At 40.7% G+C, this 144,179-nt stretch overlaps 2 protein-coding genes across 13 annotated transcripts; one reads left to right on the top strand and one right to left on the bottom strand.

Moving 5' to 3' along the window:
- Positions 1 to 25,406: 25,406 nt before the first annotated feature.
- Positions 25,407 to 58,369, top strand: CCDC90B (coiled-coil domain containing 90B). 5 transcript variants are annotated; one of them, XM_047752582.1, is made up of 11 exons: positions 25,407 to 25,915; positions 42,682 to 42,801; positions 45,343 to 45,446; positions 48,631 to 48,732; positions 49,823 to 49,864; positions 49,964 to 50,035; positions 50,135 to 50,188; positions 52,763 to 52,877; positions 56,274 to 56,491; positions 57,843 to 57,950; positions 58,067 to 58,369. In XM_047752582.1, the coding sequence occupies exons 1-9, from the start codon at positions 25,816 to 25,818 to the stop codon at positions 56,327 to 56,329; spliced, it is 765 nt and encodes a 254-aa protein (XP_047608538.1). In that variant the 5' UTR covers positions 25,407 to 25,815; the 3' UTR covers positions 56,330 to 56,491; positions 57,843 to 57,950; positions 58,067 to 58,369. The 5 variants fall into 5 exon arrangements, with proteins under 5 accessions (XP_047608538.1, XP_047608540.1, XP_047608539.1 ...); XM_047752584.1 differs by adding an exon at positions 32,226 to 32,401 and having other exon boundaries at positions 57,843 to 58,369; XM_047752581.1 differs by having other exon boundaries at positions 25,408 to 25,525; positions 25,704 to 25,915; positions 57,843 to 58,369.
- Positions 58,370 to 66,647: 8,278 nt separating this feature from the next.
- Positions 66,648 to 143,646, bottom strand: ANKRD42 (ankyrin repeat domain 42). 8 transcript variants are annotated; one of them, XM_047752202.1, is made up of 13 exons: positions 142,646 to 143,646; positions 140,964 to 141,130; positions 127,966 to 128,073; positions 124,096 to 124,215; positions 122,944 to 123,079; positions 118,039 to 118,239; positions 100,455 to 100,580; positions 94,584 to 94,689; positions 88,117 to 88,289; positions 79,101 to 79,227; positions 75,592 to 75,736; positions 67,401 to 67,483; positions 66,657 to 66,782 (listed from the first exon to the last, which is right to left on the bottom strand). In XM_047752202.1, the coding sequence occupies exons 1-13, from the start codon at positions 142,701 to 142,703 to the stop codon at positions 66,764 to 66,766; spliced, it is 1,569 nt and encodes a 522-aa protein (XP_047608158.1). In that variant the 5' UTR covers positions 142,704 to 143,646; the 3' UTR covers positions 66,657 to 66,763. The 8 variants fall into 8 exon arrangements, with proteins under 8 accessions (XP_047608164.1, XP_047608162.1, XP_047608158.1 ...); XM_047752205.1 differs by lacking the exon at positions 66,657 to 66,782 and adding an exon at positions 68,048 to 68,149 and having other exon boundaries at positions 67,350 to 67,483; XM_047752208.1 differs by lacking the exon at positions 118,039 to 118,239 and having other exon boundaries at positions 66,648 to 66,782.
- Positions 143,647 to 144,179: the final 533 nt, after the last annotated feature.

Raw genomic sequence — 144,179 nt, 5'->3', positions numbered from 1 at the left:
CTGGCCTGCACCACAGCCACAGCAACTCTGGATCCGAGCCACATCTGCAACCTATACCACAGCTCATGGCAACACCAGATATTTGACCCACTGAGCAAGGCCAGGGATGAACCCATGTCCTCATGGATACTATTTGAATTTGTTACTGCTGGGCCACAACAGGAACTCCCTCTTTGCAGACTCTTTGTTGATAACCATTCTGACTGGTGTGAGGTGTTACCTCAGGTAGTTTTGGTTTGCATTTCTCTAATTAATGAGGTTGTGGTCTTGTTAAAGAATTAGTTTTGGTCTTTATTCATCTTCGTAGCCTCAGTTCAAAAGACAAAATCCAGTATGGTGCCCATCACTGAGCAAACATCCAATAAATGTTTGCAATGGCCTTTTTATTTATTTATAAATATCTCCTTCTAGACTTATGCTCTTTAAAGAAAATAATTTATGTCTCTTTGGTTTACCAGTGCTCAGCATAGTGCCTGGCATATAGGAGAGTTCTAATAAAGATTTTTCTAATGAATGAGCACCTTAGCTATTAAGTTTGATCATCTCAACTTCACATATTCTCTCTATTCCTTGTCCTGACGTCTTCAGCTAGGTGTAAAGGTTCTCATTGGTATGGACTAGACTTCTCCTTTTTTGTTATTCTTTCTCTTCCCCCACCCATCCTAGGGCCTGGCACAGGCCCAAGTTCCTGTTGGGGGCTCAATTAATACTTGCTCATTAAATGATAAACAGGTTTTACACCTGCATATTTTTTTCTCTGAATCAGAGCTTCCCCATAGAAAAATTACCCCTGAACCTAGTGTAATAAACTGGAGAAAATCAGGCTGAGTGAGTCTATACGAGGTCACCTTTGTGCAGGAGAGATAGAGCACATGTCTCATAATTAATCTGTACACATTTCCAGAAGGCACATACCCATACTTTCCAAGAGGATTATATTTCATCCTGATGCTTAGATGAAGGATGAGGGAAGGAAGAGTCAGAGGGAAGAAAGGTGCTGAAAGAAGAGAGCCCCATATAGGTACCTTGGGACTAAAATGAAGCCAGAGCCAACAAGAATTAGTTAAGTCAAGGGAAGCAGTGTCTTCATCTGGAATCAAAAACCAACAAGCTCACCCTGAGCCAAGCAACTAACTCATCTGTGTCTCTTGGGTAAACAGCATCTGGCTGGTGATAAGCCCTTTACACAACAGTATTTTTTAAATTTTTTATTGTAGTTGATTTACAGTGTTCTGTCAATTTCTGTGTACAGCAAGGTGACCCAGTTACACGTATATATACATTCTTTTTCTCACATTATCCTCCATCATGTTCCATCACAAGTGATTAGATATAGTTCTCTGTGCTACACAGCAGGATCTCATTGCTTATCAACTCCAAATGCTATAGTTTGCATCTACTAACCCCAGACTCTCAGTCCATCCCATTCCCTCCCACTCGGTAACCACAAGTCTATTCTCCGTATTCATGAGTTTCTTTTCTGTAGCTAGGTTCATTTGTGCCATATTAGATTCTAGATATAAGTGATATCATATGGTATTTGTCTTTCTATTTCTGACTGACTTCACTCAGTATGAGAGTCTCTAGTTCCATCCATGTTACCGCAAATGGCATTATTTTGGTTTTTTTTTATGGCTGAGTAGTATTCCGTTGTATATATGTACCACATCTTCTTAATCCATTTATCTGTTGATGGACATTTAGATTGTTTTGGTGTCTTGGCTATTGTGAATAGTGATGCAATTAACATATGGGTGCAATGAGTACCTTTTCAATGAAAGTTTTGTCCAGATATATGCCCAGAGTGGTTGTACCAACTTACATTCCCACCAACAGTATAATAGGGTTCCCTTTTCTCCACACCCTCTCCTGCATTTGTTATTTGTACATTTATTAATGATGGCCATTCTGAACAGTGTGAGGTGGTACCTCATTGTTGTAGTTTTAACTTGCATTCCTCTACTAATTAGTGCAGTTGAGCATTTTTTCGTATGCCTGTTGTCCATCTGTATGCCTTCTTTGGAGAAATGTCTATTCAGGTGTGCTGCCCATTTTTCGATTGGGTTGTTTGCTTTTTGTTGTTGAGTTGTATAAGTTGTTTGTATATTTTGGAGATTAAGCCCTTGTCAGTTGCATCACTTGTGACTATTTTCTGCCATTCTGGGCTTGTCTTTTTTTATGGTTTCTTTTGCTGTGCAAAAGCTTTTAAGATTGATTAGGGCCCATTGATTTCTTTTCATTTTTATTTCTATTGCTTTGGGAGACTGACCTAAGAAAACTGTTATAGGGTTGATGTCAGAGAATGTTCTGCCTATGTTCTCTTCTAGGACTTTGATGGTGTCTTGTCTTATGTTTAAGTCTTTAAGCAATTTTGAGTTTATTTTTGTACATGGTGTGAGGTTGTGTTCTAGTTTCACTGATTTGCATGCAACTGTCAAGTTTTTCCAGCACCATTTCCTGAAGAGACTATCTTTTCCCCATTTTATATTATTGCCTCCTTTGTCAAAAATTAATTGAGTATAGGTGTCTGGTTTTATTTCTGGGTTCTCTATTCTGTTCCACTGGTCTGTATGTCTGTTTTTGTAGCAGTACCACACTGTCTTGATTACTGTAGCTTTGTAGTATTGTCTGAAGTCTGGGGGAGTTATGCCTCCTGCTTGGTTTTTGTTCCTCAGGATTGTTTTGGCAATTCTGGGTCTTCTATGGTCCCATGTAAATTTTTGGATTGTTTGCTGTAGTTATGTGAAAAATGTCATGGGTAATTTGATAAGGATTACATTGACTCTGTAGATTGCTTTGGGTAGTATGGCCATTTTAATGATATTAATTCTTCCAGCCCAGGACCATGGAATATCTTTGCATTTCTTTGAATCCTCTTTAATTTCCTTGATTAATGTTTTATAGTTCTCAGCATGTAAGTCTTTTACCTCTTTGGTCAGGTTTATTGCTAGGTATTTAATTTTGGGGGGTGTGATTTAAAAGATATTTTTATATTCCTTTTCTAATATTTCATTGTTAGTACACAGAAATACAACCGATTTCTGAATGTTAGTCTTGTATCCTGCTACTTTGCTGAATTCATTGATCAGTTCGAGTAGTTTTTGTGTGGACACAACAATCTTTGATCAGAGTTCTGGGCATCCTCCCAGTCACGTTAACAGCTAAAGTCCTGGACTCCTACATCCCATTCTCACCTTGGTTCCTCATTTCTATTCCTTTTGACAGTGTCTTCTCTTTCTAGGTCCAAGATCAAACCTCTAGGACCTAAAAACTATGACTTCTCCAGTGTGACTCTCTTGAACATGGTTTTTAGGATACGCAGAGTGTTTGAATAGAAAGAGCAGGGGCTTTGGAGTTATCAGACTTGGATGTGAATCCCACCCACTAGCTGGGATGGCTTAACCTCCTGAGCCTTTGTTTCTTAATAGGTTAAAGTAGATTTAGTAATACCTACCCTATAGAGAGTCTCTTAGTCCATTTGTTCTGCTATAACAAAATGCCATAAACTGAGTGTCTTATAAACAATAAACATTTATTTCTCATGGTCCTGGAGGCTGGAAAGCCCAGGATCAAAGCACTGGCAGGTTCAAGGTTTGGTGAGGGCCCACTTCCTGGTTCACAGATAGTGCCTCCTTCTCGTGTCCTCACATGGTGGAAGGGTTTAGGAGCTCTCTGAGGCCTCTTTTACAAGTCAGAATGGCTCCACCCTCATGTCTTAAGCATCTCCCAAAGGCCCCACTTCCAAATACCATCACATTGGGCATTAGATTTCAACATATGAATTTTGGCCAACACAAACATTCAGACCGCAGCAGGGTAGTTTTTGTGTATTAAATGAAATAAATCAGAGTAGCAAGTATCACTCTCATTCATCTTCTTTCTCTATCTGCATCTGTTGGTCCTCCAACCTAGGGGTAGATGGGCACATACCCAGACCCAGCCAATTGTTCCATCTTTTCTTTCTAGCCATGGTAATTAGACAAATGGGCACATGGCCTAAGCAAGACAAATAAGTTCAATGTCTATGATGTTTGAAAGTGGAAGATGGGAGATGAGATTTCACTTTCTTTTCTTCAGAATCATAAGCTCTAAGAATGACCTAAGACTCTAAAAACAAACTGTACAGCCATCTTTATCACTACATAGAAAGACCCCACCTGAACATATATCCAGAGAAAACTCTAATTCAAAAAGATACACACACCTCAATTTTCATAGCAGCACTATTCATAATAACTGAGACATGGAAACAACCTACATGTCCATCCACAGATGAATGGATAGGGAAGATGTGGGGCATATTATGTATATAATACACACACACACACACACACACAAACACACAATGGAATATTACTCCACCATAAAAAAGAATGAAATAATGCCATTTGCGGTAACATGGTTGAATCTAGAGATTATCATACTAAGTGAAGTAAATCAGGCAGAGAAAGACAATTACCATATGACATCACTTATATTTAGAATCTAAAATATACAAATGAACTTATTTACAAAAGAGAAGCAGACTCACAGACAGAGAAAACAAACTTATGGTTATCATGGGGGAAAGGAGGCAGGGGGGATAAATTAGGAGTTTTAGATTAGCATATTCAAACTACTATATATGAAATAGACAACAAAGTCCTATTGTATAGCACAGAGAACTATATTCAATATCTTGCAATAAACCATAATGGAAAAGAATATGAAAAAGAATATATGTACATGTATTGAATCACTTTGCAGAAACCAGAAACTAGCACAACATTGTAAATCAACTATACTTCATTAAAAAAAGAAACCCTGCCTGGAAATTAAGCCAATAGAGGAAAGCTAACCCAGACATGCAAAGACTGTGTCTTAATATGTCTGAACTCCAGAATCCAGCAGTACCTGAAGTTAGCTCTGCTTTCACGTTTTTCCAGCACATGAGCAATACATTGTCTCTTTTTGTTTACTCTCATTTGAATTGGGTTTTAATTACATGCAACAGAGTGTAGAACTGTATAGAAGGAGTGCATTCCCTCAGATTCCAGTGGCCAGATTCCAGAGGTGAGCAGTAAGGGAAAGGGGTCAAAAATTCCCCCTTATTACTGTTTTTTATCCGATCAGGTATCATGTGGCCTTTCTGAAAAACCACATATTCCAAAATTTACTAAATCATGTTTTACGTATCAGAAGTGAGAGAAGGATAAGAAGTTCTATCCAGAAGGATCACACAGCACTTCTCAGCTATCTGATAAGAAAACCAGATTGAGTCCACAGGTCTGTTTTTATATCAGTCTTTGTATCTGTCAGGAAAAGAGAAACAACTCTTAATTAGTCAGACGGATGTTGGAGGACTGAAAGAGCAAAAAGGAAACATTTAAGGTATCCAAAGGTTGCAACTGCAGTTGGAAGCTAAGACTGAGGAAACAAAAAGACTAAACAAGGTGCTTCATGGAGCTAGGCTCAGACCCCTGGGAGAGGCAAACCTACCTACTGCTGATAGCACTGATGGGACAGGATGAGACCAGATCTGGGAGTTCCAAAAGAAGCTGGAGGCTACAATCACCTGCTCCCCCTGGGGCAAAAAGCCCTGGCTGGAATGACAGTGACCAGAACCACAACCAAACAGGAAGTCACTTCTCCCTCCAGCCTTTTAACCACCTTCTAGTGCCCCCTAGTGGCATAAACTTCAAAAGGTGCCAATTTACAATGGAGAAAAATGTTAAGCAGAGGTCCAGCATCACAGAATATAGAAAGTTGGATTTGAAGCTGAGAGACAATAATTTAATAAACAAGATAGCCCATACTACTAAATCATAATTCTACTTGATTTGTCTCCATCTCAACAGGTTACCAGACAATTCTCTTGTAAAGGGAATCTTCTTAGCTTCATTTGTCCTGATTGTCAAAGACAGCTCAAATAATCCCTAAAAGTTCTTGTTTGCAGAATGAACTACATATTTATTATTTATGAAGTAGAATTCCAAATAGAAAGCCTGGATTTGTTTAGCGTGACAGTTTTTTGTTTTGTCTTTTTAGGGCCACACCCATGGCATATGGAAGTTCCCAGGCTAGGAGTCGCATCCAAACTGTAGCTGCCGGCCACAGCCACAGCAACACCAGATCTGAGCCGTGTCTGCAACCTACACCACAGCTCATGGCAATGCCAAATACTTAACCCACTGAGCAAGGCCAGGGATGGAACCTTCATCCTCATGGATACTACTTGTTTGCATTACTGCTGAGCTGCAGTGGGAACTCCTAGCCTAACAGAATCTTATGATAAGAATAGTTATGAGTGTCCCAGGATCTTCTCGTCAGAGAGTATCTGAGTAACCACTGTAGGACAGAGAGCAAGAGAATAAAAATCAGTCTAAGGAACACTGCTATAGCCACTTTGCTCTGTGTAGGACAAGGAAGTAGGGTGTATTACTACTCACTCCTGAAAGCTTTACACAAATCACTATAAACCCTTTAAAGTCTACCTTTCCATGATGTATGCAGGTGTCATGGTACTTGTTACAGCCCATGTATCCGTTCCAGCCAATGGACTATTATGAATATGCATATTTTCATGTCATTCTTTTCCATTTATCCTACAGTGCACATAAATGTGACCTGAAGGCAAGGTCTTGACTACTCTGCTTAACTTGGCTATTTGCCAGAGGACAGTGCCTCCAGAATACAGTGGAATAAAAAAAAAAAAAAATGGGCCCCAACAATTGGCCTCTTACAATTGGAGTTCTGAAATTTCACAATAAAATGCCTGGCGTAGGGCTATATTAATTCATTTTTCTGAGCTCTCAATGAATTATTTATATCTGAAAACTCATCCTTCAGTTTTAGAATTTTTGTTTTATCTCTTGAATAATTTTCTTCCCTCTCCTCATTTACTACTGAGACATCAGTTAGTCAGCTATTGGATCTCTTGATTGATCCTCTAATTTCATTTCTTTTTCTCCTCTATAATCCATCTTTGTCTGACAGTCTGCTTTCTAGTAGCCTAGTGGGAATAAGAGGGTTTTTTCCCTCATTGTCCAACATGTAGACTTTCATTTAATCCCACTGCTTTCAGTAAGATGCCTGTCCTCTACTGTCCTTGGTGCCTTGAATGCAGAGCCTGTCTGATTCAATTTCTCCAAAGAATAAACTGCTTCCCCTTGCCTGCTGGGATGTCAGAGGTGGTTGCCTGGTTAAGGTGCAGTAAAGAATCTGGTAGTTTTCCTTCTCCAAATATAATCCCATTTTTTAACCTCATCCCTCACCTTGAGGCATCTGGTACTTCCATTTCCTGAGCCTTTCTGGAGTTACTGAACTAGCTTTGCCTCTTGTCATCTCCCTCTGCTGGTTTCCTAAAGTTGTCTAAATAATAAAGCATTTCAGAGGAATGCTAAATGTTTCCAGATTGCCAAGGTTTGAATTCTAGCCCTTCCACCTCTAGCCATTTGATCCTGGGCAAGTTAAAATCTATGCGTTAGTATTTCATTTATAAATATTGATCATAACAGACCTACCTCTTAAGGTCATTTTAAAGGTTAAATAATGCCTTTTAAATATTTAGAGAGGTGAAAGAGTTGTACATTCAAAACAGCAAAACATTGCTTAAACAAAGTAAAGAAGGCACAAATGCGTGGATCCCATGTTCACAGATTGGCAGGCTTAATGTTGCTAAGATGTGACTACTACCCAAAGCAATCTACAGATTTAATGCAATCCCAGTCAAAATCCCAATGTGTTCCTGTCATGGTTCAGCAGGAGTGAATCTGACTAGTAGTATCCATATTCGATCCCTGGCCTCATTCAGTGGGTTAAGGATCCAGCATTGCTGTGAACTGTAGTGTAGGTTGCAGACATGGCTCAGATCTGGCATGGCAGTAGCTGTGTCATAGGCCAGCAGCTGCAGCACTGATTCAACCCCTAGCCTGGGAACCTCCACTTCTAAAAGGCAAAAAAAAAAAAAAAAAAAAAGGAGAGAAAGAAAAAAAAAACTAGGCTTTAACAATTCCCCAGGTTACCCACCTTACTCCTCAAAATCCAGTCCCCTGACCAGCAACCTCAGCAATACCTGGGAGCTTGTTGGAAATGCAGAATCTCAAGCTGTAAGCCAGACCTACTGAATCACAATCTGATTTTAACAAAATTCCCAGATGATGTATATATGCATTAATGTTTGAGGAACACTGAGTTAAATTGCCTGAGCCTCAATTTCTTTAACTATTAAATGGGTTAATAGTACCTCCCTTGTGAGACTGTTCCAAATTTAAGAGTAAGCTATCTTGCAAGCAATAAAAATGCTTTGATTTGAAAGCTCAGAGATTCTTTTCAAGGAGGTTTAAAACTCAGCCATCTGGCAGCATTAGAAGAAAGGAAATCTCCATACACTGCTTCAGTTTAAACCGTGTATCTAATAACTTATAGAAATGATTAGAGCAGGAGCTAGAAAATAATTCAAATTAAGAAACTATATTAAGTTGCTGGCTCTTGGGTAGATCTGCCTGGGTTTGCTCATTGCCTAGAAAGGCAACTCTGAGCAACGTACTTACCTTCACTAACTTCAGTTTCTGCGTCTGTCAGGTGAGGATAAGAATGCATTACAGGGGGAGTTCCCGTCGTGGCGCAGTGGTTAACGAATCCGACTAGGAACCATGAGGTTGCCGGTTCAGTCCCTACCCTTGCTCAGTGGGTTAGGGATCTGGCGTTGCCGTGAGCTGTGGTGTAGGTAGCAGACGCGGCTCGGATCCCACGTTGCTGTGGCCCTGGCGTAGACTGGTGGCTATGGCTCCGATTCAACCCCTAGCCTGGGAACCTCCATACGCCATGGGAGCAGCCCACGAAATGGCAAAAAGACCAAAAAAAAAAAAAGAATGCATTTCAGGGGAGTTCTCTGGTGGCACAGTGGTTTAAGGAGTTGACACTGTCACTGCTGTGGTTTGAGTTGCTGCTACTGTGACACGAGTTCGATCCCTGGCTTGGGAACTTCGGCGTGCTGCAAATGTAGCCAAAAAAAAAAAAGAACGAATGATACGATGATGAGAATTCAGTGAGGTAATCCATAATGAAGCCCTTAGCACAGGGCCTGGCACATGGTACGTTTCCAGAGAAGGTCAGCTCCCAGCACCATCATCTTCATCTTTGTCATCAGCATTCACAACCATCACATCCTCTGTGATGTCCCTCAGTGACTGTGACTTAGGAAGGTCTCAGCACCAGCGCTCCTGAAGAGAGACAGGACAGGCGCCTTTCTCTGTTTGATGTGAATAATCAGTCGAAACATTCATTTCTCTTCCATGAAGACATGCTTATCAATAGCACATTAACTTGGCTCTCACACCTAAGCCTACTTCTCTATCTCCTTTACTAGTTCCCTTTGTCCTAAACAATTAAGTAAAATTTTCTTTTTGCCAAAAGTTCCGTGGGGAAAAGCTCAAGATGGTTACCTGCAGCCTGCTAAAAGCCTTTTTTCTCTCCTCCAACTGAGCACAGATGAGAGCATTTCAGCAGTCCAGAATCACTAAGTAGATTTTACCAAATTTTTGTACCATCTGCAATGTGAATTCCCCATAGGGGCTTTGCAGAAGCCTAGCAAAGTTCCCTAACTTATCTCCTGCCCTACAAATTAAACACACAAGCTGCCTCTATCTTTCCTATCAGAACAGTTTCCCAAAAAAGGAGATTCTACTCAGCCCACATTTTGGCACACACGCTATATTACCTTGATACAGCCAAGCCCTGGGAAGTAACTGAGGTCCGGAGGCCCTTGGTAATTTAGTAAATGGCAACTTGCCCAGAGTCACACGGGAGGTCAGAAGGGGGAACACCCAGGTCTCAGAAAGTTCCAAGGTTGCACAGGCCAGTGTCTCCAACCCTTAAAAGCAGGTTCATTCTTCCCAATGTTTGACCTAATCTCTCCTGCTAGAGCCCAAGCATAATTGCTCTTATCCTGCCATCTACATAGAAATCTTCAGAGAGAAATTGGCTCAAGCCTGCTAGCCTCAGAGCCCACCATCTTTGAATGGGAGGAGGTAAGCCCAAGTGTGGTATGTCCACTCCCTTCAGAGTTGAGGTAAAGAAAGGGGCAGCCTGTGAATTGTGAGCCCCCGGCAGTAACAATCCCAGTCTCTGTCTCTGAGCAGCAGAGAGCACAGGGAGTTGTTACAAGCTCTTGCTTTTGTATTGCACTCCACAGTTTTCAAAGCACATCCACATCTGCTGAGCCTTCCAATCATCCCAGGAGGAGAGCAGAACAAGAATTATGAAGCCTCATACTTTCAGGTGAATAAAATGAGCCTCAGAAAAGCTAAAAGTGATTTTTCCAAAGTCACAAAGCTAGTGAGCAATCAGGCCAGGACCAGCCGGAACCAAGACCAGATATTTTTCCCAAGCTTTCTCTCACATACATTGGAAAATAAATCAGGATGGTTCCTGCCTTCAGCTATTATTAGAAATTCTCTGATCATCAGGAGCTCCCATCGTGGTGCAGTGGTTAATGCATCCGACTAGGAACCATGAGGTTGCGGGTTTAATCCCTGGCCTTGCTCAGTGAGTTAAGGATCTGGCATTGCCATGAGCTGTGGTGTAGGTTGCAGATGTGGCTCAGATCCCCAGTTGCTGTGGCTCTGGTGTAGGCTTGTGTCTACAGCTCCAATTAGACCCCTAGCCTGGGAACCTCCATATGCTGCAGGAGCAGCCCTAGAAAAGACAAAAAAAAAAAAAAAGAAAGAAAGAAAGAAAGAAAGAAAGAAAGAAAGAAAGAAATTCTCTGATCATCAGTCAGTGCTTTAATGAGGTCAAGCTGGTAGTCAGCTGAGAAGAATGGGACAAACCCTCTACTACAGGGAAGCCCAGGGTGGGATCAGATAGAGAAAAGGAAGAGGGTTCCCAGGACAAGCATCTCAAACTCCATTGTTTTGTTGAAGACGGGATCTGGCCACGCCAAGCCAACCATTTCTTTGGGCTCTGATCCTGCACTGGGTCCCTGGGGAACAGAGATTTTTTTGTCTCTAATGGCTAGCAGTCTGCTGATCACAGAGTAAATTCTCATACAGCTTTGCCGAATGAATGAGTGAATGCATATGCCCACACTAACTCCTGGTTTTGTCTTAGATAAGGTCATTGCCCTACCTGTGGTTTTCTGCCCTGCATTCTCTCCGATCTCTCTAGCCTGCATCAGTGTCAAGGCTTCTAATCAAGAAGGGAATTATAGCCCAATAAAGGCCTCACCTTGGCCCATCACAGAGTGCAAGCAGCTCTGAGCCTGAGACAGCAGTTTTCAGTTGAACCAAGCTAGAAGTTTTATTGTTCATTCCACTTGGACACATCAGATTTGACATTGCTCCCAGCAGAGGGATTGCTGGTTACAAAACAAAATGAAATCAATACAGTTTTATTAGCCATCCAGTGTAATAAATTTGCCCAAGGTGACAGCTTCTAGGTCCGATTCCTACAGGTCCAGGCAGAGTCTGCAATTTCAGAAGGATGTATCCAAACATTCTCCATCCTCCTGCCTTCTCCTCCCCGTCCTGTACTTAACCACTCTCCATCTCTTAATCACTCTTTGAGACTCTAGGCTCTCTGCCCTCTAGCCTTTCTGCACCTGATCTGCACATTCTCCCCTGCCTGTGCTTTCGAGGTCCTTCACAGCACGGCCCAGCTCTCTCGATGGATTTCTCACCACTGCCCCGATCGAGGCAACCACCCCGCAGTCAGCCCATGAACACCCCCAGCTTTGCTCATATGTGTCCCTCTGCCTGGAATGCCCTTCCCTACTTCTTACCCAGGAAAACTACTAATCTTTCAGGAGCCACTTCTGATGAGACCTGCTCGTCAACCCAGCTCCTGAAGTCAGCAGTGCCACAGAAATAAGAAGAAAGAGACAAAGAAATAGAGAGGGGATCAGGGGGCTACCACCTTCAAGAGGCAATAGTAACCCTCTGAGTCAACTCATGATTTTTATTTACTATTTTCTTCTTCCTTGTACATGCAGGGGATACATCGTATTTTACTTCAAATAGATTGGAAGCAAGATATGCTAGCACAGGCATTCCTAAGCACATAAAGTAATCCTGAATGTTTTAGCCCTCCCGGGCTGTAATTTGTTGTTTGCTTCAAGCCATCTATGGCTTCTCCCCAAAATCCCCTGAGGCTCCAGTCCTGAGAATGTCAGAGCTGATGGTTTTCCATCAGCAACATCAATGCTTCAGCAATCTTGTTTTCAAGATGCCAATCTTTGATGTTGTTCTCATTCGTTTTGCCTCAAGGGTCAATGAGAGAGTCACAAGACTTTGTAAAGTATAGACTGACCTCTACAGCCACTCTGTGGCGCCAGTCTTTTCTTTCCATTCTTTGTCACGTCGCATATTCATGCCTCCAACACACTTCCTCTGGAAAGCCTTCCCCAAAGGTCCCCAGAGACTGCTCCACACCTGCTCAGAATGTATTCCTATCCTGATACCTGGCACATTATCTTTAAACTTTCATTTACTTGTCTTTTCTCCCACTTGTAAATTCCTCTAAGATGGGTATAGAGTGTTATTTAAACTTTAGACACCCTTGAATACCCAGGCTTATAGCATGCATGCCAGGCATAGAAAATGGTGTATTGACGTGCATTGAAAGAGTTATTGAGAATTGTTCCAATCTCTGGAGAACTCAGGAGCTATTGATTTAGGCAGTTCACATGTTGCGTACTGGTAAGAGCTACTGAGAGTTAAGGAACACTCTCATAAGAGTATGCAAATTAATAAAACGTTTTAGAGTGCAAAATAACAATAGATTTCAATATTTTAAATGTATAAACTCTTTTACTCAGCCGTTGACTCAGCCGTTCACTTCTAGGAATTCTTCCCATAGACATTCTCACATATGTGCACTAAGAAATATCTACAGGAATGTTTGGTGCAGTTCTGTTTTTAATAGCAAAAAAAAAAAAAAATTGGATGTAACTGAAGAATCCGTTAATAGAAATACCAGTTAGAAGGAGAATGTTTTACCCAAACCTGCGATACTCTTCAGTTAGTAAGAGGAATAAAATAGGCCTGTGTTACTGATTTGGAAAGATGTTTGAGATAGTTGGTTACATGGTTATAAATGATGCAAGAAAATTGCAGCACCATGGAAGAGAATACCACTAACGGTGGTTATCTTTATGACATAGTATTAGAGAATAATTTCAATCTGAACTCTATAGATTTCCATACTTTTTTACTTCCAAACAAGCCATACATTTATAATAAAATGCATGCTTTAAAAAAAAAAAAAAAAAAGCATAAGCCTCCCCCTCTTGCTTTTGCTTCCCAACTGAATGCTCTCACAGGCTAGGAAAGCTAGAAGCTGCTCTAGCAGGTACTCCATGAGGGAGGCACAGCTCTGGGTGTTGCTCCCTCCCAGCTGCCAATCATGCCCCTTCTTCTGCTTATTTTGGGGGAATGGGGAGGGCCCAGCAGAACAGCTGGGGCAGGAGGCAGGTAGCTGGGGAGAACTCTGACATCAGAAGCTGCTTCTGCCTCTCTCTTAGCCCTTGAGACCGAGAGAGTGGAAATGAACTGCAGGTACATCAATGAACTACAGAAACAGCCCTCTGCCTTTACTTCCAGGGGCATCCCAGGTCCTGGGCAGGGTCTCCCATGGCAAGGGATTCTGCAGACAGGGAGGCTGGCCTGCCCAGCCACTGCCCACAGAAGGCAGATGGGAACATGGCTCTGTAGAAAAGAAAAGGACAGAACAGTTGAGTGGATTCTGTGAACTGGTAAATTGCCTAATCTAATTTTTCTCTTTGGGTGAGTGTCCTTTGTCTCCGCTTTAAATGATGGAAAAAGTCACAGGGGTGAGACTGCTGCCAGCTTCCTTCCTGTTAAATGACAGGACCCAGGTCTGGCATCACCAATATACCAGAGACCTAGGAATGGACATTAAGCCACATGAGCCTCTCCCCAACTCCCACTGTGTAAGCACTAGGATCTGACCCGGGTGGGGAGGGTCTTCTGTAAGATACAGATCTAGTAAATAAAAACAATTCTAAGGTTTCATATGACCTGAAGACTGGACCTCTCGCTTAGACCATTTCACGTACTAGACAGGGCTTTCCTTTTATGGCATAAGTCTCGGTGTTTAGGGGAGGCCGAATGGGAGCACGTGAAAAGAAAGAAAAGCAGCATTCCTTAGTAGAAAGAGTGTTTAGCAGGGGGCTTGTTCTAGCTCTGACCTTTTTGGTCTACCAGGATTGGGGAGAGCCTGTGAGGAGCAGCAGCTCTAGCCCCCAACATTTCCTCCTTCAACCACTCAAGTTGGAAAGGACCCTGCTCCAACCCTCATGTTATGAGGAAACTGAGGCCCTGCTGGAGGAAGTGACCAGCCTCCATCCCACAGTCCATGGAAAGAGCTTGGGTTCTAGGGTCCAGCTCAGGCCTGTGCTCAAGCCCAGCTCTGCTGCTGGTTGTCCGTAGGACCTTGAGCAGGTCCCGTAAGTTCACTGGAAAGAGCTGTACTTGTTCTTCCTTTAAAGTGGTGAGGATTAATGGATCCTGACACATAATCAAGGTCACCTATTATTTACTACCTACAACTTCCTGTCGTTTACTCTGGTTATGCCTTCTCCAACCGTGCAGAGTAAGTTTGATTCCTTCCCCAGTCCTGTCCCCAGGTCTTATCCAGGTTGCACTGCACCCTCCCTTCAATGCAATCTTCTGTGGCATGGTTATTTTAATAGCTGGTGGATTTGTAGCTGTTTCTTTTTAAATGATACATACTACTAAAGAGTTGACATAGAAAGAAGAAATGACAGATTATGAAAAAATATTCAGAGCATTATATTGGAGGAAGGATTACTATCTCTAGCATATAAATTTAAAAATCCTATACCATATACTGTATACACAATTTTTTTAAATGTAAGAACCCAATAGATAATTGGTCAAAGGATATGAGCCCAAAATTCACGCAGAAGATTTAGAACTAGAAATAACCTCATTAATAATCAAAGAAATAAAGACTAAAATGATGGTGAGGTACTATTTTAGATGTAAAATTAGTAAAGGAAAAAGAACTTTTTGTTGTGATAAGGTCTGGTGCTAGTGAGGGTACAGGGAAACTGGTACTTCCAAAGTATAAATGTTGGGGAGTTCCTATCATGGCTCAGCGGAAATGAATCCAACTAGGAACCATGAGGTTGCAGGTTCCACTCCTGGCCTCGCTCAGTGGTTAAGGATCCAGTGTTGCCAGCTCACCGCAGTGAGCTGTGGTGTTTACAGATGCAGCTCAGATCCCACGTTGCTGTGGTTCTGGCATTGGCCGCTGGTTGCAGCTCCAATTAGACCTCTAGCCTGGGAACCTCTATATGCCACGGGTGCAGTCCTAGAAAAAGCAAAAAGACCCCCCCAAAAAAATTTATACTGGGGGGCTCTTCTCCCCGCTCCCAGCAACCCTGGGAGCTATCTCCTTTCCTTTAATAAAAACTTTGGTTGCTTGCTGCCCGTGTGTTTGCGGAGTTCCTTCTTCAACCTCCGTGAACAAGAACCAGATTCCGGTACCATCTTTCTGGCATCATCTTTCTGGGGGCTCATCCTGGATCCAATCCAATCCATCTGTGCTCACAAGGTTTAATAGAAGTCAAAAGAGACACTGAGACATCAGTTAGTAAACAGAGAAACTAAAGATCTCCAGCAGCAGATTCATAAGATGTCAGATTCAGCTCCAGCTTTTGGAATTGCCCTCTGGAACTGGCTGACCTCCTCCTCCTGGTGGAAATATTTTATCACCATAGCCATCATCATGATCCTGATCCTTTAATTTAGACCCTGTATAATTAATTGTATTTCTCATTTCATTACATCCCGATTAAAAGCTATCAACCTTCAGATGGTCATAGAAGGGGTATCCAAAATAATGTTTCGAAGCCCACTCAGCCGTCCCATGAATGGGGACCTGACTGCTTCCCCCTTTTCAGCAGAAAGCAATCAGAGCGGTCGCCCCTTTCACTCCCCCCCCCTCCCCGGCAGTTAGAGTCTCCAACTCTAGAGGGGAGATTGGGGCAGAATATTAACTCAGGTCATCAGTGTAGAAGCATAGGCTTTGATGCATTCTTTTTTTTTTAATTTTTATTTATCTATTTATTTTTATTTTCCCACTGTACAGCAAGGGGATCAAGTTATCCTTACATGTATACATTACAATTACATTTTTTTTCCCCACCCTTTGTTCTGTTGCAACATGAGTATCTAGACAAAGTTCTCAATGCTATTCAGCAGGATCTCCTTGTAAATCTATTCTAAGTTGTGTCTGATAAGCCCAAGCTCCCGATCCCTCCCACTCCCTCCCCCTCCCATCAGGCAGCCACAAGTCTTTTCTCCAAGTCCATGATTTTCTTTTCTGAGGAGATGTTCATTTGTGCTGGATATTAGATTCCAGTTATAAGTGATATCATATGATATTCGTCTTTGTCTTTCTGGCTCATTTCACTCAGTAGGAGATTCTCTAGTTCCATCCATGTTGCTGCAAATGGCATTATGTCATTCTTTTTTATGGCTGAGTAGTATTCCATTGTGTATATATACTACATCTTCCGAATCCAATCCTCTGTCGGTGGACATTTGGATTGTTTCCATGTCTTGGCTATTGTGAATAGTGCTGCAATGAACATGCGGGTGCATGTGTCTCTTTTAAGTAGAGTTTTGTCTGGATATATGCCCAAGAGTGGGATTGATGCATTCTTTGATGTGGCCATTGATTAATATTTATGGCTTAAGGGCTCCAGGGAGTATCATCTCCACAAGCCTTGTTTTATTATAAGAAATGCTATTCCCCACAGGCCTTGTTTACTCTAGGGAGTGTGCCTACACCCAGGTGGACATTAATCCCTAATACCCTGTGACTCAGTTTATGGGAGGAAAAGGTCAAAGGAACTATGAGGCTTATAGGACATTTCCACCTCTAGGACCATGTTGGACAAGGACTGATATAGGTAACTGAGCAAGGCCAATGGGAGAAGACCACATCTCCCTGGACCCCACGTTGGTACCCTGCCCCCACCAACTTTAAGGAATAAAAAACCCTATAGTACAATAGAGAAGGGGGGCTCTTCTCCCTCCCTCCCAGCAACCCTGGGAGCTATCTGCTTTCCTTTAATAATAACTTTGCTTGCTTGTAAAAAAAAAAAAGAAAAGAAAAGAAAAAGAAAAAAAAGAAAAGAAAACGCTTTATATCAGGTGGGTTTTTTGTTTTGTTTTGTTGCCTTTTTAGGGCTGCGCCCACGGCACATGGAAATTCCCAGGCTAGGGATCGAAACAGAGCTACAGCTGCCGGCCTGCTCCACAGCCACCGCAATGCCAGATCCTTAACCCACTGAGCAAGGCCAGGGATTGAACCTGCATCCTCATGGGTGCCAGTCAGATTCGTTTCCACTGAGCCACAGCGGGAACTCCGAACACGTTATATTGTTTGTGAAAGTAGGCTCAAAGGGCCAACAATAAGAAATTGGTTTAAACAATTCAATTTATATCATCTAACATAATGATTTAAAAGTCTCTGTACCAGGGGACCTGCTGTATAGTACAGAGAACTCTACCCAATATTCTGTGATATTCCATGTGGGAAAAGAATCTGAAAGAGAATGGATGTGTGTACATGTAAAACTGAATCATTTTGTTGTACAGCAGAAATTATCACTACCTTGTAAATCAATTATACTTCAATAAAACTTAAACAGAAACAAACAAATGAAAAGTCTCTGTACCGACATGAGAAAATGATGATAATATACAATTTATTTTAAACAGTTAATAAGCAGCTAATATTACATTTTTGAAAAGTTAACTATAAAATTATACATACACTGCTTTCTATTGCAACTATGCTTTAAAGAAAAGAACCCAGGAGTTCCTGTCATGGCTCAGTGGTTAACCAATCTGACTAGGAACCATGAGGTTGCAGGTTCGATCCCTAGCCTTGCTCAGCGGGTTAAGGATCTGGCATTGCCATGAGCTGTGGTGTAGGTCGCAGACATGGCCCAGATCCTGTGTTGCTGTGGCTAGAGCTCTGATTAGACCCCTAGCCTGGGAACCTCCATATGTGGTAGATGCAGCCCTGGAAAAAGACAAAAAAATTAAACAAATTTTTAAAAAAAAAAAAATTAGAAAAAAAAGAACCCATAAGAAAAAAGATTATAAGTAAATATCCCAAGATGTAAATAATTGTTTTCTTGAGATAGTGGAATTATTTTGACTTTTTTTTTTTCACCTCAGCTGAAAGAACACATGGTGATTATACTCCGGGAGGCTGCAGCTGCAGACATATCTAACACTTCCGCCGGAAAATTCAGCTAAGTAAATCTTTGCTTTGACTAAGGAATTTTATCAAATGGATTTTAAATATAACAATAATGCGTTTATTTCAAAAGCGAGTGCTGCCAAAAACAATTTTCCTAAAACCACTTCACTCCAGTATCTGGAGCCTGGTAAAAACATATCAGTTCGTGAGAAATGCATATATATTTGTATAAAAAGATGTCATGGCTATTTTCATTTGGGAACAGATCTTGCAGTTGAAATTATAAATCTGTGCTGTTTTTACCAGAAGAAGATAAAAATATTAAAAGGACATCCAGGGTAATATCTTGTTAGGAATAATTTGCCAAACAGCTTCTTGAGAACATTTTCCTTTACTTATGTCATTTGCTGGCTATGGTGAAGAGGGGCCCAAGAGACCCACTGGGACTCTGATTCCAGTTGTGACCATGATTAGATAAGACCTTGACCAAGTTAACTCCTTTAGGCCTCGGTTCTCTCATCTGTAAAATGGGAATAAGAATACTTAGCTATAGAAATATTGCAAAGAATAAATGAGGAATTCTCATTGTGGTTCAGCAGGTTACGGACCCGACATAGTCTCTGTGAGGATGCGGGTTTGATCCCCGGACTCACTCAGTGGGTTAGGGATCCAGCATTGCTGCAAGCTGCAGTGTAGGTCACAGATGCCACCTGGATCCATTGTTGCCATGGCTGTGGCATAGGCCTCAGCTCCATTTCCAGTTTGACCCCTAGCCCAGGAACTTCCATATGCCACAGGTGCAACTGTAAAAAGAATAAATGAGAAAGGGTGTGTATTTTCAACAATTTATCAAACCAGACAGTTGGACACAGTATCCCATCCTCCCATCAATCCAGAGGATTCCTGAGGGAAGTAAAAGCCTGGGGCAGGGTCTGGCTAAAGAACACCCTTTACTGCTAGGAGGTCATAAACACTAATGCAGCCTGGGCCACGCAGACCACTCCTTCGTCTACACGCCCTGGATCATGGGTTCAGAGTAAAACTCAGCTGGACCCTAGGGAGCTTTCCCAGGAACAGCACCCCCATGACCCCTGCCTCTTATTTGTAGAAAAGCTTTAGCCTCCTAGGCCTTCCCTGAGTTTCAAAGAGCAAATTTAATCAGAAAAATGAGGGAGGGAGTTCCCGTCGTGGCGCAGTGGTTAACGAATCTGACTAGGAACCATGAGGTTGCGGGTTCGGTCCCTGCCCTTGTTCAGTGGGTTGACGATCCGGCGTTGCCGTGAGCTGTGGTGGAGGTTGCAGACGCGGCTCGGATCCCGCGTTGCTGTGGCTCTGGCGTAGGCCGGTGGCTACAGCTCCGATTCAACCCCTAGCCTGGGAACCTCCATATGCCGCGGGAGCGGCCCAAGAAATAGCAATAGCAACAACAACAATAACAACAACAAAAAGACAAAAAGACAAAAAAAAAAAGAAAAATGAGGGAAAGGCAGAAGCAAAGGATAATCACCAAGCAAGAGAAAATACTGAGAGTTTAGCCATAAAGGGAAGTCAAGGACTTTTGTTGCTCCTCAAGGACTGTAAATGATATCCTAAGCCATATCCTTGAGTTGTTTTGCAGACACCAAAATCCCCATAAGGAGGAAGAAGTTAATTGCATGCCAACCACCAGTCCAGACCTATTGGACTCAGCAGGTTGTTGATGTTGACTCTGGAAATACCACCCTTTTACCTCACCACCAACCAATCAGAAGAATATCCGCAAGCTGGTCAGGCACCCTGCAACCCTCTCCCTCACTTTGTCTCTAAAAACCCTTCCCTGAAAGCCATCAGGGAGTTCAGGTCTTTTGAGCCTGAGCTGCCTGTTCGTGCTTGGACCCGTGTGGAGTGTCTTGCAATAAACACTGCACTTTCCTTTACCCCAGCCCGGTGTCAGTAGATTGGTCCTACTTCACCTCAAGTAGTGGACCCAAGTTTGGTTCTGTAACAAAAGCTGCCTGAGTGGCCGCCCCTGCCCCTTCCTTGTCAGTCCACCTGAGAACCCCAGATCTTACACCTCAAGTGAGAGGGACAGACCAGTGTAGAAAGAGCCCAGGCAAACAAAAGAGCCCACTTGCTAGGGGCAGAGCAAGATGGCCTCTGCCGACCTGCCCACGTTAGAGCTGCTCTGGGCTGCTTCACTTCTCACCATTTCCCTGCCCCGTTCCCACAGCGATCTGTGACTGGGCAGAGAAACAGGAATTCCTGGGCCCCCACGTACAGTCTCAACCCCATCATCCCACCATCATTTTTTCTAGGCTCACCCCCATTGCTCACAAGTAGTTCTCAGGGTTGGTGTCTTCTTTGGGTCCTGCCCCCCCCAACCACCCCCAACTGGTTTTTGCTATTTCATTGCTCCAGAGACAGAAAGCCAAAAGCAGAACTCAAGACCATAGTACTCCCAGATGAGTACTGCTCACCTGGACAGCTCCCAAACACTCTATCCCATTCATTTCTGTCCGCTATGCTCCAACTACCTGGGATTCTACTGCCTAACTTAAATGGCATCTAAGCAAGTACCCTGTGTGATGCCTAGAACACAGGAGTTGCTCAGCCTCTGATAGGTTCTCATATGAGGAATAGAGGCAGGAAGGAAACTATTATTAAAATGCTACGGTCCTCATCCAGCCCCCATGAAAGCATCTCAGGATAGACATCCCCCGCCCACCTCTTCATCTGCCCTGTGGGGTATCTGAGAACTGTCAGGCCTCCTGTCCAAGTCCTAGGATCCTATAAGAATGGTTCAAGTCCTAAAGCCTTAGGTCAATATGGGTGCCACTTCGGGGGCTGGGTTTGTGGCTGCAGGTGGGTATTAAATGGCTTAGCTGTGAAGGGGAAAGAGCCTCAGAAGCTGATCCCTGATAGACCCAACAAGGCCTGCCCACACAGCACCTTTCCCTGACCCTGGATTCACTATAAAAAGAACAAGCTCAAAGCAAGCTGTTCTGGAAGCACTATTCCATCTTCACAGACGTTCTATTTGTGTCAGCAGAACAATGAGGGCTGGAGCCTCCCCTTCTGGTACAATTGGAACAATTACCCCTTAAATGTGATAATTACAGTTTGATCATTTGTAGGCAAAAGCAAGATTGGTTCCAAGATTTTCTTCTCCTTGGTGGGACTTTCTGGGAAGAAAGCACTTATTTTCCCAGAGCCGTGGGCTTCATATTTCAGATCCAGATGTGAATGCCTTCCGGTGCCTACCTTTCCAAAAGGAAATGAATTCAGACATTTCTATTGTGCTATGCTGTAAATTTAGGAGTGACCTACAGGAATTGCCTGGATAATTTAAACCAGAAGGACTAGATCTTTTGCATGTGTCCATCAACTTAAGAGCTGGATTTCTTGTCAGATGCCATACTGACATCTTGGCATCCACTTGACCTCATTGGCAACATAAATAGTGTTTAGGTCAAGGTCTTGAATACAGAAAAAAGCTGTATATATTCACTCTGCATTTTGCACCTGTAGACTGCATAACTGAGCTGCCCGTTCTGGACATCAGAATCTTATCTTCATGACTCAAAGTTTGGAATCTTACCAAGGCTGCAAAAAAAGTTGAGAATAAACAAACCAAACCTATGGAATAAACTATATACAGATTACTATGCAAATTATTTAAGCATCGGTATACATAAAATCAATTATAGCCACCACTGTGGGATGGGAAGGTAACTTCAGGAATGGTGAAACCCTTTGATGCTCCATCAAGTATGTCTTAAAGAAACATTCTGGGAGTTCCCATCGTGGCTCAGTGGTTAATGAACCTCACTAGTATCCATGAGGACGTGGGTTTGATCCCTGGCCTTGCTCAGTGGGTTAAGGATCTGGTGTTGCCATGAGCTGTGGTGTAGGTCCCAGATGAGGCTTGGATCCTGAGTTGCTGCGGCTGTGGCATAGGTCAGCAGCTACAGCTCCGATTAGACTCCTAGCCTGGGAACCTCCATATGCCATGGGTGTGGCTCTAAATAGACAAAAGACAAAAAGAAAAGAAAGAAAAGGACATTCTGCCCTCTTCCTGTCCAGGTCTTCGTGTGTCATCCTGATTCTGCATCATAATCCTTTTCTAGGCCCCACAGGGCCCACGTCCTACTCTTGAAGTTTTGAGAATGCTCAGTCTCTGTTTCTATAGTGGTACCACATTCAGGACTTCAGTGCTCAGAGAATCATGAAATCAATATTTCTCTGGTTCTAGTGGCCATTATTCCTAATTATCCAATGCAAATATCCGTAAAATGCTCCAACTTAGAGAGGTTCACAATCCTGCTTGCATTTCTGCAGCTGCTTAGAGTTGAGCAGTGTTTCATGTGTCCCTCGTGCTTTCAGGAAAAGCCAACCTCCAGATGAAGTGCCATCTTCAGGAACCCCCACCGCCTGGAGTCCCCCATCATAGGCTACTTTTCCTGCCTTCCAAACATCCCCTCCTGTCCATAGGAGTTTTCAGTGTTGTTGTTTCTCCATTTCCAATTTTCTCCTATCCAGTCTAAACAAATTCCATTAATCCGTAGAGGATACTCTTTGTCACCTCTGAGTCTTCCACAAGAAATGTTCTCTTTCATATATATCACCACTTGTTTATCCATTCATCCTTTAATAGATGCATTTGGGCTCTTTCTGTATTTTGCCTAATACTAATAGTTCTGCTCTCAAGGTACTTGCTTGAGAGTCTGTTTTCATTCTTTGGATAAACATCTAGGAATGGGATTGCAGGGTCGTTTGGTAAATGTGTTTAACCTTTTGAGGGAAGACTTTTTTTTTTTTTTTAAGGGTACACCTGCAACATATGGAAGTTCTCAGGCTAGGGGTCGAATCAGAGCTACAGCTGCCAGCATACGCCACAGCCACAGCAACTTGGGATCTGAGCCACATCTGTGACTTATACCACAGCTTACAGCAATGCTGGATGCTTAACCAACTGAGCAAGGCCAGGGACCAAACCCGCATCCTTATGGATCCTAGTCAGGTTCTTTAACTGCTGAGCCACAAGGGAACTCCCTGTTCCTTTTTGAAATGGCTGGGGAATTCTTTGTGAAAGGTGGTGGATGTTTTCCTGTGGCAGACCCTGAGACATGATTGGGTATTCTCTTCATAGGGGAGGCAGGATTCTGTCTGGATTCTCATGTCTTAACACTGTGCCTGGCATTATTAAGTAAACACTGCTCAATCAGGATTAGTTGAAGGAATAAAGGGAAAAAAATCAATGAGAGACACCACCAAAGATGATGTAACATTGCAAGATATAAAAAGTTTCACAGTTCTCCCACCCCCCCCCCTTTCTTTTCATCATTCTTTCCTTTGATTCAGTGTAATTAGCAAACTTACGATGGGTTTTCATTGTCAGCCCCCTAGTTCCATCAGGAAAAAAATTTCTCCCCAGATTTGTGGAGGACAGGGGGTGGCGATCATTTTCAAGCCATGAAGAATGTGATATTAACATAAAACACGAAGCTTTGGTGAGAATGGGCTCCTCTCACTGAAGGTTACACAAACTTGGAAAATTCATTGCAGGAAAAAGGGCAACATCTTCTGTTAGGTCCAGGTACGCCCTCTAGTGTCAGGAACTCCCAAGGAAGCTCTGGAAGGAAACGGAGTCCCACCTGTCACTCTCTCAATGCCTCATTCAACAATCTTAGAAAGGGGGTGGGGAGTGGCTCAGTGGGTGAAGGATCTGGCGTTGTTACTGCTGTGGTTTGAGTTTGATGCTTGGCCCACGAACTTCCACAAGACGTGGATGCAGCCCCCCCCCCAAAAAAAAAACCTAGTAATTCTTCATATTAGCTATTCTGAGAGAAAAGAAATGACTGATGTAAGTGGCCCAGGCTGTATCCATTCTCGTTGGAGTCACCAGAGTTACATTCACAGAGCTGGAGGAAATCTGGCCATCTCATGCAACTATGTCCACCCTGGGACCTCTGACCTCCTGGCATGAGAGGAAAGAGTATTTGGGATCCTCAGGAGGGCCCTGGCATTGCAGAATGCCTAAGGAAATTGTGCTGCCATTGGAGATGAAACTGGAAACGACAATTTGCCAACTGACAAGCATCTTTGCGTTCAGCTGGAATTCATCCCCTTGATGTTGGATAGTCACTGCTTATCTGCCACTTCCTGAATAGTAGTTATGTCCTGAATTAATTGAAAATAGGGATATATGTAATGGTTTCATACATGTGATTGGTGAGGAATGTAAGATATGTTTAGATTGGGGGCTCATAAGGGTAAAAATGCAATAAAAGCAGTCCTCCACAGTGAATAAATCAGGACCCACTTCCTGCTACCTTATTAGCCTCTGAGGTATGGATTAACCAGGCTGCTTTTAGAGAGGGAGTCTTTCTTTTTCCCTGTCTTTTATGGCCCCACCCACTACATATCAAGATTCTCAAGCTAGGGATCGAATTGGTGCTGCAGCTTCCAGCCTATGCCACAGCCACAGCAACACCAGATCTGGGCTGCCTCTGCAACCTATACCACTAGCAGCACACTGCAACAAAGGCTCCTTAACCCACTGAGCGAGGCCAGGGATGGAACCCTCATCCTCATGTATACCAGTCAGGTTCTTAACCTGCTGAGCCAGGAAGGGAACTCTTTTCTTCAATTTTTAAAGAGCCATTTATATTTCCTCTTCTTGTTAAAGCCCTGGCAGGAATCAAATGTTCTTTTAATGTGCCTACTGCTTTGGATGGTGCTTGTCATACAGCTGAGGCTCACAAAGCTATGACAACCAATTTGTAGACTGAGTAATCCAGTGGTAACTGTTTACATCCTTGCAAGAATAATTAAGCCACTAAAACCTAATGATTGTTTACCACTTTAGAATTCACAAAGAATATACTGGTACATTTGAACTTCACAACTCCTGTGTGTTATTTTCAGCATTTTACCATGTGGGGCAAAGTCTGGAGTAACTGAGGTCTGACAGTGATAAATGGTGAAAATCAGGTCCACCCTAGAAACAGAGGAATTCAATTTTCCTGAAGAGAGCAACTAAAACAAAGAAATTTCGTCTTCCTGTCCACGAGAGGGCGAAAGGGCAGGAATTACGCGTTGGCTGGACTACACTTCCCAGAAGACCTCTGCGATACCGCCCCCTCTCCTTTGCTCAGCGGCCGAGGACTGCAGGTCCCAGAGTGCCGTTCTCCTTAGACTTCCGTCTCCGGTCGCGCCAAGCTCGGAATGGCCGTAGGCTCTCCGGTGGGAGTTGGCTGTTGAGTTGTACACTTCATTGCCAGGATATGGGCGCCGGCAGGTCCTCAAACAAGATTCCGCTTTCTTAGGGTGGTAACGGCGTTCTCGGGTTGGGGAGGGACGGTGGGAAAAGCGGAGCCGCTCTGAGCCATGCTAATGAATCGTGGGTCAGCCTGTGAAGAGGCCCGGCTTTGCGGGGGTGCGCTAGGAACCTTCGCCAGAGTACGTGTGTGTTACAGGCCGGGAACTACATTTCCCAGCATCCTCGCGGCTCCAGAACTACCTTGCCCGAAAACCCGAGCGCGCTTCTGACAGCCTTTACCCCTTCCCGCCTACCGGAAGACTGAGGACATGTGGAGTCGCAGGGTTTGGCTGCTCCTGCGTTCTGAAGGCAGCGGGCGCCGCTGGGATTCAGCTCCCCGCAGGCGTTTCCCGTCAGCCCTACGGAGAGGTGAGGAAAGACACCGTATCTCGGATGCCTACGTGCTCCGTAGGGAGACGATACCCGGGGTTTCTGTCTGCTCCCGGGGAACGGGAGGCGAGGGTGCCACGCCCTCCTCCCAGGCCCCTGCGGGTCCGGGCGACCCTACTGCAGGGCCTCGCCTCCAGGGGTTTGGGCAGGAGGGAAGAGGACTCTGCTGAGGACCTCCCTCCTCTTAAAGCGCGCCTCTGAAAGCCAGGCTCCACCATTAGAGCCCCGCCAGGCGTCTTTCCGAACCTTTTAATTATCAGATGTGGCTGACGATGCCGCCCTCTGGAGTAACCATAAGGTAATCTGGGTTCGCAGATAGCCTTTGCGGCCAGTTAAAACTTAGACTGTGGTACTTAGGTGCTATCTTGGGGCCCAGACTTTTGGTAAACTACGGCGTACATTTCAGGTCCGCTATAGTTTTCAGTACTCTGCAATCACCTGGTAGCCTTTTCCAAAAAAAAAAAAAAAAGGAAAAGAAAATGGAACTGCCCAAATCTACAGGTGTGTTGACTGGCCCGCACACCTGTTAGCAGTGTGTTCCTGGAAAGCTGCCTTACTGAGAGACGTTTACGGAATATTTTTCCCCTAATTTTTGTTTGTGGTTTTGATTTTTTTAGACCCGCACCCTTGACATATGGAAGATCCCAGGCTAGGGGTCAAATTGGGCTGCAGCTGCCGGCCTACACCACAATCACAGCAACACACCAAATCCGAGCAGTGTCTGCAACACAGGCAGGTCACGGCAACTGCCAGATCTTTAACCCACTGAGGGAGGCCAGAGATGGAAGATCCTAGTCTGGTTACCGGGGTGGTTACCACTGAGACGCAAGGGGAATTCCTCCCCTAATTTTTAGACTCTGAGGTGGTGTGCCGAGTAGGCATTTACTAACCTCAGCATCGTCTATTCCACTTAAAATTTTCCTGCTGGGTGAGCTGAGCCGCCGGTATCACTGCTTGTGCTCTTGCTCTGTTTTAATTTAGTCACACAGCAAGTCTGCTTTTGTTGATCCCTCATCTGTAAGATGCTGTTTACCTCCCAGGGTCCTCCACGAGATATTTGGTTACATAGTTACTTAGTGTAAGGACAGAGCGTTTTTTGAACCCTGTGAAATCAGTCCAGTTTCAATCCTTTGAAAACATTTGGAGCTATGCTTTGTTTATATAATCACATGAAAACACAATATTAAATTTTATGGAGAATGAACTTTGAAGTACTTACCATACTGGAAAATGCATCACCATAAGTAAACAATGTCTTAACGTTATTTGTTCCCTTAACCCAATTGAGTGTTTTTGGAGAAATTCTAAGTGGCTCCTTACAACTAATATAATTTGTGTCCTTCATTACTAACAAATGTTTACTGATTGTTTACTGTGTACAGGTAGTTTAAGCTTCCCTAGTAATATCAGTAATCAAGGAGTCAGGAAACCTTGACCTCATACCCAAGGAAGGATCTTATTTATCATCTAGTGCAGTTCTGTTTTTAAAGATAAAAGAAGGTACAGGAAGGTGATTTTGTTTGTCTAAGTTTGTGACCAGTAGGATGGATTCCTAGTACACTACTACTTCCCAAACTTGGCAGAATATCAAACACTAGAGGGTATCTTAAAAAAACAAATTTTTATTCTCTCCTCCAGAATCACTGAGTCAGTCTCTAGAGGTGGAGCCCAGGAATCTCTGTGTTAGTTTATTATTTAATAAATTAATCCTGGTAATTCTCTCTTTTTTTTAAGTTTTCAAATTTAAATTTTATGAAAGTACAGAGTTTACAAGTTTTAAGTTTTCTTAAACTGGTCAACCTCAGACATTTTGTAGGAAAATTAGCATTCCAAAAAAAAAAAAAACCGTAAAAATCCATGGTTGACTTTGTGACTAAAAGGAAAAAAAATAACTATTTTAAAAGTTACCAAAACTCCAAGCATATCTGAGAACATTATGAATTTCAAACAGGAGATTTACCACACACACATTTTCAAATTATGATATAGCAAAACATAACCACATAACATGGCTATACCTAATTATTGCAGAAGTTTTTAAAAAATGAACAAAGTTGTGACTAAAGCTTTTGTAGCTCTTTTTGCAAAATGAAAAAAAAACCCTTAAATTTTTAATAAAGGAAAACAGAACAGTCCTTAAATTTTTTATAAATAGCTCTCAAGACTTGTGTTACCCATCCCTTGCAAGCTCTCTTTACCTGAGAGTTTCCGAGGATCCTTCACTACAGAGGATTTCCTTAATTATCCCAATATTTTCACTCACATAAATCAGATTAAACACCTATAGAAGTGCCTGTGGACAAATGCATTCTTTTTTTTTCTTTTTTTTTTTTTTGCCACATCCACGGCATGTGCAAATTCCCAGGCCAGTGACTGAACCCTCACTACAGCAGTGGCAACACTGGATCCTTAACCACTAGGCCATCAGGGAATGCATTCTTAATCTGCCCTTCTCCAATTAAGTTTTTGCTTTTAAAAAAAGAATCCTAGTAATTCTGATGCAACTAGCAAAGCACATATCAATGGACCAGCATGTAGAAATATATGTATTAATAATGAGCCATGTCACTGAGGTTGCAGGTCTAAAGTTAGCAGTAAATATTTGTGCTTTTTTCGAATTGAGGTATAGTTGATTTACAATATCGTGATTCTGGTATACAGCAGAGTTATTCAGATATATATGTATATCTGTATTTTTCAGATTCTTTTCCATTATACCTTATTACAAGATATTAAATATAGTTGCTTTAATTATACAGTAGGACCTGGTTGTTTATCTATTTTATATATAGTAGTTTGTATCTGCTAATCCCAAACTGCTAATATATTCCTCCCCCCAACCTTTCCCCTTTGGTAACCATATATTTTCAAAGTCTGTGAGTCTGTTTCTGTTTTGTAAATAAGTTCATTTGTATAATTTATTAGATTCCATATGTAAGTAATACCATATGAGATTTTGTCTGGCTTGCTTCACTTGGTATGATAATCTCTAGGTCCATCCATATTGCTGCAAATGGCATTATTTCATTTTTTTTAAATGGCTGAGTAATAGTCCATTGTGTATATACCACATTTTATCCATTCCTCTGTTGATGGATGTTTAAGTTGCTTCCATCTTGCCTATTATAAATTGTGCTGCAGTGGACATTAGGGTGCATGTATTTTTTTCAAATTACAGTTTTCTCCAGATATGTGCCCAGGAGTGGGATTGCTGGATTTTATGGTAACTCTGTTTTTAGTTTCTTAAGGAACCTCCATAGTGTTTTCCACAGTGACAGCACCAATTTACATTCCCACCAACAGTGAAGGAGGTTCCCTTTTTTCCACACCCTCTCCAGCATTTATTATTTGTAGACTTTTTGAAGATGGCCCTTCTGACCAGGGTAAAGTGTTACCTCGTTGTAGTTTTGATTTGCATTCTCTAGTAATGTTGAGTATCTTTTCACGTGCCCACTCGCCATCTGTATCATTGGAGAAACGTCTGTTTAGATCTTCTGCCCATTTTTTGATTGGGTTGTTTGGGGGTTTTTTTGTTATTGAGTTATATGAGCTATTTATATATTTTGCAAATTAAGCCCTTATTGGTCGCATAGTTTGCAAATGTTTTCTCTTATTCTGTAGGTTTTCTTTTCACTTTGTTTATGGTTTCCTTTGCTGTGCAAAAGCTTATAAGTTCAGTTAGGTTCCATGTGTTTATTTTTGCTTTTATTTCTATTGTCTTGGGAGACTAAAAAACTTGGTATGATTTATGTCAGAAAATGTTTTGCCTATGTTCTCTTCTAAGTGTTTTATGGTGTCATATCTTATGTTTAAGTGTTTAAGCCATTTTGAGTTTATTTTTGTGCATTGGTGTGAAAAAGTGTTCTAACTTCATTGATTTATGTGAAGCTGTCTAGCTTTCCCAAAACCATTTGCTGAAGAGACTGTCTTTTCCCCATTGTATATTCTTGCCTCCACTGTGGAAGATTAATTGATTGTAGGTGTGTGGGTTTATCTCTGGCTCTCTGATCCCTTGGTCTGTTTTTGTGCCACTACCTTGGTGTTTTGATTACTGTAGCTTTGAAGTATTGTCTAAAGTGTGAGGTAGCTGTGCTTCCTGCTTTGTTCTTTTTTATCGGGATGACTTGGCAATTCTAGGTCTTTTGTGGTTCTATATAAATATAGAACCTATGTAAAGGCCACGGATCAAACCCTCCACCTTATGGTTCCTAGTCAGATTCGTTTCTGCTGCACCACGAAGGGAACTCCTGATTTCTAGTTTCTTATTGGGTGATTTCCATTATTCTGTCATCTAGATGATGTATTCATTCTTCTGCATTATTTAGTTTGCTATTTATTGCCTTTAGTTTGGTTTTCACCTCAGCAAATGAGTTGACTAATTTTGATTTGCTCCTTTTATAGACTCTTAATTCCTTTTTACAGTGATTTGCATGTGTATCAATAGCCTTTCTTAATTCTTTCAGTGTTGGGTCTAGTAGACTGGAAAGGTCTGTTTCATTGTTTACTCTTTCAAGGTATTTCTCTTGTTCTCTTAATTGAGAGTGGTTCCTCTGCTTCTTCATTTTACTTCCATTTCTCTCTCTCTATGAATTTAGGAGAAAGAGTTATCTATTGTCCTGAAGGGCTGTTTTTATATGGGAGTGTCCCTGTGTAGCCTGAATGAGTCTAGTATTTTTGATGCCAGGGCTCTTTTAGTTTGGAGCCTGCCTTGTATATGCTGGCCATTATCCCCTTGATAGGGGATGTGATTAGTGGTGTAGTGACCAGAAACTGCACTGAATTTGAGCAGGCCTTTTTCGCTCTGTGGTTGTCACAGACCTGTCAGGGGCAAGGTCTGCTCCCCAGTTATTTTAGTAGAAGTCCTCAGACCCATTTCTGAGCTGTGGTGTGAGGTAGGCAGGACTGGAGCCCTTGTCCTGGGAGAGGACCATTGATTATTCCTCCACTGGAGCTCTCCAAGGAAATGTGCTCCATGGTGTCTCCTGTGACCTATTTTAAGGGCTCACAAAGTACACTGTTGTTGGCACTGCCCTTGGCCCCACTTCAGCCCTGGGAATGCAGGCAGTGAGCCTAGATTTCTCTCAGGTACTATGATCATAAAGCTATCAGCACAGACCTGCTGAAAGAGAGGCACTGGTTCTGCCATGGGAGCTAAGTAAGCAGTCAGCCCATACCCCTGCTCTGCCTCTTCATATGTGCATCTGCAAAGCTGTCAGCTGCTAATGCTGGACCTACCCTAGCCACAGGAGGACCAGTAATCCACTTGGATTCCCCACAGGCTCTGAGCTTACAGGCATCAGTGGCATAAATCTGCCAGAGTCGCACAGACTCAGACTCAGATACTCCTCCGGGTATGGGCAACCCATTGGCACATGCATGCTCCCAGAGTTGGAGCTGCACCACTGTGAGCATGCTGAAAACGAGGCTGCTGGGGGCCCCACTCCTCCTTCCTCAGAGGAGTTAACAGTGAGTCACCTGTGGCAGACCCGGGCTTAATCTAGCACACACTCCCATTTAAGGCCCAGACCACACTCCATCATCTCCACTCAGACAACAGTCCTCTCCCCAGGTCTGTCCACTGAAGCTTAAGTTTCAGCACCTGGTCCCTGTGTGCCGCAGCAAATGCATGTCTCAGGCAACATGGTGGCCGGGACCATCTGTACGGGTCTCTCTTGGTTCTACCTGCCGCAAGCTTGTTGCACACTCCTGTGAGGCTCTGAAGATGCCTCCCTATCTGCCCTTGCTGATCTCCCAGCCAGTAAAAGGGATTCCCAGAGTGAGGGATGCTTTGTTCTTTCACAGCTCTTTCCCAGGGGTGCAGGTCCCATCTTGATTCCTTTTTTTTTTTCTTTTTCTTTAATCTTGCCCAGCCTCATGGTTGATCTTTCTTGCAGTTCTGATTGTATGAGATCTGCCAACATTCAGTAGGTATTCTATGAAATTGTTTCCCACGTAGATGTGTTTTTACTGTATGAGTAGGAAGTAAGATCCACATTTTTCTATCCACCATCTTGATCTCACCTGAGACAAATATTTTTGACTTGAGCCATATGAGAAGTGATTTCCTAGCTTCTGTACATGATTTACATATAACATGCCTACACAGAATATCACAAGCCAGCTGCCTCTGCAGGTTTCCTAATCAGAGGAAAGAAAGCAAACTATTTTGACAGTAAGGGAGGTAAATGAAGAGCGGCAGCTATGTATGAACTGTACAGTTTACTTCAGTTTTATGTTTTCTTTCTTTCCTTCTTTTTTTTTTTTTTTGTTGTTGTTGTTATTTTTTTAGGGCTGCCCCTGCAGCATATGGAAGTTTGCGGACTACGGGTCAAATTGGAGCTGCAGCTGCCCACCTTCACTGCAGCCAGTAGTATCTGAACCTGACTAGTATCCATGAGGATGCGGGTTGATCCCTGACCTTGCTCAGGTTAAGGATCCAGCGTTGCCATGAGCTGGATTCCAGATGTAAATGATATCATACGGTATTTGTCTAGCTGACTTACTGCACTTAGTATGAGAGTCGATTTGATTAGGCCCTATTGGTTCATTTTTGCTTTTATTTTTGTTGCCTTGGGAGACTGACCTAAGAAAAGATTTGCACAGTTGATGTCAGAGAAGGTTTTGCCTGTGTTGTCTCCTGGGAGTTTGATGGTGTCTTATCTTATGTTTAAGCCTTTAAGCCATTTTGAGTTTATTTTTGTGCGTGGTGTGAGAGTGTGTTCCAATGAATATATTTATTATTATTACTGTTTTCATAGTAATTTTGACCTATACCGGATGCTTTGACATAAAAATCTGTGCATCGGGGCTACCTTTTAAGATTTTAAAGCATTAGAGGCTTGGACTGTACCTCAGAACTACTACACAAATAACTCTAAAAGCTGTATTTTGATATAGATGTTTTTCAAAATCTTCATGGTGGAGTCTGGTATGTAGATAGGGTTGACAGCCACTAGCCTGCCGGATAAACTTTAAACACCATTGCGTTGCAGGCCATGATCTTCACAGACTGAGTCAAACTGTCCTTCTCGTCCATTATCCCTATACCTGCATCTACTCTCTTGCAGCAGGTTTACATTTCCCTCATTTTCTCCATTTCCAGTTTTTTCCCTTTAGAATGGATCTTATTTGAGACCCCATGATTTTACAAAAATCCCCAACCTACCAGATCCATCCATTTCACAACTCAAGAAGTGGGGTTTTTTTCAATTGCTTAATTTTAAAGGTATGAACCATAAGTATCCTTGTTAAGAGTTGGCTGCTGTGGAGAGTGCTGAAGAAATATCTGTGTATAAGGAAGGTTATATAATCTAGTCTTTGTCTTCTGGCTAAGATGGAATATCAGGCACCAGATTTACCTTCTAGGGAGACTTTCATTACCCTAGCTTATTATCTTGAGCTTCTGGCTGTGGTACAGAGAAGGGGAGCTCAGCCAGAGCCTAGTGATAGGGTGACAAATATAGTTTGATTTGCCCTGGACTATGCTTCCATTCTAAGCCAAATAAAATGGTTACCATCCCTGCACATTCTTAGAGTTGAAGAGATGGAGCTGACAGTCTGTGGAGACCAAAACGACTAGATTCACAGAACAGACTCACTAGAGGAGAATGCTGCATAGAGAGAGAACTTGAGAGATGAGCACAGGATCCACTTAGAGTACTTAACTGAATACCTGTCAGTGCATACATATAAGACAACTTGCCTGAGGCTAGAGAAAGAAGTATCTCCCCCCACCAACACACACATACAAAATACATACATGTGAATGTGGACTGGTATCCAGCACTCCTACAGGGCCAGGAATAATGTCTGTTTCTATCAGCAGATGGGAAAAACTCATGATTCATGGGACACTGGGTAGAATATTTTTAAGAGTTTTACCTCACTGGTGGGGGATAAATAACCCTTCGCTGAGCAGTACCCTGCCTGTGAATAATGTATATTAAAACCCAGACCTAAAAAGATCGAACTCTCTCTAAGTAATACCCATACATTGAGAATGAAGCTCTAGAATATTTATTATAAGAAGTACCCATTGTGGCTCAGCAGTAACAAGCCCAACTAATATCCATGAGGATGCGTAGCCTCACTCAGTAAGTTAAAGGATCTGGTGTTGCTGAGTTGTGTAGGTTGCAGATGTGGCTCGGATCCCATGTTGCTGTGGCATAGGTTGGCAGCTGTAGCTTTGAGCCTAGCCTGTGAACTTTCATAAGCCGCAATTGCAGCACTAAAAAGCAAAAAAAAAAAAAAAGCGGGGGGAGGGAGTTCCCATCGTGGCTCAGTGGGGTTAACAAATCCGTCTAGGAACCATAGGGTTGCGGGTTCGATCCCTGGCCTCACTCAGTGGGTTAAGGACCCGGCATTGCCGTGAGCTGTGGTAGGTCGCAGATGCGGCTCGGATCCCGCATTGCTGTGGCTCTGGTGTAGGCCGGTGGCTACAGCTCTGATTCAACCCCTAGCCTGGGAACCTCCATATACCGCAGGAAGCGGCCCTAGAAAAGACAAAAAAAAAAGGAATGTTTATTATAAATATATCCACCATCAAACAAGGTAATAGTCATATTATTTAGCATCCAATCAAAAATCACCCAGGCATGAGCAAATCAGGAATACACAACTCATAATGAAAAAAAAAATCAGTCATTTAAAACCAAAGCAAAACTGACAGATGTAAGAATTAGCAGACATGTACATCTTTAAAATTTTAGAAGATATGGATAAGGTAAGAAAATGATCGATTTGAGTTTCTAGATATCAAGAGTAAAATGTTTTAGATGAAAACTGCATTAGATAGAATTCCTAACAAATTAGTCTTGCAGAAGAAAAGATTAGAAAATTTGAAAATACAACAATAAAAACTATCCAAAGTGTAAAAATGTGGGGGAGGAGGAGGTAGGAAAAAGGTTCCAGTGAGTTCTGAGACATTTTAATTTACACAGGCCTAATACCTGTGTAAAAGTCAAACGTGGCAAGAAATATTTGAAGAAATGATGATTGAAATATTTTCAGATTTGAGAGAAAATGTAAAATGACACATGAGAGGCTCAACACTCAAGTACGAGGAACATGAAGAAAACTAAGCCACGGCACTCTTTATAAACTTTACTTAAAGTTTATCAGGAGTTCCCATCGTGGCTCAGATGAAATGAATCCAACTAGGAGCCATGAAGTTGCAGTTCGATCCCTGGCCTCGCTCAGTGGGTTAAGGATCTGGCGTTGCGGTGAGCTGTGGTGTAGGTCAAAGACATGGCTTGGGTCCTGCGTTGCTATGGCTGTGGTGTAGGCCAGTGGCTACAGCTCCAATTGGACCCCTAGTCTGGGAACTTCCATATGCTGCGGGTTCAGCCTTAAAAAGCAAAAAAATAAAAAAATAAAGTAGTGATCAAAATAATTCTAATAAAAACATCCAGAAAAAAAAATTTAAATAGCCATGCTAAGTATAGAGCAAAAAGATGAGCCTGACATCAAATTTCTTCCTATAAAAAAAATGCAAGCGAGGCACCATCTGTAAATTAACTGAAAGAGAGCAAGCTTTCAGTCTAAAATTTATTTAGATCATCTGCCCAATTTTTGATTTGATTATGTGGGGTTTTTTTGATATTTAGCTATATAGCTCTTTGGAAATCATGGAAATTAATCCCTTGTCCTTTGCATAGTTTGCAAAAATTTACTTGTATTCCATAGGTTGTCTTTTGGTTTTGTTCATGGTTTCCTTTGCAATGCAAAAGTTCTTAAGTTTAATTAGGTCCCATTTTTAAATTTTTTCCTTTTATTTCCATTACTCTAGAAGCCAGATCCAAAAAAATACGCTATGATTTGTGTCAAAGAATGTTCTGCCAGTGTTTTCCTCTAGGAGTTTTATAGTATCTAGTCTTACATTTACTTTTTTTTTTTCGTCTTTTTGCCTTTTCTTGGGCCGCTCCCACAGCATATGGAGGTTCCCAGGCTAGGGGTTGAATCGGAGCTGTAGCCACCGGCCTACACTAGAGCCACAGCAACTCGGGATCCGAGCCGTGTCTGCAACCTACACCACAGCTCACGGCAACGCCAGATCCTTAACCCCACTGAGCAAGGGCAGGGATCGAACCCGCAACCTCATGGTTCCTAGTCGGATTCGTTAACCACTGAGCCACGACGGGAACTCCCATTTACTTTTTTAAATCTCCTTTTGCATTTATTTTTCTATGGTGTCAGAGAATGTTCCAATTTCATTCTTTTACATGTATCTGTCCAGTTTTGGTTATTCAGGGTCTTTTGTGTTTCCATACAAATTTGAAAATTATCTGTTGTAGTTCTGTGAAAAATGGTATTGGTAATTTGATGGGGATTGAGCGATTGAATCTATAAATTGCCTTGGGTAAAATGATCATTTTAACAGTATTGATTCTTCCAGTCCAGGAACATGGTATATCTTTCCATCTGTTTGTAGCATCTTTAGTTTCTTTTATCCGTGTCTTACAGTTTTCAAGGATAGGTTTTTTGCCTCCATAGGTAGGTAGGTTTATTCTTAGACATTTTATTTTTTGATGTTATTGTAAATGGGATTTTTTCCTTAATTTTCTCTTTCTGATATTTCATTGTTAGTGTAGTAATGCATTTCTATATATTAATTTTGTATTCAGCAACTTTACCAAATTCATCAATGAACTCTAATAAGTTTTCTGATAGCATTTTCAGGATTTTCCACATACAGCATTATGTCATTTGTAAACAGTGAGTTTTACTTATTCTTTTCTAATTCAAATTATTATTTTTTCTTTTTTTCTTGCCTTTTTGCCATTTTCTTGGGCCAATCCTGCGGCATATGGAGGTTCCCAGGCTAGGGGTCAAATTGGAGCTGTAGCCACCAGCCTACACCAGAGCCACAGCAATGCAGGATCCGAGCTGCCTGTACAACCTACACCACAGCTCACAGCAACGCCAGATCCTTAACTCAGTGAGCGAGGCCAGGGATTGAACCCACCACCTCATGGTTCCGAGTCGGATTCGTTAACCACCGAGCCATGACAGGAACTCCAGATTCCTTTTATTTTTCTTCTCTGATTACTGTGGCTAGGACATCTAAAAGTATGTTGAATAAAAGTGGCAAGAGTGGACATCCTTCACCCTGATCTTAGAAGAAATGCTTTCAGCTTTTCTCTGTTAAGTATGATGTTAGTTGTGGGCATAACTATGTTTTTAAAGTGAAGCTATGAAATCTCTAGTTTGTCTGTTTATATATATGTGTACACATTATACATATGAAATATATTTACCTCTGAGAAATGTTATCAAATTTAAATTTATAAAAGAGCTCAGTTAACTGACTTTAAATGCTTGCAAATTAAATATTTCTAAATATGAAAGAAAGTGGCCACAATGAATTTCAGGTCATGTGATACAGGAACTATTCAATATTAAATTAACATCTAGTATTAAAGCCAGCTAAAGTTTGCTGCTTTAATCAGTATAGATGTATCTTTTACTATAAAAGTAAGTTTACTGAAGGTCAATAGTCCATGTTACTTCTATTACAGAGTTTGTCAGGGAAAAAAAAAAAACAACCTTGGTGTGGTGATATTTTTATAAGTTATAAAGGTAAATGAGAGAATAGTTTTCAGGTCAACTCTTTAGGGATAATTATGTTTTCCAGGTTTTGGTTAACTTGAGTTTTGTTAAGTTACATGATGGAAATTTATTGAATATCTGGGTCATTTCAAATAAGATGAAACATTGGAAAATTAGTTGCAAAACTGATGTAAATTTTCCTGCTTTTATCTCTCTGTGAGAGGAAACTAAAGATATTTGGGTTTATTAGACACATCTTGTACCACATTGGGGAAAGAAATTACATGTTTCTGAAGGTTATGGGATATTCCAAGGAGGAAATGCTGGTATGACTGACAGTTTATAATTACTTGCTGCTTGTCAGTTTTTGCTAGAGATTAAGGTTTTTAAGGGTTAAAATTGTGATATATAATTAAAGCTAACAAAAATAATAAGGGAAACATTTCAGTATTCAAGACAAGTAGGATGGGTATTTACAACAGAGGAAGGTATGAGGAATTGAAATACATTTTGTTTAAGGGAAAGTACGATTTTGTCCTAGAGCTGGTTATTTTTGGATGGAAAATAAGAGACAAATTAATATGCATATGAAAAGTTGTGGAAGGTTTGTAAAAAGGGAGCTCTGAAAAAGGAGTTTTGTACATTGTCAGGCTGAGATTAGATTAAATTTAATTAGGTAAACGAATTTTGTTGTTAAAAGTAGGCTGGTGCAAGACTGGATTTGTTTCCTCTCTCTGTTAAGGAACATAGTTTCTTGGAGTACAGCCTGTGTTTCTTTGCCTTTAATTGACCTGTACTTTTTTTTGAAATCTTTTGTCATTTTGGTTAAGTGAATGAGTATTGTTTCACAGTGACCTATGATCCTATTTGACCAAATGTTTTGAAACGTTTTTTGATTTTTTTGTTTTGTTTTGTTTTTTGCCTTTTTGCCTTTTCTAGGGCCGCTCCCACAGCATATGGAGGTTCCCAGGCTAGGGGTCTAATCAGAGCTATAGCCACCGGCCTACGCCACAACCACAGCAACACCGGATCCTTAACCCACTGAGCGAGGCCAGGGATCGAACCTGCAACCTCATGGTTCCCAGTGGGATTCGTTAACCACTGAGCCATGACAGGAACTCCCTTTTTTGATATTTTTAACAAACTGCCCAAATATCAAATTCTCACTAAAGTTCTTTTGATCTCCGGCTAACTCTGGGATGCTTTGAAAGAACCCTGAGACATCTCAGAGAGGAGTTTTAAACTAAATAGGCTTATTTGGTATGTTAAATTACTTGACAGGCATTGTCATATGATTGGAGATGAACCTTAGGTTATATTGTATAGACAGCCCTGTCATTAATATAGATATTCCAGATTTTATCTGGAATTCCTAAAAGTCTGGTATTCCCTGGTGTAGTGTTATCATTTATAAATTCTAGTTATTATCTTGAAATGTTATATGTCACAGATGTCATACGTTATATGTCAGAGTTTCTTGTCATGTAATCAGATCTTTAACCACGCCCGATCTTAAGTCTTGTTATTTGTGGACAATCATTGTTTTACTCTCATGCTTTTTGTACATTGAAGATCTTAAAGAAAACTCATAAAAAGGATTCTTTGACAGATACAAGTTTCTGATAATTTTTAGATCATACCACTGAACTGAATAAGAAATTAGAAAACCCTTGTGGGAAAACTGATGACTTCATTCAGATTTTCAGGAATTATATGAGGCTCCATTAACTGATAAACGTGATTTATAATTTTATGCCTCTTTCTGAAATATATTGGCTTTTAGTCTTTGTTTTCCAGAAAAACCTTTCCTCTTATGCTATAACCTGCGAGTTGATAAAGTATATACCTTTGTAAACAAAGATGAAACATCTGTCACTTCTCTCTCCTGAACTTCCAGAATTTGGCTTCTCCAGCTGGTTCCCCTGTGGATATGATGGTTTATTGCAACCAGATTACAACTAATTATACTAATCGTTGTTTTAATTAGTTCTTTTTTATTTATGCTTTGTGTCGCTCTCTGCTATACTATGACTTCATTAATGTTACTAGCTGACTGATCATCTGTACATATCCTACATGGAGTAATTATAATAGTACCACTCTAAATATGGGAAGAAGCAGTAAGGGAAAACATTTCTTGGATCATAATAAACTAGTAACCAGATAGGCAATCCAGAGAATTTTAGGTTATCAACAGGGTCTAATCCAGAAGGTAACACATTAAATGGCATATCAACAGAATTTTTGCCTCATCTAGGAATGAGTCTTCCTAGCACCATGGGACAAAATTGGTCATGAAATGCACCCTGAATTTTGGTTGAATTTATGACCAAGGGGGAGGCATTGTGGATGAAAAATGTTGCCTGCCATATCAGTAAAGAAAGGATGTTGCAGCCTTCAGCCACTGCAGCTGCCCCATCTTTGTGCCCTGAGGGGATTCAGGATGGAGGTTATGGCCCTAGATAGTTCAAGTACACATCAAAGGAATGATTTTGATGAGCCCAGGACCTTTTATGTTCCCATACATAGAAAATCACTTAAAAAAAAAAAAAGGAGGGAGAAATAAAAGTACTAAATTCATTAACTTGAGCTTGTTTTCTTTAATAGTAATCTTTTGATGTTTTACCTGGTTTTTGTTGCAAAACTCATATATATCTTCAGTCTTCGCTTACTCTTCAGAGCAGTCTCAGAGATCTGAGAGGCTGTCTTCTGAGTGTAAATTTTTAGAAAATATGCCAAATAAAACATAATTCTCAATTTTTAGGTTCAGCTTTTTTTTTTTTTCTCCAGTCAACAAGTCGCAAGCTTCTCTTCACACAAGATATTCATAGTTTGTTGACTTTAAGTCAGAGGAACTGTATACTAATCTGCCTTACTCTGAGACCATAAGATGTCAGACAAATTACTTAGCTCCTCTGAGCCTCGGTTTTCCTCATCCATAACATGAGAATTTTAAGATGAATAATTGGTGTGAAAATAGTAACATATAATATTACTACTGATTTTTTCCCACTAAACCCCAAATAAAAGACGAAACTTCTAGTCAGGGAATTAAGAGTACCAGTCATTATTCCTAATGCAATTGTTATTGAACCTACCATTGAAGTCTTCCCCCTTTTCCTCTAATTTTTCCTTTCTCTCCTTCCTTAGGTCTAATAGTAACACATGGAAGCACACTGCTTAACTCTTCTAGATGGCACTCAAAGCCAAAACAATTGCTAATCACTGTGCTAATGAGTGTGTGTTCAAAATTGATCCACCTTTACATCTCCTTCCTCTTAAATCTTGTTAACCAGAATTCATCTAAAGGACTGGACATTACTTTTTCATCGTCTGAATTTAGAGTTTATGTTTAGATTTAAAACATCTATTTACTGCCTACTAGTCTGTAATGTCAGTGAAGACATCTGGGAGTTCCAGTTGTGGCTCAGCGGGTTACAAACCCAACTAGTATCCATGAGGATACGGGTTTGATCCCAGGCTCAGTGGGTTAAGGATCCAGTGTTGCCATATGCTATGGTATAGGTCACAGATGTGGCTCAGATCCCACATTGCTGTGGCTATGGTGTAGGCCAGTAGCTGCAGCTCTGATTTGAACCCTAGCCTGGAAACTTCCCTATGCTGCAGGTACTGCCCCCCCCCCAAAAAAAAAAGACATCTGTTATGTCTCCTTTTGCTCATCATCCCTAACAGTACGTGGCACTCAGATGTTGGCTGGAAAAATAGTTAGGAAGGGATCACATTTGTGTTATACTATACTAGCCAGAAAAGCAATACCCGAGGTTGCAGCAGTAGCACCTGAAGTTGGTCTTTTAAGTACTTAGATGTCTTAGGTTGCTTAGGATAAAAAAGAGACAGTCTGGGGTGACAGCATGGGCTTTGGAATCAGAAGACCTGTATCTGAATCCTGATTCCACCAGAGATTTTGTGACCTTAGGCAAAACCTCAGGCTTTACCTTTCCTAGGCTTGGTATCTAAAAAAGGTGGCTAATACCACCTTGCCTTGGTGGTATAGCATCTTATGTTTGTAGTTATTAGCAGTTATTTTACTTAATGTGTGATAATAGTGATAAAGTTATTATGTGGGCAAAGTTTTCCCCCCAAAAAATACTTCTTAAATACAATTCTTCACCAATAGAAAAGGACCATCCTGTGTCTAGTTTAAAAATTGGGGATTTTTTTTTTTTTTTAGCATCTCTTTGAGTCTTTTTTTTTCTTTTTTCCATAAAGTATAGCTGATTTACAATGTTGTGCCAATATCTGCCATATAGCAAAGTGACCCCATCATGAGAATTTATTGAAATAAGACATTTATGTCAAAAATGAGAAAAACTTCCTAGCTCTTTTGTGTTCACACTACTAAGTAATCCAGGATTTAAAATCCAATTCATTGATTGATTCAACAATAAAATACTGTGACCCAACTATTTGCCAAGCACTGTTTTAGGTACTGAAAATTACAGTAAGGGAAACTACAGTCCAGGCCTCATGGAACTTAGATTCTGGTTCAGAGAGCCAAACAGTAAACATGATAATTTCCAATTAGAACCAAGAACTATGTAGGAAATAAACTGTAGATTTATATAAGAGTGGGTGAACAGAAAGCTACTTTAGATGGGAATATATGTACAAAAATTATCATAACTCAATAAAAGACCTCTGAGCACTCAGGAGAGTTGGGCAGTTTCTACTCTCTAGTAATTAAAGATTGTGGCACTGATATCCAAAACTTCTGATCTATGTTACAGTGTTAACACTGACTCTTAAAATTTTGAAATGCTAGAAGGAAACATTGAATGTTTGCTATTACAGAATATTAGAGATCTTTCAAATAAAAGAATCAGAGGGAGTTGCCATCATGGCTTAGAAGAAACAAATCTCCCTAGTGTCCATGAGGATGCAGGTTCGATTCCTGGCCTCGAATGGGTTAAGGATCTGGCGTTGCTGTAGTGTAGACCAGCGGCTGCAACTCCAATTCGACCCCTCGCCTGGGAACCTCCATATGCTTTGGGTGTGGCCCTAAACATCCAGGAAAAAAAAGAATCAGGGGGCTCAAAGGAGTGATTTATCTTGTTTGAAATTATAGAATTCCTAGAGAGAAGAGCTGGAAGTGTATTGTAAATAGGGGGAAATGCTTTAGAAACTAAAGTGTGATGCTTCTCATAGTTAATAACAACAACAAAAAATTATCTTTTCAGACTTCTTAACCACTGCAACCAAGGAAGGATATGATATGAGGCGAGTGGACATAACTCCTTTAGAACAAAGGAAATTAACTTTTGATACCCATGCATTGGTTCAGAACTTGGAAACTCATGGTGAGTCATATGGGTCCTTCTTGAAAATTTTAATAGCACTCATAACAACTTACCTATTATGAACAGTTAAGAGTCATTAGTTAAATATAAGCCATCCAGGAATTCCCTTCATGGCTCAGCAGTTAACAAGCCCGACTAGGATCCAAGAGGATGCGGGTTCATTCCCTGGCCTAGTACAGTGGGTTAAGGACCTGGCGTTGTCATGAGCCGTGGTGTAGGTTGCAGACACGGCTTGGATCCAGTGTTGCTATGGCTCTGGCATAGGCCGGTAGCTACAGCTGTGATTTGACCCCTAGCCTGGGAACCTCCATATGCCGTGGGTGCGGCCCTAAAATATAAATAAATAAATGCCATCCATACAATGGAATAATTCAGTCATTAATATGGTATAGCTTGAAGAATATTTACTGATAACAGAAATGCTTAAGAAATGTAAGTTGAAAAAGCTTTATAGGAGTTCCCGACATGGCTCAGTGGTTAACGAATCCGACTAGGAACCATGAGGTTGCGGGTCTGATCCCTGGCCTTGCTCAGTGGGTTAAGGATCCGGCGTTGCCGTGAGCTGTGGTATAGGTCACAGACGCGGCTCGGATCTGGCATTGCTGTGGCTCTGGCGTAGGCTGGCAGCTACAGCTCCAATGAGACCCCTAGCCTGGGAACCTCCATATGCTGCGGGAGCCGCCCAAGAAATGGCAAAAAGACCAAAAAAAAGCTTTATATAAATATACATGTGCAGAATGATTCCAATTATGTAAAAAAAACTAGGCTGATACTAAAAAGCACAATGTTTTAGAAAAGAAAACCCAAGAGCAAGCACAAAAAAGTTACCAGATACTGAAGTCCCCGCTGTAGCACAGCAAATTAAGTATCCGGCATTGTCTTTGAGGCACCAGAGGTTCAATTCCCATGGGTTAAGGATCTGGTGTTGCTGCAGCTGTGGTATGTTTCACAGCAGCAGCTCGGATCCAGTCCCTGGCCTGGCAACTTCCATATACCTGGGGTGTAGCTGAAAAAAAAAACAAAAACTACCAGATAGTATAACATTTATTTAAATTATGTGATACTGTGGGAATAGAAGTGTCGATTTAATGGAATAGAATGCCTTATGTACCTTAGAAAGTAATATATGTCTTAGAAAGTAATAAAGGCAAAGTAGGGAAAGGAAGGACTATTTATAAGTGAGCTGTGATAAATTACTGGCCATTTGAAAAAAAAGAGACATAGATCCTCTTACTGAAAAATAAATTCCAGGTTGATTAAAAACAGCTAAATGTAAAAAAAAGGAAAGGAAAAACTATAAAAAATACAATGTATAAATAGTTTGAAACTTTTAGAGTAAGAATGCAAGACATAAAACTCAAAAGCAGTGAAAATAAAGACTAACAGGTGTGACCTACAGAAATATTTAAATCTCGGTATCAGAAGGATATAATCCATTCTGTAAGGTTAAAAATGTTAGCAACATATATGACAATGAGCCTGTTGCTTTAATACACAAAGAATTCGTATGAAGTAAGAAAAGTTGTGCAATTTTATAGAAAAAATGGACAAAGGGCACAAACAGCTCACAGAAGAATAAATATAAATAACCAATAAATATATGTAAAGATGCTTGAGGAGTTGTCCTGAGGTGCAGTGAATTAAGGATCCTGTGTTGTCACTGCAGCGGTTTGGGTCACTGCTATGTCATGGGTTTGATCCCTGGCCAGGGAACTTGCACATGCCAGGGACACAGCCAAAAAAAAAAAGATGCTTGACCAAGGAAATGTAGATGTTAAGTATAAATTAAAATAACAATGCAATAATGCAATACCATTTTTATGCCAATTATACACTCAAAGACTAAGAATGCCCATCTTGATACAGAAGTGAGGTAATGGGGAGTTCCTGTCGTGGCGCAGTGGTTAATGAATCTGACTAGGAACCATGAGGTTGCGGGTTCGGTCCCTGCCCTTGCTCAGTGGGTTAACGATCCGGCGTTGCCGTGAGCTGTGGTGTAGGTTGCAGATGCAGCTCGGATTCCGCGTTGCTGTGGCTCTGGCGTAGGCCAGTGGCTATAGCTCCGATTGGACCCCTCGCCTGGGAACCTCCATATGCCGCGGGAACGGCCCAAAGAAATAGCAAAAAGACAAAAAAGAAAAAAAAAGAAGTGAGGTAATGGATCAGTGGAATTAAAACTGGAAAGTGCTTTTAGAGAGTAATTTAGCATAATCTGTTGATTTTTAATTGTAACCTTTTTTTTTTAAAGACTGCAGTTGACCCTTGAACAACAGGAGAGATGGGGCACCGACCCCCAGCACACTTAAAAATCTGTGTAGTGGCCCTCTGTGTCCACAATTCCACATCCACGGTTCAACCATCCACAGATCATGTGGTATGATACTGTTTACTACTGAGAAAAATCTGCATCTCAGTGGACCCACTCATTTCAAACCCATGTTTTTCAAGAGTCAACTATGTGGCAGTTTAAATGATGAAAGTTATATCTGAGAGGATGTTCACTTTTTAAAAAAAATATAAACACCTATTTGCTGTTGATAGGATTTGACAAAGCACAAGCAGAAACAATTGTATCAGTATTAACCACGTTATCAAATGTCAGCCTGGATACTCTCTATAAGGAGATGGTCACTCAAGCTCAACAGGTAATATTTTTATTTTTATCATTTCTGACAGTTTTATTAATCTTTCTTCATAGCTGCATCTCTGTCTACCCCCCCCCCCCCCCGCAAACACACCTGTGTCTTCTTACTCTCTCGAAAGGGACCAAAAACAGAAACAACCTTTATTGAAGTCAGTATCCAGAGAGATTGAGGAGTTGAATTGTGTGAAGAGTTATCACAAAACTATGGTAGCACAGAGAATGCAGTTTTGTCAGATCTTTCATTGTATAATTACATTATTTGACTGACAGCTGATGGTGATAGGTTGTTAGTGAGACAACTTTTTCCCCATAGAAAGCCCACCATAGTAGAAGGGCTGACTGCCTTACTGCAATCACGTGTGTTTGGTTAATTTTCATAAACTGGAAAGCTGGAAAGGATTTACGTGACTGGGAGAGACTTCATAAATCACCTGGCTAAGATGCTCTAATTTGACCAGTAACTCAAATCTTTAAACATCAGATAATACCATTCACTAAAACTTAAGCAGTGAAAGACACAGTAGTGAGCTCTTATCATGTATTTTCTTATTTAATTCCAATTAATTATTCTATTTTGCCGTGAAAGAGAGGACCGGAGTGGTTGAGTAATTTGCAGGAGTTATCATTATGCTATGGACAAAAAGCAATTTTATATAAAGGCCAGAATAAAATAAGCCTGTGGAATAATAATTCATAATCTGTTAGTCATGAATTCAGTGTGTTTAAGAATATGTTTTCTATGGTTATATATTTTTAATTTTAATTTTTCAAATTCAGGGTTTCTTCCCCAAATATTTCATAGCAGAGAAAAATTAGGGTTTCTTTCTTACATAAAATTATGTTACATCGTTTCTTGCATAAAATTTTATTACTTTAAAGGTCGTGAAAGAGCAAAAGCTTTATAAAGATTTTTACTATAACCTCCAATTAGTTATATATATGGAATTAAAAGCATTGAGCCATTAGATTTAACTCAAATTTGTGCATTATTTTAGATAAATTTATTCAGAATCATAACAGACTACTACATCTACTAAAGAAAAGGCCACTCGTTTAATTCCCCAAACCTCTGTGATACCCTGAAAGAGCTAGTGGAGTTACTTTTTTTTGCCCCAATCCCATGTCACACCAGCAGCCTAAGCTGCTACAGTGACAATACAGGATCCTTAACCCTCTGTGCTGCAAGAGAACTCCTCGAACTACTTTTAATAGTTATTTACTCTGAAATCAGATTTTTAAGTATAATAGCAATGAATTAAAACAAATTTTTAATGCTGCCAAGACCATTTAATCTTACATTTATTTATTTATTTATTTTTTGCTATTTCTTTGGGCCGCTTCCACGGCATGTGGAGGTTCCCAGGCTAGGGGTCTGATCGAGCTGTAGCCACCAGCCTACGCCAGAGCCACAGCAACGCAGGATCTGAGCCGCGTCTGCAACCTACACCACAGCTCATGGCAACGCCGGATCGTTAACCCACTGAGCAAGGGCGGGGACCGAACCCGCAACCTCATGGTTCCTAGTCGGATTCGTTAACCACTGCGCCACGACGGGAACTCCTAATCTTACATTTAAAATGTAGGACTGGATGTAGGAATACTACTACTAAACTGTAAGGATTTTGCTTGTTTGCTTTTTAGGGCCCAGCCTGCGGCTTATAGAAGGTCGCAGGCTAGGGGTCAAGTTGGAGCTATAGCTGCTGGCCTACACCACTGCCACAGCAACACTGTATCTCCCACCTACAGATTGAGGCCAGAGATCGAACCCACATTCTCATGGATACTAATCGGATTCGTTTCCGCTGGGCTACATTGGGGAACTCCATTTTGGGGTTTTTTATTCCACTAGTGATACTGTTCTTGTTTGTGGGGTTTTTTTGTTTGTTTGTGAACCCTTTTTCAAGGTTATACCTTCATCCGCTTTTTCTTTTGATAATGAGGGATAAAAGATGAGTCAGTAAGCTACATGATTTTGAATTTAGTGATAAAAGTTTTATTTTCATTGTAAGGCTGCTCGTTGTTTTTTTTTTTTTTTTTTTTTAGGGCCACATCTGCAGCACATTTAAGTTCCCAGGCTAGGGGTTGATTGGAGCTATAGCTGCCAGCCTATGCCACAGCCACAGCAATGCCAGATCCGAGCTGCCTCTGAGACCTAAACCACGGCTTATGGCAACACCGGGTCCTTAACCTACTGAGCAAAGCCAGGAAATCAAACCTGCATCCTCATGGATGCTAGTCAGATTCGTTTCTGATGAGCCATGACGGGAACTCCTGTGAGGCTGTTTTAAGTCATTTCTACCAAAATGTCCCTCCCTAAAGAAGCCAAAGTTTATAATCAGATGGGGCTACTTTTTCTTTCATAAACTCTTTGTAGTGCCAAATATAGGAAGGATATTCAGAAATTTAAACAAAACTAATTGTTATACTGACAAGTGGTAATTATTTAAGCCATACTTCAACCTATTTTGTCTTATACTGCCTGACTTCTAAGTCTCATTCAATATCCTATTAATTTCTGATGGTAGAAGATCCTTCAAAGCAATGAACAATTAAAAGCTTTCTCATGTAGATAGTTTTAAAATAAATAAATAAAATTATTTGTTGAAGAACTATTAGAGACAAGTGTAAAGTGCATTTTATTGGGACTCTTTCATTGAAAAGACCTGGATATTTGTTTTTCCTTAGTGGGAGATAAGGTTTTCTTCCTTGAATCTCCTGCTGCATTTACTTTTCATTTTGATATTTCAGAAATATAGGTTTCATATATTTTTTTGTGGGTTTTTTTTTTTTTTAGCCAAGAAACATTCATTATACCTTGTAGCAAGATAAAAAATTCTTTTAGGAGTTCCCGTCGTGGCGCAGTGGTTAACGAATCCGACTAGGAACCATGAGGTTGCGGGTTCGGTCCCTGCCCTTGCTCAGTGGGTTAAGGATCTGGCGTTGCCGTGAGCTGTGGCGTAGGTTGCAGACACGGCTCGGATCCTGCGTTGCTGTGGCTCTGGCGTAGGCCGGTGGCTACAGCTCCAGTTGGACCCCTATTCTGGGAATCTCCATATGCCTCGGAAGCGGCCCAAGAAATAGCAAAAAGACAAAAAAAAAAAAATTCTTTTAAAGTTGCATGAACAAGTCCATGTAAGGGCATGGCCTTACCTAGATCACTAGGTAATTTTAATTTTGCATTCTAGGAAATAACAGTACAACAACTAATGGCTCATTTGGACTCCATCAGGAAAGACATGGTCATCCTAGAAAAAAGTGAATTTGCAAATCTACGAGCAGAGAACCAGGTAATCAAGTCTCAAATTATTATTAATAAAATAACTGATTTCACAAGTGTTATACTTAGTGAATAATAGGACTCAATTACTTAATGTGGTTAATAAGTAATGATTAGCAGGCTTTTAGATAAAAATATACATGTTTAGCCATACCTAATCTTTCTTATGTATATATCATAGTTTCTTGAATACTGAAGAATAAGAGTTGTATTTTATACAGATCACATAAAAAAGGAAATCTTTGAGCCACATATATTTTATAAAATTTCTAGTTGTTGGGAGTTTCCTTTGTGGCACAGAGGAAATGAATCTGACTAGAATCCATGAGGATGCAGGTTCGTTCCCTGGCCTCTGCTCAGTGGGTCGGGGATTGAGCTGTGGTTAGGTCACAGACACAGCTCAGATCCCACTCCTAGCCTGGGAACTTCCATAAGCTGTGGGTGTGGCCCTTGTTTGGATGATGTAATAATTATTTCTGTTACTTAAGAGAAAAATATTCCTGTAATTCAGTCAGAACTTTGTTATAAGCTAGCTTAAATATTTTAAAATTTAGAATATCAATTATTTTTTTTCAAGTAGAATACAGTAGGTTCCCCCCTTACTGCTTTTTTACTTGCTACGGTTTTAGTACCTGTGATCAACTGAAGTCTGAAAATCTTAAATTGCACACTGTTCTGAATAGCATGATGAAATCTTTTACCATCCCCCCAGGATATGAATCATCTCTTTTTCCAGTGTATCTATACTGTGCATGCATCCCACTGGTTAATGTATAAGGAAAAACTATACACATATAAGGTTCAGGACTGACTATTCGAGGTTTTAGACATCCACTGGATAAAGGGGGAACATATCCCCCATGGATAAAGGGGGAACCACCGTATTAAAATATAAATGTATTTCTAATGTTATATTCACAAGAATTACTTTCTGAATAAGATGAATTATTATTCTTTTTTGTCTTTATTTTTAATCAACTTTTGTATTAGAAATCCAGGTTTGTCCTTTTTTTTGCTTATGCAGGGTTTCAGAATTTTTTTAAATCATAATAGGAATTTTGGTTTAACACCAATTCTATGTGATCTTTCTTTATACCTAGAAAATGAAAATTGAATTAGAACAAGTTAAGCAACAACTGATGGTAAGTGAAAAAAATTTCCCCCCCTTCAGAATATTTTACTGATTCCAGGAAAGTATTCATTACAAGATCACTTTTTAAATATTTTTATTCTCTTTAAAGAATGAAACTAGTCGAATCAGAGCAGATAATAAACTGGATATCAACCTAGAAAGGAGCAGAGTAATAGACATGGTAATGTGCTTTTAAATGTATTTTCTTGATTACTTATTCTTTTTTTAATTCCTTTTGGTCTTTTTTCTTTTTAACCTCCTGATAAACCGTATCCTCTAGTTTACAGATCAAGAAAAGAAACTTATGGAAGTAACCACAGAGTTTACCAAAAATGTAAGCTACTGTGTAAAAGTTTGTCTTCTTTTGTATAGTTCTCACACCTTGTGTGGTAACTGCCTTTATGTGTATCATTTTATAAGTTTTGACTTTAACAAGCTAGCCCTATAGAATCCCTGATTTCCTCATGGCTATTATAGTTAACCACTCCTTCGAGGGAAGCTGCCACCAGGTGGATGATAATATCTGATCTGTGACTTCTGAGTGAGAATCCAGTCTTTACCATACTTTTTTTTTAAATTAAACCATTTTGATATGGAAAAAAAACTTTTTTTAAAGACATGGCATCATAATTAGTATTTAAATGAGTGCCTAGGTTCGATCAAATATTACCTTTATTTAAAAATAATAGTAAATATTTATTGAGCACTTATTATATAGCAGATACTGTTTACTCACTTTTTTTGTCTTAACTTATTTAATCCTCATATCAGCCTCGGTGAGGTAGGCACTCTTACTTCCATTTTACCAATTTGGAAAATGCGGCAGAGGACGTTAAGGTCACACAGCTAAATAGTAGAGCTGGTATATGAACCTGTGTTCTAACCTCCATACTCCTAACTACTGCTTACCTCACAGTAATCCTAAATTGTAATCATTACTTAATCTCTATGGCTGAGGAAAACCCAGCTTTCTGACTCAGGTTTGTTCTTTCCTTAAAAATAAAGTCACTGGGAGTTCCCGTCGTGGCGCAGTGGTTAACGAATCCGACTAGGAACCATGAGGTTGCGGGTTCGGTCCCTGGCCTTGCTCAGTGGGTTGACGATCTGGCGTTGCCGTGAGCTGTGGTGTAGGTTGCAGACGCGGCTCGGATCCCGCGTTGCTGTGGCCCTGGTGTAGGCCGGTGGCTACAGCTCTGATTCGACCCCTAGCCTGGGAACCTCCAAATAGCAAAAAAAAAGACAAAAAAATAAAAAATAAAAAAAATAAAGTCACTGGGTCTATATTCTAACATGAGACATCACTCTTGATTATAATTCAGTAGAAGTAAAGGTCCCATTTGCCCCCGCAGCATGCAGGAGTTCCCAGGCCAGGGATCAAACCCATGCCACAGCAGTGATAATGCCAAATCCTTAACCGGTTGCAGCACCAGAGAACCCCCCATCTGCCTTGCCAAGTAGCTGGTTCCCTTCTCTTACTTCTTGGCAGATAGAGGAGATAAACAAGGAAGTCAGCAAATTCTCTCACAGATAATTTTTGACCTCTGAATTTATCTTATTTCTCATCCTACCGCTTAATCCCTGTGCACCTGGCACTTAGTGTTACCCAACAAGCATTTCTGCCATTTCCTTTAATACTGATGCCAATTCATATTACAAACCTGGTTGGTTTTTCCTTTTGGAAAATATATTTAAAGTTTTAACCATGATATTCTAGGGACTTTATACATATAAAATGATAGTTCTATGACTAATATTTTTGCTTCTTAGTTTATACTCATATATTTAGGTCTCAAATACAGGAGATATTGCAAGTCCAATTCTAGACCATGGCAATAAAGCAAATACTGCAATAAATTGAGTCAGACAAATTTTTTGGTTTCCCAGTGCATATAAAAGTTAGACTATGCTGTAGTCTGTTAAGTGTGCAGCAGCGTTATGTCTAAATAAGTAATATCCATACCTTAGTTAAAAATTAAGAATTGTGGAGTTCCCATTGTGGCTCAGTGGTAGTGAACCTGACTAGAATCCATGAGGATGTGGGTTCAATCCCTGGCCCCACTCATTGGGTTAAGGATCTGGCACTGCCATGAGCCTTAGGTGTAGGTTGAAGACCTGGCTCAGATCTCATGTGGCTGTGGCTGTGGCTCTGGCATAGGCCAGTGGCTGCAGCTCCAATTCAACTCCTAGCCTGGGCACTTCCATATGTTAGAGATGCGGCCCTAAAAAGGAAAAAAAAAAGTAAGAATTGCTGAAAAGATCTAACCGTCTTCTGAGACTTCAGCAAGTGGTAATCTTTTTGCAGTAGTAACATCAAAGATCACTGACCACAGATCACCGTAATAAGTATAATAATAATGGAAAAGTTTAAAGTATTGTGAAAATTACCAAAATGTAATACAAAGAGGAGTTCCCTGGTGGCCTAGTATTAAGTATTCGCCACTGTCACTGCTGTGGCTTAGGTTTGCTTCTGGCTTGAGAACTTCCACATGCCACAGGCATGGCCTCCAAAAAAGTGACAGACATGAAGTGAGCAAATGCTGTTGGAAAAATGCTGGTTAGACTTGGTTATCTTGAGATTGTCACAAACTCTGAATTTTTTTAAAAAATGCAGTATCTGCGAAGCACAATAAAATGAGGTATGCCTGTATCTTATTAAGGTTTTTAGTAGGATGTGTCCAGAATATGAATAATCCTAAGTAGTTTCCAAATATCAAAGTAGAAGGAGTATTTTTTGCTAGTTCTTAATGTTTGTGTAATGTCTTCTTAATATCACTGCCCCTTTTTACCGTATTTCCCCATTTAAAACTTTCTTAACACAAAATGAGCCCATAGTGAAGGTTTCTAAAGTAAATTTTTGTCCATAATATGTAGGGACAAATTTTAATTATCTTATTCTGAATTACTACAGGATACCAAAACCAGAGGTATTATTTCAGAGACCAGTAACAAAATTGACATTGAAATTGCTTCTTTAAAAACGCTGATGGAATCTAACAAGCTTGAGACAATTCGTTATCTTGCAGGTAAGGCTGTGTTTGTCAGAAACAGATAGTACTGTCATTTGATTCTCAATCTGTTAGCCCTTACTTCCCAAGGTAGTCATGGGGCACAGAAGAAACAAAAGGAGCTGTAATAGGTTTCCTTTATTGTTTGGTCCCTGGCAGTGCTTGGAGAAAGTTTAATAGGCATTAAGTTTAGGATGTAAAACATGCAATATCTGGAGTTCTTGCTGTGGCGTAGTAGGATCGGTGGCATCTTGGGAGGACTGGGACTTGGGTTCGATCCCCAGCCCACCACAGGGGTTAAGGATCTAGTGTTGCCACAGCTGTGGCTTGGGTTGCCACTTCAGCTTGGATCTGATCCCTGGCCTGGGAACTCCACAGGCTAGCCAAAAATGGAAGAAAAAAATCCAAAAAACCAACCATGCAATATCCGCATCCACCTAATAGTAAAAAGCATATGGACGTCAAAGATAGACATAAACACAAGTACAAAATGATACAAAGATAAACTGGGTATTCCACAATGAAAAAAAAATGAAAATTTTTAGAGAAAGATCACTAAAATTGATATAGGCCATTAAAAACCACCACAAGCAAAGGAGTGAAAATTACCTCCTATCTTGAATACAGCTGACAGAGTAGAGATACTACCTAAAATTAGATTTTTTTGTCACACATTGAGTTCCTCAAGTACTGTGTGACTCGACCCATTACAAAGCCCAAAGTTAGGAAGAATGCCCTAGTCAGGTAGTAGTTTTCTTTTTTCTTTTTATAAAAAATTAATATATTTTCTTTCTAAATTGTTCATATAATTCAAAAGCATTATAGTAATAGTGAAAGCCCTCTCCTTCCCCATATGTATTTAGTCTTATTAGCATATATCTTTATAGGCTTTTCCTTCTGTATGTGAACATTACAGATACAGATTTTTTAAGTAGCAACTAGACCCTACAGACTGCATCTTTTAAAATGTAATCAAATATCTTGACTATCTTTCTACACGAATACATATATAGACATCTTTTTACTAGAAAGCACAGTATTCTATTGCATGAAAAATACCAAAATTTATTTATCCAAATCTCTATTACCAGACATTTTGCTCTCAATTTTTTCATTATTAAAAACAGTATTGCACACACACACATACCCTTGTGCCTTCATGCTAATATTTCTGTATAATAAATTGTTTCTGCACATCTAAAATTTGGGGTCCAAAGATGTACATATTTAAAATTTTCTATATTATTGTTGTCCAAAATAAAATTGCTGATTTCTACCATCAGTGATTTTTCTGGGTAGCCAATAATTATGTTGAAGTGGCAGCAGGAGTAAAGGGGGAGCCATCAGCTGAGGCACACCTCTGCACCCTCTTTCTCTCTTCCATTTGAATGGCTTAGCTTCTGTCTCTTTTAAATACTGGGTTTCCGCTAAAGATCCTTTTGGGTTTTGTTTTTTTGTTTTTATCTTTTTGCCTTTTCTAGGACCGCTTCCCGAGGCATATGGAGGTTCCCAGGCTAGGGGTCTAATCGGAGCTGTAGCCGCCGGCCTACACCAGAGCCACAGCAACACAGGATCCGAGCCACGTCTGCAACCTACACCACAGCTCATGGCGACGCCAGATCCTTAACCCACTGAGCAAGGCCAGGGGTTGAACCTGCACCCTCATGGTTCCTAGTTGGATTCATTAACCACTGTGCCATGACGGGAACTCCTGCTGAAGATCCTTTTGAAGAAAATGTTCTAAGGCTAAAACAAGTTTTGAAAGCCCCTATCTAGCGAAGTCTAGAAGTACTGGAGATCTTTTTGGGGGAAATTCCAAATCATCCCAGTTTAGAGTGATCATTCCCACTTTCAAAAGAGATCTCCAGGCAACTCAGGTTTGGAAGTGTTTTGTATTCCACTCAGATTCTTCTAGTGTATTTCTCTTAAGAATCAATATCTTAGTTAAAAATAAAGTCCCTTTTCCCTCAGTTTGAACATGGTGATGGGCTCTAGAAAGTTTTCATTCAGTCGTGGATATATACAAGGCAGACTTACAGACTTAGTGGCAGTGGGAATGGAAATCAGCAAATCTGTTCAGGAAAATACTGTTCCTGAGTTACCTTCCTTTCTTTTTTTCACTGAGGATTTACAACTAACAGTTCTGAAGGCACTACTCTATTTTTAAAAAACAATTATTACTACTTTGGAGTCAAGTATACATGGTGTTGAGTCCTGCTTCTCCCACTGGCTAGCAGTACAACTTTGGGCTTGTTGCCTCCTCTTTACAGCAGGAAAGCTGTCACCAACCTCATATGGTTTTGAGTATGCAATTCTTCACCGTACTTCCTGGAACATGGTAAAAGCAGGATCAAATAAGAGAATGAATACTTGACCAGTGGCAACAAGACAAACTCTTTAGTGTCATTCTTCTCAAATGTGCAGCTTCCCACTGTATCATAGACCTAATCCTATTTCTTAAAATTAAGGAAATAATCATTAACCAAGATTCAGTAAGTAGTAGGATCAAATGGGATAGTGTATAATTAGATTTACATATTCAAAATAGGGTTAAAGGCTGCTTCTTGTGTCTTTAATCTAGGAAGTCATGGCTATTTAAACAAACTAGAAACTAAGTCCTTAAAAGCTTCATCCAAATAAAAGCTTCATCCAGATTTCCTTTTTTAAGGAGAACGGAAAGGTTTTCTATCTAGAATGATGTAACATAAAGAGTAGGCAGTATATTAAAAAGCCTGATGCATTTTCTGCCTTTTCTTCTACTTCACTGAGTTTTTTTTAATGATTTTCATTAATATTTCATTATTTTTTTATTTTTAAACTTTTAGCAGTTGTGATTTTTTTTTTGGCTGCAGCATGCAGCAGCTTGATGTGGGATCTCACTTCCCATACACAGGGATTGAACCCAGGCCACAGCAGTGAAAGCACTGAGTCTTAACCACTAGACCACCAGGGAACCCCCTGAAATCATTTTCAAATGTACTGAAAAGGCAATTAAAATTTCCTCATGGATGACACAGATTCTGTTTTACTAATGTAGGTAAGGAAGGTAGGTTTTCACTTAAAAATTATATCTAAAACTAGATTTTATAATTATTTAGTCATTGTTATTAATGCTAATATTAATGACTTTAAATACTGTTTATAGATTCTAACTGACACAATCTATACTTTAAAATTACTGTCATCCTTATTCTGGTTTAAAATACAGAAAGTTTTTAAAGAAGAAATGATATTAATTCTGCCCTAACAGATATCCTTTATCCTTAGCTTAATTTTCCAGGGAATGAAAAACCTTAGAAAATTGATTGGATTGTTATTTGCTTTTCATTTAAAATTTAAGATGACATCATTCTGTTTGTCTCTTCAAGATCATCACAAATGCATGACCTATAACTTGGTTTCTTCTTTTCACAGCCTCAGTGTTTACTTGCCTGGCAATAGCGTTGGGATTTTATAGACTCTGGAAATAACAGGGAACATTCTATATTATGCTCCTACTCCTGCTGCTGTTGACCTCTTAGAACACTCTGCCAGGATGGATTTACTTTGAACACCGAAAGTTGCAGTATAAACTTAATACAAGATTACTTAAAGTACATATGGACTAAAAAGAAATGTTTTAGAATGGGAAGGTATATTTTTTCTGTTTTTTTATATGTCTTTATTTTATGTTGGAAACATGCCATTCAAAACCAGATTGATTTGAAATAGAAGGGCTTTTTCTCTTTATCCTCTTGATAGCTCATAGAAATTGAACCAGTGTTTTTCTTGTGTTCACATGAACAACTGTAAATTATACAGGCTTTGGTATCTGCTGCAAATTTGAAAACTATTCCCAAGCCTATATACTTGTTACTGTATTCACCTTTCCTGATAACTATTGCACAGTTACCTTTTTATATAAAATATTATTATAACAAAGTTACTTGGATTTTTAAAAGCAACTTACCGCATAGCTGGAGTTGCATTTTTTTTTTTTTGGTAATGAACTGAAACAGTAATTTTAAAATACATAATCTAGGACAAGTATATGACACTCAGTATGAAAGCTGTAGAGTTGCCAACTCTTGAACTTCATTACATATATTTAAAATTTTTTTGGAGTTCCCATCATGGCATAGCAGAAATGAATCTGACTGGGAACCATGAGGTTGTAGTTCGATCCCTGGCCTTGCTCAGTGGGTTAAGGATCTGGCATTGTCGTGAGCTGTGGTGTAGGTTGCAGACACAGCTTGGATCCTGCATGGCTGTGGCTGTGGCATAGGCATAGGCCAGCGGGGCTGCAGCTCTGATTAGACCCCTAGCCTGGGAACCTTCATATGCTGCGGGTGCGGCCCTAAAAGGGACAAAAAGACAAAAAAAAATGTTTTTTATATAGAAACCGTTTATCCATGCTTTTCAAGAACCCATCTTAAATTTATACATAAAACAAAGCTTTTTAAAATTCAGCTCATGTCTATTGATATAAAATCCCTACTCAAGAAAATCATAGGGAATTTCATATTTTGTTGTTACTAGTTCTACTTTTTGTCTTGGATAATAGCATCTATTAATAGTATATATGTAATTTCAAGGAAAGTACAAAACATTTTTATCTCAGACCTTCAGTTTTATCCAAATTAAGAGTCCAAGACCAAAAAGTGCTAATCATTGAAAAGATTTCATAATCTATTATTAGATACTCAATGATCCCTATCACTTATTTAGTTATAAATAGGGAATCTGAAGTGTAGAGCATCAAAAGATGGCCCAGCAAGGGAGAACCAGAGGCTTTCCAACTAAATTTTCTTCAAAGATCTAACTCCTGAATTGTTTTCAAAACCAACTCTGTATTTTAACATTATCTAGTTGCATTCTGATTCATTTTTATATCAGAATCCTCTGGTGTAAGAAAATTCATGCCATACATGTAGATTAGTTTACTTTGGATTAATAAAGACCATATAGGTTCCTTTATAACGAATTCTGCATTTGTTCACTCAGTAAGAATTCCTGCTATGAGCCAGACCACCTGCTCGTCCCCATGTGTACAGAGTGAAAATGGCTTCTTTCTCATGGAATTGGCAGTCTTAGAAGATAGACAGTAAACAAGTAAATTATTCATTTGTTACAATGTAAAATAGGCTAAAATATAGAGAGGGAATACTTCTTTCCTCTCTGTGAAGGGAAGCTCCAGTAGTGTAACATTGTAATCACTCTTCCTTCAGCCGCCCTGCCCTAGGTGATTAAGTGAGGTGAAAGGAGAAACAAGGCCCCAGTAGCCTCACCATTTCTCCCCATTCCTGTTTGGAATCCACCTGTCTACAGAGAGCATTCATTCTGCTCTGCTCCTGTGGGGTCAAGCTCAGCCTCTGCAAGGTGAGGCCTGCTCTAGTACAGTGATGCTTGGGACGAGGTAAGTCTGTCCAGTACGTCTGGGGGTTCAGTGATAGGTTTACTGTATTGATGATATTAGCCATATTCTCCAATATCAGTTTTATTGGTAAATAAAGGTATTATTTAGGTCTTTATATCAGTTCATTTGTTTTGAGTTTATTTTTGTATGTGGTTTTAGAGAATGTTGTAATTTCATTCTTTACATGTAGCTGTCCAGTTTTCCCAGCACTACTTACTGAAGAGACAGTCTTTTTCTCCATTGTATATCCTTGCTTCCTTTATTGAAAATTTATTGACCATAAATATGTGAGTTTATTTCTGGGCTCTTTGTTCTGTTCCATTGATCCATGTGTGTGTTTTTGTACCAGTACACTTTGATTACTGTGGCTTTTTAGTATTGTCTGAATATTGTCTGAAATCTGGGAGGGTTTTGACTGCAGCTTTTTTTTTTTTTCCCTCAGAATTCCTTTGGTTATTCTGGGTCTTTTGTAGTTCCATATAAATTCTAGGATTATTCTAGTTTTGTGAAAAATGGACTGAGGTGCAATTAGAAAAGAGGTTTGGAATAATTTCTATTCTCTTAAATTTGTCACAACTTGTTTTGTGTCCTAGTATGTGTCTGCCCTAGAGAATGTTCCATGTGTGCCTGAAAAAAATATGTATTCTGGTTTTTTTGGATGTAGTGTTCTGTAAGTATCAATTAAGTGTTTTGTTGTGTCATTCAAGATGTGTGGTGCCCTACTGGTTTTCCGTATGAAAGATCTGTGCATTGATACAGTGGGGTATAAGAGTCTCCTAATATTGTGTTCCCATCAGTTTCTCCCTTTATGCCTGCTAGTATTTATGTATTTAGGTGCTCATGTGTTGGATGCATATATGATGTTAACAAGTGTAGTATACTATACTTTTATGTATTGATCCTTTTATCATTACATGGTGTTATCTTTACGGCCTTTTAGAGTCTATTATTTTGTCTGATAGGATTATTGCAACCCCTACTTTCTGTCATTTCTATTTGCATGAAATACCTTCTTCCATCCCTTCACTTTCCATCTGTGTCCTTCACTCTAAAGTGGGTCTCCTGTAGGCAGCATATTGTAGCTTATTGTTTTATTATCCAATCTGCCACTCTCTTTTGATCAGAGCATTTAGTGCATTGATATTTAAAATATTGATAAGTATCTATTGACATTTTAAAACTTTTTATCCAGTTGACTTTGTATTTCATCTATGGTCCTTCTTTTTGTGTGTCTCCTTTTGTGGTTTGATGAGTTTCTTTTGTATTATACTCGAGAACCTTTATTTGGCTTTTGTGAAGTCTACTTTTATATTTTTGGTTTTCAAGTATGTTAACCCATTACTCTATACTTGCTGGTTATTGCATAAGCTCACATTCTGAAAGACCTGTTTTCTTACTCCCTTCCCTACATTTTGTGATTTTTGATGTCCCCTTTTACATCTTCATGTTTTTCCCTTTTACTGTTCATTGTAGCTATAATCGCTTTCACAGATTTTGTTTTTTAACCTATGTATTGGCTTATTTATTTTCAATAGTTTATTTATTTAGTTTTCCTATATGATTTTCTCTTTCCTGGATTCTTGCTTCTTTTCTGGAGACGGCCTTTTAATATTTCTTTTAAAAGAGATTTAGTATTGCTGTATTCTTTTAGGTTTTGCTTATCTGAGAAATTTTTTCTCTGTCCTATTCTAAATCATAATCTTGCTGGGTAGCGTATCCTCGGTTGCAGGTTTTTCCCCTTCAGGACTTTGACTACATCTTACCACACTCTTCTGGCCTGCAGAGTTTCTGTAGAGCTATCAGGTGATATGGGGATTCCCTTGTAACTGCCTCGTTTTCTCTGGCTGCCTTTAGAGAATCCTCTTTTTAACTTTTGCCGTTTTATTATGATATGCCTTGCGACGGGTCTATTTTGGTTTATCTTGCTTAGGATCCTCTGTGCTTGTATGTGGCTATTTGTTTTAACTTTGGGAAGTTTTCAGTTTTAATTTCCTCAAATACATTTTCAGTGCCCTTCTCTCTTCTTCTGGGATCCCTATTATGCATAGATTGGCACATTTTATATTATTCCATAGATCTCATGTGTTGCTTTCATTTTTCTTCATTTGTCTTTCTGTCTGCTATTCTGATTGGGTGATTTCCATTATTATCTACAGATCACTCACTCATTCTTCTGAGTTAGTTTGCTTATTGCCTTTAGTTTGGTTTTCATCCCAGCAATTGAGTTGTCTAATTTTGATGGGCTCCTCTTTATCGTTCCTCTTACAGTGATCCACATTTCCATCAATAGCCTTTTTTAATTCCTTCAGCATTTTTATTACCTGCTTTTGAAGCTGGAAAACTGGAGAGGTCTGTTACATTGTTCCTTCAGGGGCTTTCTCTTGTTCTTTCAATGGGACTAACTCCCCTGCCTTTTATTTTTCTTTTATTTCTCTGACTCTGAATTTAGAAGAAGCAGTTTTCTACCAAGGTCTTGAAAGGCTGTTTTTATGTGGGAGCATTCCTATGTAGCCTGCTTGAGTCCAGTATTTTTGGTGCTGGCCTTTGTCTCCTTGACAGGGGGTGTGTTTGGCTGTGTGGTGACCAGAGCCTGCACTCGATGTTGAGTGGGGCTTCTTTTTGTTCTATGGATGTCACAGCCCTGTCAGGAGCAGGGTCTGCTCCCTAGTTGCACTAGAAGTCCCCAGATCCAGTTCTGTGGTGTGACGTAGGCAGGACTGGAGTGCTCCTTTTATGGAAAGAGCCATTGTGTATTCCTCCCCAGAGGCTGCCCACTGGGACGTGAGAGAGCCTCTGATGGCTCCTGCCACTCAGTGTGTGTACCCACAAAGGTCACGGTTGCTGGCTTTGCCCTTTTGGGGCTGCCTCAGCTGGGCCCTGGGAATTGACTTGGAGCATGCATGACCATCAGCTCATAAATCCACTGGTGCCACATCCCTTAGCCTGCAGACAGTCCGCCCAGAGGGCCCTCAGGCGCCCATATGGTCCCAATCCAAAAGTCTTCCAGAGCTGCCAAAGCTGTGCCCCAGAAACCACAGTGAGATAGCCAGCAGTCAGCTCAGATTTCAGCTCTGCCTCCACAAGCAGGCACCCACAGAGTTCACACCCCACCCTAAGCATGCTGATAATGAGGCTGTGGTATCAGATCTGAGCTCCAGGCTGCACCTGCCCCATGTGCTGTTGGGCAGTCTCCATACACTCAGAGTCCTCTTCCCCAGGTCTGTCCACTGAAGCCTCAGTTTTAGCTGCAGTCCCTGGGCACACCAAGAGATGTGCCTCAGCCTAGGAAGTACAGCAATACTGACCACCACCATCTGTGTTCATCTTTCCCTAACCTGCAGGGCCACAGACCAGCTCCCATGCCCTCACCAGCCTCTGACGCTCCCCGTCTGTCCTTGCAGACAGCCCAGCTGATGAAGGACGTTCCCTGGGTGAGGGAAGCTTTCTTCCTCCACAGCTCTGATTCCTCTTCTCCCTTTTCCCTTTGTCTTGCCTAGATCACATGGGGGCTCTTTCTTACAGCTTTGGTTGTAGGAGATCTTCTCCAAGCTCTCATTTGGTAGGTATTCTGTGAGAGCTGTTCCACATGTAGATATATTGTTGATGTATTTGTGGGAGAAGCTAAGCTCCATGTCCCTCTACTCTTGCCATCTTGGACCAGAAGTCCCCAGTTTCTTTTTCTTTTTAGGACTGCACCCCACTGTGGGCAGTGTATGGAAGTTCCCAGGCTAGAGATCAAATCAGAGCTGCAGCTGCCAGCCTACACCACAACTTGCGGCAACACTGGATCCTTAACCCACTGAGCAAGGCCAGGGATTGAATCTGCATTCTCAGGGGTATTAACCCACTGAGCCACAATGGGAACTCCCCCAATATTTTTTAATACAAAGGAAAATCATGAGGCAATGGAAAAGTCTCTGGTGACCAACACTGAAATTAGTGTCATTTTGTAGAATAATAGCTACATTGACTATACAGCAGCAAATATACTAAATAATATATCAACTCACCAATCTTTTGTAGAAGTCTTCTTAGATAGATGATATTATCCACATTTTTATAGCAGAAGAAGCAAGCTAAGTGAAGTTAAGGTCACACAATGGTAACTTCACACAGGTGAAGTCGCCAAGATCACACACACAACAGGTAAGTCAGACTTTTAACTCTAGATTTCATTTGCTTACTTAATACCCAAGTCATCTCCAAGCTGACTTATCTCAAGGGATGGGCTATCTACTGAGGCATGGAAAAAGGTAGAATTTCTGTTTATATCTCTTTTCTAACACCTTTTTCACTTCCATTTTTATGTTTTATTAACAAAATATAGCATGATAAATATTTGGCTTTTGTCCCCAGTTCGTGGCAGATTTCCTGAAACTCATAATATCCCGAATGATGGGGTGATTAGGAGTTTTTGTTTTTCTGGCACATAGCTCCTAAAATTCTCAGACTCTTAGGAGTGACCCCTTGCATAGCTTCAGCTTGGGGGATGACTGTCAGAAAGATCAAATCATGATTACAGAGATGGAACTTTCAGCCCCCATGTCCACCTCTGGGAAGGGGCGGGAAAGGAGAGGAGCTCTAGGTTGAGTTCGACCACCAGTGCCAACCTGATGAACATCCAGGTGCTGGGAGAGTAGCACACCTCCCACCTACCTCTCACGTCATACTTTGCCTTTTACATTTGGCTGTTCCCGAAATGTATCCTGATCCTAAATAAACTAGTAATAGTAAAGTGGCTTCCTGAGTTCTGTAAGTCACACTCTGGGTAGTGTCAGAATTGAATTGTTGAACACTTGGTATCTGGTGTTCAACAATTAGTTTTTAGTCTTGGAAAACACACCTAATATGAAAATAATGGATATATGTGATTTTTAATTAAATAAATATACATAATTTGAGGACATCATTAGGCTCAAAATAATAAAGTTTAAATAAGCTTTATTTCTCTCTTACCTAGTTCAAGCATAAGTATGTGTCAGGGTCCAGGTTACTTTTTCTTTTTAAAATTGACATATAGTTGATTTACAACATTCTGTTGGTTTCAAGTGTACAGCAAAGTGATTTTTTTTTAATTGTTTTCCATTACCGTTTATTACAAGATATATCTATATATAGATATATCTTTTTTTGTCTTGTTAGGGCCATACTCGTGGCATATGGAGGTTCCAGACTAGGGGTCAAATCAGAGCTGTAGCTACTAGCCTACACCACAGGCACAGCAACACCAGATCCAAGCTGCATCTGCAACCTACACCATAGCTCACAGCAGCGCTGGATCCTTAACCCACTGAGCAAGGAAGGCCAGGGATCAAACCTGTATCCTCATGGATGCTAGTCAGATTCATTTCTGCTGAGCCACGATGGGAACACCGTAAGATATTGAATACAGTTCCCTGTGGTACACACTAAATCCTTGTTGTTGATCTTTTATACCTGGTTGTACACATCTGTTAATCCCATACTCCCAGTTTATCCCTCCCCTTTGGTAACCATATATTTGTTTTCTAGGTTTGTGACTCTGTTTCTATTTTGTAAATAAGTTCATATATATATATGTTTTTTTGTTTTTTTTTAATGGCTACACCCACAGCATATGGAAGTTCCTAAGCCAGGGATTAAATTGAAGCTGCATCTGTGACCTGTGCCACAGCTCCAGCAATACTGGATCTCAACACCCAGCACCACAGTAGGAACTCCTTTACTATTTTTTAGATTTCACATATAAGTGATAGCATATAATATTGGTCTTTCTTTGACTTCACTCTAAATCTATTTGTGTTGCTGCAAATGGCATCATTTCATTCTTTTTATGGCTGGGTCGTATTCGATTGTATATATACCACATCTTCTTTATTTATTCATCTGTTGATAGACACTTAGGTTGCTTCCATGTCTTGGCTATTGTAATTAGTGCTGCTATGAACATTGTGTGCATTTGTCTTTTTAATCAGAGCTTTCGTCTTTTCCAGATACATGCCTTGGAGTGGGATGGCTGGACCATATGGTAACTCTTTTTAGTTTTTCGAGGTGCCTCCATACTGTATTTCATAGTGGCTGCACCACCAACCATGTAGGAAGGTTGTTCCCTTTTCTTCACACCCTCTCCAGCATTTGTTATGACTTTTTGATGATGGCCAATTCTGACTGGTGTGAGGTGGTATCTCAGTGTAGTTTTGACTTGCATTTCTCTAGTAATTAGCAATGTTGAGCATCTTTTCATGGGTCCAGGCTCCTTTTTATTCTTACTGCTCCACCATTTATGGTGATGCCCTCATTCACAAGGTTCAGTGACTCATTTCAGAAGAAAAGGGCAAGATGTGGGGAAAGCCCTTTCCCTTTAGGGACATGACACTAAGTTTATACACACCATTTTTGCTCACATTCTGTGGGCCACAACTTGGTTTGTTATGTGCAAAGGAGACTGGGAACCTAGTCCTTATCCTGAGCACCCACAAGCCAGGTACGTACTAATACTCTGGAAAAGAGGGAGAGGAGCTACTGGGAGACAGCCAGGGAACTCTGCCACAGGGCGCCTGCTTCTGTTACAGCACTCTTCTGGTATTTCCTACCTCACTGGTACAGACAGAGACTAGAGATACGGCCTTGATAAAACTGGAGCAAGTACAACAAACTATTTCCAGGGTTGGGATTACTTTAAGGTCCCCAGGCTAGAAGGAAAAAATAAGGCTGTGTGTAGTTCCAGAAGCTGAGGGAAATACTGGATTTGGGAATTCCAAGAAGAATGCAGACTCTGAAATTTCCCTCCCAATGTTAGGATCCTAGCTCCACATTGCTGAGGGACTCTTGGCAAATTACTTCATCTCCACATATTGACTAGCATACCTGTCATAGAGCCATGGGGAGAATTAAGCAATAATACATGTAAAGGACTTGGCACAGATCACACATAGTAAGTGCCCAGTAGATCTTGACAACTACTTTTACTGCAGATTGAAAGCCTATGGGAAACCACAGAAAAGCTGACAATATGACTATAAAGGTTACCAAAAGGATACGAACACTTGCTTATAGGCTCCAGACCAGGCTGAACTGGTCTTAACCATCACATGCACTCATGTCAGGGCAAACTGGTCCTAATGATACTGGACCAAAATGGCCTTTAGCGTCCATGTGAGACACCTGCCAGGGTCTAAAGAGGGGCAGTCTGGTGTGTGGTGAGAAGGTTGTTGCCAGTGAAGCAAGCCCAAAGCCAGTAATCAAATCTTGAGGGAGGAGGCAGAATCTAGACTTGTGCCCCAAGAGAGCCACTCACTTGCTAGCTCAAGAAAGGAATAGGTGGAGTGAAAAAAGTGACGGAATTGAAGGCAGAACTGAAATGAAAGCCATGGTTGGTTTTTGATCAGCAAAGTCACAGGGGAAAAAGAATAAAGCCACATGTTTTTCAGCCTGTCCTATTATTCCTTTCTTATAAAGCTTGCAAGACAGAACACTGGTTGATTTCTAAAACAGATTATTTAAATGTGTATTTTCAGCAAACACATTATGGGTTTTTTTAAAAATTTTTCAACAGCTGATTTCCATTCTATATGAACTTTCCTTAGTGAGCTATTTGGTTGTTATTGTAAAGTTGTCCTTTTCCAAAACTTAGTGGTCTTTTTCTCCCAAGTTCAGATGCTTTTTAAAAATCAAGTAATTTGACGTACAGATGGCCAACAGGCACATGAAAAGATACTCAACATTGCTAATTGTTAGAGAAATACAAATCAAAACTACATGAGGTATCACCTCACACCAATCAGAATGACCATCATCAAAAAAATCTACAAAAAAAAGTGCTGGAGAGGATGCAGAGAAAAAGGGAACAACTTTTCTGTAGTCTTGGTGGGGTGTAAACTGGTGCAGCCACTATAGAAAACAGTATGGAAGTTCCTCAGAAAAACTAAAAACTAAGAGTTGTCATATGATTCAGCAGTCCTACCCCCGGCATATGTCTGGACAAAACTGTAATTCCAAAAGACACTCGCACTCAGTGTTCATAGCAATGCTGTTCACAACAGCCAAGACATGGAAACAACCTAGATGTCCATCAACGGATGGATTAAGAAGATGGGTGTACACAGAAGAAAGAAACAGGAGTTCCCATGTGGCCTAGCGGTTAAGGATCCAGCAGTGTCAGCTGCAGCAACTCTAGCTGTTGCTGTGGCACAGGTTTGATTTATGGCCCAGGAACTTTCATATGCAATGGCCATGGCCAAAAAAAAAAAAAAAGGGGGTGGGGGGGAGAGGTGGTATATATACGCAATGGAATGACTACTTGACCCTGGAAAAGAATGAAATAATTGCTCATTTGCAACAACATGATGGACCTAGAGATTATACTAAGTAAGTCAGAAAGAGAAAGACAAATATACAATTTCACCTACATGTGGAATCTAAAATATGACACAAATGAACTTACCTACAAATCAGAAGTAGACTTCTAGACATAGAAAACAGACTTGTGGTTGCCAGAGCAGAAAGGAGATGGGATGGGTTGAGTTTGGAATTAGCAGATGCCAACTATTCTATATCGAATGGATAAACAACAAGGTCTTACTGTCTAGCATCAGGGACTATGTTCAATATCCAGTGATAAACTCTAATGGAAAAGAATATGAAAAAATGTGTATATGTATAACAATCATTTTGTTGTAGAGCAGAAATTAACACATTATATACCAATTACACTTAAAATATTTTTTAAAAATTCTTATAAAGTATCAAGTCAGTTGAAACACGGGGGGAGCTATATCTACACTAGTTAAAATTCTACTTTAGAAAGCAAAAAATATATAATTCTATTACGAAGTTATAATAGAATTTTTAATCTTTATTATCTATAAATAGACCTTTTGAATATTACACTGTATTATTTTAAAGTTTATGTGAATACTTGGAAAATTAATTACTCAAATCCAGCATCTTGACTTGCCTACTACTTAAATACATAAAAAGTATGTTGGGAGGGGTAATACAACAGCCCCTGTAATTTTAATCCCTTTGACATTATATGACATATTTCTGCCTTCAGAATTGGAATAACAGCATGTCAGAGTAATTCTGAGAAGAATTTATACAGATGTACATTTATATCAATTTAAAAATTTTTTAAAATCAAGTTTAGTTATTTCACTGATTAGTACCTTTTCACAAAAACTCCTCCAGACGACACCTTTTTCTTCACTCGCCTCTTCTCTTTGCCTGACTCACAAGAAGAGTCATCTTCCTACAGAGGAAAAAAGAGCCAAATAAGATTTCCATGCTAGACACATCTTCATCTTCCTACATTGTCTGTTCCAAAAGGAAAAAATTAACCATGCTGATATTTTCAACTCTTGGCTTATAACTCTTTTAGGATTTTGTGTGAATCAATGCTTATGTCTGAAGTGCTTGGGCATCACACTGTGCTGACGCATCAGCCTGGGAGGCACCCTGAGAGATCACCCACTCCCACCTCTACCTCATGTATCCAACACACAGAACACCTTACTATTTCTGCTTCTATGTTAGACCAACGTTTCACAACATATAACCAAAGAAAATAACACAGCATTAGCATGCCATCCTCTGGATCCTCTGTAGCTCCACTGTGCTAGGAATCAAATTTCCTGGGTCCTGCACTTCCTCTTCTGTTCACACATCCCTCGACTGCTCCTGTCTCATGTTCCACTTTGCCCTGCTACCTGTTTCTGAGTATTTCTCATCTGTTCTGGTATTCTCAGCACAGAAGATTCATTACAGAAATGCTATGGGAAGGAGCAAGAGAACACTAGAAACAGTCGATACTCACTAGATGTCAACCACCTTTGAATTCTTCTGGTCAAAAAATGCTCTGCACCCAGCTGGGCAGGACAGATCTGAATGCAGGAGTTTGAGGAACATCACAAGGCACCTGTCCATCAGAAGAGCCCACGGCTGGATTTAGCATTCCCCAAAATGCTCCCGCCTACACCTCTGCCAATGAGGTCCGTCGGCTTAGCTCATACAGTAGTGTAGAAACGTAGAAGTAAGCTCCCATTATTCCAACACCACCTGGGAAAACAACCACATGACTGTTCCCTCCCCCACTTAGCTACAAACTTGAGAGAGGAACAGAGAATCTGCTAGCCCTCCCTCCTCGTGGCCGGGCCCTGAAGGCCTAAGGTAATATAATGGTCCCTTCCTTTGAAAAAGGTTGCCAACCAGTCTGAGGACCAGTAACAACAAACCTTTTATTGGGCTTAGCATTCGATGGCACTATATTTCACACGTTACATATATAACAGGGTGAAATAAGTCATGTTACCAACATTTTAGAGATGCAAGAACAGAAGTCAAGGAGGTTAAACGACCTTCTCCCAGGTCACAGCATTAAATGGATTTTGTCTGACACCAAAGGTTTCGTTTTAAAACCATTCCTTAGTCCTGTCCTCCAGCCAAAGCTGTGCTGGCTCATTCAGTTCCTGAGAGTCCTGTACACTGTGTATACCATGCTGTAGTACACAGAAGACAGGAGATCTGGTTCCCACTCCAGAGAATGGAGTGCTGGGGTAGCAGGTATAAAAGTGCTCAGTTCACCCCCCAGGTCTCAGGAGGTCCTCAAGATCTTTAGGGGATGAAATGTAAAGGTGTCCCCAGAAGAAAGACCCTGAGGTAGGGCAGGAGTTTAACCCTGTCCAACTAGAATGGAGCTAGAGAAAGAACAAAATTAGCAAGAGAGAAAGCTACTTGTCAGAGATAGCCAATTTTCTAGTGCTTAAAAGTATTACAAGACTTTCAGAAACAGTAATATTTTTCCTTTGCTTTTCATACATGCTAACTCCCATGTAGGGTTTTTTTTTGGGGGGGGGGGTTAAAAATCCCAAATATTCTAGAAATGGTGGAATACCAAAGCCTCTATTAGCACCAAATATGAAACTTGTTCTATCAAACCAAGCCTTACTGTAAACTAGTTAAAACAAAAATATGTGCTTGGCACTTGATAGGCCTCCAGTAAGTGTTTACTAAAAGTTCCAAACTTCCAAATTCTAGACATTTTTGCCTTTGGGGAACACTCTTCAAGATTACTCATTTCCTCACTATAAATTATAGCCAGAAACACATTTCTCCCTAATATGTGTTTTTACCAAACTGGGGAAAAGAGGACGGAGATACTGCAATACTGACATACTTAATGCATGAATCATGGTTCTTAGGCACCAGAAGCAATTCTAAGTGTTAAACAAAAACCCCTGTGTGCCAAGTCAATGTATTTTAAATATATATTAGTTTCCATCTGAAGGAATTTACAGATGTGTTAGACAGATTAATAATACTGTTTATGAAACTGCTGAAAGAGATTAGGTGTCTAAAATTATTGCCTGGGTATATGGCATTCTTGTTTTTTAAAAAAATTCCATGCAAACAGAGAAGTTCTGGAAAGCACATGCAACTAAAAGGAGATAAATCCCACCTTCGTGATTACAAGAACAGTCTCTTAACAGTGTCAAAACAGTATAACCGATTTAAAAAAAAAAAAAAAAGAACAAGAAGAGGGAAATCACAAACTTAGGGAATTTCCCTAGACTAACAGCTTAGCTTGGATAAATTCACATAAGCTCTCAGACTGCTCCAAGGACCATTGCAGGCTCAGAGGCTATGCTGTCAGAGGACAGAGAAGCCCGGTAGAGACTATCAGCCCAGTTCCATGTCTGTATAGGTAGAAAACAAGGGTAAGTTAAACACAGATTTATGGGGTATTACCAGTTGTGGGTTGGCCATTCTTGATTGGCAAACATGACCCAAAGCTTAACACCAGAGACTTCACGCATGATACTGGTTTTAGAGGTGGAAGTTATGAGGAGTTCAGTGCAGCCTCAATCTGTGGACAGGTATCTCTGACAAAGCTATTATAGCTTCCATCTAGTTTAAATTTTTTTTTTTTCTTCTTTTAGGGCCATACTTGCAGTATATGGAAGATGCTGGGCTAGAGGTCAAATCGGAGCTGCAGCTGCCGTCCTATACCACAGCCACAGCAACTCAGGATCTGAGCCACGTCTGCAACCTACACCACAGGTTAAGTACAATATACAAAGAACACTCCAAAAAGTGTACAGTGTGATGAATTTTTACAAAGTGAAAATACCCAAAGTGACCAAAACTGAGATCAAGAAATTGAGTTCCCATCATGGCGCAGCGGAAACAAATACGACTAGGAACCATGAGGTTGCGGGTTTGATGTCTGGCCTCAGTTGGGTTAACCATCCGCCGTTGCCGTGAGCTATGGTGTAGACTGCAGACACGGCTCAGATCTGGGCGTGGCTGTGGCTGGCAGTTGTAGCTCCGATTAGACCCCTAGCCTGGGAATGTCCACATGCCGCGGGAGCGGCCCTAAAAAATAAACAAGTAAATAAAAATTTAACATTACCCATATCCCAGAAGCAACCATTTGCCTCCATTACCTTGATTTATTTATTTTACCTATTTTGGGACTGCGTGACATTATACAGTACTGTTTTTGGTTTTTTTAGGGCTGCATCTGCATATTGACATTCCCAGGCTAGGGGTCAAATCGGAACTGTAGCCACTGGCCTACACCACAGCCACAGCAACACCAGATCCAAGCTGCATCTGTCAACTACACCACAGCTCACGGCTACACCAGATCCTTAACCCGCTGAACAAGGCCAGGGATTGAACTTGCATCCTCATGGATGCTAGGCACATGTGTTTCCACTGAGCCATGATGGGAATTCCACAGTATTATTGTGTAATTTTCTTTTGTTCAGCATTATGTTTGTGAAATTGACCCTCACTGATGTGTAAGGCAGTAATCCATACAGTTCCATGCTTTATAACATTCCATGGTATGATTATACCAAAATGTATTTACTCTTACTGTCGATGGAATATTTGTGTGGTTTTTTCTAGTTTGGGAGGTATTTATAATAGTGCTTATATTAACATTCTTGTACATGTCTTTTGGTGCCCATCTGTACATCAAGAGACATGTATTTATTCCACAGTGGGAATTGAGTCAGAGGTATGTATGCATTCAGCTTCAATGGATATGACCAAACAATTTTCCAAAGTGATTTAAGATCAATTTACACTACCACCAGTGATGAAGAAGAGTTCCATTTGAAAGTTCTCTTAAGGATCCAGTGTTATCACTGCAGCAGCCTGGGTTGCTGGTGTGATGCAGGTTCAGTCTCTGGCCCAGGAACTTTCATATGCTGTGGAAGTGCCCCCCACCCCCGCCAAGAAAGCATGGACTTGGGGTTAAGCAGTTAAATTCAAATCATGACTACCCCTCCAGCAAGCTGTGTGACTTTACAGAAATTCCTTATTTTCTCTGAGATTTGGCTTCTTCTTTGTACAACTAAGATAATAACATCTGCCAGATATAAAGTTCTTGGTACTGAACCCAACACATAACAGATACTCAGTAACTGTTGTTGATGATGATGTTCTTCCTCGAGGCAAGTTGGATGATCTCACAGAACTTGCATTTTCAGTGCTGTGGGTAAACTAACCAATCAAACTAATACAAATTATGAGGTATCCTAAGAGAGGTACAAAGTGCTTGCTGAAAGGAGAAGTATGTGGCCAGAGGGGTTAGGACAAGGTTGACAAACAAGATGGTTCCTAAAGTTATTTTGAGAAGCAGAATTGACAGCCTTCAAGGTATATAGAAAAAATGAACAAAGGCTTGGGGGTGGGAAAGTGTGGGGCAAGATCACAAAAGGTAGGCTACATGCAGGAGAATAGAAGAAAGTAAGGCTGCTGAGGTAGGTTAATGCAGGCTGAGATAATGTTTTGAGAAGGCACTATAGAAATAGTTATTATCAAAACCAGTTCCTATTATTAAACTATTTAAGTGCATTATATCAAACTATCCTAGAATTTTTTTTTCTCACTAAAAATTACACTACTACAGATTCTTTTACAGGGTAAAAAGTCTTAAAGATACATTGCAATCATAGCTCCTTACCAGGAGGTGGCAGGAGGAAGATTTAGAACTCTCTTGCAGACTCAATATAAATATGCATTGAATCAAAAGTTCATTTTATACTCCAAAATAAATTAATTCCTCCTACTGTCAGATGCATAGGGCTCTACACATTTATTTATCTACTGACTGTGTTTATACAACTCAAATGTAGAGAACAGAAAGGAAGAAAAACGAGAAAAGGATATGAGGAGGGGAGAATATACTACAAATACTATGAAACAGAAACCACCTCAGAATTTCTACATTGTATTTCATCTAATAGCAATCCAATCCCATGAGATAGGTGTTATCTCCATTTTAAAGATGAGGAAATTGAGACCCAGAGACTTTTGGAGAAGAGAAAATGAACAGCTGGCATGACAGGTCAGTGCCATTCGCTCTTTTACAAAAACTGGTATAACCTACAGCAGGCCTGCCCAGGGGACAGGGACAGCGCTGAGAACCTAGGTTAGAGAGCAAGGTTTTAGGAAGAAGTGCTCTAGAGTGTGACATGGAACTCAACCCTGGGAACAAAAATGCTTTGAGAAGTTCCCATCGTGGCGCAGTGGTTAACGAATCCGACTAGGAACCATGAGGTTGCGGGGTCGGTCCCTGCCCTTGCTCAGTGGGTTAACGATCCGGCGTTGCCATGAGCTGTGGTGTAGGTTGCAGACGCGGCTCGGACCCCGTGTTGCTGTGGTTCTGGCGTAGGCCGGTGGCTACAGCTCCGATTCAACCCCTAGCCTGGGAACCTCCATATGCCGCGGGAGCGGCCCAAGAAATAGCAACAACAATGACAACAACAACAACAACAAAAATGCTTTGAGGCAAGAAAAGAGTATTTTTAAATAGCTAAAAACCAAAGTTTTCTATGTAGACAATCAATTTGGATTAACTCAAAAGGTGTGCAGCTCGTGATCTCCAAATAATCTAGGCAGCTGGTGAAGAACATAGGTTCCTGCCTCTGAGGAGCCCAGCTAGCAGAGTTCCTGCCACAAGGTGGAGGGGGAGCGGTTTGAACTGTCAGCCATGGTTTATAAAAGGTGTGTGTCTGCTAGCCAACACCACCAGACTGCACCTGCTAGCTTCTCCACACCTAAGTGTCCTCGGGGCTAAACTGGTATCAGATGGATCACTGCAAAAATGGAGAGAATGGATTAATTATTATGCTTCATGATGTCCCTTGGAAAAGTAAGCACTGGTGAGATACCAAAACCCAGAGAATGGGTTTGAATTTGCATATAGAAATACACATATGTCACTGCAGATGAACAGAATGTTGTCTAATATGAGACACACCAAACTGTTACCGGTAGCTTCCTCTAGAGAGTAGAACTCTGTATGTGGAGGAGCATCTGCCCTGTTTTTAACACTTTACAACAAGCACATGTATCATTGTAATGTTTTTAAAGTAGTTATTAAAGAGACTAGTGGTTAGTTTGTACAACATTAAAAGGAGCTAGGAAGTTATTATAGATCATGTTTGAGGTGATACAGATCTAGAGCAAAGTTAACTCACCCACAAGGACTAAAGAAAAATTTCCCTATGGAAGGGAAACATGAAATGTATGTGAGCTCCCATGCTATGTCACACAGCTGTCCACAAGGGCCACATCTTACTAGCAGAGGAACATGAGGGCCAAAGCCTCCCTGGCGCACTTTCTTCCTTCTCTACTCTGACTTGATGGCCTGAAAGACAAGCACCACTGGGGGTTTCTTGCTGTCACTTTCACTCTCTATTCTCCAGCTGCTTTTGTGTGTCTGTTCTTTGCGTTTTTCATATCTCTTTCTTTTTAGAGCAGTTTATTTTGGATATTTAGGATGTTAAAATATACATCCTCTGCAGTTGTCTTAGAATTCTTATTGATGACTCTGCTTATAAAAATTTTTTTCATAAAAGAGGCAAGAATATACAATGGAGAAAAGACAGTCCCTTCAGTAAGTGGTGCTGGGAAAACTGGACAGCTACATGTAAACGAATGAGATTAGAACACTCCCTAACACCATGCACAAAAATAAACTCAAAATGGATTAAAGACCTAAATATAAGACCTGTTACTAGGAAACATAGGCTGAACACTTGGACATAAACCACAGCAATATCTTCGCAGATCCACCTCCTAGAGTAATGACAATAAAAACAAAACAAAGAGAATTAAAAGTTTTTGCATAACAAAGGGAACCCTAAACAAAATGAAAAGACAACCCACAAAATCAAAATTTTTGCAAATGAAGCAACCAACGAGGGATTAGTCTCCAAAATATATTAATACCTCTTGCAGCTCAATACCAAAAAAAAAAAAAAAAAACCGAACAACCCCATCAAAAAACAGGCAGAAGATCTAAACAGACAGTTCTCCAAAGGAGACATACAGATGTCCAAAAAAGACATGAAAAGATGTTCAACATCACTAATTAGAAAAATGCAAATTAAAGTGACTATGAAGTACCACCTTAAACCATGACTCGAAAAGATACAGGTACCCCAATGTTCACTGCAGCATTATATACAACAGCCAAGACATGGAAGCAACCTAAATGTCCATCAACAGAGGAGTGGATAAAGATGTGGTACATGTACACTATGGAATATTACTCAGCCATAAGAAGGAATGAAATAATGACATTTGCAGCAACATGGATGGACCTAGAAATACCATGCTAAGTGAAGTTAGACAGTGAGACCCAAAGGTCATATGCCATCATTTATAAGTAGAATCTAAAGACAGATACAATGAACTTATTTGCAGAACAGAAACTGACTCAAAGATTTTGAAAAACTTACTGTTACCCAAGGAGACAGGATGAGGGTAAGGATGGGCTGGGGATGGAAATGTTATAAAATTGGGTTGTAATGATGGCTGAACAATTATGAATGTAATAAAATTCACTGAGTTTAAACAAAAGGTTTTTTTTCCTTATATAATAAAAAAATAAAAAATGTACTGTAGTTGTTCCTTGATAGCCTAGCAGTTAAAAGATCTGGCTTTGTCACTGCATCAACTCAGGTCACTGCTGTGGCTCGGGTTCAGTCCCTGGCCCAGCAACTTCCACATGGCCTGGGTGTGGTCAAAAAAAGAAAAAAAAAAACTTACTGCACATTTAAGAGCCAGGCTGCAATTACAGCTGATAGATAGATGTGTGTGTGTATGTGTATAAAGTTTATAGAGTAATATACACACACATGCATGCTTTTAATCCTTACAACACTCAAAATTATTATCTCCAGTTTATATCTAAGGCATAGAAAGGTTAAATGACTCGTCCAGGTCAAAATGGGTTGTAGCCAGTATTCAAACCCACATATCCCCATCCGAAATTTATACTCCTAGCTACTTTTGTATACTACTTCTTAAGACAAATGTGTCATGAAGGATACCAACCACAGCTGCAAAGTTGGGGGCTTGAATTTTTTCCAGCATTTCCCTGAGTTGATCCACCTCTGCTCGATACTCATCCAGCTGACATTCTAATTTTTCTCTACGTAGCCGTTCATACTCCAGCTGGCCCTGCAGTTCTTTGATAGTCCTGTCCAGAAAATTTGTTTCCAGTCAATCTCCAGTGCCAACTAGCAATTATTTTTTATAACAGTGAGAAGTATTCATACATTATATTTAAAGCAAATAAGAAATAAATCACTTATTCAACAAATATGTATTGAGTCTACTATGATCTAGACACAGTGTAGTGTACAAAACAGGCCAGATCTGCCCTTGTGAGGCTTACCTTATCAGTGGAGGATGACAGCAAAGAAAATAAATAAGTAAATATATGTATGTTGGGAGGTGATAAATGCTAAGAGAGAAAAAAATAAAGCAAGAAAGTAATAGAAAATGTTGAGGAGGGAGATAATACTTCAAATACATGGCCAGGGAAGGCCTTACTGAGAAAGGGGCTTGTGAGCAAAGTCCTCAAGGAAATAAGAGAGATAATCAAGTAGACTTCAGGGGAAGAACATTCCAGACAGAGGGGAGAGCAAGTGCAAAGGCCCTAGGCAGGGGCCAGTGTGGCTAGAATAGAGTCAGAGGTAAAAGGGGGCCAGAGCAAGGAGGGCCTTGTAAGTCACAGCAAGGACTAGGCTTTAACTCAGTGAAATGGGAAGCCATCAGAGGCTCTGAGCAGAGAAACAGCACAATCTGACGTAGATTTCTTTTGCTTTGTTCAGCTTTTTTGTTTGTTTAGGATGTAAAATTTGCTTTGAGTGAATTATACAAGTACCAGGTGCACAATTCAGTGAGTTTCCATTAATGTGCAAACCCTTGCATCCACCACCACTACCAAGGTGTAAAATACTTCCATCATCACAGAGTTCCCTCATGCCCTTCCCAGGCAGTCCTCGCTTCACACAGGCGATCACACTTCAGAATACCTATCATGTTAGATCAGCTTTGTCCCTGCTTGCAAATGAAACTGTACATTATATACATTTGTGTGCCTGTTTTCTTTCAATCAACAATGTATGAGATTTATCTGACTTACGTTTTAACATGATAGAGAGACTGCAGGGTATGGGGGTGGGGAGTTAGGGAGCAGAGACAAGAAATTGGGAGGCATAACAGGAAAATGTTAAAATAAATCCGGACAAGTGATGCTATGACTTGAACCAGGGTTTTCTTCTGCTTTGTTGCCCCATGGTGAGGGGAACAGAACTCCCAAGGCCTGCAGAGTTGGACGTCCGGTCCCAAAGAAGGCAATCTAAGAGCATACAGTAGTATGCTGTGGTATGCAAGTGAGTGGGGTTGAGGTTGGGCAGAGAGAAGAAGAATGCTACTGTGGAAAACTAGAATTCAGCAAATGAGAAAAGAAAATCAGCCCCAGAGTAATATGACCATGTTTTCCTGTATTCTGAGTTTCAGCTAACCTATTAATAACAAAATAAAAAGGATATCCTTCAAACCAATACTTATCCAGGTTTTCTTTACCATTAGATCTAAGATGAGGAGTTCATACCCAAGAATAAATGTCTTAAAATGTACTCAACACAAAGCGGGAAAGAAACGCTAGAGAAGAATTAAGGCTTACAGAGAAGAAACATCAGTCTCAACTAGTAAGAAACATTCTAGCAAAAAGACTAAAGCAATGATAAAAAAAATTCTGTTCAGGAGTTCCCGTCGTGGCGCAGTGGTTAACGAATCCGACTAGGAACCATGAGGTTGCGGGGTCGGTCCCTGCCCTTGCTCAGTGGGTTAACGATCCGGCGTTGCCGTGAGCTGTGGTGTAGGTTGCAGACGCGGCTCGGATCCCGCGTTGCTGTGGCTCTGGCGTAGGCCGGTGGCTACAGCTCCGATTCAACCCCTAGCCTGGGAACCTCCATATGCCGCGGGAGCGGCCCAAGAAATAGCAACAACAAAAAAGACAAAAAAAAAAATTCTGTTCACATTACTTACATCAATAGTATAACCATTTCACACTGAAAATGTGAACATCAGAATTAAAAATTCCATTAAAGACTACTGGAGTTGCAATGACCTTGGCTAGTAGGTTTAGCGTCTTACAGACTCAAGCTCAAATCCTGGCTCCGCCTCCCACCCTTAGTCCTCCCTTTGTGACTTTATGCAGGTTACTTAACCTATAAGGTTAGTCTTGGTTTCCTAATCCATGTAGTAAGATAATAGCCCATGGAGCTGTGAAGATGGCAAGAAATATATATAAAAGGCTTATCTAGCACCTAGCTTAACTGTGTGGCAGAAGCAATGTGTGCAGCAGTACAGTCATCTGCCTTTAAAGACAAGGGAACAAAAATTAAAGCTCATTATCTAGGAAATAATTGTTCCACTGTGAAGTACTCTTCTAGACTACAAGGGATTTAAGAACTTTCAGCTAGGGTCCTGGGCAAAAGCCAATACTAAAAATATTTGACATCTCAAACACTTTAATCAGTATTGAGCCAGTGGACAGCTAGCTACTTATATGATGCAATTTGTGAGATACCAAAAAGGCTCCTAACATTAAAAAAAAATTTTTTTTGGTCTACCACAATTTCTTAGTGTCTAAAACCCCATCACAAGATAGAGTATTCTGTTCAAATTCCCAACTACCCATGTTAATCCTTACCAAAGACTTAGATGTTCCTCTGAGCATATTTACCAGCCCTCTTACTGAGACTAGATTCAGAAAAAGGTGAATGAAAGGGAAACAGGTTCTAAGAGTATGAAGCAAAAAGACCCAGCCAAAGGAAAGGGCAGGGAAAGCGGAGAAGCCACGTGCACTGTTCTTGATTACACCAGATGTCGCCCCTCCTGTGTCCTGTGCTCCCTGTCCACAGTGGAAAGCAGAGACAAGCAGAGAGGCAGTGGGAGGAAACAGGAACTAGGTCTCCTCTGTCCTAAATACCATTAATTAACAAGGTATCAGATGTGCAGAGAGCCAGTGGCAGGTGCAGGAAGTAAGGGCTGAGGGACTGTGCAAGCACTCATGCCCCATGACTGGGAGCATCTGAGGGGGGCAACCATGGGTGAACACAGGACTGGGTGGCAGACTTGTGATCAAGCAGACCAGTTTGATAGGGATGGCTACAGACTGTTAATTGAAAAGTTCTAAGTAGCTGTGGTCTCAAAAAAAAAAAAAAAACAAATCTAAAAAAAAAATGCTACTTACGCTGTGTTGGTTTTGCAAGATAAAAAGAATTCTTAAGACGGGAATGTACAAAAAAGTGAATGTACTTAAGACCATTGAATTCTACCTTAAAAACAGTTAAGATGATCCATTTTCTGCTTATGTATCTTTTACCACAGTTTCCGAAAAATCTTAACATCTAGGGGCTTAGGAGGAAAGCAGGTTAGGAACTCACACTCTTTGGTAGGGCTGAAAAAATAGATGGTTCATCAACACACTCTCACATGGCATTTAGAAACGTAAGTAAAAACAGACACTAAAATTTTGAGGACATTACTTTTCAGACTCAAGCCGTTCTTTCTTCTGCTTTAGATCTTCTTCTGTTATTCCTCCCAAGTGTTTATAGTTGCTCTCAGCAATTTCCAGGAGGTTTCTCAATTCTATGATTTTCTTATAAGCTCTCACTGCAAGACAGAGTTGAATGGGAATCTAGTTTAGACAGATTAATGGTGCATGTGTTCACAGAATGCTGGTCCTGGAGCATATTCTTCCTTGAGAGCCAGTGTCTGTGTGGCCTGGGGAAGGGGATAGAGGGAGGGTAGCATCTACACAGAAGGATAAATATCAGTAAAAGAATATTAGGGTGAGCAAGCAATGAAATACCTAAAGGGGATTTTTTTTCCTGCTATTAGAGAATACATCAGATGGGTATGACTATTAATACCATGAACAGAGAGGGGAGGGAGGAAGGAAGGCAGGCGGGCTGGCTATCAGTGTTTTAGGACTGGTGCAATATTACAGGACCACGCATAATTACTGTATGTCAGAAAGATAGAAAAACTGAAATATTCTTGATTTATTTAAAATAAACCAGAACTAATCCAGCTCCCAAATTTGATCATCAGTCACTTGTAATATCCATGCAAGAGAATACTGAGAAGGAAGTGTGTTGAGAGCTCCTTTTAGCTATTCTCCAACTATCAAATTGATTTTTCTATGCTTTGTGGTACTAGTTCTCAACCTGGGGTGACTGTCTTCTCCAAGGACCACTGGCAACATCTGGAGACCTTTTTACCTGTCAAACCTCGGGATTTGGAGGGAAGTATATGACTGGCACCTAGAGGCACAGGATGCTACTAATATCTGAAAATGCGCAGGAGAAGCCCCCCTCAACAAAGAAATATCTGGCCCCAATGTCCTCAGTGTAGAAGTTGAAAAACTGCCTTATGGCCAGGTTCACAAATCACAGCCTCTTCTCTCTGATACTTACCACTCTGACTTATCCCTCAGCAGCTAAGAGCTGCAGGATCCAAACTGCATACATCAGAATCAACTGGGGTACTTTTTTTTTTTTAGATTCAAGCCACAGTTGCGACCAATGCCACACCTGCTAGATCTTTAACCCACTGTGCCAGGTCCAGGAATGAACCTACATCCCAGTGCTACAGAGATGCCACCGATCCCATTGTGCCACAGCGGGAACTCCAACTAAAGGTTCCTTTTTTTTTAAAGGGCTGCACCTGGGATATATGGAAGTTCCCAGGCTAGGGGGTGAATCAGAGCTACAACTGCCAGCCTATGCCACAGGCATGGCAACTCCGGATCCAAGCCACAAGTTGCAACCTTTGCTGCAGCTTGCGGTAAGGCCAGATTCTTTTTTTTTTTTTTTTTTTTTCCTATTTTAGGGCCACACCCACAGCATATGGAGGTTCCCAGGCTAGGGGTTGAATCAGAGCTACAGCTGCCGGCCTAGGCCACAGCCACAGCAAGGCCAGATCTGAGCTACATGTTCGGCCTACACCACAGCTCACGGCAACGCCGGATCCTTAACCCACTGAGCGTGGTCAGGGATCAAACCCACATCCTCATGGATCCTAGTCGGGTTCGTGAACCACTGAGCCACAAAGGGAACTCCAAATGCCAGATTCTTAACCCAATCAATGTTTATCCATTCTATGTGGATAGAACCCACATCCTAATGGCCACTATGTCAAGTTCTTAACCTGCTGAGCACAGTAGGAACTCCGGGTTTTTGTTTTTGTTTTTTTTTTAATGTGTATGTTTTAGACCCATATCAGTCCTACAGATTCCAGTATTGGTTGGTACTCAGTACAAGTTCCTCAGACAATTCTGACAGGCAGACAGGTCTGGGAACCATGGTAACTACTAGCAAGCAAGTAAGGCAGATTTTTTTTTAATGTTCTATGTTATGCTTATATAATTCTTAATATCTGAAGGCTATGTTTTGAAAGAGCTATTCTATGGGGTCATTGGAAGTAAGAGCTAGTATTAATTGGAATTAGTTCCACAAAGAGAGATCTTAACAAAGATAAACCTTTTCATCAAAAACAAGAGCCATCATGTATTTGTGGAGTGCCCGTGATCTGCAGACACTACACTAAGTATTTTATACATTTTAACCCTCACAAGAGTCCTGTCAAGATAGAAGTGGCCACCTGAACAACACTGAGTGCCTTGTCCCTGAAGTGAACTGGATGCTGGATGTCATGTGATAGTAACATCCAGGAGTCAAACCTCAAGTGGTTATGGATCGTGTGATGCCTTGACGCTACATGTAATTCACTAAAGAATGCTCCGAATTGAGGAGTTCCCGTCGTGGCGCAGTGGTTAACGAATCCGACTAGGAACCATGAGGTTACGGGGTCGGTCCCTGCCCTTGCTCAGTGGGTTCACGATCCGGCGTTGCCGTGAGCTGTGGTGTAGGTTGCAGACGCGGCTCGGATCCCGTGTTGCTGTGGCTCCGGCGGAGGCCGGTGGCTACAGCTCCGATTCAACCCCTAGCCTGGGAACCTCCATATGCCGCGGGAGCGGCCCAAGAAATAGCAACAACAACAACAATAACAACAACAACAAAAGACAAAAAAAAAAAAAAAAAAAAAGAATGCTCTGAATTGAGGCTCCCTTCCAGGAGTCTGGGATGACAAGGAATCCAACTAATCCCCTGGAGGTGCTCTGGCAAAACCTAGAGTTCCAAGGAGATTGTCCAGTCCTTTGTATTTTGCCTTGGAATAAAATTAAATAGGGACAAGGAGTTCCCATTATGGCTCAGTGGTTAATGAATCCAACTAGGAACCATGAGGTTGCAGGTTCGATCCCTGGCCTCGCTCAGTGGGTTAAGGATCCAGCATTGCTGTGAGCTGTGGTGTAAGTTGCAGACATGGCTCGGATCTGGTGTTGGTATGGCTGTGGCGTAGGCCAGTGGCCACAGCTCCAATTAGACCCCTAGCCTGGGAACCACCATATGCCGCTGGTGCAGCCCTAGAAAAGACAGAAAGACCCCCCAAAAAAAATTAAATAGGGACAAGAAAATAGCACATGCCACATGGAAAAGAATGAAATTAGAACACTCCCTAACACCAGACACAAAAATAAACTCCAAATGGATTAAAGACCTAGATATAAGACCAGACACTATCAAACTCCTAGAGGAAAACATAGGCCAAACACTCTCTGACATACACAACAGCAACATCTTCTCAGATCCACTTATCAGAGTATTGACAATAAAAACAAAAATAAACAAATGGGACCTACTCAAACTTCAAAGTTTCTGCACAGCAAAGGAAACCCTAAACAATATGAAAAGACAACCCACAGAATGGGAGAAAATCTTTGCAAGTGAATCGACTGACAAGAGATTAATCTCCAAAATTTATAAACACCTTCTGCAGCTCCATATCAAAAAAACAAACAAGCCTATCAAAAAATGAGCAGAAGATCTAAACAGACAGTTCTCCAAAGAAGACATACAGATGTCCAAAAAACACATGAAAAGATGTTCAACATCACTCATTATTAGAGAGATGCAAATCAAAACCACTCTGAGGTACCACCTTACACCAGCCAGAATGGCCATCATCCAAAAGTCTACAAACAATAAGTGCTGGAGAGGGTGTGGAGAAAAAGGAACACTAGTACACTGTTGGTGGGATTGTAAATTGGTGCAACCACTGTGGAAAGCAGTATGGAGATTCCTCAGAAAACTAAACATAGAACTACCATTTGATCCAGCAATCCCACTCCTGGGCATCTACCCAGAGAAAACCACGACTCACAAAGACACATGTACTCCGATGTTTATTGCAGCACTATTTACAATAGCCAAAACATGGAAACAACCTAAATGTCCATAGACAGAGGAGTGGATCAAGAAGATGTGGTACATTTACACAATGGAATATTACTCAGCCATTAAAAAGAACGAAATATCAGCATTTTTTGCAACATGGATGGACCTAGACATTATCATGCTAAGTGAAGTCAGCCATACAATGAGACACTAACATCCAATGCTTTCACTGACATGTGGAATCTGAAAAAAGGACAGACTGAACTTCTTCGCAGAACAGATGCTGACTCACAGACATTGAAAAACTTTTGTCTCCGGAGGAGACAGCTTGGGGGGTGGGGGGATGTGCTCAGGCTGTGGGATGGAAATCCTGTGAAATCAGATTGTTATGATCATTATACAACTACAGATGCGATAAATTCATTTGAGCAATAAAAAATTAAAAAAAAAAAAGAAAATAGCACATGACTCCATATCTAGTACTAGATATGTACATATCACTAGCTGCAAGCACCCCCAGCTGGGCACCACTGAGAGTCTTACTCTATGGCATGGGTATAAGAATACATTTGTGTCAAACACACCACAGTAAGAAACTGTTCTTACTTCCTGGTCTTTCCTGAAAAATCCTTTAAAAATTCGGAATTCCCGTCATGGCTCAGCAGTTAATGAGCCCAACTAGCATCCATGAAGACTCAGGTTCAATCCCCAGCTTCGATTAGTGGGTTAAGGATCCAGTGTTACTGTGAACCGTGGTGTAGGTCATAGACACTGCTTGGATCCCACATTGCTGTGGCTCTGGTTGTAGGCAGGCAGCTACAGCTCTGACTGGATCCCTAGCATAGGAACCTCCATATGCCACAGGTGTGGCCCTAGAAAGACAAAAGGACAAAAAAATTCTGTGATTCACCAACAATGATCACTTCAAAAATCTCTCCTACTTAACTTCAGAAGACACTGAAATTCTACAAATCAACTTCATTTTCTGATCTATGAAATCCTTGCTAATTCTCAGTACAACCAATGCAAAGAAATCTAAGCACAAACAAAATAAAAAATAAATTGGATTTCATCAAAATGTAAAACTTTTGGGAATTCTCTTGTGGCACAGTGGTTTAAGGATCTGGTGGTGTCACTGCAGCAGCTCAGGCTGCAGCTGTGGTGCAGGTTCAATCCCTGACCCAAGAATTTATGCATGCCGCGGGAGTGGCCAAAAGCAAAAAGTTAAAAGATAACCTAGAGAATAGGAGAAGATACCTGCAAATCATACACATGATAAGGGACTAACACCAGGAAGTAGTCTTACAACTCAATAGTAAGAAGAGAAATAACATAGCTGAAGAATAGGCAAAGGATTTGAATGGACATTTCTCCAAAGAAGATATATAAGTGATCAATGAACATATGAAAAGATACTCAACATCATTAATCATTACGGAAACACCAATCAAATCCACCAAATACCACTACACACTCACTAAAACAGCTAAAATCAATAAGACAAATGCTATCAAGTATTGGCAAGGATGTGGAGAAACTGCAAGCCTCTTGCACTGTTGGTGGGAATGTATAATAAAATGGTACAGTCACTGGAGTTCCCATCGTGGCTCAGTGGTTGATGAATCCAACTAGGAACCATGAGGCTGCAAGTTTGATCCCTGGCCTTGCTCAGTGGGTTAAGGATCTGACGTTGCCGTGAGCTGTGGTGTAGGTCACAGATGCGGCTCAGATCCCGAGTTGCTGTGGCTGTGGCTAGACTGGTGGCTACAACTCTGATTAGACCCCTAGCCTGGGAACCTCCATATGCTGCAGGAGCGGCCCAAAAAATGGCAAAAAGACAAAGAATAAAATTAATTAATTAATTAATTTAATTAAATGGTGCAGTGCCTCTGAAGAACAGTTTGGAAGCTCCTCGAAATGTTAGAAATAGATTTACCAGGTAATGCAATAATTCCAACTCTTAGGTATACATCCAAGAGAAATGATAACATATGTTCACACAAAAACATGTATATGAATGTTCATAGCAGCAGCATTCTTAATAGACAAGATGTGAAACAACTCAAATGTCTAACAGACGAATGGATATATAAAATATAGCATATCTGCACAAGAATATAACTTGGCAATAAAAAGGAATAAAGTATGAAGTAATGATCCATGTTACAATGTGCATATGAATCTTGAAAAATCACTGTGCTAAGGGAAAGAAGCCAATCACAAAAGACCACACATATGGTATCATTTCATTCGTATGAAATACCCAGAGAAGGCAAACTTAGACAGTAGATTAACAGGATCTAATTGGAGGAGTCTGGGGGACTGAAGAGGAGGGTAGGGTAATAGGGGTTGACTATTAATGGGAGGTTTCTTTTTGGGGTGATAGAAATGTTACAAAATTTATTGTAATAATGGTTGCACAAAACTGAATATACTAAAACTGTTAATTGTGCACCTCACGTGAGTTAACTGAATCATACATCAATTATATTTCAATAAAGCTATTTAAAATGAGGCTGTTGGAGTTCCCATTGTGGCTCAGTGGCTTAAGGATCCCGTGTTGCTGTGGCTATGGTGCAAGTTGGCAGCTGCAGCTCTGATTTGACCTCTAGTCTAGGAACTTCCAGGATCTAAAAAACAAAAATATAATAAGGCTATCAAGAAATTCTGAAGGGATCACTGACTCTGAGCTCACTGTAGTGACCTAGGTGGGCTGCCTGTTGGGAGCCCCTGACATGAGCAGCTTCTGGTTGCATTCACCAAGGAAGAGGCTTCCACCATTCCCTGGAGAGTGACGTTCTGGCTGACAGGGCTCTGGGAGCTCTTCGCCTAACCCCCAGACCACACTCCCCCAGTATCCACAGCAGGAGTTTCCAGGCCAAGGATTGAACCCACACCACAGCAGTGGCAATACCAGATCCCTGACCCACTGCACTGCAAGGGAAGTCCAAAAAAAAAAATTTTTTTTAATTTAGACATGAATTAGAAGTTCCCTTAGAGAATGTAGTTTTGGAACAACTGTCAGAATTCTTCCTGCCAAAATAATGAAAATAATTTCTAGAACCTCACACAAGCCAGAACCACCACCATCAAGAAGCTTATAAACAATAAATGCTGGAGAAGGTATGGAGAAAAGGGAACCCTCCTACACTGGTGGTGGGAATGTAAGCTGGTGCAATCACTATAGCAAACAGCATGGCAGTTCCTTAAAAAACTAAATACAGAACTACCATATGATCCAGCAATCCCATTCCTGGGTATATACCTGGAGAAAAACCATAAGAAAGCATACATGCACCCAATGTTCACTGCAATACTATTTACAATAGCCAAGACATGGAAGCAACCTAAATGTCCATAGAGGACTGGATAAAGAAGATATGGTACATATACACAATGGAATATTACTCAGCCATAAAAAGAGCAAAATAATGCTATTTGCAGCAACATGGATGGATCTAGAAATTATCATACTAAGTGAAATAAGTCAAAGACAAATATCATATGAGATCACTAAAATGTGGAATCTAATAAAAAATGATACAAAAAAATTTACCAAACAGAAACAGACTCAAAGATTTAGAAATCAAGCTAATGGCTATCAAAGGGGAAATGTGGAGCAGGAAGAATAAATTAAGATGCTGGGATTAACATATACACACTGCTGTGTATAAAATAGATAGGTAACAAGACCTACTGTTCAGCTCAGGGGAAAATGACTCAACGCTCTGTAATAACCTACATGGGAATAGAATTTGAAAAAGAACAGATATATGTATACGTACAACTGAATCACTTTGCTGTACACCCGAAATTAACACAACACTGTAAGTCCAACTATATGCCAATAAAATTTTTAAAAAATAAATAAATTTTTAAATTTTTAAATAAAATACTTACCAGAGATCAAGAGGAAGGGAGTTGACATTTACTAAGCCTCTACTCTGGGCTAAGCCTTCCTATTCTCTAGTGCATTAATTTAACCTTTATAATAACTCTGTGGAGGTGACACTACATTAATATTTTTCCTTTTTTTTTTTTGGCCGTGCCCATGGCATGTGCAAGTTCCTGGGCCAGGAATCAAACCTGTACCACAGCAGTGACCAAGCCAGATCCTTAACCACTAGGCTACCAGGGAACTCTCTAATATATTTTTTTTTTCGTCTTTTGTCTTTTTAGGGCCACACCCATGGCATATGGAGGTTCCCAGGCTAGGGGTCTAATCGGAGCTGTAGCTGCCTACACCACAGCTCACGGCAACACCAGATCCTTAACCCACTGAGTGAGGCCAGGGATCGAACCCACAACCTCATGGTTCCTAGTCAGATTCATTTCTGCTTCACCATGGCAGGAACTCCTATTCTCATTTTTATAGATAAGGAAACCAAGGCTCAGAGAGTAACACAGTAAGAAAGAAGTAAAGCTCTGATAAGTAATTCAGTACCCAAACCCTGCTTACTTTACTACAGCTGCCTCTGTTTTCAGTAGTCTCTGTTCAAACAGATCCTTCTCACCTTTTTTCTATGAAAGAGGGCCAATGAAACAGTTCACATCCACTCATGTGAACTGTGGCTCTCTGAGAGTTATCATGAGAAGTGAAATTAGGGTATTGTAGCATGAAAACATCCCTTTCCTATTTGAAGAACAGAAATCAGGTCTCACATTTTGTTTCGTTTTGTTTTATTCTGTTTTTTTGTCTTTTTAGGGCCACATTCGTGGCATGTGCAAGTTCCTAGGCTAGGGGTCAAATCAGAGCTGCAGCTAACAGCCTACACCTCAGCCACAACCATGCCAGATCCAAGCCACATCTATGACCTACACCACAGCTCAAAGGAATGCAAGCTCCTTAATCCACTGAGCAAGGCCAGGGATGGAACCCCATCCTCATGGATCCTAGCCAAGTTCATTACCACTGAGCCACGACAGGAAACTCCTTATATTCTTTACATGTTCAATAATCCCTAGTACAAAAAATTGTACTAGTTCTGGCTCCCCCAAAAATATTATTTTATTTTTGCAGACAGTAGTTGTTTTTAGAATAATTCCCAAATTTGTGGTAAAAATGGCTGTGGAATTGGGGTGGGGGGGTGTTGTGCCCACAGCATGCAGAAGTTCCCAGGCCAGGGATGGAACCCATACCACAGCAGTGACACAAGTCACAGGCAGTGACAATGCTGAGTCCTTAACTGCTAAGCCACTAGGGAACTCCCTGGCTCCGGTATTTTTTTTAAAGGACAAATCATGAAACAGTTGGCGCACTTACCTCTGGCATCTGTTTTATCCGACTCACTGAGTCCTAAATCATCCTTGGCATCAGTGCTTCCCTCAACACCATGTCTTATAAAAAACTTAATATCATTTTCATCAATTTCATTATCATCTACCTCATATTTCTGTAGTCCTTCCAATAGTTTTACTGCAGCTAAATGGGCAAACCTGTAGAAAAGAATTACTAATTAACAAGATGCACAACATTTTTCTAGTTGAAATTTCAGTTTTCATTTAATTTAGGGAATTACACTCTACATTAGGCCACCAACTCACTCACCAGTAAAAAAGCAAAACTGTACCTGATGGTCAGTGACAATTTGACCCATATCCAGCTATGTGGAAAATTCAGTCACTGGAAACTAAAGACAAGCAGTCGTATTACAGATTGACTCCATAATTTTTACTGGCAAAAATCCAACTGGAAGAGGTGAACCAATATCAAACGCATATTTGGTATGCCCCCAAACAGCTGCTCAACTGAGTAGAAAGTACAAAACCACCCTACCTGATTACCTGTATTTACTACCTTTTCCTGAAGGCCTAATTTATTTTTTCTTCTTCTTTGTTCACACCCTCAGCATATGGAGTTCCTGGGCCAGGGATCAAATCTAAGCCACAGCTATGACCTAAGTCACAGCTGCAGCAACACCAGATCCTTAACCCACTGTGTCACAGAGGGAACTCCCAGGCCAAATTTAGTTTGTAGAATTAATTCTGGTTCCAGTTTTAGGGCAAACTATAGCTTTATCCCCCTTAATCATCATCCTTCTACAACCCTCGAAGTACTCAGCATGGCTTTCAAATTTAATGGAAAAATAATGTGCTTCCTATCCACATTTTCTATTTTATCTTTCCCACATCTCATGAAGCTTCTAGTAATTTACCCTTGGTTTTCAAGTTGTTATGATTATATATATATGTAATCTGCAAGTTTTCCCCACAGTTTTGCTAACCAAAATGTTTAATACTCTCTCTTAGTAAATGAGCATTACTAAACACAAAAGCCTCAAATCCTATTTTTCTCACTTATATAACCACACGCACACATATAATCTTACCTTTCACCAAGTACTGGCAACTCACTAACTATAATAATTATCATAGGAAGTTGTAAGATTAATAGAATTCATTATCTCTATTACTAGGTTGTAACTCAACCTCTATTATTTACTGAGAACTTGCTTTACACCAGATTCAAGTTTCTTCTATAACAGTATACTCACACTCAGCATTTTGGTGCATAAATGAAAAGAAATGTGGACCAGAAATTATGAGTAACTTCAGATACACTCACAGACCTAAATTACCCCTATGATACTGATAGGACAGCCTCTTCAACACATGGTGCTAGAACAATTAGATATCCATATTAAAAAAAAAAAAAAAGCTTGGATACATAACTTACAATACAATATACAAAAATTAACTCAAAAGGGACAATAACCTTAATGTAAAACCTATGTAACAGCGAAAAGAAAACGTAAGAGAAAATCTTTGTGGCTTTGTGTCAAAGATTTCTTAGCTATAATACCAAAAGCATAACTCATTAAACAGCAAGTTGATAAAAATTCTTGCTCTCCAAAGACAATGTTACGAAGTTCCCATCATGGCTCAGTGGTTAACAAACCCGACTAGTATCCATGAGGACGTGGGTTCAATTCCTGGCCTTGCTCAGTGGGTTAAGGATCTGGTGTTGCTGTAGCTGTGGTGTAGGCCAGCAGCTACAGCTCTGATTAGACCCCTAGCCTGGGAACCTCCACATGCCTCAGGTGCGGCCCTAAATAGACAAAAGACCAAAAAAAAAAAAAAAAGACATTGTTAAGAGAATGAAAAAACAAGCCACAACTGGGAGTAATTCTTTTGCAAAACAAAAATCTGAGAAAGAACTAGTATCCAGAATATAGAAAGAGCTCTTAAAACTCAACTATAAGAAAGCCACCCAATTTTTAAGAGTGGACTAAAGATCTGAATAGTCAATTCACCAAGGGAAAATATACAAATGGCAAATATGTACATGAAAAGCTTCCCAGAATCATTTCTCATTAGGAAAAAGCAAATTAAAAAAAAAATTTTTTTTCTCTTTTAGGAACTTTGGCATATACGCAAGTTCCCAGGCTAGGAGTCAAATGGGATCTGACTGCTGGCCTATGCCACAACTGCAGTAACATGGGATCTGAGCTACATCTGCAACCTACACCACAGCTCATGGCAACACCAGATCCTTAATCCACTAAGCAAGGTCAGGGACCAAACCATATCCTCATGATACCCGTTGAGCCACAATGGGAATTCCCAGGAAAAAGCAAATTAAAACCACAGTGAGATACCACTACACACCTACTGAAATTATGAAAATCAAAAAAGCCTGACAATATCAAATGCTGTTGAGATAAAAAGCCACAGGGGCGTTCCCGCTGTGGCTCAGCAGTAATGAACCCTACTAGTATCCATGAGGACAAGGGTTTGATCCCTGGCCTTGCCCAGTGGGTCGGGGATCCAGTGTTGCCGTGAGCTGTGGTATAGGTCACAGACACAGCTCGGATCCCACATTGCTGTAGCTGTGGTATAGGTCGGCAGTTACAGATCCAATTCCACCCCTACCCTAGGAACTTCCATATGTCACTGGTGCAGCCCTAAAAAAGACAAAAACAAAAAAACACACAAACTCTCATCCATTGCTGGTGAAGATGCAAACCGATGCAGTTGCTTTGGAAGGCACTTTTGGCAGTTTTTTATAAACACACCCTTAGTATCTGACCAAGTAATCCGACTCCTAAGTATTACCCGTGTGAACGTAAAACTTATGTTCACACAAAAATCTGTATTGTGAATGTTTATAGCAGCTTTATTCATAAGCCCAAAAACAGATACAATCAAGGTGTACTTCAACAGGTTAGCGGATAATCAAACTGTGGAATACTATGGAATTCGACATCCAATGGAATACTATTCAGCAATAAGAAAGAAAGAAACCACTAACACAGAGAATTATGCTGAGTAAAAAAAAGCCAGATATATAAGAATACTACTTACGGAGTTCTCGTCATGGCTCAGTGGTTAACGAATCAGACTAAGAACCATGAGGTTGCGGGTTCGATCCCTGGCCTTCCTCAGTGGGTTACGGATCTGGTGTTGCCGTGAGCTGTGGCGTAGGTTGCAGATGTGGCTCGGATCCCACGTTGCTGTGGCTGTGGTGTAGGCTGGCAGCTACAGCTCCGATTCGATCCCTAGCCTGGGAATCTCCATGTGCCACGGGAGCAGCCCAAGAAATGGCAAAAAGACAAAAAAAAAAAAAGAAATACTACTTATGATTCCATTTATATAAAATTCTGGCAAATGCAAACTAATCTACAGTGACAGAAAGCAGATTAGTATAGTGTTTGCTTGGGGAAGAGAGAGAAATTACAAGGAGAATTGGGGGTGATTGAATGTGCGCTATCTTGATTGTGGTGATGATTTCATGGGTGTATACATATATCAGAATCCATTGGTTTGTGCTGTACAAATATGTATACTTTATTGTATGCTAACCATATCCTGATAAAGATCTTTTTAAAAATACAAATAATGGTTAACGAATCTGACTAGGAACCATGAGTTTTCAGGTTCGATCCCTGGCCTCTCTCAGTGGGTTAAGGATCCAGCATTGCTGTGAGCTGTGGTATAGGCTGCAGAGGCAGCTCGGATCCCACATTGCTGTGGCTCTGGGGTAGGCTGGTGGCTACAGCTCCGATTAGACCTCTAGCCTGGAAACCTCCATATGCCATAGGTGCAGCCCTAGAAAAGACAACAAAAAATACAAATAAGGTGGGCCTGATTGATAATGATGCTAGTATGTGGTAAAACAAGATCACATTCCAAGCTTCAAAAAGATACCACAGACAAAATTTTAAGGAACATGAACTCACAAAGAAAAAATAGCATGACAATGTAATGAGTAATTAGGCCGTTGCATCCTGTCAAGCCTCATAAGCAATTTTAATCCACACTCCTACTTTAGACTACAGCAGTTCTGAATCACGTGTGTTCCTCAGACACACGAGATGTTAACTTACAACTCTTCCTCCTTCAAGTGTCAGCATAAATGTTGCTTCCCCCAAAAAAACCAAAAAAGTTTTCCCTGACTTCTATGTAAATTCTCCCCCCCGCCCGCCAAAGTTTTCTTTAAAACCCTTAACATCCTCTGTATTAATATTTCTTCCCCACAAATTTCAATGAGGAATACTTGGGCACTTTTCCTATGTTCTTCCTGTACCTTATGCATAACAAGGAATATGACATAATGATAATTATTAAAAGTTATATTTGCACATTTGTCTCTCCACGAGACTCTAAGTTTCTTGAGGGCAAGGATCATGTTTTTTTATCTTTATAATCCTAATGCTAAAAGCACTTGGAACATGGTAAGAATACAGGAAGTTGAACGAAAAACAACCAAATGAACAAATGAATGGACTAATTACTCCTTGAGGACCTGACATGAATGAGCTGGAGATGTTCAGTAATAGGTGTTATATTTAATTCAAATGCAAATATTAAAATTTGTTTCAAAATCCATGTGACTCTATAAATCAACTCAAAAAAATAGCAAAAAACAAAAAACACTACAATGAGGTATCACCTCACACCAGTTGGAAGGGCCATCATCAAAAAGTCTATAAATAAATTGGAGTTCCCATCGTGGCGCAGTGGTTAATGAATCCAACTAGGAACCATGAGGTTGTGGGTTCGGTCCCTGGCCTTGCTCAGTGGGTTAAGGGTCCAGCGTTGCCATGAGCTGTGGTGTAGGTCACAGACCCAGCTCGGATCCCACGTTGCTGTGGCTCTGGCGTAGGCCAATGGCTACAGCTCCGATTCGACCCCTAGCCTGGGAACCTCCATATGCCGAGGGAGTGGTCCAAAAAAAAGACAAAAAAGTCTATAAATAACAAATGCTGGAGAGGGTGTGGAGAAAAGGGAACCCTCCTACACTGTTGGTGGGAATGTAAATTGGTACAATCAGCACAGAAGTTTCTTAAAAAAACAAAAATAGAGTTACCATATGATCCTGCAATCTTGCTCCTGGGCATATATCCAGAGAAAACCGTAATTCGAAAAGATACATGCACCTCAGTATTCAATCCAGCACTATTTACAATGGCCAACACATGGACGCAACATAAACGTCCATCAACAGAGGACTGGATAAGGAAGATGTGATTTATACATATAAAAACGGAATACACACACACACACACACACACACACACACACACATATAGTGGAATACTACTCAGCCATAAGAAGAATGAAATAATGTCATTTGCAGCAACATGGATGAACACAGTTTTTGGGTTTTTTTGGCTTTTTGTCTTTTCTAGGGCTGCACCCACAGCATATGGAGGTTCCCAGGCTAAGGGTCTAATGGGAGCTGTAGCCTCTGCACAGCAATGCCAGATCCGAGCTGCGTTTGCAACCTACACTACAGCTCACGGCAATGCTGGATCCTTAACCCAGTGAGCCAGGCCAGGGATCGAACCTGCAACCCCATGGTTCCTACTCGATTCGTTGACCACTGAGCCACAACAGGAACTCGCCTTTTCTTTTTTTTCCTTTTGAACATAGATATTATACTAAGTGAAGTAAGCCAGAGAAAGACATATGTCATATGATATTGCTTATTTGTGGAATCTTAAAGAAAAATGATACAAAGAAACTTATATGCACAGCAGAAATAGACCTACAGACAGAAAACAAACTTATGGTTACTAAAGAGGAAAGAGTGAGGAGAAGAATAAACTAGGAGGTAAGGGTTAACAAATACACACTGCTATGTACAAAATAGCCAGCAAGAGCTATATAGCACAGAGAACTATACTCAATATTTTCTAATAACCTATAAGGGAAAAGAATCTGAAAAAAATAGATGTAGATATATATATATATATATATATATGTATTACTGAATCACTTCGGTATAAACCTGTAACTAATACAACACTGTTAATGAAGATACTTCAAGAAAAAAGATTCAAAGTTGTTAAAAAAAAAAACAAAACTTGTGTGACTCCTTTTATTTACTTCTTTTTATCACACAGTATTTCCCAACATCTGCGTGGGACAATTCTTCATTGTACCCCCCTGTTCTGAGCACTGTAGAATGTTTGGTATCCCTGGACCTGACCTCAGTAAATATTAGAGAAGGTCTCCGTCACTGTGACAACTCCCCCCACAACTTCCACACTTCTAAATGCCCCACCCACCCCCAGCAAAGGAGACGATACTACCTCCCAGGTGAGAATCACAGCTTTAGAGAGAAGAGCTGATACACTCTCAAATGTTGATTTAACTTGAAAATTATCATTCCATCAGCACTTAACCAAGTCCTATAATTCCAGAAACCTTCAGAGACTTCTGAGTATAGCAGAGTAAATGCAAAACTTTAAGAACAAAAGAAAGAAACAAAGTAGACAGGGATACCTCTTAGCCACATCACTGGGTTTCTCCCCTGCTTTGTTGGTAATATTACTGTCTGCTCCCATTTTAATTAGCCACTGCAAACACTCTATATGACCTTGTCCAGCAGCTGTAAAAACAAAACAGTAAATGCACACCAAAAGTTATTGTTACTAGTAACAATTTTCTAAAATTTTGGACAGTACCATTACAGAGTATTTTTGCAAATACTTGTCCCTGCGATAATCAACAAAAGTAGGTTGGACAGATGTTTTATCCTCTTTCATTTATTCATTCATTAGACAGATATTTAATCAAATATCTGCAGCACTCAGCCTCTAAGCAGAGAATTTTGCATAAAATATAAGAGTTGGGAGTCTCTGTCGTGGCTCAGTGGTTAACGAATCTGACTAGGAACCATGAGGTTGGGGTTCAATTCCTGGCCTTGCTCAGTGGGTTAAGGATCTGGCGCTGTTGTGAGCTGTGGTGTAGGTTGCAGACGCGGCTCGGATCCAGTGTTGCTGTGGCCCTGATGTAGGCCAGGAGCTACAGCTCCGATTAGACCCCTAGCCTGGGAACCTCCATATGCCACAGAAGCGTCCCTAGAAATGGCAAAAAGACAAAAAAAATTAATAATAATAAAATATCAAAGGTGAAGTTCAAAGAGGTTATTCAACATCACACAGCCAATAAGCAAGGGATTTGAAGTCATAACCTAGGTTTTTTGGAATCCTAATTCAGTGCTCATCTGCTGTATCCACAGCTCCTGACTAGCCCTGTATCAGGCCAGAATGTGAAAGCAGTCTGTGTGAACATGAAAGGCTTTGAAAACTTTTGCCATCTTGTATAAATAGCTTATCCCTCTGACCCTCACCACAAACTCACAGACCCCTCTTTGATTACCTAAACTGCTTACCACCTCTCCTTAAACACGTGCACTCAATATTAACTTTCACCTCCATACTCTGCTTATGCGTCTTCTCACCCAGTGCCTATCACTCAGTTATATGCTCACCTAACTTCTACCCATGCTTCTAGATCCATCTCAAGACTCAGGGAAGCCAAAAAACTGGAGTTCCCGTCATGGCTCAGTGGTTAATGAATCCAATTAGGCCTCACTCAGTGGGTTAAGGACCCCGCATTGCCATGAGCTGTGGTGGAGGTCGCAGATGTGGCTCAGATTCCGCATTGCTGTGGCTCTGGCGTAGGCCAGTGGCTACAGCTTCAATTAGACCCCTGGTCTGGGAACCTCCATATGCCTCAGATGTGGCCCTAGAAAAGACAAAAACAAAAAAAACTCAAAAAACTTAAAAGATCTGAGTGTAGGTCTACTAAACGATAGACTGGAGGATAGGAGAGAACTTTGCAAGTGGCTCACACACCAACCCTCGATAAATGTCTATAGAGTTGATAAAAAAATAAGTGAATGAAAAAGTGAATGAAATCTTAATTCTGCTCTTATTAGCTGTGGGACCTCCGTCAAAAAACCTGAAGAGAAGGAATTCCTGTTGTGGCTCAGTGGTAACGAATCCAGGATGAGGATGCAGGTTTGTTGCCATGAGCTGTGGTGTAGGTCGCAGACACGGCTCAGAACCTGCATTGCTGTGGCTGTTGTGCAGACTGGCAGCTACAGCTCCGACTCAACCCCCAGCCTGGGAATTTCCACATGCCACACGTGCAGCTCTAAAAAGAAAAAAAAAAAAAAAGAAAGAAAGAAACCTGAGGAGAAAGAGATAAATTGGGAATTTGGGATTAACAGATACACACTACTATATATAAAAGAGTTAAACAACATGGATCTACCGTATAGCAGAGGGAACTATATTTAATACCTTGTAACAACCTATAATGAAAAAGAATCTGAAAAAAATGTGTGTGGGTATATGAATATATTGATCACCTTGCTTTACATCTAAAACATTGTAAATTATCTGTAATTTAAAAAAATATAAAAAAATAAACCTGATCCCTCTGGACCCCAATTTCCTCATCTTTTACAGAGATGATTTCATATTTATAAGGAGAATACATTGCTGCTTCATAAAACTACAATAAGGATTAAATGTGATGGCAATTTTACACCCTGTGAAGTATCATGTAAACATAAGGTACTATTTCTGAATTCCTATGATTTAACCCTTAGCAAGATCTTCTGTTCTTCAATATCTACTCCTGAACTCCTACTGCATGTTTGTTTGTTTGTTTCTTTGTTTAGGGCCGCACATGTGGCATATGGAAGTTCCCAGGCTAGGGGTTAAATCAGACCTGTAGCTGCTGGCCTACACCACAACCACAGCAATGAGGGATCCGAGCCATGTCTGCGACCTACACCTCAGTTCATGGCAACACTGGATCCTTAACCCACTGAGCAAGGCCAGGGATCAAACCTTTGTCCTCATGGATGCTAATCAGATTCATTTCCGCTGTGCCACAAAAGGAATTCCATACTACTGCATGTTTTTTAATAGCCAGATAAGTTTTGCCACTAATCACATCCTGACTTTTACAATTCCCTAGCTGTTCATGGTATAAGTATGTAGCTCCTTAGCAGTAAGGTCTGGGCCCCATACTCTCTTCATGGTGCAGGCACATGGTTGGTGCAGAATATACATGTGCTTCAGTAAAATGAATCAAAGAATATGAACTTTGGTATGACTTTGAGGCCTTAAAAAGTGAATCTACCTCCAATGCTGGCAACAGAGAGAAAAGGACACAAAGTCAGACCCAATGACAAAGGAACCCTCTCACTACGGCCCCGCAGCCCAGCTTACGAAACATCTTTTAAGAACTCTTGTCCCGCTCTCCTCTGCTTGACTCAGAGCCATTGGCCAAATTCAGAGTTGGCTCCTGAAGAGCCTGAGGCTTCTCTAAGCAAATCCAAAACCAGCTAACAGAGAATACTAGGGGAATTTCCAGATCTCTAGAAATAACCCCACTTTAGACAAAAAGAGTGACACACTTTGTCCCTAAGAGTTACACGATCATATTTATGAATCACAGATAATGGTGAGTTTTATAAAACAGTATGAGTGTAACCCAATACTTTCATAGGTAATGTTTACAATGGGGAGTCGGGGGAAGGTTAATTTATCTACAATGAAATACAATTAAAGTATTTTTACCCAAAATCCTTATTGTATATTGATTAAGATATGCTGATGATTAATTTAAGAGAACAAAATAAAGTTATGCAGTGGCGAGACATTTTAAGAAATTAGTTGAAATAATTATGGCTTAAGAACAAATGGATGAGGAGTTCCTATCATGGCTCAGCAGAAATGAATCTGACTAGTATCCATGAGGACACAGGTTCGAACCCTGGCCTCGCTCAGTGGGTTGGGGATCTGGTGTTGCCATGAGCTATGGTGTAGGTCACAGATGCGGTTCAGATCCTGCGTTGCTATGGCTGTTCCCTAGCCTGGGAACCTCGATATGCCACAGGTGTGGCCCTAAAAAGACAGAAAGACAAAAAAAAAAAAAAGAACAAATGAATGAAAAGAGAAGTCATATTGGATTTAACAATCAGTAAGTGACTAAGACAAATGCCTCAATCATAGACAATTATTTAATGAATCAATTAAAATGAAAGAAAACGAAGTAGAGAGTAGCTAGATTGACAAGATATGGGAAATATGAATTAAGTTACACGGAGACATCAACTGCTATTCACCCAATTTGGGTATGACCTAAACATATAGATATTCCCTAGGAATAGAGTGATGTACACAAAATACCCCTCCCCCAAGATGTGGCCACTTGTCACCCTTCTACCACAGCATCTGACCCACCCCACCCAGGAGTCCTTAATGGACAGAGAGGCTAGAGAACAGGTCAAGGGCAAACCTTCCTAGTTCCTCCTTACTTTCACTCTCCCACTTTCTCACAAAGGCTGCATCCCAAACACGGTGTTGTACATCAACCTCTTCAGAACTTTTTTCCGAGGCCCTCATTTCCATCTCAGCTCAGGTGGTAGATAAATGGGTGAGAGAGGTTAAAACCAGCCATCAGTGAAGGTGACTGTTCCTAAAAGATGTTCTATAACAACCACAAGTGAGCCTATCCTTTGCTACAGTGCTACAATGACACCCCACATACACATCAGCAATAAAAACAGATTATATCTAGCCTATGAATTGGGGGGCTTTGCTCCAGGGCACCATATATATTTTTTTTAATTTTACAGCTGCACCTGAAGCATATGGAAGTTCCTGGGTCAGGGACCGAGTCCAAGCCACAGTTGCAACCTCGGTGGCAGCTGCAGCAACACCAGATCCTTTAACCCATTGCACGGGACAGGAGATCCAACCAGTACCTCTGCAGCGACCTGAACCACTGCAGCCAAATTCTTAACGCACCATGCCACAGTGGGAACCCCCACATTTTTAAAAAAAAATCCATTTTAGGAGCTCCCCTGGTGACAGAGTGGGTTAAGGACCCGCTGTTGTCACAGCAGCAGCTTGGGTCATTGCTATGGCATGGGTTCAATCCTGGCTCTGGAATTCTACACGCCACAGGCACAATTTTTAAAAAAAGACATTTTATGCACATTTTAAGTCTCCTCCTCATTCATAAATCTCATAGTGAAGAGTTTTACGCCTAGACAGTCAGCAAAAATAGATGCAGGGAAATTCTCCAAGTCTAGGGTACGCTGTTTACCAAAGTGGCAACCTCTCTATGATAAGAGAAACTCCTTTCACATTCCTCTTCTTCCTGCTCCACCCATCCTCTCGCTCATAAAACTACTGATACACATGGTGCTTAGATTCTATACTTGAGATACACTGTTAATTAAGTAAATGTTAATGATTAAGAACAGAGCCAATGGGAACATAATCTGTGATTGGGATTATCAGAAGTTACTTATGAAATAAAGTCCAATTCAAACACAAGACTGTATTAACAAACCTACTGTCTTTTTACTCTAAGACTTTGAAAAGAATTATCTGCCACTGATTATGAAGAAACTTATAATACAATATCATGAGTGAAGTAGGATGGGAATATACAAGCAGTAAGTTAACAATCTGGTTTTCGATTTTATAAATAAAAGTATGATTGCCAAGAATAAATCCTAGAGTGTAATATTTCCAACACTGAGTTGACAATTTGTTCTTGGGTTTTTTTTTTTTGGTTGTTTGTTTTTAGGGCCGCACTTGAGGCATATGGAAGTTCCCGGGCTAGAGGTCGAATCAGAGCTATAGTTGCTGGCTTACACCACAAGCCTCAGCAATGCCAGATATGAGCCATGTCTGCGACCTACACCTCAGCTGAGCAAGGCCAGGGATCAACCCTGCATCCTCAGGGATACCAGTCAGATTTGTTTCTGCTGAGCCATGACGGCAACTCCTGAGTTCAAAATTTAATCAAGTGTGATTAAAAAATAATCAAAAGATCAGTATTTTAGAATTCCATGTAAAAGGAAAGTGAGTACAAAGAGCAGTGGCAGACCTTTTGAAAATTCATTCAAATCTACTGTTCATTGATATTTCTATGAAAGTACAAACATTTTTGCAGAATGCAAGACGGAAGAAAATTCTGCTATACCTTTTTTCAAGAGAGACAGTTTCCATTTTAATGAATTAGTAGGTATTGTTAGTCCAAAGAAAATGTTAGTCCTCAGAAACTTCTCTGGCAGTGAATTCCACATCTTAACTAATATGGCAGTGTCACAAGAGAATTTCTTTTGGAATTACCCTTAAATATAATAATGTGTGAACATGTGACATCATAAAAGGAATATCACATTTACGAGAATTAAGCACTATATATACCATATGAGGTAAACTGACATCACATAGGGTATCGGAAAACACATACATTCTCATGTGTTTCTGAAGAACAGTTATTTTCAAAGGCAAATAATAGCAATTGTATCAGAACTGAAACATAACTCACCTTTATGCATAAGAGTAGATCCATTATTATCACGTTCATTAATATTGATTACTCCATCTTGTATTAATTTTTTAAGCATTTCCAAATCACCCTTAAAAGCAGCCACATGACCTGGAAACGCTAAAGCTATGGATAAAAAAATCAGCATTTCAGTAAACACAGGAGTTGATTCTTTTTCCCTGCCTTAATCAGTCACACATATCAGGTTCAACATTAACTCAAGTATGACTATGTTATATTGGAATTAGTTTAGCTGATGCAATGACAAGTAATAAAAAGAGGATCACAAAGTAAGATTATTAATAATGATCCAGGCTTCCCATCCCTCAGGATCTCCAACATGACAGGAATATACTGTACCAGGACTAGTCTCAGCCATATTCCCTGTTTCCCTTGGGCCACCACAAAACACAAGCAGATGGTCATTTTTCAACCCTTTGTAGAGAGACATACTTGGTCTAAAGTCCTACATATGTACAAACCACTTCCTCTGTTTACAAGGAAGTGAAGAAAGCAAAAGAACTAGAAGCAGATAAAGTACATGTGTGTGCATATGTGTGTGTACATACATGTATACATATACATGTACAGATGTGAACGCACCTGACCTAGTACCTAGCATATAGGAAATACTTAATGAAATGTTTTTAATAATAAAAACTGCATATATTGAGCCCTTACTGTGGTTTTTCTTCTTTCTTTTTTTTTTTTTTTTTTTTTTTTTTGCTCTCTTTAGGGCTGCACTCACAGCATTATAGAGGTTCTCAGGCTAGGGGTCAAATCGGAGCTGTAGCCTCTGGCCTACGCCACAGCCACAGCCACAGCCACGCCAGATCTGAGGCACGTCTTCGACCTATACCACAGCTCACAGCAACACCAGATCCCTGACCCACTAAACGAGGCCAGGGATCAAACCTGCAACGTCATGGTTCCTAGTCGCATTTGTTTCTGCTGTGCCATGATGGAAACTCCTGAGCCCTTACTGAATGTTAGGAATAGCAGTAAGCACTTGTAAGGATTCCTTCATTTAATCCTCTTAACAACCCTGAGATAAAGCTAACCTCATTTTTATATATGGAAAGGACACAACCTGGAACATCCCAAGAGTATTTTTAAAATAACAAAGTTGGGAGTTCCCTTGTGGTGAATTGAGTAAAGGATCCAGTATTGCCATTACAATGGCTCAGGTTGCTGCTATGGCACAGATTCCATGCCTGGCCCAGGAATTTTCACATGCCTGTAGGTGTGGCAAAAAAATAAAAAGAACAAAGTTGGAGCCTTAAACTATGGGGGGTGAGGGGCGGGGCAGGAATCATGATGGCAGAGGAGTAGGACATAGAGCTCACCTTCTCCCACAAACACATCAATACACACACACACACACACACACACATACACACAGAATGATTCACATAGAACATGTGGTGAACACTGGAAGATCTCAGACTTCCAAAAAAGGGCAAGAAACCCTCCACATAACTGGGTAGAACAAAAGGGAAAAAGAGAGAGAGAGAGAGAGAAGGGAAAAAAAGGAATCAGGACAGGACCAGCACTCCTGAGAGGGAGCTGTGAAAGAGGAAAGGAATCCACACTCTGAGAGGCCACCTAACTGACTGGGACATCAGGTGGGATGAAGGTGGAGCCTCAAAGCCTTGGAGTAAAGCAGAGCAGCCAATTTGAGAAGGACAAAGCAGAGAGAAAGCTGCATAGACCATCGGTACCACAGCCTCAGACACTTGGGCCAGGGGTGGGTTCTGAGACTTATGACCTGGAGGTCAGTGCTGGGGAGAGGACTAGGGTTGTCTGTGTGGAAACAACCTGGGGGTGCTGGGGAGCAGTGCTCCACAGGCTGGGTAACAGCGCACCACAGCCGAGGGAGAAGAGGAGGCCTGTGCCTGCAGAAGTAAGCCCACATTGCTGGGAAGGCTAAAGGCGGGGGGGCAACTTGGGTCCTTCTTTCTCTGTGCATGTGCAGACTCTCAGGCAGCAGAACACCTCCTTCACCAGTTTTGGGGGCAGCTGAAAACCACTGCAACCATCTGGGACTCCAGAGGTGGGCACGGCCCAACACCACTGAGGGTCCCATGACCAGGCAGTGCCTGCAGCCCTAGTCACCTCAGGGGTTGCCCCTATGGAGGGCCCTGCAACTGAGTGCTACCAATTGCCCTCACCTCCCTGGAAGCACCCACAGGCCATACACTGGCACAACTCCTACTGAGAGGCATACACTGAAGAAAAAGACAGCAAACTCCAAACTGAAAAGCGGCTCTCACACCAAAAAAATAAGACTTCACAAGATATCCAGGGACACTCACCCTATAAAAGTAGCCCTGCAAGACCACAGCAGATAACTGTTTTCCCTAAACTCACAGAGAAAAAAAAATTAGCAAAATGAAGCAGCACAGGAACCACATCCAGTTAAAAGAACCAGAGAATTCCCCTGACAGAGCAAACAATGAAACAGACTTCTGCAGTCTAATGACACCAAGTTCAAAAAGAGGTAAAGAAAATACCGATGGAATTAAGAATAGCTATCAAAAGTAACAGAGAGTATTTTAAAAAGGAACTAGAAACCACGAGGAGGCACCAAGATAAATTATAAAATTCATTTGCAGAGGCAAAAGCTGAGGTAAAGGCATTGAACAGCAGAATAAATAATGCAGAGGAACAAATAAGTGACTTGTAAGAGAGGATAACGAAGATGGCCCAATCAGGACAGTAGACAGGAAGACAAATGAAAAAAAAAAGGAAGGAATATAAAAGATCTATGGGATAATATAAAGCAGGCCAATATATTCATACTCGTGATGCCAAAAGGAGAAGAAAAAAAGGGGGTTGAAAATATATTTGAGAAAATTGTGGTTGAAAACTTCCCAAATCTAAAGAAAACAAATACCCAGATATAGGAAGCACAGAGGACCCTGAACAAGTTGAACCCAAACAGACCTACTCTAAGACACATTATAATAAAAATGGCAAATTTAAAGATTAGGAGAGGATTCTAAAGGCAACAAGAGAAAAACAAAGAGTAAATTAGAAGAGAACCCCCATGGGGCTATCAGCTGATTTCTCTACAGAAACACTACAGGCCAGAAGAGAATGGCAAGATATACTTGAAGTTCTAAGAGGGAAAAATGTGCAACCTAGAATACTCTACCCAACAAGATTATCATTTAAAATAGAAGAAACGAAGAATTTGTCAAACAAAAACTAGAAGAATACAGCAATACTAAACCTATCCTAAAAGAAATACTGATAGGTCTCCTCCATATAGGAAAGGAGTAAGAAGATAAAGCATGGGGTAAATAATAATTGGAAAGTATAATCATTTAAATAAGCCATACAAATAAAAAAAACTATTTGTGAAAGCAATGATAATCACAAAGAACAGGAAAAGGATGAATGTGAAGGTGTAAAAAAGGACATCAAAATCATAAAATGTAGGGAAGAAGAGTAAGAAAATCTAAACTCTCTTTTTTTTTTTTAAAATATGTTTGAGCCTATATGACTACTAGGCTAAAGCAGGCAGTTATAGGAAGCGGTTAACATACTTGAAAAAACAGGGCAAGCACAAATCAAAAACAAACACAGATTCACAAAAAAAAAACAAAAAGAAAAGGACACAGGCTTAAAGGAAGAGGAATCACCCAACCACAATAAGAAAAAGAAAGGAGCAAAGCAGGGAGAGAGTCAACTGGAAAACAAGGTTTAAAATGGCAATTAAAACATATATATCACTAATTACCAGAAATGTCAAGGGACTGAAAGCTCCAAGCTAAAGATACAGGATAGCAGATTGGATTAAAAAACAAGATCTGGAGAAGGATCAAGATGGCGGGGGAGTAAGACATAGTGCTCACCTTCTCCCACAAACACATCAAAAAAACACATCTACATGTAGAATGATTCACATAGAACATCTACTGAACACTGGCAGAAGAATTTAAACCTCCAAAAAAGGCAAGAAACCTTAAACATAAGACAAGATACCATCAAACCCCTAGAAGAGAACATAGGCAAACATACTCTGACATCAACCTTACAAATGTTTTCTCAGGTCAGTCTTCCAAAGCAACAAAAATAAAAGCAAAAATAAACCAATGGGACCTAATCAAACTGACAAGCTTTTGCTCAGCAAAGGAAACCATTAAAAAAAAAACCAAAAAGACAACTCACAGAATGGCAGAAAATAGTTTCAAACAATGCAACTGGCGAGGGCTAAAATACACAAACAACTTACACAACTCAACAGCAAAAAAGCCAACAACCCAATTGAAAAATGGGCAAAAGACCTGAGTAGACATTTCTCCAAAGAAGACATACAGCTGGCCAACAAGCACATGAAAAATTGCTCAGCATCACTGATTATTAGAGAAATACACATCAAAACTACTGTGAGGTACCAGTCAGAATGGCCACCATTAATAAATCCACAAATAACAAATGCTGGAGAGGGTGTGGAGAAAAAGGAACCCTCCTGCACTGTTGGTGGGAATGTAAACTGGTACAACCACTATGGAAAACAGCATGGAGGTACCTCAGAAAACTAAATATAGAACTACCATATGACCCAACAATCCCACTCTTGGACATATATCCAGACAAAACGTTCCTTGAAAAAGATATATGCGGAGTTCCCATCATGGCGCAGTGGTTAACGAATCCGACTAGGAACCATGCAGCTGCAGGTTCGATCCCTGGCCTTGCTCAGTGGGTTAGGGATCCGGCGTTGTCCTGAGTTGTGGTGTAGGTTGCAGATGCAGCTTGGAATCCGTGTTGCTGTGGCTCTGGCATAGGCGGCTACAGCTCCGATTCGACCCCTAGCCTGGGAACCTCCATATGCCACGGGAGCAGCCCTAGAAAAGGCAAAAAAAAAAAAAAAAGACATATGCACCCACATGTTCATTGCAGCACTATTCACAATAGCCAAGACATGGAAACAACATAAATGTCCATCGACAGATGATTGGATTAAGATGTAGTGTATATATACACAATAGAATACTACTCAGCCATAAAAAAGAACAAAACAATGCCATTCACAGCAACATGGTTGGAACTAGAGACTCATACTAGGTGGAGTAAGTCAGAAGGAGAAAGACAAATACCATATGATATCACTTATATCTGAAATCTAATATATGGCACAAATGAACCTTTCCACCGAAAAAAAAGTCATGCATGTATACATTCTTTTTTCTCACATTATCATGCTCCTGTACAGTAGAAAATTGACAGAACACTATAAACCAGCTATAATGGAAAAAATAAAAATCATTATTAAAAAAATAAAAAGGAAAGGGATTCAAAGAGTTGTCAAGACGATATACACTTGTCACACAAAACACAGGCTTTTAGCTAGAACACTGCTGTTTCTCCAAGTACATTAAAAATTAACTGCAAGAAAAAAAAAATCATGGACACGGAGAATAGACTTGTAGTTGCCAAGGGGGTCAGGGATGGATTGGGAATTTGGGTTTAACAGATGCAAACTATTGCCTTTGGAATGGATAAGGCAATGAGATCCTGCTGTATAGCACTGGGAACTATATCTAGTCACGTGATGAAGTGTGATGGAGGATAATGTAAGAAAAAGAATGTACATATGTATGTGTGACTGGGTCTCTTTGTCGTACTGCAGAAAACTGACAGAACACTGTAAACCAGCTATAATGGAAAAAATAAAAATCATTTTTTTAAAAAAGGCAAGAAACCCTCCACATAACTGGGTAGATCAAAAGAAAAAAAAAAAGACAGACATGTAGAGAGAGAAAAGGAAATAAGACAGGACAAGCACTCCTGAGAGGGGAGCTATTACAGAGAAAAGGAATCCATACCCTAGGAAGTCACCTTACCAACAGGGAGATCAGCCAAGATGGAGGGACCTCAAAGTCACTGAAAAAAGTGCAGCAGCAAAGCAAAGTGAAAGCTGCACAGATCATCTGCACCACAGCCCCCAGACACCACAGCCTGAGTTGTTTAGGCAAGGACTGGGTGCTGAGACTCAGGCTCCAGAGGTCAGTTCCAGGGAGAGGACTAGGGTTGGAGAACTGCGTGGAGAAAGCCTGAGGGGCTAGGGAGCAGTGTGCCATGGGCTGGGGAGCCAAACACTACAGCCATGGGAATCCAGGAGGAGGTCTGAGCCCATGTCCTATGGAGGAGAAGTAAGGTGCCATTGTTGGGGAGGGCAATAGGAGGATGGGCAGATCACCATAGGAACCTCTTTCCCTGCACACATGCAGGCTCTCAGAGGATGGGGCACCTCTGGCGCAGGCTAAGGGTGGAAAGACACCGCTTGCTTGGCTACAGGAGACCAGGCACCTCTTGTGCAGTATATAGGTGCCAGGATACCTCTTGTATGGGCTAAGGGCAGCAGAGGGCTAAGCTTCTTGCATGATCCACAGACAGCAAAGACAAACCACAACAGTCATCTCAGAAACCAGAGCAGGGTGTGGCCCATTACTACCAGGTCTCTGTGAACAGGCTCCACCTGCGGCCCCAGTCATCTCAGAGGTCAGCAAAAAATAGGGCACTGCAACCGAGCACCACCCCTTGTTGATCTCACTCCCCTGGGAACACACCTGCCCTGCTGCTGCCACTGCCAAACACTCTGGGCACTTCCTACACATGTCGGATCACTGTCACTTCCCAGGATCCTACAACTAGAAGCAGCCTGTGCAGCACCTCCTGTGTGAGCTAAGCAGGATGGGGTGCTTCTTTCAGGGTCTACAGGTGGCAGGGGCAAACCACCACAGTTATCTCTGACACCAGAAGGGGGCATGGCCCACCACCACTAGGGGTCCGTGAACAGGCACCACTTGTGGCCCCAATCATCTCAGAGGGCACCACAGAGGAGGGTACTGCAACAGAACATCACCCATTGTTGCTCTCACTCCCCTGGGAACTCACACACCCTGTCACTGCCACTGCCAAATGTTCCAGGCAAAACTTAAATCTGCCTGAGGCCCATTACCACTTCCCAGGGCCCTGCAACTAGGAGTAGCCTAAGCCACCTTCCTGCAGGTCCTTGCTACTGTCAAGAGCCCAGCAACCAGGCACTGACTACTAGCCCTGTCCACTGTCTCCTCCTCCCTGGAAACACACTGAGTACCCTATCAAGGGGATAACAGCCTGCTCACACTGAAGAAAGAGACAGCAAATATCTAAACTCCCATGCCAAAAATAAGTAGTAACCCCCCCCCAAAATACAAACAGGTGCTCTTGCATAGAAATAGCCCTCCAAGACTACAGTAGTTGGTTTCCCTAAACTCACAGAAAAATAAAAACATAAGCTAAATGAAGAGGCTCAGGAACAATTCCCAGCTAAAGGGAGAATTCCGCTGAACCAACAATGAAATAGGCCTCTGCAGTCAAATAGACACTGAGTTCAAATAGGAGATAGGGAAAATACTGAAGCAATTAAGGGTGAACACGAAGGAATTAAGAGCACATATAAACAGTAATGCAGATAACGTTAGAAAGGAACTATAAGGAGGAGCCAAGAAAAATGAGAATATTCATTTACAGAGACACAAATTCAGTTAAAGACACTCAACAGCAGAATGAATAATGCAGAGTAATCAATTAGTTACTTGAAGATACAATAATGGAAATCACCCAATCAGGACAGCAGACAGAAAACCAAATGAGAAAGCATGAAATCAATGTAAGAGATCTATGGAATAATATACAGTGGGCCAACCTACACATAATAGGAATTCCAGAAGGAGAAGAAAAAGGAGATTGAAAATATATTAGAAGAAATTAGGTCTCAAAACATTCCAAATCTAAAGGAAACAGTTATCAAGATATAGTAAGCACAGAGGGCCCCAAACAAGTTGAACCCAAAGAGACCCATACCAAGACATATTATAATAAAAATGGCAAGAGTTAAAGATAAAGAGAGGATTCTAAAGGCAGCAAGAGGAAAACAAAGCATTAATTATAAGGGAACCTCTATAAGACTATCAGCTGATTTCTCTACAGAAACACTAGAGGCCAGAAGAGAGTGGCAAGATATATTAAAAGTTCTAAGAGGGAAAAATGTGCAGCCTGGACACTCTACCCAGCAAGAAGATCATTTAAAATAGAAGGAAAAATAAAGAATTTCTCCAACAAACAAAAACTAAAAGAGTACAGCAATACTAAACACATTCTTTTTTTTTTTTTGGTGTCTTTTTGCTATTTCTTTGGGCCGCTCCCGCGGCATATGGAGGTTCCCAGGCTAGGGGTCGAATTGGAGCTGTAGCCGCAGGCTTACACCAGAGCCATAGCAACGCGGGATCCGAGCCGCGTCTGCAATCTACACCACAGCTCACGGCAACGCCGGATCGTTAACCCACTGAGCAAGGGCAGGAACCAAACCCGCAACCTCATGGTTCCTAGTTGGATTCGTTAACCACTGCGCCACGATGGGAACTCCCTAAACACATTCTTAAAGAACTCCTGAAATTGCTTCTCTAAAAAAAAAAGTAAGAAGAAACAGAATGGAGGAAATCAAAATTGGAAAAAAAAAAAATCACTTAAATAAGCCAATATACAGATTTATTAAAAAAAAAAAACCTACTGTAAAAAGTGATGATAAACATAAGGAACAGCAAAAGGACACACATGAAGAGGCTAAAAAAAGGACTTCAAAATCATAGAATGTTGGAAAAGAAAGTAAGAATATCTAGAATTTTTTTTATAATATGTTTGTGCCTATATGACTACCAGGCTAAAGCAAGCAGATACAGGAAAGGGTTACCATACTTGAAAAACAAGACAACCACAAATCAAAACCAAACATTACATTCACAAAAACTAAAAGGACACAAGCATAAAATAAATCAACCAACCCAAAAAAGAAAGGAACAAAGGAAAAACATACAATCAACTGGAAAACAAGGTTTAAAATGGCAATAAATACATATTTATCAAAAATTACCTTAAATGTCAATTGACTGAATGTTCCAATCAAAAGACACAGGTGGCAGATGGGATAAAAAAGTAAAAGCCTATAATATGCTGGCTACAAGAAACTCACCTTAGGGCAAAGGATACATATTGACTGAAAGTAAGGGGATGGGAAAAGATTTTTTATGCCAATGGACAAGACAGGAAAGCAGGAGTTGCAATACTTATACCAGACAAAATAGACTTTAAAGAGAAGGCCATAAAAAAAGACAAAGAAGGACACTATATAAAGGTAAAAGGAACCATTTGAGAAGAGGATATTACAGTATCAATATATATGCCCCAATATAGGAGCAGCCAAATACATACAACAAATACTAACAGACATAAAAGGAGCAATTGATGGGAATACAATAACAGTAGGAATCTTTAACACTCCACTCACATCAATGGGCATATCATCTACAAAGAAAATCAACAGGGCAACAGAGATCCTAAATGATGTAATAGAATACTTAGACTTAGTTGACATTTTCAGGACATTACATCCAAAAAAATTACAACATGCATTCTTTTCAAGTGCACATGGAACATTCTCAAGGATTGACCACATACTGGGGAACAAAGCTAACCTCAACAAATTTAAGAATATAGAAATTATTTTGAGTATCTTCTCTGACCACAATGGCATAAAACTAGAAATCAACCTCAGGAAAAGAAATGAGAAAAAAACTGACTACATGGAGACTAAACATTATGCTACTAAAACACCAATGTGTCAATGAGGAAATCAAGAGGGAAATTTAAAATTACCTTGTGGAGTTCCCGTCGTGGTGCAGTGGTTAACGAATCTGACTAGGAACCATGAGGTTGCGGGTTCGGTCCCTGCCCTTGCTCAGTGGGTTAAGGATCCGGCGTTGCCGTAAGCTATGGTGTAGGTTGCAGATGCGGCTCGGATCCCACGTTGCTGTGGCTCTGGCGTAGGCCAGTGGCTTCAGCTCCGATTTGACCCCTAGCCTGGGAACCTCCATATGCCGAGGGAGCGGCCCAAGAAATAGCAACAACAACAACAAAAAAAAAAAAATACCTTGAGACAAATGATAATGAAGACACAGCCACTAGAAATCTATGGGATGCCACAAAAGCACTGCTTAGAGGGAAATTCATGGCAATACAGGTCTTCCTCGAAAAAGAAGAAAAATCTCAAATCAACAACTTGACCCACCTCTTAAATGAATTAGAAAAAGAACAAACAAAACCTAAAGTCAATAGAAAGAAGGAAATCCTAAAGATCAGAGAGGAAATCAATAAAATAGAGTTTCAAAAAACAATAGAAAAAAAATCAATAAAACCAAGAGCTGGTTCTTTGAAAAGGTAAACCAAATTGACAAACTTCTAGCCAGATTCACCAAGAAGAGGAAAGAAAAAACCAAATAAACAAAGTAAGAAATTAAAAAGGAGAAATCTCAACGGATACTGCAGAAATACAAACCATAAGAGAATACTATGAACAATTATATGCCAACAAATTTGACAACATAGAAGAAATGGACAACTTTCTAGAGACTTACAGCCTGCCAAAACTGAAACAAGGAGAAATAGATTGACTGAACAGACTGACCACTAGAAAAACACTCCCTACAAATAAAAGTCCAGGACCAGATGGCTTCACAGGCAAATTCTACCAAACATACAAAGAGGAACTTATACCCATCCTTCTTAAACTTTTCCAAAAGGTTGAAGGAGAAGGAACTCTCCCAAAGACATTCTATGATGCCACCATCACCCTAATACCAAAGTCAGACAAAGCTACTACCAAAAACGAAAACTATAGGCCAATGTCTTTAATGAATATAGACGCAAAAATTCTCAACAAAATTTTAGCAAACCAAATCCAACAACATATAAAAAAAGATCATACATCACGACCAAGTGGGATTCATCCCAGATTCACAAGGATGGTTCAACATGCAAATCCATCAACATCATACTCTACATGAACAAAGGAAAAGTCAAAAAATCACATGATCATCTCAAAAGATGCAGAAAAAGCATTTAACAAAGTCCAGCATCCATTCACGATGAAAACTCTTACCAAAATGGGTACAAAGGGAACATACCTTAACATAATAAAAGCCATTTATGACTAACCCACAGCAAATATAATACTCAACGGAGAAAAGCTGAAAGCCTTCCCACTAAAATCTGCAACAAGACAGGGATACCCACTCTCACCACTTTTATTCAACAAAGTACTGGAAGTCCTAGCCACAGCAATCCAAAAAACAAAAGAAATAAAACGTATCCAAATTGGAAGAGAAGAGGTAAAATTGTCACTGCGTGCAGATGACATAATACTATATACAGAAAACCCTAAGGACTCAACCCAAAAACTACTTGAACTGATCAACAAATTCAGCAAAGCAACAGGATATAAGATTAACATTCAGAAATCAGTCGCATTTCTGTATACTAATAACGGAAATATTAGAAAAGGAATACAAAAATACAATCCCTTTTAAAATCGTACCCCAAAAAATCAAATACTGCGAATAAACCTGACCAAGGAGGCAAAAGACTTAACATGCTGAGAACTATAAAGCATTAATCAAGCAAATTAAAGAGGACTCAAAGAAATGGAAAGATACTCCATGCTCCTGGGTTAGAATTAATATCGTAAAAATGGCCATCCTATCCAAAGCCATCTACAGATTTAATGCAATCCCTATCAAATTACCCAGGACATTTTGCACAGAACTACAACAAACAATCCAAAAATTTATATGGAACCCCAAAAGACCCAAAATTGCCAAAGCAATCCTGAGGAACAAAAACCAAGCAGGAGGCATAACTCTCCCAGATTTCAGGCGATATTCCAAAACCACAGGAATCAAGACAGTGTGGTATTGGTTCCAAAACAGACATACAGACCAATGGAACAGAACAGAGAACCCAGAAGTAAACCCAGACATATACGGTCAATTAATCTTTGACAAAGGAGGCAGAATATAAAATGGGGAAAAGATAGTCTTTTCAGCAAGTGGTGCTGGGAAAACTGGACAGCTGCATGTAAATCAATGAAACCGGAACACACCCTCACACCATGCACAAAAATAAACTCAAAATGATTTAAAGATTTAAACATTAGACAAGACACCATCAAGCTCCTAGAAGAGAACACGGGCAAACATCCTCTGATATCAACCTTACAAATGTTTTTTTAGGTCAGTCTTCCAGAGCACAGAAATAAAAGCAAGAATGAACAAAGGGGACCTAATCAAATTGATAAGCTTTTGCACAACAAAGGAAAGCATTAAAAAAAAAAAGACAACCTACAGAATAGGAGAAAACAACCTATAGAATGGGAGAAAATAGTCACAAACAATGCACTGACAAGGGCTTAATCTCCAAAATATATAAATGACTCATATAACCTGACACGAAAAGCCAATAACCCAATTGAAAAATGGGCAAAAGACCTGAATAGACAAAGACACATGGATGGCCAACAGGCATATGAAAACTACTCAACACAAATTATTAGAGAAATGCAAATCGAAACTACAATGAGGTACCACCTTGTGCCTGTCAGAATGGCCATCATTAGTAAGTCCACAAATAACAAATGCTGGAGAGGGTATGGAGAAAAGGGTACCCTCCTACATTGCTGGTGGGAATATAATTAGGCACAACTACTATGGAAAACAGTATTAAAGTTCCTCAGAACTTCTTATATGCCATGGGTGCAGCCCTAAAAAGCCAAAAAGGAAGGAAGGGGGGGGATGGGGGGATGAGGGGAGGGAGGGTGGGTGGAAGAAAAGCATAAATTGACAGAACATTGTAAATCAACTTACTAAAAAAAATTCCTTTTCAAATAACACTTTAAAAAATACCTAAGAATAAACCTCACCACGGAGGTGAAAGACTAAAATGAGGTATTACTCATACCGTCAGAATGGCCATCATTAATAAGTCTACAAATAACAAATGCTGGAGAGGGTGTGGTGAAAAGGGAATCCTCCTATACAAGTGGTGGAAATGTAAATTGGTCACAACCACTGTGGAAAATAGTAATGGAAGTTCATCAGAAAACTAAATATAGAATTACCATATGATCAAGCAATCCCATTCCTGGGTATATATCTGGACAAAACCATAATTCGAAAAGATACATGCACCTCTATGTTCACTGCAGCACTACTCTCAATAGCCAAGACATACAAACAACCTAAATGTCCATCTACAGATGAATGGATTAAGATGTGGTACATATGTACAATGGAATACTACTCAGCCATATTAAAGAACAAAATAATGCCATTCTCAACGATATGGATGCAATAGAGATTCTCTTAGGTGAAGTAAGTCAGAAAGAGAAGGACAAATACCACATGGTATCACTTTACATGTGGAATCTAAAATTTGGCACAAATGAACCTATCTACCACTTAAAAGACTCACAGACATAGAGAACGTAATTGTTATTGCCCATGGGGGAGGGAATGGGATGGACTGGGAGTTCTGGGTTAGTAGATACAAACTATTATATTTAGAATGGACAAGCAATGAGGTCCTACTGTATAGCACAGGGAACTATATCCAGTCTTTGTGATAGACTATGATAGAAGATAACATAAGAAAAGGAATGTGTATGCACACACACACACACACACACGTATGACTAGGTCACTTTGCTGTACAGCAGAAACTAGCACTGTATCGTAAATCAACTAATTTTTGCCTTTTTTTTTTTGCTTTTTCAGGCCCACACTTGTGGCTTATGAAGTTCCTAGGCTAAGGGTTGAATCAGAGCTACAGCTGCCAACACCACAGCCACTGCAACGTGGGATCTGCACCACATCTGTGATTTATGCCGCAGCTGTTGGCAATGCTGGATCTTTAACTCACTGAGCAAGACCAAGGATTGAACTTGCATCCTCGTGGATATATGTCAGGTTCTTTTTTTTTTTTTTGTCTTTTTGTCTTTTGTTGTTGTAGTTGTTGCTGTTGCTATTTCTTGGGCCTATCCCGCGGCACATGGAGGTTCCCAGGCTAGGGGTTGAATCGGAGCTGTAGCCGCCGGCCTACGCCAGAGCCACAGCAACGCGGGATCCGAGCCACGTCTGCAACCTACACCACAGCTCACGGCAACGCCGGATCGTTAACCCACTGAGCAAGGCCAGGGACCGAACCCGCAACCTCATGGTTCCTAGTCGGATTCGTTAACCACTGTGCCACGACGGGAACTCCTATGTCAGGTTCTTAATCCACTGAGCCACAATGGCAACTCCTAAATCAACTATAATTTAAAAAAAAAAAAAAAAAAGCTATCTGACTGTAAGTCTTAGCATGAAGCTACGATAATCAAAACTGTGTAGTATTGGCAAATAAACAGACATCAATAAGACAGGATGCATAAACAAAATCCACAAAAAAGATTATTATTCAGCAATAAAAAGGAATGACCTATCGGAGTTCCCGTTGTGGCTCAGTGGAAACAAATCTGACTCGCATCCATGAGTATGCAGGTTCAATCCCTGGCCTCACTCAGTGGGTTAAGGATCCAGCATTACTGTGAGTTGTGGAGTAGGTCACAGACATGGCTTGGATCCCATGTTACTTTGGCTGTGGCGTAGGCCCCCAGCTACAACTCCAACTCAACCCCTAGCCTGGAAATTGCCATATGCTGCGAGTGCAGCCCTAAAACAAACAAAAAAAGGAGTGAACTATTGATATATATAACACAAATGAATTGAGTTCCATTAGAAAGTTCAAATTAACATACAGTGATAGACATACAGTGATAGAAAAGAAATCAGTGGGTGTGTGGGTCCAGGATGAAAGGAAGGACGATCTGCAAGGGGGTATGAAAAAACCCAAGTGATGGAAGTGTTCTGTATTTGACTGTGGTGGTGGGTTCAAGACATATCAAAACTCATTGAACTGCATAATTTAAATAAACACACTCTACTGTATGTAAACAATACTTTAATAAAGTAGCTTTTTTTGGGGGGGGCCTCACCCACAGCCTGTGGAAGTTCTCAGACCAGGGTTCCAACCTATGCTAAGTTGTGACCTGTGCCACAGCTGCAGCAACATCCAATCTCTAACCTGCTGCACCACACATGAGCTTCCTAGATTTTTTTTAAAGGATATCATTTGTGAAAAAACAAGCCATAGTGTGAGAGAAAATATCTGTATCAGATAAATTTAATAAAGATTGATAATAAGACAATATGAAAGAACTCAAATTATTTAAAAAAGGACAAAGAGGCGTTCCCATCATGGCGCAGTGGTTAATGAATCTGACTAGGAACCATGAGGTTGAGGGTTCGATCCCTGGCCTTGCTCAGTGGGTTAAGGATCCGGCATTGCCAAGAGCTATGGTGTAGGTTGCAGACGAGGCTCGGATCCCACCTTGCTGTGGCTCTGGTGTAGGCAGGTGGCTACAGCTCCGATTAGACCTCTAGCCTGGGAACCTCCATATGCTGTGGGGAGCAGCCCTAGAAAAGGCAGAAAGACAAAAAGACAAAAAAAAAAAAAGACAACACAATTCTAGAGATAGAAGAGACAACTAAATAGCCAATATGAAACAGTGTTCACCCTCATTAGTAAATCAAAAGGTTAGGGTTAGGGTTAATCAAAACACAAATTAAACCTCTTCAGAAATTTTGAAAGTCTGACAATACTGAATATTGTTTCTCTAAATTCTCACCAAACACAGCTGATGAGAGCATAAATTTCTACAAACACTTTCATGAAGAATGCAGCATTTATACCTACTTGATGCTGAAGACAGGCATATCTCATCAAGTAAAAACTGTAGTAGTTTCTCAACGATTTACCAAGGCAGAGCTCTTAACTCTTAACCTTCAGAGAAAAGAGGCAGCACCTCAAGAAGCTTCAATCAACGACCCCAGTATGCACACAAATAGCATTTTCTACGTGGGCTGCGTGTGAAAAAGGTAGTGGAGCACTTCTCTAAAGAACCTCTTGTACATGTACACAAGGACACATACAAGAATATCCATTGCATATTGACTGTAATACTGAAAACTGTAAATAATCAAAATGTCAAATTGGAGAACGGATGAATAATATTTTTTATAAAATGCAATACTACACAAACAGAAAAACTAGGATACAGCTTTCTATCTAATAAATCTCAAAAGGCATACTATCTTGTGAAAAAACCAAGTTATTGAAGGGGGATACATACTGTTTTAGGCCATTTTTATAAAGTCTTTTTTTTTTGTCTTTTTGCCTTTTCTAGGGCCGCTCCCCACAGCATATGGAGGTTCCCAGGCTAGGGGTTTAGTCAAAGCTGTAGCCGCCGGCCTACACCAGAGCCACAGCAACGCCAGATACGAGCTGCGTCTGCAACCTACACCATAGCTCATGGCAACACTGGATCCTTAACCCACTGAGCAAGGCCAGGGATCGAACCCTCAAGCTCATGGTTCCTAGTCAGATTTGTTAACCACTGAGCCACGATGGGAACTCCATTTTTATAAAGTCTTCAATGAAGTTTCAAAGACCACTAGTTGTGTGCTACAATCCCTTTACTTCAATAGTAAGAGAGCTACAGCTGAGCTGAGGCCTCTCAACTAGGCACTAAGTTCCCCAGTCTTCCTTGCAGCCAGGTGTGGCCATATGACTAAATTCTTGCCAAAAGGAAGTAAGCAAAATTCATGAGTGTGGAGTAGCAGGTTAAAGATCTGGTGTCATTACTGCAGTGGCTCGGATTGCTACTATGGCGCAGGTTTGATTGCTGGCCCAGGAACTTCAGCATACAGTGGGCATGCATGCAAAAAAAAAAGTGATGAATGCAAATTAGACATTGAAAATCCTGGCTTATACTCTTATTCTCTCTCCGTCTCTGGCAGAATCAGCAACAACTAAAGAGAGCTAGCTGAGAACACAGTAGGTCCCTGAATGACTGCACAGAACAGTCACTCTCAAACATGGGGTACCATAAAAATGAAATAAACTTATTTAAGTTGCTGAATTTTACGATTTCTTGTTTTAACTGTTTAGTCTCTTACTCTAAAATACACAAAATAGTACTACATATTTTTCAAGTGTGTGTGTGTGTGTGTGTGTATACTATAAAACCAAAGAATGGAATTATAAATCTATAGACCTCTGAGGAAGGAGAAAAGGGAGTGACAGAACTAAGAAACTTCAACTGTATCGATAATATTTTGTTCTTAAGTTCAGTGGTAGAGGAGTTCCTTTGTAGCTCAGCGGTAATGAACCCAACTAATATCCATGAGGATGCAGGTCTGATCCCTGGCGTTTTTCAGTGTGTTAAGGATCCAGCGCTACTGTGAGCTGCCATGTAGATCAAAGATGCGGCTCTGATCCCGAGTTGCTATGGCTGTGGCATAGGCTGGCATCTGCAGTTCTTTTTGGACCCCTAGCCTGGGGACTTGCATACGCTGCGGGGTGCAGTCCTAAAAAAAAAAAAGGAAAAGACAAGAAAAAAGTCCAGTGATAGATGAGTGTTTACTACATTAGTATCTATATTATTTCTGATTGTAATATTTCATATAAAGAAAAAAATCTGGATTAAAGTGTGGACAATGATATGTAACATGTTTTAATATAACATTTGCCTTCTAACTTCTCTTCCTTTTCAATTTATTCTACTTATTAAATGCTAAGACACTTTAGGTTTATTACTTACTTTCCTGATCTTTTGGATCATTTCCTTCGTACTCAGCCCCTTGGATAAACTGTAAAATGTTCTGCTTAAAGAACCTCTGGGCCAGGTCTAGCACATTTTCTCCATTATCATTGAAGGCTTTTAAAGCTTGGGAGGCACTGCTCATCCTACTGAGGAGGAATTTAAAACAGTGAAGGTGGCCTTCCATGGCTGCTAAGTGAACTATAGGTGAGACAAAAAAGAAATAAGTTTATTTTCAACTTGACCATAAAATAACTTGAAAAAAGAAATAACACACTTATTCTGATCCTCTTAGGGAGATGCCTATCCCTAACCCATATAACAAGGATGTACTGTATGCAGAGATAACAGACCATTTTTTCCAGCTTAAGGTCCTTACTCAGGTAGCCTTCCAGTCACACCACAGCAATAAATAAAATGGCTAAGTACTTATACTTACCGTGAATGTAGAAAGGCCAAGTGAGGGTCACCAAAAAGCAGGCCCCAGGACATTTTCTTGGAAAGTGAAATACCAATTTTGTAGCTTAAAATTACAATGAAAAAAAAAGTTTGCTATATAAGATAGACGATAGACATATAGGCTGATTTATCTTTATATTTTGGGGGAAAAGTGGAAGAAGTAAACCAAAATAGTCACTATGCAAATATGGGTGGTGTCATTTTTATCAATATGTATTTTGTCACTTTTCCATAAGCATTTTTATTGTCAACAAGAAGACTGGATCAAAACTGAAACTAAGCACACACACTATTTCTCCTCTTAAGTTCTTCAAAGTAATAGGAAAGTTGCTGGGTTTTTTGTTTTTACTTTTAAAGGCTGATCCTGCTGCATATGCAAGTTACCGGGTTTTGGGTCCAATCAGAGCTGCAGGCACTGGCCACATCCACAGCCACACTGGATCCGAGCTACATCTGCGACCTACACCACAGTTCACAGCAATGCTGGATCCTTAACCCAGTAAGCGATGCCAGGGATTGAACCCGCATCCTCATGGAAACTAGCCGTGTTTGTTACTGTTGAGTCACAATGGAAACTTCAGAAAAGTTGTATTTTAAAGCCATAAAGAACGAGAAAAATACACAAGAACACCATGAACAAACAAGAAATGTTAAGGAATCCCTGAAAGAAAATATAATGAATCAGACTGACTGAGGGCCATAACCCAAAATCTGCAAAAAACAGGAATGGCCCTAAGGTATCACAAGCTTAGAGGCAACAACTACAAAGAACAAGAGAGCCCTTATACCTCTTGAGAAGTGACTATTTGGGAAACAGCCCAACTGATACACAAATCTTATCTCTGGAGAAGTGGGCAGTGCCCAAGCAACCAGTACAACTCAGGAGAATCAAGTCACAATGTCCAACTAAAGGTAGGCTGCTACCACAGGCCACTCCACACTTTCTCAGCTGAACCTTCCACTAAAAACTCTCCCTGAAACTTCAGACTCCTCTATATGCCTAATCACCATATAAACTGAAATGAGCTATAGGCATTTCTAAACTACCTTATCAAAAACTGGACTCTTGGAGTTCTCTGGTGGCCTACCAGTTAAGGATCTGGCCTTGTTACTACTGTGGCTTGGATCACTGCTGTGGCACAGATTCGACCCCTGGCCCAGGAACTTCTGCATGCCATGGGCTTGACCAAAAATAATAACAATAATAAGGACTTTCCATTTTGGCGCAGTAGGTTAATGATCTGGCTTGCCTCTGTGGCATTGCTGGTTCCCTGGCACAGAATGTTAAGGCTCTCATATAGCTGCAGCTGTGGCTTAGGTTACAGATTCAGCCCAGATTCAATCCCTGGTCTAAGGAACTTCCATATGCCATGGGTGTGGCTGAAAATGGGGGTGGGGGAACCACAAAAAAAACCCCCAGAAACCCACTGAACTCCTTACCCTTTTTGTATACAGGTTCCTTACACAGCTTTCCCCATCTCAGTTAATGGAAACTCTTCTTTCCATGAAGATTGGGCCAAAAACCCTGGAGCCAGCCTTAATTCCTATTTCTGTCATTCCTCACCTCTAATCAATCAACGAGTCTTATTGGCTCTATCTCTAAAAGATACACGAACCTCAATTACTTCTCACTATATTTGCCGCCTCTACTCTGGCCCAACCAAGCAGTAGCCTAAATTATTGCATCAAGTGCCTGACAGTGCATGCCCATGCCCTCACTCCAATTTAGTATTATAAACATAATAGCCACAATGGGGCTCTTAAATATAGTTAGATCATAGTCACAGCCATGCTCCAAGTCCTTCAATGGCTCCTGTTACGTCTCTGAGCTCATCAGCTATTATTCACCCCCTCACTTCCGTTCAGATCACACTGAGCTTGCTGTTACTACTTGCTGTTACTCAAAACCACCAGGCACATTTCTGCCTCAGAAGTTTTACATTTGCTGTTATCTCTTCCTGAAACGTTCTTCCCCCAAGACACCCACAAGACTTGCTTCCTCAACTCCAGGTCTTCACTCAACTTTCACCTCTTTAGTGAAGGCTTCCCTGACGACCTTATTTTAAACTTCATATCTATAACATTCTACTCTTTTTTGCTATTTAATCCAAATACATATCCCTTTTTAATAAATGTATTTTGTTCATTAACTTTTATTATTGTCTGTCTTCCCCTTCACCACCACACAAAGGTAGAGACTTTTGTCTGTTTTATTTGCAGTGATATTCCCAGAATCTAGGAGACAGACTGATACATAGATGCTTAATAAATACATTTTGAATTAATAATTTTTAAGAGAGAAGTCTTACTATAAGCAGTCTTAGCTCTGAGCTACATTTTTTTTCGCCCTTTTTTTTTTTTTTTTAGGGCCGCACCCATGGCACATGGAGGTTCCCTGGCTAGGGGGCCCACTGGAGCTACAGCTGCCATTCTACACCACAGCCACAGTAACGAAGGATCCGAGCTGAGTCTGCGACCTACACCACAGCTCATGGCAACACCAGATCCTTAACCCACTGAGCATGGACAGGGATTGAACCTGCAACCGCATGGATCCTAGTCGGATTCATTTCTGCTGCACCACGATGGGAATTCCTGAGGCTATTCTTAACCTCTACATTACACTATTAAAAATATACTACACATGGTTACAAACTATTTATATATGTTTAAAGAAGAGTTGAATTTTTTGTTTCAATGAGCAGACAGTAAGAGACTAAAAAGTGATCAGGCAAATCCAATAAAGAACTAAAAAAGAATGTAATTGCCCCAAACCTTGTTACAGAAAAGTCAGCTGCAGGAGGTTTGGAGATTTAAATGATTAGTAAAATAATAAAAATTCCTAGAAGATAATATAAGAGTGTCTTCATGATGACAGAGTGGGGAAAGATTTTCTAACAGGATCCAGAAAGCACTAACCACAAAAGAAGAGATTATGAAACTGGACTACATTAAAATTGAAACTTCCATTTGTTAAAAGAAATCTCTAAAGAATGAAAAGGCAAGGCAGAGAGTGGAAAAGATACTTAAATGGGAAAGATATTTGCCATAAATGTAACCAACAAAGAGCTTATCACTAGAATATATAAAGAACCCTTACAATTCACTTTTTAAAAAATAGACAATAAAAAAAAAAGCAGAAGCTTTGAACTGGTAATTCACAAAAGAAAACAACCCAACAGCCATTAAATATATGAAACAATGTTCTACATCTCTAGTCATCAGGGAAAATGCAAATTAAAACCACATGATAGAGTTCCCGTCATGGCGCAGTGGTTAACAAATCCGACTAGGAACCATGAGGTTGCGGGTTCGGTTCCTGCCCTTGCTCAGTGGGTTAACGATCCGGCGTTGCCATGAGCTGTGGTGTAGGTTGCAGATGCGGCTCAGATCCTGCGTTGCTATGGCTCTGGCATAGGCTGGCAGCTACAGCTCCGATTCATCCCCTAGCCTGGGAACCTCCATATGCCGCGGGAGCGGCCCAAAGAAATAGCAAAAAGACAAAAAAAAAAAAACACACATGATATGACCACATGTTCAAAAGAATGACTAAAACTAACAAAACAAATAGTATCAAATGTTAGTGAGAGATTTCCAACCACGGGTAGCTCAGTGGGTTATGAACCCAACTAGTATCCATGAGGATTTGGGTTTAATCCCTGGCCTTGCTCAGTGGGTTAAGGATCTGGCATTGCTTTGAGCTGTGGTGTAGGTCACAGAGGCGGCTCAGATCTGCCATTACTGTGGCTGCAGTGTAGGCTGGCAGCTGTAGCTCTGATTCAACCCCTAGCCTGGGAACTATTTCCATAGGCCACAGGCACAGCCCTAAAAAAAAAAAAAAAAAAGTTAATGAGAAAGAGGAGTAACTGAAAGCCTTATACACAGCTCGTGGGTGTATAAATTGCTAACGACCACTTTGAAAAATCAAAAGAAGCTGCACACAAAAAGACACTAGTGTATTATTCAGGGTAGTGATTAACTTTGGAAGTTGGTAGTAACCAGAAAAAGGACATGAAGGAGACTATCCTCTTTCTCAATCTAGTTGATCACAAGCTAGACAACTTCAATGAGAAAATTAAATCAAATACACTAGTGTCCACTATTTGTACTATTTTTTTTTAAGAAGTCCGTGGAACAGACACCTATGAAGTTAAACAGTAACACTAGGCAGTAGATGAAGCAAACAACTGGAGGGGAGTGTAAATCCAAGTTTAACTTTGCCAATTTTTCCTTTGCTGATATGGTTCTAGGAAAAAATAAAAACAAAAAACAATCTCGAGGGGGGTACATAACAAACACAATGCAAGATAAATGCTCATGCCGACCTATTCAGCCTTTTTAGGAGCTATTAGAATGATGACAGCTTAAATTTCTTAAACATGACCCAACATTTTAAAAGTTTACATTAACAGAAAAGACCAAATATTTGCTTTTTCAAATACCTACCTGGAAGGTTTCCATTGTAGTCCACATCTTCGATGCTACACCCCCATTTAACTAGAAGTTGCAAACAGCCAAGTCGCCCGTGAAAAGCTGCATAATGCACAGGTTTCCATTCTCTCTTATCAGTCAAGCTGGGATCCTAGAGGTAACATTTCACGAGGACTTAGTTTCTTTCTGTTTTGTATGGGAAACAGTCTTGCATCTTAACTCTGCAAATGAAAACTGGAGGCTATTCTTAAAGCTATATGGCAAATATTAACTATAACAGAAATATTTACTGCAACCAATGATTTGGACATATGAGCTAATAAGATAGCAATGAAATTTTAAAGTCTTTAAAAGAACATAATTAACCAAAAATTTTTTTTAGGGCCACACCTGTGGTATATGGAACTTCTCAAGCCAGAGACGGAATCCAAGCTGTAGCTGTGACCTGCATCACAGCCGCAGCAACACCAGATCCTTCAACCCACTGCACTGGGCCAGGGATTGAACCCACACCTTTGCAGTGACCCAAGCTGCTGCAGTCAGATTCTTAACACACTGTACCATAACAGGAACTCCCAAAAACTAGTTTTTAAAGAGGAACTTAAGTAATCATTTTACTGGTCACAAGTTCTAGATTTATAAAATGAAAAGAGATGGATTCAAATGATCAATCATATTGAGAGTATAAAGAGGTTTTTTTTTTTCCACAACACTGGGTAATATTAAAAACAACTATCACAATAAATGAAATTTCTGGAGATGTAAATCACTTTCTAAATTAGTGTATGAAATAAGAGCCAAAAAAAAAAAAACCCAACATAACAAAAAACAAACAAACAAAAATAACCCATAGGTAAATACAGCAATTCAGAAAGGCTTACAATCCCTGGTTAAGATATGTTTGGAAGCTTCAGATTTTCCCTATTAAACTCTAAACTGACAGCCTCCAAAATATTTTGTACCACTAAACTGGGTGTTTTTGTTGTTGTTGATTTGTCTAAATTATTGCTCCCATATTTTAAGATGGAAAAGCTTGAGATCAAATTGAGATCAAATTGCTCAAAGTCATATAAGGGATTTTAAAAGTGAGGAAGTGATAGCCAGACTACCAAATGTTAGTCCATCTATATGGTTATACATTCTCTCTTATTAACAGGAATCCCTCACCACTCCACTTCGGAGCATTATTTGTAAAGTGAAAGAATGTCCGTGTGTTGCAGCAAGGTGTAAAGGAGTGCATCCACGATCATCTTGAGCTGCCAGATTTGCTCCATTGATTATAAGAGCCTAGAAGAAGAGAAAGAAAAAGTGAGCTCATATGAATATAGATGTTAAATCATAAAAGCAGAGGCAGATTATTTAAAAGCAAGCCATTTACTAAACTATAGCTAAGTTATTATATAAGTTCTTGCATATGTGCTACATGCAAAATTTAAGAAATTCTTGGAGATCCCTGATGGCTCAGGAGGTTAAGGATCTGAGGTTGTGGCTGCTGTGGTGATGGTCGTTGCTATGGTGATGGTTCAATTCCTAGCCTAGGAACTTCCACAACCTGTGGACACATTAAAAAAACAAAAAACAAAAAAAAGTGAGAAATTCTTAGCTAGTCCTAAAAAAATGCTTGAGAGACTTTTTTTTTTTTTTGTCTTTTTGGGGCCATACCCACGGCACATGGAAGTTTCCAGGATAGGGGTCGAATTGGAGCTGCAGCTGCCAACCTACACCACAGCCACAGCAATGCGGGATCCAGCTGCCTCTGCAACCTACACCACAGCTCATGGCAACACCAGATCCTTAACCCACTGAGTAAGGCCAGGGATTGAGCCTGAGTCCTCATGGATGCTAGTCGGATTGTTTCTGCTGAGCCATGACGGGAACTCCTATATCAGATACATAACATGCCACTTTATATAATATACAGAGTAACTGTTTTAAAAAATTAGCTAGTATTCTTTAGTTTTATCTCTCTCCAACATTTTTTTGTTTTGTAACCAGCCTATATCTACCAGTATCTCAGCAAAAGTTTACTTGGTCATAATTCTTATCAAGTGTTTTAGGAAGAAGAGTCTCCATGATTCTGTCTGACTCCCACTAGCAAATTAGCCAATAGTCATCACAAACCATATACTGAGTGCCTACTGTGTCACTGCAGAGTATATGAAGACATATCAATTTAGGGAATTAGGATATGTATAAAGACAAAGATAATAAACTATACAAAGAAGTCCTTGACAAGATAACAATAACACAATATAGTACACAAAAAGCTTCACAAAAGCTCTAAGAATGAAGAGGTCACTTTGGGGAAGAGGCCAATCAAGGCAGAGGGAATGAGTTAAACCAATACTTAGAGGAAAAAAAGCATCAAGTAATGTTTCATTTGACCCTGATATCCCCTTAAGTTGTTTTATTTGCTCCTTCCTTTCGTGGCCTACTTCTCAAATTAATGCCTCACTGCCTCAACTTCAAATCCACCTGCAAACTGAGTGCCATCCCTATCATTGCATAGAAATACAGCCGTCTTCCCCCTAGGGTGAGTTCTCTAGTTCACCGGCATTTCCTTAAGTGTTTTATCCTGGAACAGATATTCTGCCTAACTTCTTAAACTTCTATTTTCACTTGTACAGTCCTAATGGATCTTGGCTCTCCTGTCTCTCTTTCTCCTTGGCATTCTTCACTAATTTCTCTGATTCCTCCCATTGCTATCAGTAATCTTTGTCAATATTCAATCCTCAATACTCTACACTCTTCTTTACGCTTTTTACTCCTGAAATCTTTGTCTCCAGCACCCTTTTAACTGCCTGGACCTTCTGCACGTGAACGACCTATAGGCACCTTAACCTCAACAATGTGCCAAATTGAACTCAGCATCTTCCCTTCTAAATCTACCCTGCCTCTCAAATGTCCCTATCTATAATGCCATAATTATCTGTCATTCTTTTTTTTTTTGCTTTTTAGGGCAAAAAGGTTCCCAGGCTAGGGGCCCAATTGGAGCTACAGCCGCCAGGCTACACCACAGCCACACAAGATCCGAGCCACATCTGTGACCTATACCACAGCTCACGGCAACGCCACATCCTTAACCCACTGAGTGAGTCCAGGGATCGAACATGCAACCTCATGGTTCCTAACTGGATTTGTTTCCACTGCGCCATGATGGGAACTCCTTATCTGTCATTCTGACTCAGAACTTTACATTCTCACTATGCTTTGTCAATACCTGCTTTGCAAGATGTCTTCAATGATTTTCTTTTTATAACTGTATACCAAAAATCTCACCCTCTATGGTTAGTGATTATACCAAGAGTCTCTAACTGGTCTTCTTGCTTCCAAACTCTTCATCTTAGATCCTAGCTATACCTAGCTTAAATAATTTCCTGCAACATATTCCCCTGTTAACGTTCATGTGTATGTACATTTGCACACGCACATACTCTATTCATAGATAACTCTCCTGTACAAATGAACCTTTATTTTATTTCTAAGATGTTTTACAAATATGGCCTTTTCAAATTTAGTTCATTAACATTCCACATAACAAACCATCTACACTCAATCAAACTCATATAATGGTATATTCCCTGAACACATCTCATTTATTCAATTTAAAGACTTCACATAGAGTTCCCTTGTGGCACAGCAGGTTAAGGATCTGGAGTTGCTACAGCTGCAGCATAGGTCGCAGCCACAGCTCAGATTCAATCCTTGGCCTGGGAACTTCACCTTCCACATTCCACAGCATGGCCAAAAAAACAAAAAAACAAAAAAAAAAAGACTTCTCATACAATTAGAGCTTAAAGGAGTTCCCGTTGTGGCTCAGTGGTTAACAAATCTGACTTGCTCAGGATCCGGCGTTGCCATGAACTGTGGTGTAGGTCACAGATGCATCTTGGATTCTGCGTTGCTTTGGCTGTAGTTTAGGCCAGTAGCTACGGCTCTGATTGGACCCCTAGCCTGGGAACCTCCATATGTAGCTATATATATATATATATATATATATATATATATATATATATATATATATATATAGCATAGAGGTTAATAGGACAAAGCCTAGGTTCAAACCTTGACTTTGTCACTTTAGACAAAGTACTTAACTCCCAGAATCTGCTTCCTAGTCTTCAAGAACGGGAACTCATAAGATTGTTGTATTAAATGAAGTGATACATGGAAGACTATGAAAAAACAGTTTAATAAGTGAAAATCATCATTTTTATTTGCATCTGAAACCACATTCCCTTCCCACAATGCTTCTTCGCTATTTTTTTTTTTTTTTTTTTGCCACATCCGCGGTACATGGAATTTCCGAAGCCAGGGATCAAACCTGAGTCACAGCAGTGACCCAAGCTGCAGTGACAACACCAGATCCTTAAACAACTGCACCACAAGAGAACTCCACTATTTATCTTTTTCAAATTAACCCATTCTTTTAGGATTAGCTGAAGTTTTATTTCCTCTATTTGCAGCTCCCCTGTTTCCTCTTTAAGTTCTGCAATTCTCGTCTATACTTTTCATAAGAACCTTATTCATAGACTGTACTTTGCACTGTTTTTTAACTCACTGGGGAGAGCTTCTGTCATTCCATAGTCTCAGGCTTCTTACAGGCAGGGACAGTTCAAATACACAATTCTGTATTCCTCCAAGTTCCAGTCCATTTCACCATACTGATTTAATCTAGCTACTCTAATAAACTAGAGCCTGCCACATATTTATGTATAACTCTGGCCAGGAAATAGATAAAAAAGGAATTTTAGGCATGGCAAGTTATAAAGAAGATCATCTAGGCATGCTATGACATCCCTTAAAAGAACCCAAACATCCAACTACTTAAGAGATAAAATTATTTCTGTTCTTAGACAATGTGTTTGAGTGACAGTTGGTGCCCAAATATATGAGTCCTAGAATCCAGTACGTTTTTGTTTAGAACACAGAACTCAATCTATGAAATTAATTAGAAGAAAGGCAACAGCCCAACAGGAGTATGCCAAAATAATTCAACTTACCAAATTTTTAAAAAGTAACCAAAGTTATTATTACCTGCATACAAGCATCCTGTCCCCTGATTGCGGCTATGTGAGCTGCTGTCCAACCCCTCCCGGTTACTTGTGAGATATCAGCCCCATGCCAGAGGAGCCAATGAAGACACTACATTAAGAAAATACACATTAACCATGTTAATAGATATTTTTAACATTTTAATATCTTTAGGTTAGTCTGTAATCATGAAATACTACAGCCTAAGAAGCATCGTAAGTAAATGGGGGGGCCAGCTATACCCCAAACAAAAGCACAGGCATTGTGATATGGTGACCCTCATTTGGCCTTACTGTTAGGTAAGCAATAGGGAGAGGTAGGAGCTGGGGCAAACAGTAGACCACATTTCTTGCTCAAAAGGTGAAATCCTAGTGAATCGTAGCCAGTTTTTGAGATGACTGAAACGCTGGTCCCAATCTTACATTTAGCTAATACTTTACAAGACAAACAAAACGCATGTGTGGTCAAATTCACTGAATGACTGCTAATTTACAAACTCTGCCATAGATTAAATGGGCTCAGAAACTTCTGTATCAGAGCAAATATTGTTATTCTACTACTTTTTTTTTGTCTTTTTGCCTTTTCTTGGGCCGCTTCTGCGACATATGGAGGTTCCCAAGGCCAGGGGTCTAATTGGAGCTGTAGCTGCCAGCCTACACCAGAGCCACAGCAACACAGGATCCAAGCCGCGTCTGCGACCTACACCACAGCTCACAGCAATGCCGGATCGTTAACCCACTGAGCAAGGGCAAGATCAAACCCACAACCTCATGGTTCCTAGTCGGATTCGTTAACCACTGAGCCTCAATGGGAACTCCGTTTTTTTTTTTTTTTTTTTTTCTACTACTTTCTAAAAAAAAATAGCATATCTTAAAAAGAGAGGGAGTCATATACATATCCATTTAAGCTTTTTAAAATTTTTTAAATTTTCTTTTTCTTTTTACAGCCACACCTGCATCATATGAAAATTCCTGGGCCAGGGGTAGAATCCAAGCTGCAGATGCAAGTCTATACCACAGCCACAGCAATGCCAGATCCTTAATTCACTGAGTGAGGTCAGGGATCAAACCCACCTCCACACAGAAACTATGTCGAGTTCTTAATCTGCGGAATCACAAAGGGAACTCCGCATTTAAGATTTATTTTATTAAACTAAGTCTCAATATAATACAGTACTAGAGTTCTGCACTACATATATATATACATATATATAGCCCTATTGTTCAAGCCTGTAGATTCTACCTTCAAGAAGTTTTTTTCAAAATGGCTATACTACCTAAGGTAATCTACAGATTCAACGCAATCTCCATTAAATTATCAATGGCAATTTTCACAGAACTGTATCAAAAAATTTTTAAATTTGTATGAAAACACAAAGAGCCTGAACAGCTAAAGCAATCCTGAGAAAGAAAAACAGAGCTGGAGGAGTTTTCACTGTGGTACAAGGGAATTAGCAGCATCTCTGCAGCACCAGGATACAGGCTCGATCCCCAGCCCAGCATAGTGGTTAAAAGACCCAGAACTGTAGCTTGGATCTGATCCCTGGCCTGGGAACTCTATATGTCACAGAGTAGCCATAAAAGAAAAAAAAAAAACAAAACAAAACTGAGCTGGAGGAATCAGGCTCCCTGAGTTCCAGCTATACAACAAAGCTAGTCATTAAAATAGTATGGCATTGGAGTTCTCTTGTGGTGCAGAAGGATCTGCCATTGTTACTGCAGCAGCTTGGGTCGGTGCTGTGGTCCAGGTTTAATCTCTGGCCCCAGAACTTCCACTTATCATGAGTGTATCTTAAAAAAAAAAAAAAAAAGAAAAGAAGAAAATAAGACTTCCCATTATGGCTCATCGGTAACAAATCCAACTAGTATTCATGAGGATGCAGATTCAATCCCTGGCCTCACTCATTTGGTTAAGGATCTGGCATTGCCGTGAGCTATGGTGTAGGTCGCAGACGCGGCTCAGATCTGATATTGCCAAAGATGTGGCATAGGCTGGCAGCTACAGCTCTGATTTGAACCTTAGCCTGGGAACTTCCATACACCATGGGTGTGGCCCTAAAAAAAAAAAAAAAAAGCAGTATAGATAGTACTGGCACTAAAACAGAAATATAGATCAATGAAAGAGGAAAGAAACCCCAGAAATAAACCCACTCACCTATGGTCAATTAATCTAAGACAAAGGAGGCATTAATATATAATGGAAAAAAGACAGTTTCCTTAATATATGGTGCTGGAAAACCTGGACAGCTAAGGTAAAATAATGGAATTACAACTCTCTCTAAAACCATACATAAAAATAAACTCAAAATGGATTAAAAACCTAAACATAAGACTATAAGACCAAATACTATAAAACTCCTAGAACAAAACATAGGCAGAACACTCTTTGACATAAATTGCAGCATGTCTTCTTGGGTCCACCTTCTAGAATAATGAAAATTAAAACAAAAATTAATAAATGGGACCTAATTAAACTTAAAAGCTTTTGCACAACAAAGGAAATGATAAACAAAATGAAAAGGATTCCTGCTGTGGCACAGTAGGTTAAGAATCTGACCATATGGAGTTCCCGTCGTGGCGCAGTGGTTAACGAATCCAACTAGGAACCATGAGGTTGCGGGTTCGGTCCCTGCCCTTGCTCAGTGGGTTAACGATCTGGCGTTGCCGTGAGCTGTGGTGTAGGTTGCAGACGCGGCTCGGATCCCGAGTTGCTGTGGCTCTGGCGTAGGCCAGTGGCTACAGCTCCGATTCGACCCCTAGCCTGGGAACCTCCATATGCTGCAGGAGCGGCCCAAGAAATAGCAAAAAGACAAAAAAAAAATCTGACCACAGCAGCTCAGGTCCTCAGTTCCATCCTGGGCCTGGCACAGTGATTGCACCAGCTGTGGTGTAGGTTGATCCCCTGCCTAAAAACCCACATGCCAATGGGTTTGTTAAAAAAAAAAAAAAAAAAAACCAAAACCACCTCTCATAAACGAAATGAAGACAACCCACAGAATTGGGAGAAAACATTTGCAAATGAAGCAACTGACAAGGCACTGATTTCCAAAATACACAAACAACTCATAAAGCTCAATATCAAAAAACAGCCCAATCAAAAAATATGCAAAAGATCTAAACAGACACTTCTCCAAAGAAGACATACAAATGGCTAAAAAACATATGAAAAGATGCTCAACACTGCTATTAGAGAAATGCAAATCAAAACTACAATGACGTGTTACCTCACACCAACCAGAACGGCCATCATCAAAAAGTCTACAAACAGGAGTTCCCGTCGTGGCGCAGTGGTTAACGAATCCGACTAGGAACCATGAGGTTGCGGGGTCGGTCCCTGCCCTTGCTCAGTGGGTTAACGATCCGGCGTTGCCGTGAGCTGTGGTGTAGGTTGCAGACACGGCTCGGATCCCGCGTTGCTGTGGCTCTGGCGTAGGCCGGTGGCTACAGCTCCGATTCAACCCCTAGCCTGGGAACCTCCATATGCCGCCCAAGAAATAGCAACAACAACAACAACAAAAGACAAAAAGACAAAAAAAAAAGTCTACAAACAAACGCTGGGGAGGGTGCAGAGAAAAGGGAACCCTCCAACACGTTTAGTGAGAATGGAGATTGGTGCAACCACTATGGAAAACAGTATGGGGAGTTCCTGCCGGGCCGCAGCGTAAGCAAATCCGACTAGGAACCATGAAGTTGTGTGTTCAATCCCTGGCCTTGCTCAGTGGGTTAAGGATCCGGCGTTTTGTCTTGAGCTGTGATGCAGGTCACAGACGTGGCTCAGATCTGATGTCGCTGTGGCTGTAGCTCCAGCAGCTGTAGCTCCAATTTGACCCCCTGCATGGGAACCTCCATATGACACAGGTGCAGCCCAAAAAAGCAACAAAAAAAGAAAACAGTATGTAGGTTTCTCAGAAAACTTAATATAGAACTACCATAAAATCTGGTAATCCCAGTGTTGGGCATATATCCAGAGAGAAGCATAATTAGAAAAGATATTTGCATCCCAATGTTCATAGCAGCACTATTCACAATAGCCAAAACATGGGAAGAACATAAACATCCATCGACAGAGAAGTGGATAAAGATGAGGTACATATACACAATGGAATATTACTCAGCCAAAGGAGTAATAATACCATTCGCAGCAACATTGATGGATCTAGAGCTTATCACATTAAGTCAGACAGAGAAAGACAAATACCATACAATATCACTTATACGTAAAATCTTAAAAAATGATACAAATGAACTTATTTACAAAACAGAACAGTCTCACAGACTTCCAAAACACACCTATGGTTACCAAAGGGGAAGGCTGTGGGGAGGGAAGGATTGGGATCTTGGGATGGCATATGTTCACTATGATATATGGAATGTATGGTCAATAGGGACCTGCTATACACACAAGGGAATCTACTCAAACTATGTGATAATCTTTATGGGAACGACTATGTGCATATGAGGAGCTGAATCACTTTGCTAGATAGCAGAAATTAACACAACATTGTAAATCAACTATACTGCAATAAAAATTATTTTTAATTAAAAAAAAAAAGAAGTTTCAGAGTTCCTGTTGTGGCTTAGCAGTAACGAACCCAACCTGTATGCATGTGGGTTTGATCCCTGGCCCTGCTCAGTGGGTTAAGGATTTGGTGTTGCCGTAAGGTGTGATACAGGTTAAAGACGTGGCTCAGATCTCATGTTGCTGTGGCTGTGGCATAGTCTAGCACCTGCAGTTCCGATTTGACTCTTAGCCTGGGAACTTCCATATGCCTCGGGATGTGGCCCTAAAAAGCAAAAAAATAAAATAAAATAAATTTTAAAAAGAAGTTTCTTTCTTTTTAAAAGAATTGATTATTGTGAAACACTGTCGCATCAGTCATTACATCCTTTTTCCAAAAGGTTAATCATTTAGGTATCATCTGCCTGTCACAGATATTAATGGCCAATAAAATTGAAGAAGAAAAAAGCTCAACCTCACTAGTAATCACAGTACTAAGTCATTCATTTATTCAACAAATATTTGGAGAGACAACTGTATGCTAACATGGTTCAGGTACTGGAGAATAAAATCACATAAATATTCATACAGAAGTTCTTTTACTCTCTCCTGGGTAAATATGGAGAAATGATTGCTGGAGTACAGGTAAGTATATGTTTAACTTTATAAGCAACTGCCAAACTGTTTTCCAAAGTGGCTATACCATTTTACATTCTACCAGCAAAATATGAGAGTTCTAGCTGCTCCACACCTTTGTCAACGCTTGGTATTTCCTTTTTTTGTTGGTTTCTGGTTTTGTTTTTGTTTTGCCATTCTACTAGGTGTGCAGTGGCATCCATACGTCCTCTTTGAGAAAGTGTCTATTGAAGTCATTTGCCCATTTTTAATTGGATTTTTTATTTTTTCACTATTGATTTGTGAGAGTCTCATATATTCTAGCTACAAGTTCTTAGTCAGATTTATGATTTGGAAAGATTTTTTTCCTGCTTATAGAGGGAACATACCTTAACATAATAAAAGCCATTTATGACTAACCCACAGCAAATATAATACTCAACGGAGAAAAGCTGAAAGCCTTCCCACTAAAATCTGCAACAAGACAGGGATACCCACTCTCACCACTTTTATTCAACAAAGTACTGGAAGTCCTAGCCACAGCAATCCAAAAAACAAAAGAAATAAAACGTATCCAAATTGGAAGAGAAGAGGTAAAATTGTCACTGCGTGCAGATGACATAATACTATATACAGAAAACCCTAAGGACTCAACCCAAAAACTACTTGAACTGATCAACAAATTCAGCAAAGTAACAGGATATAAGATTAACATTCAGAAATCAGTCGCATTTCTGTATACTAATAACGGAAATATTAGAAAAGGAATACAAAAATACAATCCCTTTTAAAATCGTACCCCAAAAAATCAAATACTGCGAATAAACCTGACCAAGGAGGCAAAAGACTTAACATGCTGAGAACTATAAAGCATTAATCAAGCAAATTAAAGAGGACTCAAAGAAATGGAAAGATACTCCATGCTCCTGGGTTAGAATTAATATCGTAAAAATGGCCATCCTATCCAAAGCCATCTACAGATTTAATGCAATCCCTATCAAATTACCCAGGACATTTTGCACAGAACTACAACAAACAATCCAAAAATTTATATGGAACCCCAAAAGACCCAAAATTGCCAAAGCAATCCTGAGGAACAAAAAACAAACAGGAGACCTAACTCTCCCAGACTTCAGGGAATATTACAAAGCTACAGTAAACAAGACAGCGTGGTACTGGTTCCAAAACAGACATACAGACCAATGGAACAGAACAGAGAACCCAGAAGTAAACCCAGACACATACAGTCAATTAATCTTTGACAAAGGAGGCAAGAATATAAAATGAGGAAAAGACAGTCTTTTCAGCAAGTGGTGCTGGGAAAACTGGACAGCTGCATGTAAATCAATGAAACCGGAACACACCCTCACACCATGCACAAAAATAAACTCAAAATGGCTTAAAGACTTAAATGTAAGACAAGACACCATTAAACTCCTAGAAGAGAACATAGGCAAAACTTTCTCTGACATCAACCTTACAAATGTTTTCTCAGGTCAGTCTTCCAAAGCAACAAAAATAAAAGCAAAAATGAACCAATGGGACCCAATCAAACTGACAAGCTTTTGCACAGCAAAGGAAACCATTAAAAAAAAAAAGACAACTTACAGAATGGCAGAAAATAATTTCAAACAATGCAACTGGCAAGGGTTTCATCTCTCAAATATACAAACATCTTATACAACTCAACAGCAAAAAAAGCCAACAACCCAACTGAAAAATGGGCAAAAGACCTGAGTAGACATTTCTCCAAAGAAGACATACAGATGGCCAACAAGCACATGAAAAAATGCTCAGCATCACTGATTATTAGAGAAATACAAATCAAAACTACTTTTAGGTACCACCTCACACTGGTCAGAATGGCCACCATTAATAAGTCCACAAATAACAAGTGCTGGAAAGGGTGTGGAGAAAAGAGAACCCTCCTGCACTGCTGGTGGGAATGTAAACTGGTACAACCACTATGGAAAACAGTATGGAGGAAACTATATATTGATAACTACCATATGACCCAGCAACCAGACAAAACTTTCCTTGAAAAAGACGCATGCACCATGTTCACTGCAGCACTATGTACAATAGCCAAGACATCAAAACAACGTAAATGTCCATTGACAGATGATTGGATTAAGAAGATGTGGTATATATATGCAATGGAATACTACTCAGCCATAAAAAAAGAACAAAACAATGCCATTCAGAGCAACATGGTTGGAACTAGAGACCCTTTTACTAGGTGAAGTCAGAAAGAGAAAAACAAATACCATAGGATATCACTTATATCTGGAATCTAATATATGGCAGAAATTAACCTTTCCACAGGAAAGAAAATCATAGACATGAAGAATAGATTTGCGGTTGTCAAGGGGGAGGGAGTGGGATGGATTGGAAGCTTGGGCTTAACAGACACAAACTATTGCCTTTGGAATGGATAAGCAAGGAGACCCTGCTGTATAGCCCTGGGAACTATATCTAGTCACTTTATCATGGAGCATGATAATGTGAGAAAAAAGAATATGTACATGTAACTGGGTCAACTTGCTGTACAGGAGAAAATTGACAGAACAGTGTAAACCAGCTATAATGGAAGAAAATCATAAAAAAAGAAAGATATTTTCATATATATTTTTTAGAAATTTTTTAAGTTTTACATTTGTCCAAGACCTGTTTTCAGCACATTTTTACATATGATATCAATTATGAGTTGAGGTTCGTTTTCTTACATATGACTATCCAGCTGGTGCCAGCACCATTTAATAAAAATACTGTTCACCATTGGATTGCATTGCGTGTTTGTTGAAAAACAATTGACTGATCAGCAGGACTTCAAGAGTGGCTAAGTGAGGAACCTGGCAAATCGCCCCCAAGAAATAATGATAAAGCTAGACAGAGTTGTCAAAAACAACCACTTAAAGAGACTGGAGTTCCCGTCATGGCTCAGTGGTTAACAAATCCGACTAGGAAACATGAGGTTACAGGTTCGATCCTTGGCCTTGTTCATTGGGTTCAGGATCTGGCATTGCCGTGAGCTGTGGTCTAGGTCGCAGACACAGCTCGGATCCCACATTGCTGCGCCTCTGGCGTAGGCCAGTGGCTACAGCTCCGATTAAACCCCTAGCCTGGAAACCTCCATATGCTGCAGGAGCAGCCCTTTAGAGAACTAAAAGAAATGATTTTTTAAAAAATTTGTTGAACAGGAGTTCCCATCGTGGCGCAGGGGAAACAAATCTGACTAGGAACAATGAGGTTGCAGGTTCAATCCCTGGTCTCGCTCAATATTTTCATATTTCCTCTTGTAACTGAGCAGTACCCATGAGGCCTTCTCAAAGTGGATCCCCCCAACTCATGTCCTCCACCTGACTTTTTCTCTATAGACAAACTTTAGTCAAAGAACAAATTTTATCAGAGAAGTGAAAAAAGAAAAACAGAAAAAAAGAAAACAGTATTAATAATTCAGCCATTCAACAAAGTCAAGGACTTTCAGTTCTTCCAAGACTATAGATAATATTCCAAACCATGTCCTTGAAGGTGTTTTGCAGGTGCTGAAGCCCCCACCAGGTGGAAGAAATCAACTCTGTGCTGCCCATAAGCACGTAGAGCCCAGACCGGTTGGAACCAGAAGGTTGATGACGCTGACTCCATATGACCTCACTAGCCACCAACCAAGAAAATGCCCAGGAGCTGATCATGCCCTGCTCCTCAAACACTCTTCACTACCTCCTCCAAGGGGGCGGTCACAGTCCTTGAGGCACTAGCCTGCTGTGTTCCCCTCTTCGCCTGGCAACGAAAGCTACTTTTTCTGTTTCCTCCAACTCTGCCTCTGTGTTTCTATTTGGCACTGGTGTAGAGAGGTGGCCAATATTTCAGCAACAATCCAACAGGAGAGAAAAAAATGAAGTCTAATAAAGCATAGTTTTCAGCAGTTGTTAATTTAGTGATGTTTTTCTCTGCTGCATCCACAGCATGTGGAAATTCCTGAGCAAGGGAACCCAAGCCACTGCAGTGACAATGCCAGATCCTTAAGCCACTGCATCACAAGAGAACTTCAATTTCGTGATTATTTCATACTATCAAAGTAAGTACCACAAGTCTTAAGAAATTTCAGAAAGGATAACAAAATGTAAAGATATTAATGCAATACTCAAAAGAGAATTAATGATCCTTAAATGAGAAAGTAGAAAAGCACCAAAACCTTCTGATTTAGACTTATTTTTGCTCAAATTCAACAAACATTTCTTGAACGTCCAACATGCACTGTGCTAGACACTAGAACATAAACTTAATTCAACAATACAGGAGTTCCCGTCGTGGCGCAGTGGTTAACGAATCCGACTAGGAACCATGAGGTTGCGGGTTCGGTCCCTGCCCTTGCTCAGTGGGTTAACGATCTGGCGTTGCCGTGAGCTGTGGTGTAGGTTGCAGACGCGGCTCGGATCCCGCGTTGCTGTGGCTCTGGCGTAGGCTGGTGGCTACAGCTCCGATTCAACCCCTAGCCTGGGAACCTCCATATGCCACGGGAGCGGCCCAAGAAATAGCAACAACAACAACAATAACAACAACAAAAGACAAAAAAAAAACAAAACAAAAAAAAAACAATACAACAAACATTTGTTGAGAATCCGCAATGTTATTCCAATACGCCAGATACTGCGCTAGATGCTGTGGGGAAAAAAAGATAAAGAAAACCCAAATTGTACCTTCAAAGAGTTCAAAATCTAATAGAGGATACAATTCAATGTGATAAACACAATTTTTAAAATATGTATAAAATTGAAGAAAAAGTTGCTAGTTGAAAGATATTGAGAGGGGAACCCCAGAAGGCTCTGCCAAGTAGGTGCTACCTGACCTGGATTTCAACCAGCTAACCACAAGGAAAAGGTGAGACTAGGAAGATGAAATGCATGCACAAAGTCTATGATAATATGAAACAGTAGTTTGGGAAATGACAGTAGCCACCAATACAGCAGCATAAAACAAGTATGATGGGAGATGAGGCTGGAAAGACAAGTCTACTATATTAAACAATTTCAACTTTACCCTACAGGGTAGAAAAAGTCACCATATGGACTTAAGCAAGATCAGATTTAAATTTTAACACAGTAACTATGCGTGTTGGTTATGAACTAAAGGTAGACAAGACAGAAAACAAGGAAATCAAGTAGATCTAAGGCAGCGGAGGACTGGAAATGAGGATGGAGAGGACAAATCTGAGAGACAAAAATGGAACAGAATCAACCGAGTGATCAGCTCTCACTACATCAGTGTGCATCATGAAGTGAATTTCATCTAGACAAATGCTGACACCCTCTGTAAAACACTGAGACAACTCAATAATGATACCAAAGACATTAGCCTAGAAATCTAAGAAAGGAAGGGAAAAGAATAACGATTTAGTTTCAGACCAGTTGAATTTGAGATGTAGGTCAGATATGCATGAGCCATTGATAAGCACTAGATGCATAAGCCAGAATTCAAATTCTGGAGGGAAAGCAAATCAATGAATTATTATGTAAAAGTGATAAAGCCAAGGAAACTTAAAAATGGCCTGGGAGAGTGTGTAAAGTGAGAGAGAAGGCCACTAGCAGAAGCATAAAGAGTAGCACTAATTTGGAGTTCCTGCTGTGGTTCAGCAGGTGAAAATCCGGATGTTGTCTCCGAGAGGATACAGGTTCAATCCCTGGCCTTGCTTGGTGGGTTTAGGATCTGGCATTACTCTGAGCTGCAGAGTAGGTCGCAGATGTGGCTCCAAGCAGGTGTTGCCATCGCTGTGACATACGCCAGCAGCTATAGCTCTGATTCGACCCCTAGCCCAGGAACTTCCATGTGCTACAGGCGTGGCCTAAAAAGAAAAAAACAAAAAAGAATAACACTAATTTTAGGGAAGGCAGAGTAGGTTAACCAAAGAGACTAAATGAGAGTAACCAGAGAAGCTGAAAGGATCCCAGGAAAGAGAGGAAATAAATGATATAGAAAGAAGTCCAATCCTATTTGAAAGTGGCAGAGTAAAATCAGTATTTCCTCCTCTCTTCAAAATCTTTTTTTTTTAAAGGACAAGAAAACCCCATCTTTGATGAAACTTGGAGACATGTGAAACCACCAAACAGATGGGAAAGCTGCCAATGTGTAGATCAAACAGGGATATGGGAGGAAATAGCCATGCACGGCTGCAAGCACAGAAAGACCCAGTAAGACACACTTCTCCCAGGTGAAAAGGAAGCCACAGAAAGACCAAAGCAAAAATCCCTACATTTCAAATGGGGCACACAGACTGGTGGAGAGAGATTCTTTGAACCAGATTTGGTTCCAAGATGCAGAGAAGCCTAAACAAGAAATTTATATTCACAGAAAGCAGTTTTTGTTTGTGCAGCAGGGGCAAAAAGAGAGACACATAGTGAATAGACCTATTGCAGCCCTACAGGCTGGGGAAATGTAATAGCTAAAATAAGCTCCCCACACACAACCATGTATCATAAGAAAAATTCCATCTAGCTTTTGTACACAGCCCAAGAATTACAAGTTGTGTATAAAATACTCACTAAGCACTGCCTACACTACTGAAACCAATGAAATAGTCATCAATCAAAAAATGAATAAATTCTGGTAGTTCCCATCCTAGCGCAGCAGAAACAAATCCAACTAAGAACCATGAGGTTGCGGGTTCAATCCCCGGCTTTATTCATTGGGTTAAGGATCTGGCATTGCCGTGAGCTGCGCTGTAGGTCACAGACGCGGCTAGGATCTTCTGTTGCTTTGGCTGTGATGTAGGCCAGCAGCTGTAGCTCTGATTTGATCCCTAGCCTGGGAACCTCAATATGATGCGGGTGTGGCCCTAAAAGAAAAAAGAAAAGAAAAAGAAAAAAAAAAGGAATAAATTCTGATATTCACCTAAGAATAGCCTATTACAACATGGCTGAAAGAAATGAATTAGAGTGCATATATGTAATCACATGGTTAAAACTCAAAGACACGCTGTTGAAAAAAAAAGCCACTGAATGATACACATAATATGATGACATTTATATTTCATTTAGAACAGTGATAATCATATGTAATAGCAGCATAAGATATAGAAAGTAATAATAAACACCAAATTCAGAGTAATAGTTATCTCTGGAGTTGGAAGGAGGGAAATGATAGCTGGGAGGGGTGCTCAGAATATCACAGATACATTTGAAGTCCTTATTTCCTTTTGAAAAATCTGAAACAACTACAGCAAAAATATTAGGATTTGATAGAGCCAGGAATGTATTATGTTATTCTCTGTAAGTTACCCTCCATGCTTGCCTTTGGAACCTGGCCACTACACTGTGAGGAAGCACAAACTAGCACAGGTGTAGAGACCTCACAAAAAGGCCCACATGGCAAGCCATTAAGGTGCTCAGCCTATAGCCAGCATTTATCGCCAGACGTCTGCATGAACAAGCACTCAGAAGATTCCAGCCCCAGCTTTTGAAACTTCTAACTGAAGCCCAGATATCATGGAGCAGAGACTACCTGTCCCTGAAATCCAAATTGCTGATTCACTCCTGGACATAAATAAATGGTTATTATAGGAGTTTTCTTGTGACGCAGTGAGTTAGGGATCTGGCATTGTCACTATAGCAGCTGGGGTTGCTGCTCTGGCACAGGTTCAATCCCTAGCCCAGGAACTTCCATGTGCCATGGGAGCAGCCAAAAAAAAAAAAAAAAAAGTTATTTTATGCCACCAAGTTATAGGATAATTGATTACAAAACTATAGTAACCAAAACACCCAAATGTTAAACTGAATTGAAAAGAAAAATATTTGCAGTGCCTAGCCTAAGGACTTAGTTCTGTTTGCTAAATTTACAAAACTTCTAACAGCTCCAGACTTAATCTCAGTTTAATAATTTATATAGTTTCTTACCTCCAAACTTCCAGAATGTGCAGCCCAATGTAAAGGGGTAAATTTATGAAGAACATCAACTTCATTAATGCTGGCACCACGTTCTACTATTTCTGAAAGCTGCTTTACATCTCCAGCTCGTACTGCATCATGTATACTACCAAAATGCACCTTCTTCCTGGCACCTACTGACAAAAATCCAACTGCTTAAAATACATTACAAAACTAAACTGAACTGAAAACACAAAATCACTTTGGCTTTCCAAATAATTTACTGCCGAGATGTTTGTGACTAATATTTTAATCAGACTTCAAGGGTTCCCATTGTGGATCAGCAGTAACGAACTGGACCAGCATCCATGAGGATTGGGTTTGATCCCTGATCTCGCTCAGTGAGTTCAGGATCCAGTGTTGCCGTGAGCTGTGGTGTAGGTCAAGACTCAGCTTGGATCCCGCATTGCTGTGGCTATAGCTTAGGCCAGCAGCTACAGCTCTGATTTGACCCGCTAGGCCAAGAACTTCCATATGCTGCAGGTGTGGCCCTAAAAAAAAAAAACAGACTTTGATTTTAGCTCTTCAGTATGTAAAGAGCATGGAAGTTATCACCCCCATACATAGAGGCAAAAAGCTGAACAAACTGAAAATCAGCAGCTTTCTTAGATTCATCAGAGAATTAAGGTCTCAGGGCAAACAGTCACCCTAAAATGGAACAGACAGGCAAATACAGAGAAACACAATCAAGTTCAGCTTATCTGGAGCAGAAGCCACTGGAAACATAAATTTCTAGAAACACTTAAATGGTGATTTTGATAAACTGCTAGGAGCTGGGTATTTACTGGCCTGAGTGAAAAATTCCTCAGGCCATGGTCTTAGGATGCCCCCTCATTTTCATAGATTTTACCTTCAAAACCCCACCAAGTTATCACAGTGAAAAATCAAGAAAAATCACTTCATGTTTTTGGTAAAGTAGAGAAGTAGCCATTTTGAAATATGCCCAGTGTAAAAAAGGCCCACTCTCCAGGGAAAAGGCTTTAGCAGAATCTTATCTCACATAAGCAGATACATGTTATCAATATTTTTCATATTTTCATATTTCATTAATTAAAATATTTCATATTTCAATAGGCACTCAATAAGCATTTACCGAATGAATGACTGAATGAATAACAGATTGGAGGTCCTCAGTAGGGTTGAAGTCATGATACATGACAAGAAAAAAAGCACCAATGATGGCACTATCCATGGAAAAAAGCAACATTTTAGAAGAGGATTGAAGAAAAGTCAGCATGCATGAATGAATGGATAGATGGATAGATAGAAAGATAGACAGATAAAGGAGAGTCAATAGAGTCAAAGGAAGAAAATTAGGTAAGTCCAATATATAATATAATATAATAATATCCACGGAGTCAAATGCTGCAGAGATGCCAGGAACTTAAAAAGGGTCCATTAATTTTAACAAGAGTTGATGTCAACTGGGAAAGAAGTCTCAAGAATGCGGGGCAGGTGGAAAGTAAGGACAGCTGAAGTGAGTTAGGATGCGGGCCAGGTGAACAGCTTTAGGACACTAAAAATAGGTCAATTAGGGGTCATGAGGGGTGGCAGGTGAGAAAGGGAATGGCCAGAAGGGGCGAAGGCTCCCGTGGGGCTGAAGTGAGAAAAGGTGTGTGGCAGACAAGGACCAGCGAAGTTGTCTGACTCACATGGGGTCGCAGTCTCCGTGGAGGAGGTGGAGGGGCCTGAATCGGACACCCCAGGCATGGTGTGATCCCCTGGACTCCGGGGAGGAGTTGAGTCCAGGCCTCTGCTGCTGCGGCGGTCTTCGCTTGCTGTGACCCACGAACCACTGCAGCAGCGGCTGTCTTCCTCTTCGTCTGTAGGCCCGGGGCCGCCGTCCTGCGTCGATCCCTCCCAGGTGCCCGGGCAGCGGGAACCTTCGTCTTCACTTTCTCTCTCCCAGAAGAGGCGGTGGTTGGCGTCTTCGCGGACGCTTTGCGCAGAGGATTCGCTGGCCACGTAGCCGCGGTCTTCACTTACCCCTTCCCAGGAACTGCTGAGGCTGCGACCGCCATCCACACTCCCGCCGTCCCAGGAGCCGCTGAGGCAGTGGCTCCGGTCGTCACTGCCCCTCTCCCCGGAGTCGCTGGTTCGGGGGCCCCGGACCTCCCTGATCACCTCCCAAGTCCCACTGAGGCAGAGTTCGCGGTCTTCTCTGACTGTTCCCCCAGAGTCACTAGTGGGGTGGCTTCCGACTTCACTTAAACTCACGTCGCTGCTGCGGTCTCCCCTTACTCTCTCCCAAGAGTTGCTGGGACGGTGGCTACCACCTCTCCTGACTCTCTCCTGAGAGACACTGCGGCGGTGACCCAGGTCTTCACTGACTCTTCTCGAATCATTGCGGGAGAAGCCGACATCTTCACTTACTCTTCCCGTCGAGACCCTGCAGCGGTGGTCGCTGTCTTCACGGATTCTTTCACTGTCTTCTCTACGACTAACCCTTTCCCTGGACTGGTCGCCGTGGTGGCCTTTTATCCTCCACACGCGATGGCTGGTGCGGCGGCCGCCGTCTTCGGCTGCTACTCCCCGCGACTCGCTGTGGCGGCGACCGCCGTCAGCGGGTACCCTCTTCTCCCAGTCGCTTTCCAGCGTCCCGACTCCAGCTACCCGGCTGGAGCTGTGTTGAAGCCGATGCCTTGGAAACGAATGAATTTCCGGCGTGCTGCGGTCATTTCCGGTTCCTCGTGGCCGTGCGTCACTTCCGGCCTCCCCGCTTTCTCCGCTTCAGTTCCCTCCCCTTTTTATTCCGAGGCTTCCCCTCTAGAGATGGTGGTGTGGATTCGTGTTTGGTGAAATTCCACTCAGTTTCACCCTCGTTTTATCTAGACCCTATCTCTATAATGGCCAGGCATCCGCTGGGCCCGCCATGGCTCGGCGACGCAGGTGGAGGCTTCAGGACTGCAGTCGGCGTAGGTGACCTGAGTGTGTGTGTGTGCCGCTGGCCGGGCGGGGCCTTTCGTCCTTCGCAAACCTAGTGCTGGTTGGAGCATTGGAGAAAATGTGTCTTTACCCTTTCATTTCATAAGTATGGAAAACAGCTCTAAAGGAGAAGTTAGCAGCTGCAGCGCTAACATTATTGAGTTTTACTACTGCCAGGCTCGTTGATAATCGCTTGGTACCAATTCTCACACTAATTTTGTAAGGTAGGTGTAATCTCCATTTTACAGGTGAGGAGATTCA

The sequence above is a fragment of the Phacochoerus africanus genome, chromosome 11 (assembly GCF_016906955.1).
Source record: "Phacochoerus africanus isolate WHEZ1 chromosome 11, ROS_Pafr_v1, whole genome shotgun sequence".
In the NCBI taxonomy this organism is placed as follows: domain Eukaryota; kingdom Metazoa; phylum Chordata; class Mammalia; order Artiodactyla; family Suidae; genus Phacochoerus; species Phacochoerus africanus.
The sequence above is the reverse complement of the archived record's forward strand: the minus strand, read 5'-3'. Positions and strand labels throughout refer to the sequence as shown.

Coding starts and splice junctions, on each gene's coding strand:
- CCDC90B (XM_047752583.1), top strand. CDS start 25,816: ATGTGGAGTCGCAGGGTTTGGCTGCTCCTGCGTTCTGAAGGCAGCGGG. Junction 48,733..49,822: donor ATCTACGAGCAGAGAACCAG/GTAATCAAGTCT, acceptor CTTTATACCTAG/AAAATGAAAATTGAATTAGA. Junction 49,865..49,963: donor AAGTTAAGCAACAACTGATG/GTAAGTGAAAAA, acceptor TTCTCTTTAAAG/AATGAAACTAGTCGAATCAG.
- ANKRD42 (XM_047752202.1), bottom strand. CDS start 142,703: ATGCCTGGGGTGTCCGATTCAGGCCCCTCCACCTCCTCCACGGAGACT. Junction 128,074..140,963: donor CACATTCTGGAAGTTTGGAG/GTAAGAAACTAT, acceptor TTCTTAATGTAG/TGTCTTCATTGGCTCCTCTG. Junction 79,228..88,116: donor GGATAAAACAGATGCCAGAG/GTAAGTGCGCCA, acceptor TCTGTCTTGCAG/TGAGAGCTTATAAGAAAATC.